At 39.8% G+C, this 121366-nt stretch overlaps 4 protein-coding genes and 1 pseudogene across 11 annotated transcripts; 4 read left to right on the top strand and 1 right to left on the bottom strand.

Annotated features, from left to right (window-relative positions):
* Nucleotides 1-1254: 1254 nt before the first annotated feature.
* tnpo1 (transportin 1) lies at nt 1255-30466 on the bottom strand. 5 transcript variants are annotated; one of them, XM_033646197.2, is made up of 25 exons: nt 30319-30466; nt 30056-30175; nt 28301-28376; nt 27487-27636; nt 25819-25925; nt 18751-18884; nt 18075-18156; nt 17171-17293; nt 16274-16392; nt 15914-15974; nt 14589-14760; nt 14196-14348; nt 13856-14081; nt 13030-13201; nt 12689-12775; nt 12057-12164; nt 10235-10393; nt 10055-10142; nt 9871-9969; nt 9662-9757; nt 6601-6676; nt 5586-5685; nt 5427-5501; nt 5020-5159; nt 1255-4425 (listed from the first exon to the last, which is right to left on the bottom strand). In XM_033646197.2, the coding sequence occupies exons 2-24, from the start codon at nt 30158-30160 to the stop codon at nt 5052-5054; spliced, it is 2676 nt and encodes an 891-aa protein (XP_033502088.1). In that variant the 5' UTR covers nt 30161-30175; nt 30319-30466; the 3' UTR covers nt 1255-4425; nt 5020-5051. The 5 variants fall into 5 exon arrangements, 4 of the variants coding, with proteins under 4 accessions (XP_033502088.1, XP_033502089.1, XP_033502086.1 ...); XM_033646198.2 differs by having other exon boundaries at nt 30056-30172; XM_033646195.2 differs by having other exon boundaries at nt 30342-30464.
* Nucleotides 30467-34470: 4004 nt separating this feature from the next.
* On the top strand, nt 34471-44271 carry LOC117269981 (MOB kinase activator 1B). The gene is made up of 6 exons (XM_033647366.2): nt 34471-34762; nt 36097-36263; nt 38711-38804; nt 39573-39706; nt 41855-42018; nt 42143-44271. Exons 1-6 carry the CDS (start codon nt 34749-34751, stop codon nt 42218-42220), a joined length of 651 nt encoding a protein of 216 aa, XP_033503257.1. The 5' UTR covers nt 34471-34748; the 3' UTR covers nt 42221-44271.
* A 1623-nt stretch (nt 44272-45894) lies between these two features.
* On the top strand, nt 45895-56870 carry dck (deoxycytidine kinase). Its single transcript, XM_033646397.2, has 7 exons — nt 45895-46198; nt 46530-46645; nt 48521-48714; nt 51438-51585; nt 51779-51894; nt 54067-54166; nt 56568-56870. The coding sequence occupies exons 1-7, from the start codon at nt 45910-45912 to the stop codon at nt 56592-56594; spliced, it is 990 nt and encodes a 329-aa protein (XP_033502288.1). The 5' UTR covers nt 45895-45909; the 3' UTR covers nt 56595-56870.
* Nucleotides 56871-57555: 685 nt separating this feature from the next.
* On the top strand, nt 57556-99174 carry LOC117269694 (electrogenic sodium bicarbonate cotransporter 1-like). 3 transcript variants are annotated; one of them, XM_033646920.2, is made up of 27 exons: nt 57556-57888; nt 65452-65525; nt 66559-66735; nt 73348-73480; nt 74742-74902; nt 75656-75835; nt 76050-76145; nt 76759-76835; nt 77845-78002; nt 78159-78246; nt 80613-80767; nt 81658-81774; nt 82224-82398; nt 85793-85926; nt 87777-88039; nt 88511-88563; nt 88710-88895; nt 90229-90342; nt 90996-91157; nt 92871-93049; nt 93970-94042; nt 94818-94886; nt 95634-95807; nt 95907-96071; nt 96198-96291; nt 96605-96682; nt 96801-99174. In XM_033646920.2, the coding sequence occupies exons 1-26, from the start codon at nt 57872-57874 to the stop codon at nt 96646-96648; spliced, it is 3318 nt and encodes a 1105-aa protein (XP_033502811.1). In that variant the 5' UTR covers nt 57556-57871; the 3' UTR covers nt 96649-96682; nt 96801-99174. The 3 variants fall into 3 exon arrangements, with proteins under 3 accessions (XP_033502811.1, XP_078018372.1, XP_033502816.1); XM_078162246.1 differs by lacking the exon at nt 76050-76145 and having other exon boundaries at nt 57557-57888; nt 96605-96678; XM_033646925.2 differs by lacking the exon at nt 76050-76145 and having other exon boundaries at nt 57557-57888.
* A 5628-nt stretch (nt 99175-104802) lies between these two features.
* Nucleotides 104803-111782, top strand: LOC117269490 (neuropeptide FF receptor 2-like; annotated as a pseudogene). Its single transcript, XR_013488141.1, has 3 exons — nt 104803-104959; nt 107095-107433; nt 108616-111782. The product of XR_013488141.1 is annotated as a neuropeptide FF receptor 2-like (transcript).
* The last annotated feature ends 9584 nt before the right edge of the window (nt 111783-121366 follow it).

Here is a 121366-nt window from a genome sequence, read left to right as displayed (position 1 = left end):
ATTTATTAGATGTGAATACGCCTCTTTGAAATTTAAATATGGTATTTCTTGATTTGCAATTTCAAAAGCAGAATCTGATTTTTTTGTGTTCACAAATTCAGATTAAAAAAATTAGAGCTGAAATTTTAAAATAGCAACATCCATCAATATCATTATTATCAGATACAAATTATCAGCACATACTGTCTTTGGGTTTTAATTTTCTAGCAGCTTTCTTAGATCACATGACTGACAGACCATGCTCTGATAGACAAGAGGTCAACTTGATAGCCTATCCTGTTCTAGGTAGCCCATACATGATGGGTTTGCCCAGCTGTGGCTATTTCAGTTTTTTCAGCTTACATTTTTAGAGCTAAATTTGCTGAAATCCAACTGGAGCAATCACATTTTTGTTTAATTCTAAAATTTTATGAACATCAAAAAGTATATTAAACAATGTCAAATAGGTGAACTCAGCACAAATACATTTAGATGCATGGTTTTCAAAGTAAAACATTTCAATGCAATGAAATCAGTGGTGTTTAAAGCTGGTGGACTTCAATTATTCATGTCTTGTTTGTGCAAAAAAATGAAATCACATAATATTCAAACCCAGTTGTGAACACAACTTGGGAAAAATTTCCGCCCTCATCGTGTAAAAAACAAAAAACAAAAAAAAATGTGTTCTTGTATGCGGGTAAACTCTCAAGACAGATTCTGCAATTTACATTGTAGAGGAAAAGGAGGTAAAGGAAGAAAAAACTTTCCAGATTGGTATGCAGGTGATTCCATCATTAATTAGTCTGTTTACAACTTTTGTCCCTCATGCTTATTTAAGTGTTATTTTTTACTGACAGGGATGTGGTACACTAAGTCAGCATAGATCCACAGATAAGCAGCCAAACAGCTAGAAACTAGAACCACTTCAGCATGCTGGGCTGCATTTGTGATGCTGTAGTATATATGCACAGCCTCTATTCAATTAGTATATTGCATCTATACACCTGTAATGGCCTCCAAATGATGGATTTTTAGCTTCATGCATATAAATATATGTTGCCTATGATGTGAAATAATGTAGATCTGATACCTATGTTTACATGTATACAAAGTGAAATGCAGTACTAAAATCTGAGGCTGGAATTTGATAAGCCCTCAGCCACTGTCTGAACTGATGAGACAGGACAGACTCCATGATTTCTTGCATGCTAATATTGTGCAGATCCGACACATGCTCTATTAAATTTAAGAAAATACAAGACAGAGACCCATAAATAATGTAAACAATTTATTGGAACAATGTACAGATTCAAGCAATGGTAACCAGTCACATCCACTATATCATCTTACAAATATTACAAAATTACTACAGTACAATATAGATTCTTTGCATGATCCAAAATATTTGGTGGCCCCAAAAGTATTACTTTTTTAAAATTCAGCAGCTTATTAAAAAAAAAGAAAAAAAATCAAACCATGTCTATCAAAATGATGTTTTTGCTTTTATTAGCAAAAATGATGAAGGCAGATAGTCTAATCAAGTTTGAAGGCTAAATGAGAATGCAGGAGTTCTTTGACTAGACATTCCTTAATATTGGTGGGTGCTTTATAAAATACAAATTTTCAGTAAAGCTTCGTAGAAAGTCAAACTTACATTTGCAAATTATGTTTTTAACATTATCTTTGAGTTGTCAACCTATTTCTTTGCTTTTAAATTCAGTGTTACCTGCTTCTTTAGATACAGTATATCTATTGCAAAACACCAACAAAACCTCAAAGTATTTGCTCTCAAGGCATTGTATACACTAAGTATTTACCGTAGTCTGATAACAATCACTTTTGACAAAAAGTACATGAAGTATGTGCAAGTTACCATTTTATTCTTCCCCCTGCCTTGCAATTGTAATCCCATTTTGACAGATAGCAGTATTGCGCACATATAACACTAATGCCAATTAACACCCATGGTTACCCATTTTTAATATGAAGGGTGAGAGTTTTACTAATCTTCAGTTGAGAGGAGATGCATAAAGGCGTACACATTGGGGAAATGATAACAAATAACACTGAACACAGACGACCTGAGGTTAACACATAGAAAACACGTATTCAAGTAGTGAAACACAACTACAATGTATAGCAGCAGTCGAGTCAGAAATACAGCACAGTAATGGTGGGGATTGTTTCGCATGTGTTTTATAGACCTACACTCTTTCAATGAAAGAATAACAGGACTGTGCACGCACATACACAAACATACACATACCCCATCAAGCCATGTTTACTCCATTGTTTTGCATGCCAAACAGCTGGAATGTGACAGACAGAATCACTTCAAAACACAAAATGATGTGGCACATACAAATATTTGCCTCTGTATTCCATGATGCATTATTATCCTGTTTACCTCATTAATGTTAAATCTAAGAGATCAGTTATATGTTTCATATTGTGAACGTTTATCTAAGACACTAAAGTACTTTCACAATCTAATGACCCCTTTGCATCGAGATACTTATTGCATTAGGTAAATACATTTTAGCAGCAATACTTAATCAATGATCTGTTAACACTAAGGTCATATTCTGAAGGGTTTGGCTACATCATTAATTTCAAGCACTTGCAATTTAAATTTTAAGTGCATGCCATGTGCATTGCAAAGGGTTAAAATACTGCAGTTATTACTCTGGCCAGCAGAGGAAAAACGACTGGCAGGGCATAAAAAACAAAAATTTAAAAAAAAAAAAATCCTTCCGTTCTCTCCAACCCATCATGGAATACATTCAGGCTATCTGTAACTTAAACACTTACACACTTCATAAAATATAACAGCGCAAAACAACCAGAGACAATAACATTGTTGTAGTTTCACAGTATTTAAAAACTATACATCCAGCTATGGGGGAAAAGTTAAGGGAGGACACTCCAGCAAGAGTTATGTGAAGTTATAAATGTCCCAGTGTTGCTATACATAAAAGGTTACTATGTACTTTTAAACCTTTAATTGAAGCTCCCCTCCCTCCCGTAATTCCCTTCCCACTATATGTTGGGCTGTGAGGGGCCACCAACATGCAAGAGATGAAAGTACCCCACAAAACACAACCACCCAAAACATTATACACTCATCCTCGAGATCATGCTTTTAGCACAAGAAGCCAAACAACCAAGAAGAAAACATCAGTACATTGAGAAATAAACATATTTAACATTCATCTGATGGACTGCATGGTTTTGACAGCCAAAATCACAAAAAATCACTAAGACGAGAATTGTGTCGTGGTGTCTCCAACATGTGTCTCCTTCATTTCTCCTCCACGAGGCTCAGACCATATAAAGGATTGTAAGCATCTAAAGCTTCACTACGCCTGCTGATGAATGTCCATGTCACATTCACGCCACAAGACCAAACTGAGAGATTCACGCCGACGTTACGTCACAGCCAAGATTTTGCACATTTCCTAAACTCTGTGTGTAAACCCAGTCATGCTACATTACAGCTGATTGCCGTAATTCTCTGGTAGAGGAAACAAAAGTACTGTAAATAGATAAATTACAAGGTCAAAGAAGAACCTTATCACAGGGCAATGACAGCTGTCAAACGCAACACACATCACTAATGTTCCACAGCTTTTCACGACGACACAAGCATGCTACCTATTCCCAGAAAAGCTGCTCTTAAAAGAAAATCTTGTGCTCTCCAGTGACATTATTAACAGCTTTTGCCCTGATAAAGTATTGGAACACTGAAAAAATATGATAACTACATAGGTGATAACTTATTCTTGGTGATATGCAGCATTATTAAATTAGATTCTCCAGAGTTGGATCCAATATGATGCATCATTAGCATCAGCTGCTATGTCTTAGCTTTAGGCTATCCTTATATTTAGCGAAAATACCTCTTGATAAACCCTCAACTTAACTTCATTTATTCTTCTACTCTACTGGTAGAATTCAGTCCTACTGAGAACTACCACGTGCCATTTACCTGGCTGACATGATGATAAATGCGCATCTGCTCTAAAGACCTTTTTCTGCACCTTTCGGTGTGCAAACCTAACAAAAATAAATGAGCAAATGCTTTACAGAGTTTTGCAAAGTGTTCTGTTTTGCTTACATTTCTTTCCAATAGTTCAGGTAACAGAAAATAAGATGTTTGGGGAATAAATGTGGAGAAAAAGGTGATAGATTTTTTTCTGATTGAGATGTGATAACGTGATTTTTCCTCCCATGATAAGGTTGCTCTGGCAGTCCCTTTCCGCCCCTTGCCTGTGCATGGGGGCACTGAGCACTGCAGCTACCACCTCCCTCCCACCCCGTCCTTCAGGTCGGGGAGGGGTCCGCACCCCTTCCCTCCCCTCAGCAGGCAGACCCTTCCCCCCAGTAAAGGGTAACATGTTCCCTGGGTAAAAGAGGTTCCCTATATTGTCTCCCGTAGTAAATGACCTGTGCAGAGACAGAAAGACCCCATTAGAATACTGTCCTAAAGCAACATTTCTTTTATGTTAAATAAGGGTGTCACATACTTAAATTCCATGCTTTGTAAGAGCTTTAAAAATCACTTAACCAAATTTAAGACTGTTTTTTGGAAAAATCATTTTTCACTTATTCAAGCACTGCAGACAAGTATAAATGTATGCATGTATGTGGCACCACTCAGAGTTAAGTTTTATGTAGGAATATGGTTATTAGAATGAGTAATATGATAACCATTTTGTCAACAGGTAAGTACAAGTATCAAGTTAAAAAATAGGCAATAGGTCCAGTGGTAGCTTTTAAGATTTGTAACATCAGAAATGTGGACTTTAACAAGAGCTCGACTCACTTTGACAAAAAGAAATTTAAAGATTAATAAATTAGATAAAATGTTTGTGCCAATTGAGACCTCACAAATCCAAATTTAAGACTATTTAAAGACTTATAATGCCTGATATTCATAAAGTTGAGTTTAAGACATTAAGATTTTTCATAAATACTGAAATCAGCATGTTTTTCTATTTACTTTCAATGACAGCATATGATATCAGAGAAGATACTGACCCCAGTGATGAGGCACACTGCTGTGGAAACAGTTACACCCCGTAAAAGGTTGCCAGCCGCTCCTTCAGTGGCATGGGGAACTGATCGGAGAAGCGCCTCCAGTTGTCCTCTCCCACCTGGTTCTTAAACCCGTGAAGGATCTGAAATCAAACACCAAGAGAAGCTCATGCCAAGTCATAACGGAGTGCTGCCTTTCAAAATAGATCTTGTGCATCACAGGGTTACTATCAGTGTCAACTGTAGACACTGCCACTTCTCCATTTGGCCACTGGGGGGCAGACAGGGTGACTCAGTGAGCAATGATCAAAAATCCTTAAGTAAATGTTACTTTGCTGAAATTTGACCCAGTTAGACTGGTAATATGAGTTGTGATTCAATGCAGTATATTTTACATTTTCAGCTTTTACCTTGTAGAACATGTCTCTGAGATCATCCTTTGGATTTACCCAGGAGGCCACTGCGTCACAGAAGAATATAAAATCCTGTTCCAGAGAAGAGAGGTAAGGCAACATTTCAACTCGTGGAGCAACTGACAAACATAATGACCACGTGTTGCTAGACCTCACCTGCACTACACCTCCCGGGTTTACACTGATCATAGTGCAAATTCCTCTGAATGCAGAGTCTTTCTCCTCATTGTCTCTTATATTTCGTAGAGAGGTGCACCTGACAACAGGGACGACCACATTTAACATCAGACATATCAAGTAAACTATTTCAGAAACTACTAACAACTGCCACTATGAATGGCTACTGCAAATACCAATAACATAATATTTGTGAGAAATAAACAAATATAGCCTATATTCATCCTTTATACAAATGTAATGTTTATGTGTATTATCATTAATACTTTTCTTCCTTATCAGTAAAAACATATTAGACTCTATGTATACATCCATGTGAGGAGAAAATTGTGTCTATCATAACCTGAGGGATAACCACGACAAGTCAAGCATGCACACAAAACAAATAAAAATAAAACAGTTTTACTTTTAACAAAATATTTGACTTATGACTTCACTTTTGTCTACAAGCAGTATGTTGAGCAAAACCTCATCTATAGCACCTTGAAAATAACATTACTTTTTGAAAAGGTTGACTAGAGAAGGCTTGGGGTCATTTTTTGGGACAGGCACATGCAGCTGGGTGACTACTATATGAGAAAGGGATTTAGGAGTGCTCTTTCTGCAGCAAAGACTGCATCCTTTCTCTGTTGTTGAACCAGCAGGCATGTGACATATCTGATCCCATGCATCTTTTAGGTTAGCGACAGTTAACAATGACAAAAAAACTAGAAATTAAATTAATGTAGAATACATGAAGGTGCTACTGAGGCAAAAAAAACAAATCACAAGTAGGACCTAAAAGAGGACAGGGTTAGTCACATGGTTGGCAATGATTACAAACTGATAAGAAAAAACAAAAAAGAACAACTGAAAGGACTTCTTTTGAGAAGGAGAGTGAGGAGGGAGGAGAGGAGAGCAACAGGGGAGAAAAGGGGAGCAACAGGAGACAGACGAGAAGATAGGAGGAAAGCAGAGAGGAGATGAATTAAATAAAAGATTGAATAATACACACCAGGGTCTTATAAACTGCTGTAGCATGGGTGCCACCTCTTGAGGACAAACGTAACCAAGACGACCAATTGTTATTGCTAAGGTAACGCAATCACGGTTACACACCACCAAACGCCAACCAAGACATGAGCAATGAGGAGGGGAAGGAGAAAAATAAAGAAAAAACAAACAACTCAGAGACATAAATCAACAGAATCTGTGTATGATAATAAACAGAAGATTTCACTAGTGTTGATTATTACTGCCCCGTCAGTCATGGGGGAGGAATGTAAAATATGACACTCTAAAAAAAACATACAACACGTTTAAGGGAGAACACATTGACAACTTTGACAGGACATTCATAGAAAAAGGCAAACAATGGCATCTGCTTTCACAAATCATATGGATTGAAAAAGCTATTCAAATCTATTATGAATGCATTAACTTGAATTACAATGTAGGTCTGGATGTGAAGACACAGGCTAGCTGAGGTGTAGCATGTGTATGTGACTGGACTAAACAAGAGCAGTTCACTTGGGCTTTCAGAGATTTCTCCCTTAAACTCACAAATGTTAATTTTCCATAACAAACAGAAATGTTTTTGTTTTTGTTCTTTTGAAAAGAAATGACAGATTACTCCAAGCCAACTACATGGAGGGAGACTAGTATCCAGCACAGCAGGTTCTTATGAGGCAGAGAGGAGGGAGGACCTAAGTTTAAGAGACACAAAACTATGCAACATTCTCATTAACAAACAGGCATTTATGAACAGTCCAATGACACATGCAGAAAGCAGATGGTATGCTCATTAGAATTTAAGTTCAGTGCAGGATAAGCTGATCAGAGAAACTGAAAAGTGCCACTGTGTGCACTCTCCTAGACTTCACTACCACATCCACCTTTAACTGACTGTGGTGTTACATGGCTGTCTATTTAAATTCAGTTCCAGTGATTAACTGGTTCTCTTGGAATTCTCTATGGCTACATTCACACTGCAAGCTTTAGTGCTCCATTTGGATTCAATGCTCAGATCTGATTTTTTTTTGACTATTCACATTATTTTTTAAATGAGGCCAATGTCAGATTCCAGTGTTAACTGGTCACAGTCTTGAACTAAATCACACATGCAAAAGAACAATGACAGCAACGTCACACTGGTGCTGCCCCCTAAAAGTTGGAGATTTGAATCATTAGTCAGAGAACAATTTAGAGTCAACTGAGATTCCTCCAACTCGAGCAGTCTTTTGTTTGTTTGGTTTGGTTTTTTGTCAGTCAGCGTGCATAGTATTTCCGTGGACATTTTGGTCTCCAGATTCAGCTGCACACTGAATGCTCCTCACTTTCATGCTGCTCTTCGGTACAGGCAGCCTCTGATACAAAGGCAGCTGTGGATACAGAGGCAGCTGCCCGCAGGATGAAAGGCTTTGCCCGATCAGGTAACGAGATGTTATCTTCTACCATCTGCTTAGAAGTGATGATGCTCACAGCAACTCAATACATAGTCTCTAGCACTGCACATTTCCGATCTCTTGTTAGCATAGTTAGCTTGTTAACTATATTTTGAGAATGTCACTGTCGCACTGAATGTGCCGCTGTACCCTGTTCAAACTCTCTAACTCTAAATAAAAAAAATTAAGAACAAATATTTAAACATTCATATTGAGCAGCCAAATCTGCTTAGGCCAACATAATTCTGAGCTGGGTACAACCTGACGTCACGCGCAGCATGCTGTCCTATTGAAGTAAACATGGAGGCCACTGAAGTCAGCATTTACGGTTTAAAGTAAAAGTTGATGTAAAGTGGAAGCCAGTTAATTCATGAGCAGATGATAAAGAGGACGAAGACGGATGCTAACTTCTGCACCAACGTATGTAGAGCTGGAGCCAGGAGTGGTGTGACGTGAATGGTGTCAATGACTTCAACCTGCATCAGATGTAGATCAGATTCTATGTGATTTGTAATGTTCACACTGTTATGACAAAAAAAGATCTCGAGTCACATATGAGCCACAAAAAAAGCTCATCAGATTTGGGAAACAACTCCCTGCAGTCTGAACATAGCCCGTGAGATTTATGCACGGCCAAAACATTGGATTTTGTAGAGTTATTTGGAATCCTTTGGTTCACTGTTGTGTTTTCAATTAACACATTGAAAACATGCAACACATGGTGAAAAGGTTCGCTGGTCAGAATCAAACATTATTAAATTCTTAGAAAATTCAACTGAAATAACACAGTTCTAATTATCATGTATCCTGCATCAAACATTGGCCATTCTTAACAACATTTAACATCTATTGGCAAATATGCATCCACATTTAAAGAACAGTAAATAAAAGCAACAAATAAATTGACAGCAAACAAACAGGAACACATCTACAGAGTCCCTAAATTTTCTGTCACTTAGGCAGGTTACACTTCACTCTTGAATGTAGATTTTTGACGAGGTGGTCTCTTTGACTCATCAAATCATTATGTCCAATTCGATTGGTAAGAACAAAAGTGCAGTGTAACCATCTTTTAAATGCTCTAGGCTACGTACCCTACATTTAGTCAGATTAGGTGTTCTAGCAATCATTTATAAGTAGTTATTGTTTAAGTGCTAAGCAAATTGTTGTCTTGTGGTAACAGTTAACTATGTGAGGCTGTGAACTCAACCTATGTATCTCACACACTGTCTGTGCTTTGTCTTTTGTTCTACTTCAGTATTCTGCTTCTCCTGATGGTGCACAGTCAGTCCACATTAGTTCATTCCAAGTCTGGGCACTTACATGACTCGCTCGATTCAAGAGTGTTAAAATTTTCACACCGGGCCTTGCCCAGGTTTCATTTTCTTTTATCTCCATTTACAGGCCATGCTGCCAGCTAGCAAATCATTAGCTGAAATATTTTGCATACTTGTTGAAACCAGCCAAACCTGTAAGGCCCATGGCTAGGGAAGGGTTTCTGAATAGAGATAAAGGGCAGGACAGGCACTCTAGTGAGTGTGGTGATTCCTGGCTGAATGGACCTGAGTGTGTGAGCACCTCCCTGTGTGTGGCGACCTGGCTGGCTGGCTCAGCACTGCCACCGAGTGGTACCTGTGTTCTCCAGTAGAGTCTTTGGAGTATTGGGCCTGTTAATGATCTCCACCAGCTGGTGCAGCACCATGGCAACGTACGGCTGCATTTCAGACCCTACGGGTGTAGGACAGTGACAAACAATGGAAAGAAATCTGTTCACTCTATTCTGGTAGTAAAAAATACAATGGTGACATATTTTGGTAATTATTTAAAAGTGAGGCACTCACCCATTTGTATTGATATCTCTCCAATTGCCCATGTTGCATTGTTGCACACTGATATTAATTCTGGGTTTAAATTAGTACCCAGGATGGGCATAAAATCAGCTGGAAGAAGGAAAGCGAGTTAACTTAGCAACTGATTAACAACTTATTACCGACAGTGTTTAGGCATGAACTGCACAGAACATACCGATACATGGTTTGACGTGTTGAAAACAAGCCTTGGTTAAATCTCCCAGCAGAGCAAAAGAACTCTGACGCACTTCTGGCATTTTGTCCTGAGCAGTTGGACAGAACAACAAAGGGTGAACAATGCAAGTGACCAGTGATTAGTTTATCAGAAAAGTAGCATGTTATTCACTTTCTTCACCTGCATGCACTGGTACATGAGGGTGAGGATGTTGCTACGCGCAACCAGCTGCTCAATGGTGCCTCCCAAACCCTCAGCAAGTCCACTAAGAAGATCCAAAGCCACGATCATGAAATCTTTGTCAGGGGCCTCGTACTGGTCAGGCTGCGACTGATAAAGCTGAAAGAGTGAGGGATGGTAGAGCAGAGGAGAGCGGAGTTACATTAACATAAATAGTTACTAGATAATCAAATTATCATTACTTCTAAAACCTGAACTCTAAAGTTAAGTTTCTAGTTTTGAAGTCAGCTCTCCATCGTTAAGATGACATGTCCCATCCACTGTATTAATGATTGAATATATAGTTTATCTGCATACCTATATTTAACCTGCATTCACTTTTTTTTGGCCACCTGGAGGCAGTGCGACAAGGTGTAAACACAACCTTGAGATATTACTACTTTTTAAAGTTGACATGCCCATAAAACCAAAACCATGAGCTGAAAGATGCTCTGAAGAGCTGAGAGTCAGGTGATAATTCTCTTTGGCTTTGTCACTACAACCAAATCCTTTCATATTACATTTATTCATTTGATTCATTGATAACTAGAGCACTCGGAGAGCGCAGACCTCCGCCAAGCAGCTCGGATTTCCCGCCATTTTATTATTTTATCCACGTCGCTTCAACCGATCACCACCAAAATTTTATCATCTGTTCCTTGTCCCATTATCAACTTTTCCTGAAAATTTCATCAAAATCCGTTCAGAACTTTGAGTTATTTTGCAGACAAACAGACAAACACAGACGAAAACATAACCTTCTTGGCAGAGGTAATAAAAACATTAGGATTAAATCTGCAAGAAAGTAATCCTTCCACTCTAAAAAAAAATTTTTGTGTTGTGTTGAATTTGTGAAGAAAACGTGTTCTTTTCACATGCCTCCGTGGTGAACAAAGAACCCAAACTGAAGAAAATTCATGATGAATTTAAGTAAATGGGTCCCTGTTAAACATTATCAAAACATCTATTTACAAACTCTCACACAACTCATGCAGTATAATCCAAGTCTCATTTATCCAGTCGTATGCTCGGTATGTCCTTAAAAAGGCAGCCCTTTCTGACCAGGAACTGAACTGAAAGTAAAACTTATCTATGCTCTCTTCAAAGCCAGACTCCACTGACAAAAACAGTGATTTTACCTCATTGAACACATGAGCTGCTGGTCTACCACTGCCATGACCAGTAACTTGTTTGGGTTATTGTAGGACTTGGTCGAACCCTAAGTAACTCTTTAAAACACAAAAATAACACTATAACACAGACAAACTAATTGATCAAGGAAGGCATAGATCAGCAGCTCCCGTGTTCAGCGAGGTAAAATATCTGTTTTTATCAATTGAGTCTGGCTTTGAAAAGAGTATACATAACCCTCTTTTAGTTAAGTTCTCTGTTGGGAAAGATCCGTCTGTTTGAGAAGCACTGGGTATACGACTGGACAAATGAGACATGGATCATACCGCTCGAGTTGTGTGAGAGTTTGTAAAGCGTTGTTTTGATATAGTTCTGCTGTTGTTAAACACAGACCCCTATGATTTCAATTCATCAAGAATTTTCTCCACTTCTGGAGAAAATGGTGTGAGTAATAGCTCTACACATGGTCATTTGGGTGGGGTGAAGTATTCCTTGAAGTTCAGCCTGAATGCACAGGCAGTAGGGTCAAGAACGTACAGGTCAAACAGCTCCAATGTGCTCATTTTATTTATAAAAGAAGAAAAATAGTTTAAGTGTAGTGAGAGAGAGGGGGAGACTTATGTGTATACAGTTGAGGGTTCTACACACTCACCATGGCTTGAGCAAGGGTCTTCTGAACCAGGTTCACACAGCGTTGGTACACAGGCTCACAGTAGGGCAGGAATCCACTTTGCAGGGCAGTGGCTACAGATGACAGACACTGAGGAAGGCAAGCAGGGGGTAGATACCATCAGTAGTCTGCTCATATCATCATCATTCTCATCATCATCATAGAACAGACTCAATGTCAACTGAGTGATCTGTGCACACTAGTGTTAATTTTGTCAGTTATTTTTCTTAATTAGCCTTAGTTCTGTGTCACATGTCCTTGTTAGTTTTTAATCAAAGTTAGTCAACCTCATCCTGTTTTTTTAAGTTCAAGTTTTAGTTGACTAAAAGTCTAAGCATTTTAGTCTCATCTTAGGCAAAGAAAACCATGACTACTTCAGTATAGACGGTAGTAAAGTTAGCCAAGTTTTTATTTTTTAAAACACATTTCAGTCTCGTTTGTTTTCATCATCATAACTGGAAGCTGATATAGACATGGTTAGTGTGTAATGAAATCTCATAATTGTCTCATCTTAGTCATGGAAATAAAGGTTTGTTGGAAAAACATATTAAGTCATAGTTTTTGTTAGCAAAATTAACATTGGTGCAGACAGTAACTTCACATAAGCAACTCACTTCTAATAATGGGAAAAGATCTTTGTCTTCATCTTTCAGCTGGTTCCATTTCTGGATCAGTGGAGGCATCAACATCTGGATATATTCCTGACAAATAATACACATTACATCAGCCTCTGCAGAGACACAGTATGCAACTAATGATAATTACAGACATGAATTAATGGCCTGCATACAATCAAGCTAATTTAGGAAGCATGGGGATTTGTTAATGCTTGTTTTCCTTCTGGGCATGATTCCACTCTATGACATTACAAAGTACACTTACCACCACTAGCACTAATTTTATATTCACATGTAAATGTGAAGTGAAACTGAGTCAGTGCTTCTGTTCTTCATACCGGTTTATTGAGATGGTGACCCACTGAGTCTGCAAGTGTTCCTATGGCATCGTAAAGAATGAGCAGATTCTTGTGCTGGTACTTGCTGAAAGCAAACACCAGTGTGTCCAGGATGAACGCCAGGTAGGGAACCAGCTCTGTACAAGCCTCCTCCTCCAAAGTGGCAAAGGCACTGGGTGGGAGAGATTAAACAGAGGAGAGTAAAGAAAACATCACAGAGTGAGCCATGTGTGGTTGTTACCTCTCAACAACCTAAGCTGGGCACACACTGTACGATTTGAGCCCTATTTTTGAGCACTCATTTTAGAGTGGAATTGGAATTATAGCTTTGTTGAATGTTGTTTGCTGTGCAGTTTACAGGGGTGAGCGAGGACAGATTATGGCCCAATCAACTGCTCCCAACTGGTTGCAGATGAATTTCTGACATGTCAAAAATTTTGGTCTGCCGTTGTCAGGCTCTGGCACAGATGATGCAGAGCAGAGCAATTCCCCTAACAACAGTGCCTATTTCTCACTGCACCTGCACAAAGTGGCAAACAGAGCATCTTAAAGTACTGTGATTGACGATGGAACCATACAGTGTGAAGGCATAAATTGTGAGCTTTGGCTTTACATTGTGATGATTTTACTCATATATTAGAAGTTAGAATTAATCAACAACATTTCTGAAATGGGCTCAAATTGTAAAATGTATGCCCAGCTTTAAAGTAATCTAGCTGCAGCTCAAAAGCCAAAGAAAAATGTGAGGGCAGCAGCAGTCCAAATTAAGTGCAGGGTTCCAAATTTGCTGTAAAATGACATGGCTTTATCAGGACTTCTTGCTCACCTGCAAGCAGCCTCTTGCACGCGTTTGTTGCTATCCAGAATACGTTTGAGCAGCTCTGTCATCAGAGGCTTCAGGTAAGTATCTGGGGGCTGGCTGACAACCCAGTGGGCGTAGCGGCTCAGTGTCCAGCAGGTGATGGAACGCACTAGGGCCTTCTTGTCAGACAAACACTGTACGAGATGGGGAATGAGCTCAGGCAGGTACGGGATCATGCCCTGCATACAGCCTGGACAGAGGGATGAGAGCACAGTCATTTAAAGCAGGCACAGCGTCTGATTACATTTACTGGGGGAGAATTTTCTCCCCATGTTTTGTCCCAACATCTTCTTTCCTTTCTTACCTTCAGCTATAGCCCCCAGCACTAGGATGCCAGACTCTTTAACTACCCACTCGGGATGGAAGAGCAGCTCTTTGAGTAGGGGCAGCAGATGCAGCAACAGATCATCCCTGAACACGTTGGCCAACACGTCCAACGCTGCAGCTGAACACTTCCCTAATGTTTGGTGAAAAGTAGAGCAACATACATACAAACATAGAAGTGTGCGGACAAACATCATACACACATCACAGGTACAATAGAGACAAACACAAGAAAGTTAATCAATACAGCGTATGTTATCAAGCTCTTCGTCAAGAGAATGGGACATGATGAAAAGGGACAATTTATATTGATAAGGACGCAAGCGCTGAACGGAGATCTAGACAGCTCCATTGGCACAGGCACTGAACTCACGCAGGTTCCAATCAGAGATAGTGTCATCATCGTCATCCAGTTCGTCATCCTCATCTTCGTCTTCTTCAATCCCATCGCCCTCGTGCTGCTGGGCAACTGTGCGGGAGCGATGGAAGCGTGGCCTTATGTCTTGCTCGTTGTCTGGAATTGCCTCATCCTCCTCAATGTCCCCCTGATGACAAATGCACAGCATGAAAGAAAGTCAAGTATGTTTCAACTTCATTATTTTTGACACACAAAAATGATTGCATCATTAAAGGGATACAAACAACTGCAAATGCTTGTGCTTTAATGTATACATCTCACACAGATTTATAGACCACACAGTCACATAAACCACTTAATTCACCCTTCGTTAAGTCCAGCCCTTCAACGCAGACTGGACAATCATATCAGAGCACAAGACCGCCTCCAACCAGGGACTGTAAGCTATAGAGTGGTGCAGGATGAGTCATAAAACCCGAAAGTGAATTAGCATTTATGCACTCCCAGTTCCCTCCTCTCAGTCAGTGTTTTTTTTGGATGGGTTTTTGGTTAATACAAGCTTAAGAGACCTTTATGTTTTGTTATGATTATGTCAGTTAGTACCTAGGTTGTGAATTTTGAAGTCTTTGGTGTCCTAAAGAAGGCAGCTGCTAACAAGTGGCTAAGTGAGACATATTTTTTTTACTTCTGGCGGCTGCATTTGCTCTTCAAAAATCATAAAAGTGGTGTTCATTTGTGAAAATTATCTTGCTGAACAAAATGTGTATGTATTATAAAATTTTGTTTGCCACATGGCACATTTTGGCAATAATCCAAAATCTCCAAAAAAGGGTCTCCAAAATCTCATGCAATCATTTGAGATTTTGTTCATTATCATACTGGTTTTGTAAATTTCAAGCTTGTCATGGTTAAACATTGATCCTGGGGCATGTGTAATAGTGATACTCATTCCTGGGAGAGGTAGGGCAGAGACATGTTAAAGGGAAAGTCCACCCCAAATTCAAAAATATTTATTTTCCCTCTTACCCGTAGTGCTATTTATTAATCTATATTGTTTTGGTGTGAGTTGCAGAGTGTTGGAGATATCAGCTGTAGAGATGTCTGCCTTCTCTCCAATATAATGGAACTATAAGACACTCCGCTTGTGGTGCTAGATAATATTTCTGCAGTTAGTGACAGAGTGGGTTCCAAGCCAGCTCCGACAGCTTGACATAGTAGCAGCTTCTAACAACAAAGGGGCGGGGTTTAGTGAGGGGTCAACTAAACTGAATGTCAGCCAAAGTCATGGGGCAATCCATCTTCTTACTTACAGGTACAAATATTAGGCTATAAACACTGACCTTGAGCAGGATTATGTCAATCTCGGAGTACTTCATCCCGTTGACAAGCACCGGAGTGAGCCTGGAGTGGAGGCAGAAGGAAAAATTATGAGAACAAAGGGCAAGGATAGGTCGCAGCCCGCGAGCAATCACTCACATGTGATTCCTGCTGTGGGCGCAGTTTAATGTGACAGTGTGGTGACAGATGTTACAGCTGAGGTCAACAGTCAGGGTTCTTAATCAGCCACCCTGAGGTGGGGAAGAAGAATATCACCCTAGTACAAGGTCTTCACTAAGTTACTGTCAAGGTTGCTATGAATCAACAGCTTTTTCTGTATTACCAGTGGAGTGTCAGTCTTGTAGTGTGTTGTGTGTTCTTACTGGGATAGGTGTCCACACAGCACTTCCTTACACACAGGCTGCTCTGCCAGAGTAAGCCAAAACTCACAGGCTTCCAAGGCAACATTTTCATCTTGGTCCTGTGTCCTCTGTAGCATGTACTGGGAGGAAAGTTGGGAAAATGTAATCTTAGATCCTTAATTTTTACAAAACTTGATTTTTAATTAAAAAAATATCAACGCAACTACATCTGCAGCCTATCACAAGCAAGTCGAAGGCTGCTATCAGGAGTGTATCATTAAAGAACAAGTTGGTAATACTCTATTTTGCACATCCCATAAACCAAACCCATACCTGAGTTTGTCTCTCAATACATACTTCCTAACTTTCCTGCTTTGTCTAAGACACTCTGCCCCAAGCCCATTGGTGCCTACTGAAGCCATACATTAAAAAAAGGCTAAATAATTCCATAAAACAGCTGGGCATTGTAGCTTGTAGCAAACTTCACTCAAACAGAGTTAATGGTGTATTTGTTGGGGACTATTTTCTGCTGCAGATAGGGCGCACAAGAGGGTATTTATGGCACCCCAGTGTTTACGGGATGGACTCAAATTAAAATTCAGAGCCTATCACAAGACACACGATACCCAGTCCAACAGTGTGGCTCACTGATGTGTTTTAAATAGTTTCTGAGCAACAAGCGAGGTCTGTGGCACAGGGGAATAAGCTGTGTCAGACTTCAGCTTGACAGCGAACATTTGGATTTTGTGTTTTATGGGAATTGCTGACGATAAGAAAAATACTGAAAAACTGTAATAAATATTTTTAAAAATCACTAAAATTATCTTAGAAATACAAAATTATCTTTACACCAGTTGTTAACTAATCCTTACTCTTCCACTCTCAGCCTTTTCTCTGTAGCCCCCTGAACTCACTCACCTCTATAATGTTATGCATGTGTGGCAGGAGGCGGTCCAGGCGAACTTCCAGCAGCATGACGAGAGCTCTGCACACATTCTTCCTCACTTCAGGCTCTTCATCTGTCGCCAGTGCAAATAGGTTCTACAGAGAATAGAGAGACACCAGGGTCAAATTTCACCTATGCAAAGTGTAAAACAACAACAACAAACAATAAAATACAAAGTGTGTTCAATAACAGATAAGACAAATCTTGGGGCAAAATTTTATGAAGTATATCTTTGTTATATGTTTTGTAGCAATTTGCTTCTAACAGATCCAGGCTTCCTTTTGGCATTACTGCAGACATCTAATCTTTTTAACAGCCTCTTGCCACTTTATTACTGCTTGACATTTTAGGGATGGCACATGTTGCTATTAAAAGCACCAAAACTCTTGGCATTTTGTTACAATATTAAATACAAATGTTACCCTGGGCTAAATATGAGGCTAGCATTTTATTTGAAGTTAATGTTCTGTATCTCCTCTTCCAAAGTCTAAATATGAATAGCACATTCAGCAATAAAATTAATCCATTAAAAATCATAATACCAAATCATAAGGCCACAAAAAGTACGACATAAAATCAAAAGTAGAACACATTCATGACTTAAACCTTTTCAAATGGGCTTTTAATGAAAACATGATTTTATGAGGGATATAAAACAAATGCTGGACAAAGTGACAAGCTTAGAGGTAAACCAGAGTCTCTCAGTGAGCAGTCAGACCAGTAGCTAGTGTTAAGTGAACTAAGAGACAGTGCCCTGAGGGAAGGGAGGTAATTCTCATTGTGGACAGACTGTCTGCCTTCCATACAAGAGACGTCTATATGCATTTTTGTGTCTATACACACTGAAGAGTGAGGATACATTACAGTCAGACTTGCCTCAATGAAAGGGTCGATGTGCAGCATTAGAGCCTGAGTCCTGCTGATGATGAACTGATTAACGCAGGCAATGGCATGAGACCTGCAACACAATAACCAAGACTTAAGAACTGCACAGACAGTTTTCCTCACATGTTACACATTATGAATGTGGCCCCTGTCTTCTTATCCGCTCAGTCACCACTGATTTAACCACCAACTATGAGGAAGTCTTTTCTTCTGTCAGCAGGCCTGTTGCACTGCGACAGACTGCTCCCTCTACTGTACAATTATGCAGACCTTTATTATGTCTTGTGCGTGTGTAGAAATGCATTCTCTGCATAAAACATACTCACTAGTAGAAAACTGAATTAAAGTTAAGATATGTTCCACATTAAAAAGGAAAATGGAAAAAACATAAATAATCTATTTTTTAATTCAAGATTGTAAATGGCATAATTTTATTCAACAAAAACAATAAATGTTGGAACTACCATGAGAAAGCAGCAGTCACAAAGGATCTGTACAACAATTTGATGACTGTGTATCATCACTTCCTAATTATAATGGAATTCATGAACACTTAAACTGCAATGCCATAAATCTTCCAAATCAATGGAGGAAAAAAAACATTGTTGTCAGCATGGTCATAACTTTATGGTCAAGAAATGTAGAGTTTAGGAAGAAAACTTGATACCTAATCTTCGGACTGCTATGCTTGAAAAACTGCAAGAACTTAGGGATCATGATGTTCAGAGGACGATCCAGGATGTCACTGTCCAGGATCTCCGCAGAGTCCTCACAGATCTTCTGCAGGGCTCCAAACGCTCCCTGGGGGATAAATAAAGGAAAAAACAATCGAGAATATGTTGAAAAGTCCACTGTTTCCCCATGTTTTGTACCTAAGTCACTAATTGGAACAACAACAACAACAAGTTGGTCCAGTACTGAGCTAGACAGCAGTGAAACAGACTGCAGTGTAACCACTCGAGGCATTTGTGCATCCTCAAGTTCACTTTAAGTACTTGTTTTTGCCGCTGACAGGTTCAGGTTGTTATTATTCGAAGTGTCTAACAACATGGTAAGGAACCTACAGAGGTCAACTTTTTGTCAAATAGTAAGATCCTTTTTGTTTAACCAAAAACAGCCCAGAAATCGACATTGCCAAACCCACCAGACTTTTTAAATAAACAGTAATTTTAGTGCGTATAGAGCCAGCATATTCTCACATCTGGGTTAATTAAAAGTTAATTTCAAATCAAACCAGAGCTGGTGATTGCTGGAACAGTGGAAAGACCAACCAAGACAGTTCCACTTTGAATGAAATGTGTTTCATGATGATAAAATTACTGTTTGTTTAAATGGAGTCTGGTAGGTTTGGCGAATCCAATTTCAGAGCTGTTTCTGGTTAAACAGAAAGCATCTTACTCTTTAACAAAAAGGTCTATCTCTGTAGGGATTCTTTCCATAATGATGTCAGACACCTTGAATAACATCCTGAGCCTGCCAGTGGCAAAATGAGCATGTTTAGTGGATGTAAATTAACAGTATGCAATTGCCCATTAACGTTACATTCACGTTACATTATAGCCTGAGCCAACACAAAAACAAAAATAAGGTCCAGGCTGGAAAATACTGAAGTTACCCTTTAAACAAATTCTTAGATGTTATACCACAAACTATTGAGATATGTTGGCTAAAAATATTAATAATAATAATAATAATAATAATAATAATAAAACTGATGTTAATGCTTCATGAAAAGAATTTCTCTAGCAATCGTTACATTGCAGCTATAGAGATGAGAATTGATTTTGATTTCTGTTAAGCTTCTTTGACATCACATTTTTTTACAGTACACTCTCAACATACTGTTAATATCATATTCTATTGGATCTTCAGTGAACAAATGTATTATCATATGTATTTATGTAAGGATAGGTCATATAGAGCACCCTGCTCCAGTTTTTACACAGTGTGAGCGCTCAAAAATGTGTTCAACCTCCTCATCCATGATCTTCAATAGAATTCATCCCCTTCTGCTCTAATAACCTTCAAACAGTTGGCAAGCAGTTAGTTATCCATACACACACACACACAACACACACACTATCTATCTCACATCTCTTTCTCAACACTAGCTGCTTGGCTGATGGTTAGTATGCATGTTCACAATATGCTGCAGACGTTGGTGTTGCTCACAAAAATGCAGTCTGAGAAGCAGATACAAGAAGCAGCACAGCACAGCACAGCATGGACACCGACGGTGTCTGAAATGTGTTTCCATGGAAACTGTTCCCATGTCGGCATTCCTTTCAGATGACAGATACAGAAATGGTCTCAAAAAATGTGGAAGAGCCAAAGGGATGAAATAAGATGAGGAGGGTATGAGGAGGACACTGTGTCAAGGTCACATGCAGGAGGAGACAAAGTAAATACAGTCATTTCCCTCATTAGTATACAGATTACTCAATTTCACTTCGCAGGGGACTGTGAAATGAATAGGAATGCTTTTTCACGACACATTGAAACAGACAAAAAAGACAATGATTTGATGTGCATGAGACTTGGTAGTATTGATCTTTGAAATGAAACGCCAGATTTAGACATGATGCAGCTGAATAGCACAAGATTTATTGTACCAACGAAAACGAATGATGCCAGATTTAGCTGATGAACAATTACTGTTGACAAAAATATGTTTAACAACTATGGAAATTGAGCTGAAATGATTAACTGATGAGCCGTAAACTATTTTGATCTTGAATCTATTTATTTTTTTCGAGCAAAGATGCCAAAAAACTGCTTGATCCAGTTTCTAAAAGATGAAAATTTGCAGCTTTCTTTGTATCACTGTATGATATGATATCTTGGACTTTCACAAGGTTCAGCATTGGTTTTCTCCACTTGCTGGGCAAGTGGGTCAGAAATCTACTTGCCCAAAGTCAATTTTTACTTGCCCCTTTACAAATTGTTTTGTTAGCAGTACCAAAAAATAACAAAGACTAAAGTTAATTATCATGAAAACGACACTGTTTTATCTGCCTTTCTGTCAAACTTGCAGCAAACTGCACTATACATAGCTGAAGTTTCTCCCACATCCTCTAATGCCCAACTGTTTTCCTGCTTCCTAGGATAGCTAAAATATTTGCTTGTACGTCAGCTCATAAATTTTGTCTTCACCCGCTGCCATTCTCTTGCAAGCGCCTGATCAGTGGTGGGCATGTGTAATTTTCAACAAAAACGAGAAGGAAGCTAGATGGCTCACTCCTAAGCTACTTCCATCATCACCTCTCGAAAAACGCTGATGTGTTTAATTACTAGATTAACCAGCCCTTCTGTTTCTCTTGTTGTGAGCTGCACTCCCATACACAGTGATTTTATTCCCCGATGGGCTCAGCCGTCACCGATTCAACATACTGAATCTGTACAAAAAAATTAAATGGGGGCCGACGAGGGGCAACAGTGCTGGGCAATAGACGCTCACCGACAAGCCAACATTTACTGACAGCCGACTATCGGCTTGGTTTCTCAGGGCCTTTAATCAGCCAAGATAAGACATGTCATCCTGGATTTTTGGATATTGCCATTGATACATGGCATTTTCTCTAAAGTCTGAAATTTAATAGACACATCAAAAAATTATTCATCAGCTTAACAGACAGGGTTAGTCGCAGCCTTAAATGTTCCAGTTAATACAAAATATACAGTCTTTCATGTCAAGTTGAATGGTATAATAGTTATGCTTTGTTTTGTCAAATTAATGAATGAATCATGCTGCAATGTCGCTCCATTACAACTCATCCCATGTGATAATGTACTGAATGGAACTGGGCGGACACAAGACTGCTCCTACTGATGTAGTATAGGTGTTTGCGTGCAGGTGCATCAACAGTGAAGGGCAAATAAATGGGAGTGGCCTTCAAGCGTTCCAGTGACACTAAGGCGTCTAAAATGTAATCTTCCCCTTCATGTCCTGCTATGGAAGGTCATTAAACACTAGCATGTAAGTCATGCAGATGACAGCGAGCCAGGAAAAAGAGAGGTATGCATTTAGTCAACTAAGCAGCTCCTTCAGACTCCTGCTCAGGAAATCTGAACAATGTCACGGTACAAACAAGCACTGAGGTGACAAAGCATTGTATGTACGGTCGCTTGTTCGGTCTAAAACTGATCCTCATAACTACCTTCTAGGAGCTATTAATCACAACAGTAAAACTGCTGTCAGGCAAAACCTATATAAAGCCATCCACCAACATCACACTCAGTGTCCAGCACACCTGCTCCTGTCTTTTTATGGAGCATGTGGAGAGGGGTACAGTGTGGAGGCTCAGGGGTCTCTTCCTACAACTGCTGCTCTGAACCACAAACATGACAGCACAGGACCTACGGTACAGCTGCAATTGCTGATGTTACTAAGGCGATGAGCTGGTTTTGATTTTCTTTTCGATATTATAGCCACACATGTGCTTTGTTTTATATATCAAAAATGTAATTAAAAAGATTAGAGAAAGACAATGAAATACCCTAACTTAAGATTTACAGATCACTCAAAATTAAAAGCTACACACTGTATCCAATCCTCTTTATCCATCCGATATCAGCAGACGCTAGCTCAGTGTGGGACTGTTGTGCACTCATAGTGATAATAGTTCAGAGTGATGGGGGTCATTTTGCATAAATGTACAGTAAATGCACAACACAGAGGACATGGAGACTGATCATATGGCCCAAGGCCAACATGAATCACACATGTTGCTCGCTACTTAGATTACAAAGTGCACACTGCCCTGAAACCGTACACTGGCAGCCACCAAACATATTCCCAAAATAGATATCAAAGTGCGGGTGGCAGTAATGGCTTGGAGTATTTAGGAGTCTCTATTGAAACAGTCAACACCTTAAAAAATTAGTTTGGCTTTACGTGGCTATGTGCTGTCTCTAGAGCATTTACAAAGTCTGCTGCAGAATAGACAGAATCCATTTGGGGTTTTGCACATCTGCAGACTCTGAAATACATTTGAACATTTCTTGGTAAGATCTGTTTAAGCAAGAAACACAAACTATTATTAAGACCTACTGTCATAGTAACTCCAATATATATCTGAAGTCTAACACTGTCCACCCCCTACAGTAAAAAACATATTCAGCTTCACAAAATACCTGCCTAGTGGAGCGGCTCTTTTACGTATAGATTAACTGCCCCTTTCAATCTAACGCCTCACCTCTTGTAATCGTTTGAATCCATTTTAAGTATCATTATTGCCATGAACATTACTTGGAACATTCACTACATCCATTATTGCAGCATATGGCCACACTGGTGGCTCTGTCTGGCTGTAGAAGTGTTTACAACAACTAATTAATAAACGACGAAAAGATCAATGGCAGTGCAAAATACCTTTGCTTCCCTACCATGATGACATTGGATATTGACCCTGCATTTATGTGATGACAGAATAATTGGAAAAATAAGTTCCCAACTGGGAAAACTGACGAATGCCAAAATGGACAAAAAAACACTGTGTAATACAAAGCTTCAACCTGTTATCAATGTGTTGTTTAATTCATCTGATTTGTAGAGTCCATGTTGTTTTCACATTTAAACTCAAACCTCATAAATGCACCAAAGTCAGAAGAATGACTTCCCAACTCGGGAAACGGGACCATCCCAGCATCACTTAAATGCCTCAAAAGTGGAGAATAACAACCTTTATACTGAGCAGCCAGAAACACTGAAAGCTTCTGAATAAGGCTAGAAATATAGAGAAAATCAAATATAATGATATCTTTGGCCAAATATATTGTAGGTTTGACTATTGGTGCTTTTGCAAAATATTAAACAAAGAGTTTTGATAAGTAATAACTAGTTCTGTGGATGTAATGACTAAGCGGGCAAAAGCAAATAACAGAACAGCTGGAACACTCTGGTGAGTTCAGAAAATTGAGAAATTATCTATATATTGCCCAGCCCTACTTTTACATATATACTGAGCACCTTCTATCAAAATATTACAACACACTTTTTTCATCCAGCACCAACTTAACCATCCTCAACATCAGAAGCTAAGGAGCTTTCAAGCCTCCGAGCAGCTTTTCAAAATCATAAGCGAGCCTTACCAGGAGTTGCTACTTTGCTCGCTGTTCGGTCTTAAGCCTTGTACACACATACACTTCAAGATCCTCTGCAGTAAATAGCTGACCTAAATCTCAGCTCCTGAACTAGCTTTATAAGAGAGGCTGGCTGTGGTGCTACAAGGAGAGACATTTTTTTCTGTCACACCTCTTCCCTTAAATTTCAGACTTTATGGTAAGAAAATAGGGACATTCTTGTTGTAAGCGGTGATGAGTAATCCTGCCCAGATACATTCCAAATGCCGTTCATCACAGCTGCATTTACAGTTCAACGTGCAGCTTAATTTGTTCTTCAATGTTATGAATCTGCCTTCCCTACAGTAGCTGATATCACAGGCACATGCAGCTGGCGGCATATTAACGGCCAGGAAGTTTATGTGAGCTTTAGTATGGCATCACTCATCACGGCACCACTACACATTTTAGAGGGTCCAGCATTCACTACAAGATACTGTACTGTAATTTTAGTGGTCATTGCAATGGAGCATTTATCCATAGTTTAAATGTAGTAAATGCAGAAGTACTGATATGATAAAGAATTGAGGACCTCAAACATGTCTTCTTAATGCAATCAAGAGCAATCAGAGGAATTAACGGTATTTTTCAAAATGCAAACAACTGGATGATGGCTTTTAGAGAAAAAAACAACTTGCAAGAAGAAGCAAAACACTGTTGTTTTTGCTCATATACACATTATAAAATCTATTCTGGGTGATGATGCACTCCAAGTCAGAAAATGAGGTCATAATGGGTTTGTGGTAAAAAAGGATATAAAGAGAATAAATGATTTCATGTTGAATAATCTGCAGTTGTGGCTGCCGCTCCAGCTGTGAGACTGCCTTTAGCTCATCTGGCCAGCAGGATGCCATCCAGATGCTGCTTTATAGCTGACCCAGCTCTCTTCTCTCTCCATAATAAATAAATAAACAAATAAAAGAGACAGGCAGGCAGCAGTGTCTGCCCAGACATGCCACTTATAGCAAGTGTGCTATGACACATGATCACAAATGTGCACACACTTAATCTCTTTCCCTTCCACACACACACACACACACACACACAGCTGTAATACAAAGAACAAATAATATTAAGGAAACAAATTTGACAGCAGCTCTTGATAACAAAAATACAAAGCAAAAGCGTAATCTCTAAAATGTACTGCCATATAGAAACTGGTTTTGCTGAACCCACTGTATTCAATGTTTAAGTCTAATGCCTGCAGATAAAGCTGGCATCATAGTTTGTCAAACATGTTTAATTTTAGTATGTGGACAAATCCTGAAGAGTGAAAAGGATGATTAAACGTGGCTGCATTCAGTTTTCTATCCATATTTAATGCCGAGTTGCCAGAAGATGTGTTTTATTCAGATTTCAAATGTCATCTAATATCTCTGATTTATGCAAATGGATTCTCTCATTTTCATTGCTGCTCTGACAGAACTGTCAATTTTCAGACGCTGTGGTATTTATCAAATCCAATGAATTCTTGCTTATATATCCTGCTTGCAAGCAAACTTTAAAAAAAAAAAAAAACCATCTGGTCCAGCTTAGATAAGCACTAACTGCTTCAGGCCCTGATTGATGAACTAATGAATCAGATCCTGCCAACATCACCCATGTTCATCCTCACCTCGCATGTGTTGTAGTCCTCAGAATCCAACAGCAGGCAGAGTTTGGGTAGCAGCTCCGGCCAGTTTTGTAGCTCTCCCTTGGAGGCAATGGTGGTGATGAGGATACCTGTTAATGAAAGGATTAACTATTGGTTACACTAGTGTGACAAAACTACTCAGAATGCACAGACACCACTTTGATTAAAACAAATCCAAGAAATAACCAAGAATCAATCAGACTTCCAGCATCACAATACACATTTATAATCTATTTGTAGGGATACGCTCCATGCAAAAAATGCATTCACTTAGCTTTGTCACAAAAACAGAGACAACAGCAAATAAATAGCTTTAGAATGGCAATACACAATATATATTCCAGTATTTTCTACAAAGTGGGTTACATGTTCCGTTGCAAGCTGATCCAAAGCTGAAGTCCCCTGTTATTTTTGCTGCAGGTGTTTTTCCACAGCAGGGCAGGTAAAAGAAGTTTACCTGTTGCAGATGAGCTGTCTGCAGAGGTGTAATTTGAACATGCAACCTTTGGACAATTTAAGAACACTTTGAGAACAAGACTTTGACAATCCCTTCCACCAAGGATATGTGGAGGGCAATACTAAAACAAGCGCAAAAATCATCCCCATGCTATATGCACGGTTTCATCCAATTTAAAACAGTCCTTTGCTTCCACCTTTCTACAGCTACACTGGCAGGAATACATCCTAACACTGACCCCATTTGAGAGAGGTCTTTTCTACAGGCTTCGAAATATTCAGCCATGAACAACACTTTGTTACACTTTCTGTATTCCAACACAACACACTCTTCCTTGCACTTGTCTCTCCAACTGTCACTGACATCTTCCTGCAACAAGTCACCTCCCACAAGATTTGAGAACAAGACTTCTGAGTTGGACGAGGTTATAGACAATAACAAACAAACCAGATCAAGCAAAAGGTAAGGAAAAAAAAATCATTTCTCTGCAGGGATGCTTTCCATAATGTTGTCAGACAACATTCTGAGCCTGTCAGTGGCAAAATAAGCACTTTTAGTGGATGTAAACTGATGGTGCCAAATGCCCCTACTGGTTACACTGCAGCCTTTTTAGCCGCTGCCAGCAGCAGCTGTTTCTGTTAATAGTGGAGCAATTTAAAAAACTGTTGTTCCCATTGGTCACTTGGACATGAAAACATGGGAAAAAAGGGTCCGCTTTGAAAAATACTGAAGTTTCCCTTTAAAGAGTGCTCTGTTCGATGCTTTGCTCTAATGGGATACAACGCATTCAATACAAAAAGTTCTATTCCTGTTCTACAAAAGACTTATTTATATCTTTACCCTGCTTTGCCTATGTCTACTGAAACTAAAGACAAACTGACATTTTCCAAATACCTGGTGTACTTAGCTGTCGGGTCAATGTGACAGTATGTTGTGTCAGCAAATAAGCAGATCTACACCGCCAGCAAGCCACACAGGACGAATACCCCTAAAAGTTGTTTTTTTCAACAGTTCTACACTGTGGCACAAGGGTGGATATATATCATTATCTTATAATATTTAAGCAATATCAAACGAGAGGGAGTGATGTTGTACTGTGATATCGTCACGGCTGTGATTCGGTCGTAGGTACGAGGCCACAGGCCGAGTGCCAAAGACGTCATTTTCAGTGGACTCCAGAAGATGACACTTACCCACAGTGGCCCGGATGAGAGGAGAAGTGTCGCCAATGTTTTGGAGACACTCACTCTTGATGAAATCAGACACGCCATTAGGGAAGTTCTGATAGTGGGCTTTCACATTGTTCTTCAGTATCAGCCCACTCAGGGACCGTGTTGGCTCATCTTGGGGGAAGGTTGGAGGAAAGACAGATAATTGAAATGTAATATAACATTTTAGTTAATCACAGGCTCTTACTGCCTTCTCTTTTTCCCCCATTCAACCCAAGCAAGCAGCAGATCATAAACACAGTCTTGCTCTAACTGAGAAAAGTGCCAAACTAGATACTAAATCCAAAAATATTCACATTTAAGAAGCAGGAACTGAGAATATTGTCTGTTGTTTCTCCACAGTGTACTCAAACTGATTTAATTTAACAGCTGACATTTAATTGATTAATTGTTGCAGCTGTAGTCTGGATTATTTGATAATTTCTAAATATTTGCAGCTTGTTGCTTCTGAACTAAGAGCAATAGTGCAGCGGCATCCTAAAATGTCTTAACACCACTTAACATTTCGGTCATCTACTGTGCAGACAGTCCAGCCAGGAGTTGAGTGGTGCCAGGAATTAGGTTTAAAATTAGAGTGACCCATATTCCGAGTGCCACATCATCTGTGGCAGAGATGCCATCGGGTCAGCCGAGTCATGGCCAAACAGACCTGTCACTGAACAGTTACATAAAAAATGACATGTCTGACGTTCACACTGTCCAGTACCGTCAAATGATCTAGGAACACGGTACAGATACAGCAAAATGACACACTGACACAAACAGATGGAGAGCTTACCTTCTGATTTCAACTTTGTCAAGACAAATATCAAATAGTTGTTGAAGTCTGGATACTGGTTCAGCTGCTCAAGTCTCTGAGAAAGTGGTTGAGGAGGACAAGGTGCTAATTGTTAAAAGGCTGCGTGCACATTAGCACTGCAGTCTGTTACATGGTAATAATGGGGAAAAAAAAAGAATCTTTCATCTAGAGATATGAGGAAAGGGCAAAAGTTTATGTGGTCAAATGGTGGTGTAATGTAACAGTACAATGGCGTGTGTGTGAGGGGAGTGGTGAATGGTTGTAGGGGGTCATAAACATGTCATGTGACGTGACTGAATACTGTACGTACCCAGACAGATGGCGTATTTAGGGCTCTAACAGCAGCTCGTCTATGAGTTAATGATGCAGTGCATATGAAGTGTTACATAAGCAAATCATTTAGAATCAGCATGCAACCAAACAAAAAAAACATAAGGGCCAACAGCATGGAGTGATGGACTATAATTGCTCTCTAATGCAGAAGTATGTGGTGAATTATACAAAATGCTGCAGCACATTTGCCTTTAACAACAGTCAGATTTATAAAGCATTTTAAATGTTACTCAGCTATAATTACTAAACCACACACACACCTCGTTTTTCCAGTCTTACTGTATTTCATGTCTAGGTCTAAAGCCTGCTCATTAGTTTGGTTGCGGGCTGTCATAATAGTATGTCAAACGTCTGATTTACGGTTTGAATGTGGAAATAAAACAGTCATCTTCAGAGTGAGACGGATCTGACGACTAAAAACTGGATTTTTTTTAATTTGTGGTTTGTTTGTTTTTTTACTGCTTATCAAAGTTAGTTTTGTATGATTTACTTCATTACGATATCCAGTAACATCTACTGTCTCTGATTACATTTGAGCAGATTTACATGCAAACCCTCTCTTTATTTTATGGTCCTGACACGAGAATCTGTACATTTTCGGTAACTGGTGCATGTACCAAAACTAGTAACTTCATGCTTTTATATAAAGGTCTTAGCACAAAAGCTTGGTGTCTACATTCCAGTCCAACACCCTGACATTTCTTTAAGAGATAAATGTTATTTTATATTTTAAGATGATTTATGCCAATAAGCTGCCAAACACTAATTGGATGCAGGGGAACAATTCTCTGTCATCAATATTATAATCATCATTACATTATCACAATACATTGTATTTTGATTCAGCATTTGTTTGCTTTGAAAAAATATAATTTCTGACATCTGACATGTGTAATTATATCCAATACACAATTGTAGAATGAATATCATGTTTATCTATAAAATGCAAATGACTATGTCCAGTGTTGTTACAAGATTAGGTTTTGGATGATATACAGGAGTGTTGCATGAAATAACTTTAGTTCTACTAGAGCATAATGCAAAGTGAGGGTGTGTAAATTAGGCGATTAACTGCTGGATGAAGCCTACGTGCGACATCTGTTTGTAGATAGGCCAATTGTTACATTAACCTGGCACGACACACAATATCTCGAATGTTATAAATGCCCAGACATGACTAAATCAGCACGTCACGGCCTGCTTTGCTGGTAGCTCTAACTAGCTTTATTAGAGACAAAAAGCAGCAACCGGTCAGCACCTGCGTATCTTTACCTGCTTATAACGGTAACCACCCTGGCTAGTATTAGCTATCGCTAGCCTGTTGAGTCAATGTGACACTATTAAGCACTAACACCTAACAAACCATGTGTTATCATCCATGTTTGGCTCATGAAAGGATACTTGCTGGACGGATCTCTGTGTGGACGTATCTGGCGACTGAGACTCTTTCAGCAGCTGTAAAATTTGTTGAAGTCCTTGCTCGTCTGGCTTCCACTCACACTCCATCTTGCTCCGCTGCTGCTGCGGATAAAGACATAACATTGGCTAACACGGAGGATTTGTCACCAAACGACTCGCTAACGCGCACTCATAAGAGACAAAAACACGTTCATGAAACGTCGTGTAAACACATAACCTCGTTTTATAAAGAGAAAGGCTTTTACCTGTCTTGACTTAGCCGACGTACCCGAGTGAAGCTGACTTGCTGTTGAAGTGTGACCGTCTGTCTGGGTTTTTTTTCAGACATGGGCCTGTTACAGCAGGCACATCCGTTTTCGCAACAAGCTGAAAAAGCTGATGGCCATACAGTCTCGCGACGCATATATCTGGCTGCCTCGTCAGCTGACACGCATCTGAGTGGTCCTAGTGCTAGGCGGGTTTAAGCCAACCGTGACCACAAATAGGCACTCTGTTTTTTTATAATTTCTTTAACACCTACATCTACAAAGGATTTTTGGCACACCCAGACACATTTATTTGAGGGACAGGGTGGATGGCTGTGAGAAAGACGAGAAACGGTGAAGGACAAAAAAAGGCTTGGAGGGCAGCCTAAATATGTAGGGGTTTTTCCGACAGCAATTGAAGGCAGCAAGGCTCTCTAGCCTTCGTGATTTCGCCGTTGTGTTCAAGACCGCGGGTTTAAAATTTCAGTAAACGCAAAACAGCGACACCTCGCGGCTGCTCGGGATATTTTATTCCATAATTAATTATTTTCATTTTCTAAATTACGCCATATAAAACCATAATTAGTTTGGTTGCAAATTATAAAAAATAAAATTCTACAAAAATATAAATCAGACATTGACTAAAAAACACCAAACAGAGCAAGATTGTTACTGAATTTTTTTGAGTCTGCCATTTCAGATATGTCAAGTCTAGTCGACTGAGGTCTGTTTTTTTGGGGGGGGGGGGGTTGTCTGTTTTTTACCCTTCCCAAAGCTACAGATATTTTTCAGTGAGCCTCCTTGATTGACTGACTGGAAATGCATGACCTTTCCGCAAACGGTTTATTTTTGGCCAAATTTTAAATGAGATTATTTATATCAGATTTATTTATTTATTTTTCCTGATGGAAGCTTTGTTGCACATGATGCGTCCAAGGACCGTTGGAAATTCTAAAATCCAACAGTAATTTCTGTCTAAACTTAAAGCCTGACTTAAAAACACAGTTTATCTTGGCGCGACACAGTTGGACACATTTCTACTATTTCTACTATACCTTTCTGTGGGAACTCAACAGATAGCTTGCATAACATTAGTTAACACAGGTGGTGTCATTTTAAGATGAATGATGGCTTGAGATTGGCATCTAGCTGTTAGCTGAAGAGGCTGGTGGTGTTTTCAGATAGCCTCAGACTCTCATATTCATACAGCTCAAGTTTTTTGGAGCCCAACCCAAAAGTGAAAGGTAAAATTTTGTTAAATGTACAAGGAGTGCATTTTCCACAGTTGCCCTCTCTGGGATGGTTGGTTATGGTTAATATTTTTATATTTTCATAAATTGTTGAGATATGGAATTTGGCCGTCATCTGAGTCTTCATTTAAGTGGCCCCTATCAGCTCAGTGTGGTTACCATAGGCTTTGTGTAGACTATAGGTTTATATAGACTATCGGGTTTGTTTCATTTTGAAAAACAAAAGAAAAGAAATCTATAACAACTTCAGAGTTTAAAAAAAAGGTTAATAGTTTATTGAACTCCCCCATTTACAATATAATCAGGGGTTGAAATGTAGGCCAATATAAAGTTCATGCATTTTTTACCTGGCCTATCCATTCAGTTTAGCAGTGTAAATATCTCGGGTCTTATTCAACCAGTAAAAGCCTTTGTCCTTTTTTGTCTACTTTTTGCTTGCATCTCACATCCTGTTACTTTGTGCTGGACTTTCTCAGGGGCCTCTTTGCACAGCATGCACCAGGGGCCCTGTTCGCTACGGTAGACCCCTTCCTCTATGGATCTGATGCTCCGGACCTGTTCTTGTGCTGCCATGATCAAGGCCTCTGTGCTTTCCTTCAGATCAGCCTTTTGTAGCCACTCTATGTCAGCGATGTCATCTATCTGCTGATGGTACATCCCATGGAAGAGATTTAGTCTTCCACAATATTTCCTCTTCCCTCTCATCATCCTCTGTCTTCAGCCCCTTGAGGCACTCTTTGAGCATGTCATCCTGGGGGGCCATCTTCCTGATGTTCCTCTTGCATGCCCCTTGTTCTACCCTGAATCATGGCTCAGACACTCCCTAACACTCACTAATACTTGCCATGAGAAGAATAGTATTCTATATAGGTAGATATTCAATATTCTATTTACATTATATACACTGCTCAAAAAAATAAAGGGAACACTAAAATAACACATCCCAGATCTGAATGAATGAAAAATTCTTATTAAATACTTTGTTCTTTACATAGTTGAATGTGCTGACAACAAAATCACACAAAAATTATCAATGGAAATCAAATTTATTAACCCATGGAGGTCTGGATTTGGAGTCACACTCAAAATTAAAGTGGAAAAACACACTACAGGCTGATCCAACTTTGATGTAATGTCCTTAAAACAAGTCAAAATGAGGCTCAGTAGTGTGTGTGGCCTCCACGTGCCTGTATGACCTCCCTACAACGCCTGGGCATGCTCCTGATGAGGTGGCGGATGGTCTCCTGAGGGATCTCCTGCCAGACCTGGACTAAAGCATCTGCCAACTCCTGGACAGTCTGTGGTGCAACGTGGCGTTGGTGGATGGAGCAAGACATGATGTCCCAGATGTGCTCAATTGGATTCAGGTCTGGGGAACGGGCGGGCCAGTCCATAGCATCAATGCCTTCATCTTGCAGGAACTGCTGACACACTCCAGCCACATGAGGTCTAGCATTGTCTTGCATTAGGAGGAACCCAGGGCCAACCGCACCAGCATATGGTCTCACAATGGGTCAGGCTACCTCTGGCGAGCACATGGAGGGCTGTGCGGCCCCCCAAAGAAATGCCACTCCACACCATTACTGACCCACTGCCAAACCGGTCATGCTGGAGGATGTTGCAGGCAGCAGAACGTTCTCCGCGGCGTCTCCAGACTCTGTCACGTCTGTCACATGTGCTCAGTGTGAACCTGCTTTCATTTGTGAAGAGCACAGGGCGCCAGTGGTGAATTTGCCAATCTTGGTGTTCTCTGGCAAATGCCAAACGTCCTGCACGGTGTTGGGCTGTAAGCACAACCTCCACCTGTGGACGTCGGGCCCTCATACCACCCTCATGGAGTCTGTTTCTGACCGTTTGAGCAGACACATGCACATTTGTGGCCTGCTGGAGGTCATTTTGCAGGGCTCTGGCAGTGCTCCTCCTGTTCCTCCTTGCACAAAGGCGGAGGTAGCAGTCCTGCTGCTGGGTTGTTGCCCTCCTACGGCCTCCTCCATGTCTCCTGATGTACTGGCATGTCTCCTGGTAGCGCCTCCATGCTCTGGACACTACGCTGACAGACACAGCAAACCTTCTTGCCACAGCTTGCATTGATGTGCCATCCTGGATGAGCTGCACTACCTGAGCCACTTGTGTGGGTTGTAGACTCCGTCTCATGCTACAACTAGAGTGAAAGCACTGCCAGCATTCAAAAGTGACCAAAACATCAGCCAGAAAGCATAGGAAATGAGAAGTGGTCTGTGGTCACCACCTGCAGAACCACTCCTTTATTGGGGGTGTCTTGCTAATTGCCTATAATTTCCACCTGTTGTCTATTCCATTTGCACAACAGCATGTGAAATTGATTGTCAATCAGTGTTGCTTCTTAAGTGGACAGTTTGATTTCACAGAAGTGTGATTGACTTGGAGTTACATTGTGTTGTTTAAGTGTTCCCTTTATTTTTTTGAGCAGTGTAGATAGACATTCTTATTAATAATCTGACAACAACATTACAATGAAAACAATATATAGCAAAATATTACAACAACGTATATTCGTACAACATCATTGAATAAAAAATATCCAATATTATTTATACATGAAAAATTCTATGACGTTTGTTTGTATTGTTTTCTATTTTATTACACAAATTCATCAAGCCTAACATTATGTATCAGTCTTATCAAAATTTTGTAGATGGAGTAAACATTTTGATTTTGGTCGTAATAAATATTTTTTTTGGAAATATTTAGGATTTCTGCCTCGAAACTTAATTATTGTTGGAGAACACTGCTCATGCCTGCACTAGTAGGCCAACACCTCATGTTAGTGTTGATCATTTTGTTCCACTAGGTGGCAGCACACGGCAGGAATGTGTCTGCTCTGCCCTGAACGTCAGATGAAGAAGTTAGCATTACATTCAGTACGCTGCTGCGTCTCAGCGTACAGGGCAGCATCCAGGGGACCAGCTTGGCTATCAAATTTATGTAATTTCTTTCATACGATCGCGTATTCGCTGTTAGTGGGTTCTGCCACAGTGACACCTCTATCGGATTTTTCACTAGGACCACGTTAAGAAGCCCGAGGACAACCGAGGACGTGTGAGATTTGAGAGTTTTAACAAACAATCCCGTTAGTCTGCCCCTCCACTCTTGCTTGTTAGCTTTTTGTAAAGAGGGTGGTTTTCTACGGTCCAAGGAAACATGGCCTTTCTTTTGTGAGTAATATTTGTGTCACAAATGCTTATTTTGCCTTGCCGTGTAGCTTTACGTTCAGTAAATACAAGTGGTGTTAGCGTTCCATAGCTAGCTAGCTAGAGATAGCATAATATAGGCTAAGACTACTTGCTGGGCTCACGTCCGAATGTCTGATTTGATTCACATTGCTTCCTGATATTTGTTAGGATAACAAACACAGGCACCGATAGTAGATTCATTGTACTGGTGTTACGTTATGCCGTAAAACTTTAAGCCACATTGTACCAACCTCAGGGCATTTTTTTAACTGAGAGGGGTTCTCAGTCTGGCCTGGATATTTGCTGGTGTGAACACTTTGTTGCTACGGGCTAATCCAGCCCTGATGTGACAGGACGCAAAAATCAATCTGTGACCCAATATTTGATCAAAGTAATAAGACTGCGTCGTGATATTTAGTCAGCTACACAAAAAGCCGGTTTGCGGATGAAATCAGAGGGTGGAGGGGGTTACATCAAATGCGCCATCTGGTGAAGGTGTGAGTGTTGGTTAAATGGAAGAACATGAGTGAGGTTCAGGCTCTGAGAGACAGCTACCGGATAGGTCACTCATTTTTACTCCCAGTTAGACTACTAAACTTATGCGAAATCCCAGTTTTAAACATTTTAAATTAATTAAAAAAAACCTCAATTTCCTTTACACCATATTGAAACAATCATTAAAAGGTTACTTTAATGTTTAATTAACATAGTTTCCATCAGGCACGAGAAGGCAGAGACACATTTGATGAGCTATACACCTGATTCCTAATGATTAATGTTAAAGTCGATCAAAAGCACATTCCAGCTGAAGTAGAGGCCATGGACAACATTTTACTTCAAGACTTAGGAATGTAGTTTAACCACTGCTCTGTAACAAGCGGCCAGTTTTCTCTTGCCCTAGTAAAATAAATTTAACATTTAATAAAATGATCTTAGGTGATGATTTTGATATAGGTTGGTTTTAATGGATGTTAATGCTGTAATTAAAGGAAAAACATTTTAATGTGTGACCTGCCATGTTGTGATGAATTCTTGTTTAATGGAGCAGTGAGAGCAATTGAAAACAGTACCTCTCCAAATGGCCTCATTACACACACAGAGAACCATACTGTTCTGGTACCCCCACTCTGATTCTGCCAAACACATCAGGTCAACAAGAGCTCAACTCTTGTCATGTTTTTTTTAGAAGACCCTGACTTTTTTGTTAGCAAAAGGCCCTCACCCAGGAGCACTGTGAACTCACCATTTGTCATCATATCTAACTACCTCCTTATTATTTACTCTCTTTGTCTTCCTCTTTGAAATGTGACTCACAGTCCAAGCCGTGCAGCCAAGACGTTCAAGCCCAAGAAGAACATCCCGGAGGGTTCTCATCAGTACGAGCTGTTGAAACATGCAGAGGCTACACTAGGAAGTGGAAACCTGCGCATGGCAGTCATGTTGCCCGAGGGTGAAGACTTAAATGAGTGGGTCGCAGTCAACAGTAAGCACCAGTTTTACCTTTCTCTCCCCCCTCCTTGAGACACCCTTTGTAGATATGGGTTTCTGGCAGAGTGACTTGACCTTCACACACCCTTTTTTAGTCTTTTATCTGTCACTCTCCTCTTAGTTTCTATATTTGCATTCTTCTCCATAGTCCTGTTCCTGAAACCGCAATTAGTCGACATCAAGAATCAGTTGAGAGTGAACTATCAGGGTGTAAGATCTTGGCATTCCCCCTAAAGACCATGCGCATTCATGCTGGAAAAACCACTGTGAATGTTAAATAGACGTTATTGTCTGTGCTGTGAGAGCCTTGTTTACTTTCCTCTAAATTGAGACAAATGGCTGGTGGGCAGAAGCATAATTTCCTCTCGCTTCAGAGTGCCTTTATGGTTGGAGATGTTCAGAGTATCAGCATGTTAACAGCTGAAATGAGCTTTTATTTAAAGTCCTTTCATTAAGGCATACGGTAAAGTGACAAGGACTTGAATTTTTAATGTGTTTTTTTTACACTGGTGTAATGCACATCACTAAATAGGGGTGTGAATGTATCATTAAATTAAATTTTTTTTCGTCATTTGAATCTCTTGAAGTTAATGGATTTGCTTGGATTGCGCTGCATGGTTTTTCAAAAGTAAAGAGGGCATTTTTGAGCCCTTTGTGGCAGAAAAAACATGAATGCTAAAGTAGGCAGAGTGTAATTATCCACTGTTTTTACACAATGTAAGCAGCAAATCTCATGCATCAACAAGTTGACGCATTTTCTAGCTTTGTTGAGGGAACACTGTAGGGTTGAGTGGCATCTATCTAGCGGTGAGGATTGCAGATTGCAACAAGCTGAAACTCCTCCCTTTAGGATTCCTTCAGTGTTCATTGTTCAGGAGGTTTTTACAGGGAGTGGAATTATCCACAGAGTTCTCATCCTCCCCAAAACAAATGGACATCATGAATACAAGCGGTTAAAAAAACAGTGCTTTTCTGCCGCTGCTTAGGGCTACTAACTACAGTGGCCAACGCAAAAACGCAAATAGCCCAGCCTAGAGCCAGTGTTTGGTTTGTGTGTTCTGGGCTACTGTAGAAACTTGGGGGACTTCATAAACAAGGACCAGTTCCCTGTGTAGATATAAATGGCTCATTCTACAGTAACAAAGCACAATTCTTATTTTAAGGTTTTTATATACTAAACACAATGTACTTATTATATTCCATTTCTGCCACTATATCCCTCTAAATCCTACACACTGAATCTTTAAATGTGCCGGAGAGGTGGCTTAGCTATGTCATCATTGCAACACTTGTAGTCTCCGGTTTCATAAAGGGTCAGTGGAAATGGATGGATGTTAGTCAGCGCTACATGAGTTGTTTTAACTTGCACAATTAAGGGAAGTTAGAATAAAATAGCTGTGAGCGATAACTTCTCCAACCACCAAGTTTATATGACTTTTCCTCGTGATCTCTGTTCACAAGAAACGGTTCACTAAGTTCACTAAATGCATTCCGTAGTGATAGTAGCGTGAGAAAGAGAGTTTAAGTTTATTTACTTTATTTACTTTTTTGACAGTTATGACATGCAGCATGCCCCCATGCAGGATCAAACTGGAAAAGTTAAATGGTGTACATCCTCACCAGTAGGCCATCAGTGGTTTTCTCTTTAATTTGATGGAACAACTCTAGCAGTTTATTCTGTATCACCTGAGCATCTCTGATTTTCAACATACACCCCTATGTCAGTCTTGGCTCTATGAGAATCTGTCATGGCCAAATCAACATGTTGACCAGTTGAGTGCAGACCTACCTGACATATTCTTTATATTTTTCCCGTTGCCTACAAGTACTTTGTGGCATGACAGGACATGAAAAAGTTTAATAAGAGATTAGTTCGGTATTGCCTTGAAACATGCATTATTCTGGATTATTCAGTTGTGAGGGCTCTCAGCTCTGTCCTGACCAGAACTGTGTTGAAGGCACTGAAATCAAAAGTGTCAAATATGTATTTATGGAATATGTTAAATTATTATCAAGCTTTGACCCGCCTATGAAAACAAACGCTATGGATAAAAACATCTGTCTTTGGAGACTGATTAAACTCAATCAAACATAAGAGGGAGCTAGTCTCTCTTTAAACAGGACCTCACACATCAGCTGTTCAATATGTATCTTTCCTGAGAGGTTAGCAAATGGAGCACCAAAGCTAATGCTGCCAACACTTTAAATGGATCTGTCCAACTGATGGAAAGCCAAAGTTGGCTCTGTGCCCCTGGGAATGAGCGATAACGCAATTTGTTCCAGATAACTGGAGTGTGCACTGGTCTACAGTTTGGACTGGGGCAGTGAAGTAGGGTGGGTAAAGGGCCGCGGGGAAACTCGATGCCAGCTGTTTGTGCTGGCACACAAGGTATTTGATCTCATGTGTGCTTGATTTGAATATGTTTCCTTTTTTTTCCTCAGCTGTGGATTTCTTCAACCAGATCAACATGCTGTACGGCACCATCACAGATTTTTGCACAGAGGAAAGCTGTCCAGTCATGTCTGCTGGTCCTAAGTAAGTTTGACATTGTTGCTCTGTAAGTTTGCGGTCTCATAAAACCAGCTCACAAGCTTTGCTTCACTCATCTTGGTCTGTCAAGACTTCACCATGGGTGTATAAAGAGAACTGGATATTGTGTCGGATGCGGGGCCTTGTTCATTCCTATGAAAGTTCATCAGTGGTGTATGAAGCCAAAGAAGTTCCAGTGCCACATATAAAAAGACCTGGATGATCAGCACTGCTTCTGCACTGTGTGACCCGTAGAGCAGATGCGCTAGAGACTTTCGGTTTAGTACTCCGCTAGCTTAAAATAAATAAATTTTGTGTCTCTTCCAGACTTCCCAAATGTTATTGGACTCGAATGTGTCAAATTCTGTCAGCCACTGCCATGTAAGGCTGTGGGAAAAATTATTTTGGCCCACAGAGCATCAGGTGACGGGCGTAATTCCAATTTTTGGCCACTGAAAAAACTACTTTCAAAGCCAAGCACACTTTCTGGGGGCCTTGGCTCAATAGTGTGTAGGGTGGGGTTGTGTAATACACCTGCCATAGGCCCCTTCGTCATTGGTCTGGCCTCCTGCTGCCAGGCTCAGCAGCATGTTGTATGGAAACTGAGCTCACAAGATTTAGATTGGCTTCTGCACATGAGAACGATGTGTCTGGTGACAGCTTTTTGGAAATGGGGTAGTGAAAATAAAATCAAATACCATGTTGTTGTACATTAAATGATGTCAGCAGTGAATAAAGTGTGAACCCACATGGAATCCTCTATACTTCCTGCAGGTATGAGTACCATTGGGCAGATGGGACCAACATCAAGAAGCCCATCAAATGCTCTGCTCCCAAGTACATTGATTACCTCATGACCTGGGTGCAGGACCAGCTTGATGATGAGACACTTTTCCCTTCAAAGATCGGTATGTTTTATGTCTGTTTTCTCTATCCTGTCAAAGCCATCTTTTCTTTGTGTGGTTGTTGATATGTTACTGTGGTTTCTATTACTGCACACAGAACGTCCTGTTATGTCCAATCATTAGGTGTGGGCTAATCGTTAAACTCAAAGTCTGTCTTATGTTAGAAAAAAAGGACTCTGTAGTGCACAAATGGGTTACACCTTTTATGTCAAATTTTACCTGCCATGCAAAATGAATGGATCTTGAAATAAATGTAAATCACACGTGTATAAAAACTGTTTAAACTTCGCTAAGGGAGAAAGTATTACATATTTGGACGGATTGAATGTCCTTAGGAGATTATCTAAGTTGTCAATAGCAAAGCACATGTAAATGTTGTCTGTTTGCTTATTTACATATCTAGTCATGACAAGTTTTACAAATACCTCCAGATGAATGTATTCAGGAGTCCTCTAGTTGACTTTGAAGCAGGCCATACCAACGCAGCTCTCCCAACTAGCAGAAGCTTGTGCTGTCTAGGGTGGAGGCTTAATGGAGTTGGAAGGCAGCCAGCACAAATACATGTCTCATCTATCCCTCGGTGCATCTCAGTGGAAGAAGCCTATGACTAAAGATGTGAGGAGTGACAGAATTTTCTTCATTTTCCACGATCACCAGATCAATCTATTGCTGGTATCAGTTTTGTATCAGGAGACTCTCACTATCTCAGATAAAGCAGGGACTCTCTTCATTGTGCCACAGGTTATCAAAAGCTCCACAGGGTACCTTTTGATATTTTTGACCTCATCGGGACTAACACTACCCTCTAATCTGTGAGTGACTAATATTTGTGGAATAGTTGAGTTTGGTGTCCACATGAAAAAGTTAACTACTTAGAAGAGTGTGAAGGTGGTTGCTTTAATCGGGAACTCCTTGTCCTGTTGGTCACCAGCTGGTTTTGAATAATTGATGCTGAGTAAGTACCATAGGTCTGTAGCGTGCCGTACACTGAAGGAAGAAGCTCTCCACCAGGTTTCTGTACTTGCCAACTGTTCACTTAATCAAAGAAGAACTGCACAACCCATCACTGGTGTAGAGAGCAGTGCTGTTGAAACATCAACATTTCCTAACTGCAGATGAACGTGTTGTTCTCCATGCGGTGGTTCTGGGTTGCACTCATGATTGTTTGCACTTCCCTTTAAATCATGTTGCGGCCTGCCTGCCTGTAAAGACATTTGCAATCCCGAGAACACACTGTAGCTGTATCTGCTTTCATTGCTCTGAGCTTTTGGGGCTTATTGAGATTTGTAGCAGCAGATAATAGAAGAAAGTCATGCACAGTTTGAGGGATTGATTGTGTCAGCTTTTCAAGCTACTTAACCTCCCATTGCATTTTTTTCTGTTTAAGATATGCCTCAAGAAACCAAGCACTGTTTGTTAAATATATGTATATTAAGACATTTTCTTTGTCACTAGAGAGGTGTTTTTACAGTCCTCTATTGAAGGGGCCATGTCTATGCACTTTGCTAAAAGTGTACATTCAAAAGTACACCTGGTGAGCTAGATTAGGTACGTCACTAATAACAAAGCCAGTCGCTGTCTAACACAGGAAATGCATATCAACGGGGTTACAGACTTGGACACATCACTGGGAAAGAAACCTAAAACCTCCAGTGCGGAGCAGACTTGTCAGTACAGAGAGCAGAGTTTGCATTAAATTAAAGTTTTGACAGCAAACATGGTAGACTGTGCAGGTTTTGGTTATAAATGCTGTTTCAGCCATTGCCGTTTACAGGCTAACAAGCTAACAAACAACATAAACAAATAAAAGATGCTAACTACACTTAGCATTCTGGTACTCTGATAGTTGCCGATTTTGGTGCACAGCAGATTCCTCATCTGAGTCTGGGCCTGACTAAATCTTTCCAATGTTTCCTCTCTCTCCTTGCTCCCATCAATATTAGCCATCTTGATGTGCGTTGCTCTTTCACAGGTCAACCTAGCGCTAGTCTCACATAGCCAGACCTACTGTATCTGTACACTTTGTTTTAGCACTGGAGAAAGCAGAAAGTGAGACCTAGGGCAAGCAGCAATGGTATGCAGGGCTTTTTTGTTGTATGTTTAAACAGAATCTGAATAACCACTCTTCTCTCTTGCCCCCTTGTTCCCAAGGTGTCCCCTTCAAGCGAAACTTTATGTCAGTGGCAAAGACCATTCTGAAGCGCCTGTTCAGAGTCTACGCTCACATCTACCACCAGCACTTTGACTCTGTCATGCAGCTGCAAGAGGAGGCTCACCTCAACACGTCGTTCAAACACTTCATCTTTTTTGTTCAGGTAAAGAACATTTGAATATTGACTTAAGCGTATTAATCACTTGAGTTGTATATTAGCAATAAGAAATGTAGCATACTGCGGATAATGTAATAATGTTTAGTCCCTTACCTGTTGTCTTTTTCAGGAGTTCAACCTCATTGACAGGAAAGAGTTGGTGCCACTTCAGGAGCTGATTGAAAAACTGACAACCAAGGATAGATAAACAGCCATATAATCCTTATTTTATTGGTCTTCTAGTTTTTGCACAGATACCCACCCCACCCTGGCTGTATGTATGCAGTATATACTATATTTCCATTTGGGGAAATGTTTTTAATAAGGCCAGGAAGAAGGAAGGGTCTTAATAGGTTTAAGGCACCAGGACTAATGCTATCAGGGATTACACACTTAATTGAACAAACCACAGATTAACATATTGGAGAAAATGGTTTTAGCTGTATGGAAAGATCCCCAGTGTTCAGTCATGGCTTACATTTAGGATAATATAGATATATGTTAATTAGTTTTCTATTATACTGCACAGATTTTTTTTTTCCCACTTGGATTTATGGCAACACAAGGCTCTTAGATTCCCATTTCTAACTCACCTGCAGGGAAGAATACATTGCTGTATGATAATAGGAAGGCTTTGTTGGTATTATGGCGAGATTTTAAGCCAGCCTTTAAAGCCAATTTCACCGCAGTAGCTAGTTATTTTACTCATTTATCTACATAGAAGGATCTGGGTTGCGGTTTGCTACTTTTCACATCTGTAAGAGCCCACATCTGTCAATACAAAAGAATCCTAAGTGCCTAGCATGGCTCATAATCGCCCTATATCAACAGAGAGCTATAAGAAGATAAAGGCCATATACCACTGACTTGATTGACACAGCATTAAATTTACAAGGCCACCTCCCCTTTAAATTTCTTTGCTTTTTAATTCCCTCTTACACTTCTTTTCTATTTGTACTGTAACTTGGTTAAAACATTATTTTCTGTTACCTAAACCCCGCACCAACCTTGTCCTTATTTAGTTAGAAAGTCTCTTTACCAAGTGTTCTGTGCAGGTTATGATAAATGAATGTGTTGAGGGACATAGAAGTGAGGCTAGAATATTGTCATGTTGTAGCAGGGACTGAAAATTAAACTTTTAGCTTTTCCTAGTGACATGTTCCTGTATATTAGTTTAACCCCCCTTAAAACTTGAAGTAGAAATTTTAGGAAAAGTCTTCAAGGGATCTAAAACCTTAAATTGTATATAAATGTCCTCAAATAGAAGTAGAGACCTGTGTTTAAAGCTACATCCTCCACTGTTAAAAAACTACAGGCATTTTGAATTGGATTATACTGTATCCCTTGTTATCTCACTAGCCATAAAGCACTTTGAACAATTTTCCTAACCTCTTTTGTCTGAATGTTTATTCTGCATAGACTGGGCTTTGTGAGAAGCTGTATCATGTGACTGATCATAGCTTATTTCCTCCCTTCTATTTCCCCAAATGAATGTTGAATTGCTTAACCCTCCTCTGAAATTGGCTCTTGGGCACAAGTGAGATTTCTTATGCTTTTGTATGGTCTGAGTTGTTTGTTGCTGTGCTTCAAACAGCAGATGCATGAACCCCTCCTTAATCTCAAAGTGTAGTTTACTATGCAATGATTGACACAACACTAAAAGGGTTACCAGTTGGCTCATTGATACATTATCTGATATTCATTTTCCTTTCTATTGATTAAATTCTGGTGTATGATAGAAACAGAATTCTCTTTCAGGTCTGGTTTCAAAAACAGTGAGATGAACATTTTATATATCTTTATATATAATTTGTCAGAGAGGTGTAATACTTCAATGCACACATGTAAATACAGAGGGTTAAACCTTACTTAAAGATAACGCGAGCATGGAGTGGTAGCTTTTGGTTTCAAGAATACATTGAGTCTTTTTAGAGGCTGCTTCCCTTTTCCCCTCATTTGGATATTAAAATCTTGTTTGTTTTTAACCGTTGAGTATCTTTTTTCCATCTCCTTAGCTAACTATTATGAATGTTACTGCTCACCAGATAATCTAAAAATGTAATAGAAAATCAGTCATCCTGAAAACATCTCATCCTTATGAAATGCCCATAACATAGCCTATTGCCTACAGTTTTTTTCCTCCTGGACTGTAATAATTGATGACATGTTTGTAAATAATGGCTTGGTAGGGGTTTTCAATGCTACTGAATTGATTTATGCTGTTTACAAGACAAATAAAGGTGGTCTTGACTCTTTGAATTGTATGTTTACAATGGTGTGTGAGCTCAGTGCTTCATTTGTTTTTTTATTCACTTCTTTATAGTGCTTTTTCAAGGGGAATATCATACTTTTTGCTCAGCTCCATTTACTTCACAACCATGGTTACTGTTGCACATTTTACATACAAAACATTCAACTCATTGATAAAATGTAATGCATTGTTCTACATTAAATGACCCAAAGTATTTAAAGCAGTTATAATTAGATACTTAAGCCAACTACACCATTAAAGTGCTTCTTAAATGTTTATGCATCACCAATAATAATGTAACTTATTCTGGATAATGAGTACTTTGACTTATGGTACTCTTTTTGCCAATACTTATGTACATTTATTTAAGTAACATTGTCAGTAGGTGACTTTACTTGTGGTAGAGTATTTATCATTATTGGAGTTTGTACTTTGACTTAAGCAAATGTGGTGGTGGAAAGCAACTTAATACATTTACTCAAATAATGTACAATTTTGAGGTACTTGAGTACAATGTTTTCATTTTATGTTTTTTTCATATTCCTACTATATTGATAGTTCTTATTAAGAGACTGTTGTTTACCTATCAGAGAAGGGGGTGGCTGAGATGTGACTTGTTTTTTTTGTTTTGTTTTGTTTTGTTCTTTTACCCTGCCTGAAGCTACAAATATTTTTCCTGGAGTCTCCCTGGTGACTGGTGGAGTATGTATGACCCTCCCTCCAGCATTATTATTAGTTTTTTGTTTTTTGTTTTTTGTTTTTTAACTTACTCTTTGTTTTTTTAAGAGCTGACAGTTAAAAGTTGAAGATGAAGTCCTGTAGTTAAAAAAAGCCCAAGGTTTTTCACTCTAGTCATGTATGCTGGCAAGTTAATGCAAACTGTTTATTTTGGGCCAAATTTTAAATGAGATGTAAAATATTTTTGATGAGATATAACTATTTTAAGCAAAATACAACCATTTAAACGTGTATGCCCCTCTCCTAAGCCAAAATAAAATAAACATAACTCCATTTCCAGTGCTTAAAAATTATTTGACATGCCTCCCCCTTTTTCCACCACCCCCTGCCCCACCATACATAACGAGCAGACCCTAAGAGTAATCGAGAACAGAAAAAAGACATGTTTGTACAACATAACCATTTTCATCATTGCTCTTTTGCTAATTTTTGCAAATACATTTGTTCAAACAAAAAAGGAAAAACTCTTAACAAAAATAAACATACGAACAAAAAGTATTCAAATAAACAAACAAACCAAGTACAGTACAAAAAAACACCTCATTTGCTCTAAAAGGGACAATGAAAAGGAAATTATATAATTCATTATTTACACCCTAAAAATGTGTAAAATGAAATAGCCAGGTTTAGTGGCACAAAAGCTTCATATTTCTACACCACTACAAATTTTGTATTTTTTTTTTACTGCACTAGATTGAACAGCTGTAGTTACTAGTTACTTTTCAAATTGATATTTTACATACAGACACGTGATGCATTAGCCCTCAGCATAAAAAGGTGTCACCTCTATCAACATTTAAGTATTACTTACATATTATATAATATATATACAGAAATAATAATAATGTAATAATACAACACTGACATTAGCCATTGTGCTTATTAATAACCAGAGCGGCCTGGTGTTGATGGGTGCTGCTGGGGCACGTGAGGGGCCGCAGCTGCTTCCTGCCTGGGCGGAGTCACAGCTGTGCAAACTGCCGCTTCCTGACTTCAGTTACCGCCACACTTTAAACACCAGGCAGCCTTTCCTCCCTGCAGCAGCTGCAGTGCCCGCTCTAATCAACAAGGAAGACTTATTTATCCGCAGAAAAATGTCTTTTACTCCGAAGAGGCCGTGCCCCGACCCAATGAACGACTCCCTGAACGACTCAATGGAGAAGAGGATACGGCGGATATCTATCGAGGGAAACATTGGTGAGAGCAGCACTTCTTATGGCAAAGGGGAAACTTAACATAACAAGCTAAAGTTACATAAAAACAGAAACCTAAGCTAACGTGTCTGACTGTTGCATTAGACAACGTTAACTAACGCTGGACAGTGATTTTTAGACAGTGATAACTCTGACATAGTTCATAGTTTCTAACATTAAAATTTTACCGCCAACTGCAAGACTAATATCTTTACCAGGACTAAACTAACGGTATAAGCTAATATACCTAGTAGCTAATATACCTGCATAATGTGTTGCTACATGTTTTATTATTCAGAATGACTGACTTGAATGTCTGTCTTCTTTGTGCTCAGCGGCGGGCAAATCTACCTTTGTGCGCCTTTTGGAGCAGGAGAGCGGGGACTGGGAGGTGGTACCAGAGCCAATCGCCAGATGGTGCAATGTCCAAACAAAAGGCAGTGACTTTGAGGTATTGAAACAGTGTACAGCATTTCCGCATTTCGAAGTAATGATCCGAATTCAGTGCTGACAGCCGACACCCATATACAGTATACGTGCTCTGCTGTGAAATGGTTTTACATCAGCATCACATCACATCACATCACATCTGCTTGTTGCCAGTTGGAGGTAATATGGCTCATCTTTATAAACTGCATCTCAGCCAACACTATAAATCCAGGATGAATTTCTTCATACACTATCCTGCAATCTTCTGGCCTCTCGCAACCACTGACTCAGCATCCACTGTGAAGATAACTGGGGGAGTCTTCATCTGTATTTAGAGTGCAGCTGCCATCTGTCCACATGTCTGCACTGGTCATAACCACCACACACCCTTAGGAACAGATGGTCCCACTCTGGACAGATGAACATGCCATCATCAGGGCAAACCTCTCTAACCTCCAACTCGACTGCAGGCCTGGCCTCACCCTCAGACTCATTTTCAGTGGTCCCATATAAAGACCACTGCTACTGTAGGTCTGACAATAAGCAGGATATTCAAGTACATATATTTTAGCCAGTATTTGGAAGCATATCAACCACATGTCTCTTTGTCCCACCATGACTAAGAATACTTAAATGAACGTCATTTGGGAATTTACACACAGTATAGGTGAAAGCAGATTTTATTATGTTGCACATCGATAGACTAAATATTTAGGAAGAGTGTGTGCTTTTATGGATGGCTGGGAGTAACCATTATTTTCATTGATGATTAATTCCTTCATTTAATTTTTTGGTCTCTTAAAACATTAGAAAGTAGCCAAATATGTCCATCACAATTTTGCAGAGTGAAAATGTAAGTATGCTTAGTATTTCTTTTGTTTGATCAACAGTCCAGAACCCAGTGATATTTAGTTTACTGTCACCTAAAACGAAGAAAAGCAGCAAATCTTTACATCTGAGAAGTTGGAACCGGAGAATATTTGGCAATTTTGCTTCACAAATGACTTGAGGTAATTTATTGATAATCAAAATTGTTGCTGACCATTTCTTTATCAGTCGATTAATAATGTCAGCTCAATTTTGATATCTTGTTTTGAATTACATTAATCTCCATTTTGAAGAAGAGCAAAATTTATATATTTTTTTTTTTTTTACTTGACATGAAAGCTGTAATTCTTGATTACCAAAGAAGTAGAAAATAAAAGCCCAAATGACCTTAAAGATATACATCTTTGTTACTACAGCTGGAAACTGTGCAAACAGTACTGAACACTGCCCTGCACACTGTGTAGTACAGTGTAAACTGATAGCACAGGGGTATTATCAGTATGGACAACTGTTAAGGAGTCCTCTAACAAGGCTCTTCTGCTGCCACAACTACTTACTGTATCCACGGCTACAGGAGTTAAATCAGGCGCCCTCTGCTGATCATGAGACAAACTAAGTGCAGCATCAGATTAATTTTCACTGTAGCCATCACAGGTATGCCCTTGGTATGGACTGAATGAGTTTAAGAAAATCCTGTCTCCGGTGTTGATCTTAAATGTTTTGATTTATTAATTTGAGCTAATAATAAAACTTAAATAATTTAATTTCATTGCTGCATTCATAGAAAATAATAAGATTAATTAATAATTAAAAGAAATTTTAGTTGCAGCCTTAGAATAACTACACAAAGCATGTCAGCAAAGACAACAATTGGTTCAAATGTCAGCTTAGATTTTGATATAGTATCTATAAATATCAATCAGCCTCTGCAAATTTAAAATAACCAGGTTTTAGTCATGCATTACTTGTACAAATATGTGGACTACTGTACACCAAGCTGTAATTGCAACAGTGGGGAGGTATTCATTTTATGCACAGTTTAAAATACACCCTATCTCTTATGTCCCAGGAGCTGACCACATCTCAGAGGAGTGGAGGGAATGTCTTGCAGATGATGTACGAGAAACCGGAGAGGTGGGCCTACACTTTCCAGAGCTACGCCTGCATCAGCCGGGTGCGTGCTCAGATCAGGTCGGCCAATGGGAAGCTCAGAGAGGCTGAGAATCCTGTGCAGTTCTTTGAGCGTTCCATCTACAGTGACAGGTAAACATCAGCCAGCATCGCTTGAATTGCAGAAAAGTGAAATGAGCTGCCTTAAAAATATTAAAGATCAAATGCATTGCACTGCTAAAAAACCTGGAAGTTGAAGTGTAAAACTGGCAGAGCTAGAAGCTGAACTGCATTATCTAAAGGAGCTAAGAGATGAACGACATTGCTAGAAAAGCTGGAAGCTAAACTGTACTACTGTTAAATCTGGTAGATGAATTATTGTCTGAAAGGGCTGAAAGAAGAAATGCTTTGTGCTTTAAAAAACTTAAGAGGTAGGAAAACAAAGTGGATTATAGCTGCTGCGCAGCGATGGGTCGGGTCCGGGCATTTTTAGGCAATTCTGAGCAACAAGCAGAAGAATTTGAAGACATTTAGGAATTTAGCAACACAATCTGTCTTTTGCATCAGCTGAGGCTTGAACTCACAACCTCTGAGACTAAGAATCAATTTCTATCTCACTGAGCTAATTAGTCAATGACAATTCACCTGTAGCTTCACAAACTGACTAAGCCAGACGTGCAGGTTTAGCAGCCGTCCATGCATGGAAAAGCAGATTTCAAACCACTGTAAAAAATTAGTTATCGAAACAAAATCTGAAAATACACATATTGCATGTAGACAGCATGGAGATGTTGGTAATTTGTTTGTAACAATGATTGATTTGCTCCATAAGTGAGAAACTGATGTTTAAAATTTTTAGATTGACTCCAATTGTTCACATTAGAGCAAAATTCAAAATGCTGTCAAAAATTCAGTTTTTGAGATAAAATTCTGATCACACATCATCTACCATGACTCTAGAATTTTGTCATTTTTTTCATGAACATTGAAGATTTATTTAGCAAAAATTTGCATGTATATGTTTACAGTACCGTTTACAGTCAAACATTTTGATGCACTGTAGGCTCAATTTTTGATAAATCAAAAATCTGAGAAATGTAGTTTTTATAGGACAGTCTGAAGATGCTCTGTAGCAAGTTTGGTGTCAATTGAGCAAAAATTGTGGGAGGAGATAGATTTAAGAAGTTTTAGAGTTTTAGAAAAAAATCCAGAGTGATGGACTTCATAATTTTTAATAGGTTTAAGTGTACAAATGTTTCTTCAGTATTGGGGCTACAGTTTGATGGAAGTTGTGAAGTTGTAGCACATATGGTTGATTTGTTATGAATTTTCAAAGTTTTGAACTTTAGACGTTTGCTGTAGCACCACCATCAGGACTATTGGCTTGAGTTTACAGCTGAGGATATCTGGCATGAGACTGGACATTTGTGCAAAGTTTGTTGAGTTTTCACCCATGGGAAGTATGATTTCCTCGGAAGAAGAAGAAAGAAGAAGAAGAATACCTAGGATTACAATAGTGTCCCAGCAGTTTAGCTGCCCGGACCCTAAATACAAGCATAAATGACTAGCAGTCAACCAAGTTTAAAGGTGGAGTCAGTGACTCTGGGAACAGATTGTTTATTTGAACTTTAACACCCAAACAAACATCCTCCCATCAGTTCTCCCTCAGAACTTCTGGTAATATCTCCACTGTTGTTGGGAGGAAGTTTTAATGCAATACAGAAACTTACTTTGAGCATGAAGCCCAGTGTTCTGCGTATTTCTCTGATTTACCAGTGAGGTGTATGAACTACATTGCAGAATAAGGTCTCCAATGATAGAGTGGTGGCTGATTCATATGAACCAACCAGCAGGAGAACACAAGCAGTGGAAACATTGGGTGTTTTGTGACTTCAGTGTATAGGATTGTGATGTTAATAGCTGTTGTCTTACATTCAACACACAGCTCTGCTTAACAGAGCAGCTCCAGTCTGCATTTGTCTTTGTCCATCAGAGGCACGGCACCCTTCATTGTTGATGGGCTATTACGTTTGACATATAATCAATCAGATGGTGCTGTGGGCGGGACATTGAGCGAGGCTACAAAGTAGTGGGTCTGCTCCATTTCAGTGGAGCGTTGTACCGCTTAAAACATAATGGTGCGGGCCAGACAAGCTGTTTTAAATGGAGTGTAACCTGTCAGCCAGCACCAGCAACTACGTAGTTGTCAGTTGACAAAATAAACAACGTCGGCCTAAAGGGCAAACGCCAAGGCAGCTTTACTAGTCGACAAAGAATTGCCTCCATGGACAGTGATGGTCATGGTGACATATAGACTGCTCTCACCACTGAAATTTAGCCACGTGTCACTTTTTAAAAGCTTCAAAATTCATGAGTAAGGTCTTTACTAATTTATTTTAAGTCGTAGAACAAAACGTGAAAGTCTCTTAAGCTTTTGTTAACCACAGACCTGATTTCAGGCATCTAACCAAAAACCCATATGAAATATACATGGACTTTGTTTTAGGACCCATTCCTGCAGCGCACTGTTACTTTTTCTTTTTTTTTTCCCCCAAATTGGCAGGTTAGACAGAAATGAATGGTTAGTTGTAGCACTACAGTTGACACATTCATGGACGTAAGCTGCTGAACTGTAAACTCTTTACTGCATGAAATAACAAAATTTTACCTTATAATTTCTAAAGTGTATGTGTCAGTTTACTGTACTGTATGTCTTTTTGGATTAACTTTATGCCGTCGTGGCTCATCATTTAATTTAAAAATATGTTTTGAAAGATAACAGTAATGTAAATATGCAGCTAGCACTAAACACTGATATGGCCTTTTTATATATTTATGTCATAACTTGAAACTCCTTGTCCATAATGTCCTCCTAGGTACATCTTTGCAGCCAATCTCTATGAGAGTGAATGCCTGAATGAGACAGAGTGGTCTGTCTACCAGGACTGGCACGGCTGGCTGCACAGCCAGTTTGGCAAGCACATCGAGTTGGATGGTATCATCTACCTCAGAGCTTCTCCGAAGGTACTCCCACGAGTCTCCTTAGCTTCTTTTACTACATTGTAAGACACAAATAATTACTTATAATGAAGTATCGGTTACATTTAAATGACTTTGCAATGGAGAATGGAGACGTTTTCACTTTTGACCATTAGAAAAGCATTGAATTGACACTCACTATCATGTAAATTTCCTTTTTGTGTGTGTATGTGTGTAGAGATGTTTAGAGAGGTTGCACCTGAGGGGCAGAGAGGAAGAGCAAGACATCCCTCTGGAATACCTGGAGAAACTCCACTTTAAGCACGAGAGCTGGCTGCAGCACAAGACCATGACGTGAGCCCACACATGCACACAGACTTTTATGGCACACTGTCATCAGAAACCTTTTAAAAATTGCTGCGGATATTTTTGCAGAGTCTGTTGCCTCTTTATTTAATCAAAATCTTACTGCAGATTTTCTAAATCCTCCAACATCATACCCAGTACCTTGAAATCAGCTATGGTTCTGCCTTTAAAGGGTGGAGACCCTTCTGACCTGTCTGTTATTGCCAAAGTATTTGAATCTCTTGTAAATGCCAGATCATTAATTATTTATCAAATCATGATCTCAGTGAATCTCAACCAGGTTTTAGATCAGGTCATAGCACTGTAACAGCGGCTATGCTAGTTACCAATGACATCATCAAATCCTTAAACGGTAACTGGCACTGTGCATCTGTTTTATGATTTATCCAAAGCATTTGACTCCTGTAGAACAGCTATTGGGGAGACTTGGCTGTTTAGGCCTTAGTGAAATGGCTCTGATTTGGTTTAAAAATTATTTATCGGAAAGAAGTGAGGGTGTCTCGGTAGCAAACTATACCTCAGCCTTGGTAACAAAGAACAAAGGTGTCCCTCAGGGATCTGTTTTAGTTACTATCTTATAAACCCAGCTGCGATACATACGTACGCAATCATCTACGAGGTGACATCTTTGAATCAAACCATAGAGCTCTTGCGGGATGCTTTTGAATCTCTGCAACTTTCATTGTTGAAATTAATCATACATTTAAAGAAGACTAACTATTTAACATTCACTCAACCTCTCTCTAAAGCAGCGGATCCCACTATTTTGACATTAGAACTTACATGTATGGAAAGACTCACTTCCTACAAATATCTGGACATATGGTAAAATGAAAAGCTGACTTTCAATGTGCATACTGACAGTGTATTTAGAAAGCAGGGATACTCATCTTGCTTTGCCCAGGGGCAACATATTTGCTGTCCTAATTTGTCTTTGCTAAAAGGCAAATTCAGTCGCAGCAGCCCCACACAGGTCAGGTGTATGCAGGGCATTTCCATTATATAATGGTCAGTGGGCCACCTGGCATGTGTAAACTGAGTATTACTGGCTTAGGTCATATTTGGTCTTTTCTTCCTGCTAAAGTCAATTTGAGGTCAGGGAAAAAATGTGAAAGCTCATTTCTATCTGTATTAGACTATGGTGGTGTGATTTTATTTGCATGCAGCTTCAGCCCTGCTTTAAATACTCGATTTAGCATATCATGCTGCATTATATTTTGTTACAATCACAGGTTCACACAAGCATCATTGCATTTTATATCAACCCAAAGGTCCTCACTGTAACACGGGGGAAATGCAAATGTTGCTATTATTGCCAAAACATTAATGGCTAAACTATGTACACATTTTCCAGCCTTTTATCTTTCATATCAGAAACTATTGCACTTGTTCTACAAATTGGACTGTTTTAAATGTCCCCAGGGTACGCTCAGAGCTTAGTGAAACTGCTTTCTCTTTTTATGCACCCTGGGCATGGAATGAGCTGTACAGTGTCAGTACCTTTAGAAGTTCTCCCTTCTTTGAATACTTTAAAGGCCTTTTAAGACTGCCCTGAAGGAAACATGTTGCTGTTTTCCATAATCCTTGACTCAGGTGGAATGTGTATGTGTATCACTGGTATGGCCTGTATGCCTTTCTACTTTTATGGTTTCCCTTGTGATGCTTTCATGTATTGTATGTGTTCTACTATTTTGATGTTATTTTTATTTTTATGTGAACTAATTATGCTGCAGTCTTGACCAGGACTCCCTGGAAGAAGAGAGCTAGCCTCTCTGGCTAAAGGATAAAGGATAGGATAAATAAAATGATTATTTATTTAAAAAAACTATGCATCTTTGAGGACAACCGATAAGTTTGCATTACAAAGGGTGTTAGTTACCTGACGGATCTTGTCCATTAGAAAAAGACCCCGTTAGTACGAGATCATGAGGGATTAAAATGGTTTGGGATACATGTGATTTACATCTGCCAAGAAATGAATGAGGCTGGAAATGGGCGGGTTGTTAGGTCCATTGTATGTACAGGATTTCCTTTACAAAGATGAACCGAGCTCCATTAACTTGAGGAAATAACTTAATTCATCTCCAGGAAACTGCATCCTTTTTTTCATGGTGCTCAAGCATCACTAACTGTGTGTTCCTTGTCACCTCTTGTCTACAGGATGGAGTTTGACTATCTCAGTGATGTGCCAGTCTTGACCATGGATGTAGAAGAAGACTTTAAGGGGAATAAAACAAAGAAAGCCGACATGATTGAGAAGGTGAATGACCGTTAAGCCCTGTTTAAAGATTTTAAATAGTCAAGTAATGCTTTTAAATTTGCCTCCTTCCAAAAACTCCAACTGGACTTTGAGATGACCTTTCCAGGAGTTAGGCATCCTGTTGCCCTGCTCTGAATCCCACAGAGGGGTTTGTGTTTGTGTCCAAAAATGAAAATTCAGCCATTATCTACTCACCCATATGCCGATGGAGGCCCTGGTGAAGTTTTAGAGTCCTCACATCCCTTGTGGAGATCGGCGGGGGGAGCAGCTAGCACACCTAATGGCAGATGGCGCCCCAGACTAACATCCAAGAACACAAAATTGAATCCACAAAGTATCTCCAACATGCTCATCCGTAGTGATCCAAGTGTGCTGCAGCCCCAACATAAAAAGTTGTTTTGAAAAACGTCATATGAACTGTTTTTAGCCTCACTGTAGCCTGTAGCTCTGACTGCTTCTCTGTGCTCTGCGTTACCTGTTGAGCTATAAAACTGTTTTCTTATAACAAATGGAAAAAACGTTAAATACAAATCAAGTCATTTCAAAATCTAAAAATATATGTATTTTGAAAGAAGACAGAATTAAGGTGCATTCATACCCAACTTAAAGTGTCTTTTGGAGTATTTCGCAACTCAGGAATTTTTGCCCTCAACAGCTGTGCTCACTAAGTGGGAGAGGCAGCTAATGCTCACGTTATTATTAACTTTGTTTATAGCAAAGTACAACTGACGGCTGCAATAAAGCGGTGTGAACATGGAGGCTCCATGTTCTGAGCCAGTATGAACCAAAACTGCAACATGCTTTATTATTTTTCATATTGTCCAAGGCAGTGCATTAGCGCTATACTCCTTCCGGTTCGTACCTTTCACATTCACTTAAACATTAGATTTTTGGACTCTACTAGACAAAGGGTGCTTGATGAGATGGAGGTTTTGCAGTGAGGAGCCATTCGACCTCCATAATGAGCATGGTTTTACTTTTGAAAGTAAAGTTTCCTAAATATATTTCTGTACTTTAACTAAGGACGTGAAGAACTTGTTACTGAGCGTTTTTATATTGTGGTATTGGTACTTTTACTCAAGTGAGGAATTTAATACTTAAGCTTGATTTCTGTCATCTGTACACTTTTGACAAAGTTGGCATGCTTACTACTTGCACATATATAAAATATTGCCTGTGGGCAGCTGATGTTTATGCACAAACTGGCTGTGGAACCTTTGAAACATGTGGACACCGTAATATTTAGCATAATAAATGGGAAGAAATCAAGGGTTTAATGTTATGTGCACTGTGCTCAGTGTGACCTCTGATAGTGACACTAGGCCAATTTCAAACTTGATATCGATACCCAGGAAAATATTCAATACTCGATACCATTTTCGATACAGCAGCAAAAAATTAAGAAGCATGTCATTTTTTAAATAAAGATCAGAACAGTAACATCAGTGATGACAACAAAAAATCCCCCCTAAATAAATAAATAAAGAAATAACCAGAAACAAGATCTGTCCATAAAATTTAAAGATAAATGTATTTATCTACAGCCCTGTTTATTTTCTGTGCTTCTGGTGAATTGGCACCATATTTTCATTGCTGATCAAATAGAGTTGGTAGTTTAGGCTCAGGATGCTCCTGTTTCTACCTCACTATGTGATCAGAGAACCAGGGGTTACGGGAGAAACCAAACGTTTTTTCAGCTTCAATCTGTGACTTGCAGTTAACATAACTTTTCAGACACACATAATTGTGTTGTCCTGTTAAACTAACATTGTCTGTTAATGTTACAGACGGGCATGACTGATAAAGTTTTCTGCTTAGCTCCCACATTAACGTTAGAAGTTATATTTTAGTTTGAGGCTAGCGACACCAGCTGCTCAGCTGCTAGTGAGGGGAGGAGCTGTACCTGCCATCTGCAGCATGCTGTGTTCACTTCACTAAATATTTCCAAAGAGCGCTTTTTCCTTTATCATTTTTGACCGAAACTGACTGCTCTGATCCTCCTGCAGCCGCGCTGGCCATATTACAGCAACAGAAATGTGTGCATGCATGCACAGCGACGACAATAAGCCGGGTTGCAGCGAGGGCTCTGTGCCTGCAAGACGCTGCCTGCACAGTGCGTGTCCGTCGGACCCGTCGCGCGCACCCGACAGGCGCTGAGGTGGCGTGCACTGTTAGTATTGATACTTTTGTAAATTAGTATTGTATCCGGATACAGCGTTTGAGTATCGATACTTTTCAGAGTATCGATACTTTTCAGAGTATCGATACTCTTGACGACCCTAGTTTCATGTTGATGGTAAACACGGGTGCATTTTTAGACTGAACAAAGAAAAGATGTGATTGTCACTGATGTTCATATTCACTGATAATGCTAACAGCTTGACTGTTGTTTCTTTTTCAGGTAAAGGAGTTCTTGAGCACGTTGTGAACATCACTTGATGGGAAACATAGACAGTGCCTGAAGAATAAAGACCAGATGGAGTGTTTTACACCAATGAAATGACAATTAGTTTTTTGTTTTGTTTTTTTACATACGTGTATATACACATATATTCCGTACAATCATCACATGATCTGACCTGAAGGATTTTTAAAAAATTTTATTAGTGTTTTCTTACATCTTTTTGTATTTATAAATGTTTTGTGTGCAAATGCATGTGTATAGGTCCTCAAAAATGACAATAAACTTGAAATACTTACATCATTTTGAGTATTGTGTTGTCTTTTATGTACCAGCCCCCTGTATACCATGGTAGCCAAGTGTAGGTAAATCTAGTCATTTCCACGAAGTATCAATACCTATCTCAACTCCTCCAGAAGATGTCGCCAGTCCCCATAACGGCAGTCTACTGGGCTATTTTTGACTGCTGAGTTTGCCTTTAACTGGTAATTCCAATGGGATTTGATTAAAGCTACTTGAAATAGGTGCCTTCATTTTCTCTTCTAATAGCTTATATTTACAGAGCTCAGAGTGCGTGGCAAGATGAAGCTCCACACTGATTTTTTTAAAGTGATTAAAATAAATACTGACTGCAGTTGAGTCAAGTTAATTTTAATATTTGTGTGTGTCAACGTACAAAATGAATACGCATGCTCTGCAGTGAACTAAGCGACTGCATTTAAAGTGTAATCTCTGTAGAAGTGATACTTTATCAATAAATTGGTCCAAGATTTCAGGATTCTTAACTATTTTCCATCCTGACAAAGTGCGTTAAACTGGTTTCATAGACCTGCCCAAATTATAATTTACCTATAGATATCAAAAGAACAATAGACAGACCATTTGTCAAGTTAAGTGTCTGATGCGCCACCTCAGAGCAACTTTCTGACCTCCACCCCCCGGTGGCGTCACGCTGGAGGAGGGATGGCACTTTAAATATTGAAAAAGACACACTGCGCTCTCAGAGTCTCTCAACACGCTCTCGACGAGACACAAAACGAGCCTTTTCCTTCAAGATGTCACCTGGACACGACCTGAAAGAGTCCAGCAAGATATGAAGATTGTGTGCTACGAGTTTAATTTGATTTGTAGAGTTGAAGAAATCATTCCAGCGAGATAGCTCCACCGACTTCTGTCTTACTTTTATCCACTTGAAAAGCGCGACAGCTAGAATAGGTGAAGATTTTCCAAACACCGACCACAGCAACACTTTGAACGACAGCTGGACGCCAGACTGATCATCTTTAAAGGCGAAGTTTGTCACCATGAGTTCCGACAAGAAGTAAGTTTATGATCTTTTCCTTCAGCTTGTCTAACTTTGTTGAGAACTTTACCTTGTGGCTCGCAGTACTATACGTACTATACGTTCAGGGCATTTCCTGTCCAGGTGTAAACGTGTAAATAAGTCATCAGGTGAACACCAGCTATGTGAAAATAACACGCGTTTAGTGTGTTATTAGAAGATTTTCTGTGCGTAATTCTGTTCTTTCACTGGCTCATCAGGTTTTGTTAACCACTGGTGCCACATTCATAGCTAAAACTCAGTGGACTATTGATAAGGCTTCTGAAATACTTTCATTCATACACGTTACACCCGTCATTGGCTGGATAAGCCACCGTCCCCGCACCGCTGTGGCTATGAACGGCCGGTAATCTAATTTCCAAGTACCTGTCAGTCTCAATTAGACAGACAGTCAGGGCACGCAGGCCAAGTTTCGGAGTGCTGTCTTTAGTCTTTATGAATAAAGCTGCATGTATCATGTGGTCTATGAGGTGACACCCCAAAAATCCACATTCGGCGCGGGCCAGCGTGTGCGTCCACGTTGCGCAATGACGCAAGAGCCAAAGCTGCAACAAATCAGACTTGACGATTACACGGAACCACACTTGTGAGTCTGCGAGCACTTTCCTGATATGCAACTGGAATTCATCAGCTGTTTGGAAATTTTCACCCGCAGCCAATGTGAGTTAGTTATAGATATAACAGCAACAGCCTGATCTCATAATATTTACCAAGTGGGGCCATGCTCCCTCAAAGTGTTACTACCGTCTCTCCAAGTAGCAAAAATTGACACCAAGAGTTACCTGTAATACCTAAACATGGGTGTGTGCCCTGTCCTTTTACAGGGGCTGTAGAAACAGTAAAAACACAAGACGATTCCTCATTCTTCTGTCATTTGTAGACATTGTGAAATGTGTTGCAACAGGGAAATGCTCTTTTTACAGTTGTTCCAACCATTTACCTGTGTGACTCTTCCTCTTGGTACTAAGTGGAACGCTGAATGCTCCTTTGTGCTCTGCTGAGTGATGCTCTGTGCAATTAGATACCCATCCATTTCCTCATTCATTCAAGTGCTGCTGGAGGAAATTCCAAATGTCAAGGTGGATTCAAGAAGCAGGGAGTTAACTACAGGTCAGATATTGCATAAAAGACATATAATCACCTGAGCGCACATGGCAGGCGTGTCCTGTGTAACCTCTACTCACTATGACATTAGACACTTTGATTTGTAAGCCAATAAGCTGCTGCTTCAACCTTTTTTATATTCCATAAAAGTCATTTTTCAAGCAAAACGCACTTACTTTTTTAATCAAACAAGTTGTCATGAAAACACGACTGAAGATCTTAGGATCTCACTTTGGACTGAGGGAACGTAATATAATTTTTTGACATTTTTCAGTTGTTAAATAATTGATAATTAAAGTTATTGTTAGTTGCACTCCTAAAATAGTGATTTCTCCCTTCAGTATCACTCACCTCAGGCAGATTCGAAAAGCAACAACAAAAAGGCACACTTTCCTCAAAAGTTAATTGCACAGTAAGGGTGGTTTTAGAAGTTTTATCAAAACTCTTTGAATTCATGCTGATCATTGCCTCTGTTCTTTCTGTCAGAGGTGAAAATAATTTACAGCCACCTTTCAATCCCTCAGATTATGAGTGTCAAAGTTTACTTTTGGGTGGTGTATCACTTTAACGCTCCTAAGTCATCACTGTGTTGCTGGTAGCACTGACTGTGCTGGGGGTACCTACCCTCATGGTGAACCTGGCTGGTGGGATTGGCTGCGTCACTCTGTAAAGAGATGGGGATGATCCCTGATCCCGAGCAGCTGATCCCAGCTCCTCACGCACCGCCAGGTTTATCCAGCCCCATGAGGTCACCAAGAACAGAAGCAATGTGAGAAGTTAGGAGATGAATGCAGCTGGTTGCTCTGACCCTCACCCAGCTCTTGATTTTTTTTTATTAATCAGACAGAGGAAGTCATGGCAGGAAATGAAAAAGAAGATCAAGAAGATTTGCTGCGGTACCATGACGTGAATGAGGACACAGGATCTTATCTGTTTTCAGACAGAAGATATGCATTTACAGTAGCTTCTGTTTTGCTTTCTGCTACCTGATTTCAACTTCATATATATCACTTAGACTAAAATGCTGGAGAGTATATTTAAAGGATAACTTTGTTTCTTGTTGTTGTTTCAACCTGAACCCTATTTTTGAATGTTTTTGTGTCTAAGTGACTAATGGAGACAACAGTTTTTTAAATTGGTCCAGAAACGGGCAGCTGTGAAACAGGCTGCAGTGTAACCAATAGAGGCAATTATCCACAGTCAATTTACATCCACTAAAAGTACTTGTTCTTGCCACTGACAGGCTCAGATTAGTTTAATATGTGTCTAACAACATTATGGAAAGGATCCCTACAGTGAAAGACCTTTTTGTTAAAGAGTAAGATCCTTTTTGTTCAACCAGAAGCAGCCCAGAAATTGCCATCACCAAACCCACCAAACTTCATTTAAATAAACAGTAATTTTAATGTGTTTAGAGCCAGCGGTTTTTCACATCTAACTGGGTGAATTAAGGGTTTATTTCAACCAAACCAGAGTTTTATGGTGGGTTTGATTGTTGGAATAGTAGAACGATTTACCAAGGCACTTTTTTCAGTTTATTTTGTTTCTGTTGACTTTGATTGAAGTGTGTTTTACAATGTTAAAATTACTGTTTATTTAAATGGAATCTGGTGGGTTTGGCGATGGCGCTTTTTGGGCTGTTCTAGTTTAACAAAAAGGTCTATCTCTGTAGGGATCCTTTCCATAATGTTGTCAGACACATATGAGCCTGTCAGTCACAAACACAAGCACTTCTAGTGGACATAAATTGAAGATGCAAATATTCCCAGAGTGATTACATGGCACCCTGTTTTGCAGCTACAGTACTGGCTGCAGCGCTCTTACACAGTACTGGATCATTTTCAAAAACTGTTATTCCCATTAGTCTGTAAGACAAAAACAAAACAAAACAGGGAAAACACTGGGAAACAGGGTCCATGTTGGAAAATACAGAAGTCACATATATATATATATATATATATATATATATATATATATATATATATATATATATATATATATATATATATATATATATATATATATATATATATATATATATATACATACATACATACATACATACATACATACATACATACAGTACAGGCCAAAAGTTTGGACACACCTTCTCATTCAATGCGTTTTCTTTATTTTCATGACTATTTACATTGTAGATTCTCACTGAAGGCATCAAAACTATGAATGAACACATGTGGAGTTATGTACTTAACAAAAAAAGGTGAAATAACTGAAAACATGTTTTATATTCTAGTTTCTTCAAAATAGCCACCCTTTGCTCTGATTACTGCTTTGCACACTCTTGGCATTCTCTCCATGAGCTTCAAGAGGTAGTCACCTGAAATGGTTTTCCAACAGTCTTGAAGGAGTTCCCAGAGGTGTTTAGCACTTGTTGGCCCCTTTGCCTTCACTCTGCGGTCCAGCTCACCCCAAACCATCTCGATTGGGTTCAGGTCCGGTGACTGTGGAGGCCAGGTCATCTGCCGCAGCACTCCATCACTCTCCTTCTTGGTCAAATAGCCCTTACACAGCCTGGAGGTGTGTTTGGGGTCATTGTCCTGTTGAAAAATAAATGATCGTCCAACTAAACGCAAACCGGATGGGATGGCATGTGGAATCCATCCGTTCACCTTTTCTGCGTCTCACAAGGACACGGCGGTTGGAACCAAAGATCTCAAATTTGGACTCATCAGACCAAAGCACAGATTTCCACTGGTCTAATGTCCATTCCTTGTGTTTCTTGGCCCAAACAAATCTCTTCTGCTTGTTGCCTCTCCTTAGCAGTGGTTTCCTAGCAGCTATTTGACCATGAAGGCCTGATTGGCGCAGTCTCCTCTTAACAGTTGTTCTAGAGATGGGTCTGCTGCTAGAACTCTGTGTGGCATTCATCTGGTCTCTGATCTGAGCTGCTTATAACTTGCGATTTCTGAGGCTGGTGACTCGGATGAACTTATCCTCAGAAGCAGAGGTGACTCTTGGTCTTCCTTTCCTGGGTCGGTCCTCATGTGTGCCAGTTTCGTTGTAGCGCTTGATGGTTTTTGCGACTCCACTTGGGGACACATTTAAAGTTTTTGCAATTTTCCGGACTGACTGACCTTCATTTCTTAAAGTAATGATGGCCACTCGTTTTTCTTTAGTTAGCTGATTGGTTCTTGCCATAATATGAATTTTAACAGTTGTCCAATAGGGCTGTCGGCTCTGTATTAACCTGACTTCTGCACAACACAACTGATGGTCCCAACCCCATTGATAAAGCAAGAAATTCCACTAATTAACCCTGATAAGGCACACCTGTGAAGTGGAAACCATTTTAGGTGACTACCTCTTGGAGCTCATCGAGAGAATGCCAAGAGTGTGCAAAGCAGTAATCAGAGCAAAGGGTGGCTATTTTGAAGAAACTAGAATATAAAACATGTTTTCAGTTATTTCACCTTTTTTTGTTAAGTACATAACTCCACATGTGTTCATTCATAGTTTTGATGCCTTCAGTGAGAATCTACAATGTAAATAGTCATGAAAATAAAGAAAACGCATTGAATGAGAAGGTGTGTCCAAACTTTTGGCCTGTACTGTATATATATACACACACACACACACACTCTTCAGCATGTCAGTCAAAATGACTGAATATGAAGTTTAAATCAGGCGGCAGAAAGCAAAACTGGCTAAATGCACAACGTGTGTATGTGTATGAAAACAGATAAGATCCCATATCTCCTCATTCACGTCATTGTAAACACAGGAAATCTTGTTGATCTTCTAGCTTTTTTCACCTCGCAGCCCCCCCCCCCCCCCCCCCCCCCCCCAACATCGCCTCATTCTTTCTTCTACATTTCATTTTACATACCAGTGTAATTATTTTTGATTTAGCACACCATTCAAAACAGGAATGCTGAACTCTTCTCCTGCACCCTGCATGTCTGTGTGCCACCTGTGGTATGTTTCTCATCATGAGGGTCTCCCTGTCTGAGGCCCCAGTGTAGAGCGATTAACATGGCTCCATAGACTGGCTATAGCCAGCAGTAAACCTGCAACATGAGCCTCATTGGCTCTCCTGTGTGGCCAATGGTTTTCACCATGTTACATGACCTGCCTCCATGCACACACACACACACAGACACACACACCATCGCCCAGACTTTAGTACCTGTTGCAGAAGTAAACGCTGCAAGACAGAGCTGTGTTCCTGGAAAGATCCTGAAGCATATATGTGCAATGCTTATTCAAGAATGAATTAAAATAGCTCCACCCAATTGTTTTGAATGAGTCTTCTCTCTGATCACCGACCAAATTCTCAGTGACAATTAAGGCTGTATTACGATAACTGGTTAAGTACAAGTTCTTCCCTGAAGCTGTTGGTATTTTCTGTTCATGCTGTCCTGGAAGGAAAGGAGACAGCACAAGCAAAACAGAACATCTGCAAAAATCTGGAGCTTAACGTTAGCGATTGCGTTCTCCACACAGCGCCGTGTGAGAACTTGACCTCTCTCTTTTTTTTTTTTTTGTAAACAACAATGGGCAACAAAAGGAGGGTGCAGAGGCTAATCACTGTAATAGTATTGCTTGTAAAGTTGGCACCAAGCCTGGCTGCTCCCTGTCACTTGTTTGATCTCGGGAGCTGGTGGATCAACATTGCGTCGGCTATCAGCGTTATGCCTCTATCTCTCTCTCAAGGCCAGATACCATATCCACGGGGAATTCAGATGAGCTCAATTGGAGGAACAAGTTGTATCCTTCCTGACTTTGTTTATTTAGCAGTTTATGCACACTGCTCCCATCCTCTCATTTTTGGGATTGTGTCATCCCCAGTTGGGGATTGTTCAGTGGCAAATGGAAACTGTTCATATGTTTATTCACATTCTTGATCCAGAATCAAATATTTATTTTTTTGTTGTTTACAAAACTAAACTCATAAAGCAGTTGGTCAGATTAGCCATGGCAGATGAGTTCTTAATTTGATACTGACACGCTTATAGTCCCACAACAGTTTGAAAGAGTGGATTGACTTTGATCTAAACTGTCTGTGTTGAGATGAGACCTAAATAGAAATGAGACTAAACTAGAAAATTATTCCTAATGTTATGAAATATTAGCTTCAGTTGTCTTTACGTTTTGTTGTTGGAATCAGGTGTAGTCTTTCCTTTTTGACCGAAGAGAATTCTGAAATTGGGGTTTCCCTAAACCACCTTTCATTGCCTGGATTAGGCCACACTTTGCTGGGCTGGAGGAGCCACATTCCTTCAACCTTCCAGCAAGGTTGACCATTGACGATCAAAGAAAACTGAAGGTCATATCGCTTTGAAAGATGTCATTGACATAAGGCCGTCTTTGTGAACTGGAAGGTCCAGTATGACTGTCAGTCAAAACTGTTTATGCAAGTATTACTATGACAAAGTGTTGTGCAAGTGTTGTGCTGCATTGTGGGTTGATGGGTAGGTGACATTCTGGTCATATGTGGGTGATTGCCATAGCATCAGAAATGCTAATGCACTTTAAGGCTTGTAAGGTTAAGTGATTTTGAACCCTTGTTATGCAGTTACTCACCATGTTTTTGAATCACTCTGGTTACATTTTTTGAAGGAAAAAAAAAAAATCCAACATAATCGTACACATTGTCAGTCTAATATTCAGCAGCATTAGGTATCTGAACAAGAAGTTGCTAAATATGAGTCATTATCTGGGTTGTATTTCATGGTAAAACTGGATTTGCTTCTATTATATTCTGTTGGCATCAGTTAGTGGTACGAGGGTTAAAGATTACACAGCTCAAACAGTTTAAAATTTGAATTAATTTGTTGATGGTGAAAGGTGAAATTGGAACAAAAATTTTAGTTATATTCCATGCTGCCCTATGTGCTGGCCATAGACTGACTAAAATAATAGATGTAGTCACCGTGATGTCATGCATTAGTTCCTGGATTCCTGTTTTGGACATAGATGGCACCTATTCAGTCCAGTGGAGTTGCTTGCCTGGCGTGTACACCAAAGCAGTTTCTAGATCCCGGATTTACTTCTGCGATATGTACCTCACTGAAGACGCGTATAGATATACATAACTTAGCTCAAGAAAAGTTTATCAAATATAAAACATATGTATAACATATAACAAATATAATCTATAAGAAGTTATAAAAGAGTCATTATTGATCATGTTTGCAGTTCGAGGTGTCCTGTCAGTAGTTTTACAGATGTCTCTTTTACCATGGTGGTCTATGGAGAAAATGCTTTTTGGCTGCAGGGGATTTTTTTTGTGGCAATGCAGCAGTGGCCACTGGGAAAAATTGGAAGCAAGGCTGAGCGGCTTTCCTGGGGGCCTGAGATTGATTTGCTCTTGGAACCAGACTCAAGCGGCCATTTAAAGAACTGCACTTTTTGGCGTTTTGGCATTGGCTTCATTTTTGATCCATATTTAATCATTTTCTCTCTCTTGCCTTGCAGAGTGGAGGATGAGGCAGTCCTGGACAGAGGAGCATCCTTTGTTAAACATGTCTGCGATGAGGAGGAAGTGGAAGGTGAGATCAGTGATGAATTCCACCAACACATTAGCTAGCTGACAGATTTGTTATGAGTTTCAATTTATCCGTGCCTTTCCAAACATGCTGTCTACTAAACTGTGCTTCATCTACGCAGAGAATAACACTAGTTTTCCTTGTAGTATCAGCACAGAATTGGACATATTATATAGGATGATTCATTTCCACTTTAGCTTGACATTTCTGAACGGGAAGATGTTCCTTTAAGTGCTCTAATCCTGTCCACTGCTGGCTGTCAGCTAAAGCCACAAAAGAATTCATCTTGAGACGCCCACATGGGTTTACTGCGATATTCACATTTCACAAACCGACACTTAAGGGTGCACACAGAGAGAACCGCGTCACAGCTTTTGGCACTTTGTCTAACTGATTGTGTGCATCCGTACATCCTTTGCGAGATCCTTTTCTTCCCCTGCATGGGAATGTGGTAGAAGTGCATCATTTTGTGTGCACCTCAGGTGGTCTTTGGTTTCTACAAGGAAGCAAGACAGACCACTATGAGGTGTGAAAGATATCATTAAATCCCACAAGACATGTTTATGGAATGCATGGTTGAATAGAAAAATGCATGGTTGCTTCAACGCTTACCCTGCCAGTTATTACCAGTATTGAGAAGAGTTTTCCCTCTCTCTCTCTCTCTCTCTCTCTCTCTCTCTCTCTCTCTCTCTCTCTCTCTCTCTCTCTCTCTAATTACTTCCTGAAGATGTTAAGTCATCATTTCCTGTATGGCTGCTGTGTAGGAAGTGGAGGGCATTTATTTGAATCTGCAGTTTGACTGACTGACTATATCTCTTCCTGATTGCACAATAAGCAACAAATATCAGTGAACCATTTGTAAACCTCAGCACAAGCCAAAGAAAGATGCGTCAGAGTGGCTTTGTGATAAGCAAACATTTCACACCACAACCCAGTGTTGACATGGATTACCAGCGTTCAGGATTAATGTGATTTCCTTGTAATTGTGATTGTAATCTGACTTGCATTCCCTCTATTGTGTCGTGGTTTTTGGCAGGTCACCACACAGTGTACATTGGTGTGCATGTTCCCAAGAGCTATCAACGGAGGAGACGCCACAGACGCAAGTCTAGCCACAAGGAGAGGCGTGAGCGAGCTGACCACAGCACGGAAGGATACAAGTTGGACGGAGAGAATGCAGATGAATCCACCACAAACATCCTCAAACCTCTCAGTAAGTTCTGATAAAACCAAATTCAGCACCCAGTACACAGACTATACATAGATATTAGCAATGATTTTATCGCTCTTGAAATGTTGGTTAAGTCAGTTGGGTGAAGTCCAGCAGCACTCTGCGAATCACAGCCTAGAGGATATCAGTGCTTCTGTAGTGAAGGAGGTAGGGTGGGGTGGCAGCCAAGAAAGCAAAAAAAGAAAAAGAAAAAACACTTAAAAAATCCCCAGACAGAAACCTACACTCAACAGAATTAGAGTAGCAAGGGAATGGGAACATGTTGAATACTAATCTGCAAATGACACTGGATTGGCTTAAAGTGTGTAAAGTAAATACAAGAGGGGTATAATCTGTCACCTTGATGATTAACACAGCACTTAGTGGGATTTGCAAGGGCAGATTCTCAGAAGATAAAAATCAGGTGGATGGAAAGAAAGAAAAGGAAGCAGAAACAGCAAATTTTTAAAATGTTTCACAAGCTTGATAAGGATATTGCTGCAACAAGTCGATCTAACACAACCTCAGCACAGAGAAGAGCAATGACAGAACAAAGAAGGATCACGTAATGGTAAACTGAAGTGATGACGCAGGATCTACCAACAGAACTAAATGAATGTTGGTCCATAATGTAGATAAAGATGCAAAATGCACATTAAGAAGCGCATTGAGATCGTTGTCAGTCTCAAGAGTCTTCTTCCTGCTGTAGGAAGACATACCAGATGTCTCTCCTTATATAGAAGCTTAAGAAAGTGCCCTGGTACAACCATTAATCCCGAGATCGTTTTCTAGAACAGGAGGAATTATAATACCAGAAAGGTCTTTACATATAGGTCAGTATAAACCCATATGTCTCTTGAATGTACGAGATATATATATATATATATATATATATATATATATATATATATATATATATATATATATATATATATATATATATATATATATATATATATATATATATATATATATATAAATGTGGTTTCACAGGTGGGAAAATTCTCAACAACTGTCTGTAAATGAGCCATATAATTGTATAGGGATCTCTTATGTTTTATCTCTAAGCCTTGATGAATGCTTGGTACCACCACATAAACCTCTTACGTGGGTAATTAAAAGAGTAGCAAGCATTACCATTGTAAGCTATTTGCAAGACATACAATTATCAAAATACTGGAATTCACCTTGAAAAGGCACAGCCAGGAAACTGGCATAATGGGAAGGTGTTTAATCTCTGCTTTACTGTTGTTGGAGGTAACCATTAAAGGTTAAGTTTGATATTTTCCAACCAGTACCCAACTTTCCCATGTTTTGTGTCTGGGTGACTAATGGGAACAGTTTTTGAAATTGGTCAAGTATTGAGTGAGAGTGCTGCAGACGGCAGCGGCGCAGCGGGCTGCAGTGTAATCACTCAGGGCATTTGTGCACCATCAAATTACGTCCACTAAAAGGGCTTGTTTTTGCCACTGACAGACTCAGATTGTTATTTTAAGTGTTTGATGATAGTATTACGGAAAGGATCCCTACAGAGGTAGACCTTTTTATTGAAGAATAAGGCCCTTTTTGTTTAACTAGAAACAGCCCCAAAATTGCCATCACCAAACCCACCAGACTCCATTCAAATAAACAGTAATTTTAGCATGTATAGAGGCAGCATATTTTCATATCTAACTGGATGAATAAAGGCTTAATTTCAAACAACCCATAGTTGGTGATTATTGAAACAGCGGAAAGGACGAACAAAGATGGTTTTTAGGGGTTTATTTTGTTTAGTCAACTATGAATGAAGTGTGTTCTGTGTTGACAAAATAACTTTATTTAAATGGAGTCTGGTGGGTTTGGCAATAGCAATTTTGGGGCCGTTTCTGGTTTAAAAAAAAAAAAAAGGATTGTATTCTTTAACAAAAACATCTGTTTCTGTAGAAATCCTTTCCATAAGTTGTCAGACATGTATAATAACAATCTGAGCATGTTGGCGCCAAAAGCAAGAGTTTTTAGTGGATGTAAATTGACAGTGCAAACACGCCCAGAGTGATTACATTGCAGCCTGTTTTTCCGCTGCAGGCTGTGGCAGTCTCACTCAATATTGGACTTGAATTTGCCTCCCACCTCATGTGTCGACAATGTCAGCAGCACCTACATATCTCAAGGCATCAAATCCAGAATTATAAGATATAGCTGAACTGGTAGTTACATGGAACATCTCATGTTTAAATAAAGCTTGAAACAAATATGTAGTGAAATATGCTAGAATGGTAACACAGCCATTTCAGATTCTTCACCCAAATATTCAGACACTATAAGGAAGCTTTAGCTTTTTTAGGAACTTGAGCAGACGATCATGCATTATGCAATAGGCACTTTCTGTAATATACAGAAGAGAAATCCTGAGGTGATTGGCAGTTGGAGCACCGTTTTTGGCAACACCCTTAGATAAGGTAAACTGGTAGAACAGCTAGTTGAATTAGGAAACTGTAGGCATGCCAAAATTGTTTTTTTTCAAAGCAAAACCGGGACAGTGGTTCAGCTGAGAATCCACAGAGAAAGAAGCTCTTGTGCATAATTGCTTGGCTGCAGTAACTGTGGGAAAATCAAACCTCAGGGAGAACTGGGTGCTTCTAAATGGATCTGGGAAATTAGACCGTACATTACACTGTGTGGTGCGGACCAAGGTGGGACCAGAGTATCAAGCATCAGGGGTGTCGTGAGGAAAATACACCTGTCTCATCATCTGACATTTCATTTTGTAAATACAGCAGCTGATTTTCATTTATTCTGTTGCACATAGGGTCTATTTTCATAATTGGATGCTGATCAGAAATGAGTGGAAGTTATCATTTAGTCAAATGAGATTTTATCCTCAGCACCGTTTGGATGCATTTCCCCACCTACGATCACACCTCTCTCAGTCATGGGGGCATGACATTAAGCTGTCACTTCATAGACTCCACACAGCAGACAAGCACTTGAGTAATCCTCTCACACTGCTGGCTCCTCTGACGCTGTAATCCTCCTTCTTGTTACGCCTCATGCTCGAGTGTAAACCAGCCTGTATGCTTAGTCATCCGAAGGTGCCATGCTATGATAAGAGTTTTGCTCACATTAATCTCTGCCTAGATATCACAGGCCCTATCTGATAACTCTGTGAAAACTGCATTGTAATGGTACTGTTTCACCAATTAAATTATTTTCCAATATTACAAATCTATTGCATAAGGACATGAAGAAACCGGCATACCAGCATATCTATAAAAGGCTATTAGATTTAGTATTTGTTTTTGATAACGGCTTTACAACTATTCACTGCTCAACTGCACATTATCAGTGTCGTAAAACTCTGAACAGTAGCTGTGAAAAGTGAGTATTTCGTCATAACTTGCAACCTAAACATAAGTAGCAGTCAGTGTTACAGATATAGCCTTTCTCCTTAAAGACCATTTCCAAATCTTTCTGGTCTTTCATAAATGCCCTTATTTTACCCTGTAGCATTTATGTGTGTGTGGTTCAAACATGGCGCCATTTGTTTAAATGCGAACAGTGTTTATGGTTCATGCATATAGAATCAGACTGTAAATCAGCAGGTGGGGACAAAAGTGAAGACAAACTAAACACAGAAGCAGGTTTTAACTACGGTTCACTTTAAATGCCCTCTCAAACACACACAAACTACTTCTTGCTCATCCTACGGTATCTCCGCAGAGGATCTGAACTGTAAATAGTCTTGTTTGGTTGAATGAGAGGACAGACGCTACTGTATGATGAGGCTAGAGCCACTGTTGGGATAAATGTTTTTCCTCCTGTTGAGAACTAAACCACTTCAGTGACCCCTGCAAAGATTTTCACGTTAGATTTTTGCCCTTTAGTTAGTTACAACAGGAAAAAAAGCTCATTTTGGTATAAAAAGACAACACGCATTCTGTGGATAACAAAATCAGGCTGCCATTCATTGTCTGTGGAGCAGCTCCAGACTTTATACCTTATAACATCACAAGTTTGAGACATGCGACTCTGGTTTCTGGCTTTGAGAGAGAGTAACCCATGTTCACAAACACTGATTGAGCTTTCCAAGGTCATGGAAATAACATACTGGAATTCTGAATTCAGGTGGTGTTCCCCTCTAGCTCCTCTGCTTCCACCATGAGCTCACTATGAGTAATTGGCATGCGTCCATAGATTTCACAAGCTACATATGTGAAAATGGCGCGGAGGTAGTGGGGAGGGTGTGCCAGAGATGATAGTCAGACAGTGTGGTGTGTGGGTAGCGTTCAGGCTGACGTGCGCCAGACGACAAAAGTCCCAATTCAAAACACACACATACACACGCTCCTAGACAGTGTATCTAGAGCCCTCCACTTGATGGATTTTCCGCTGTTTTGCCCTCTATCTAAATCCACATAATCTTGTTGACTTTGGCAAACTCTGTGGAGCTGTCCACTTAAAAGTTGTGTGCAATTACAACAAAGGCCTGGTTTTCATTGATAACACCAGTTGTGAGACTCAAGAGGTGAGCATTGTTGTGTACACGACGTGGCGTCGTTAAGTGCTGTGTTAAAAGTCACGTTCTGTAAGTGGGAAGGACAGCGGAAAGACCCTGTTGCCATGAGGAAAACTGAAAGATCTCGTGTTTGTGCTTCAAGCCAATAATAAGCACAATAATGCTGATGGGCAGACACTGTTTTCAGTGTTTCCAACACACTGATCCTGACCTTCATATAGCTTAACATTAGATTTCCTCGCTACAGTAAAGTTCCAACTGTACTATTTAAAAACAACCATCCTAAATTAAGCTTGGGTGTGCTGTGTGGGGATTAAAAGGTCACAGGCACTGTTACGTTGTTGAGGTATCCACCTGTGGATTCCTGACTGGTACAGTTCATCAAGAGAAAGCTGCATAAATAGCCTCCTGTGATTTACCACTTAACCTCCACTTTGACTCATTACTTCAGTTGCACAACTTTCCTAGAAGTATCAACAAGAATAAATAGTCGTTCTTCCAATAGATAACCCATTATATATAGGATAGAACACAGTGGTGCCCTCTTGGTACTTTATCGGTGAATCCTGAGGGCATAGCTTTCTCTTTATGTCTATTTCTGACGACCAAGACGAGCATTTACTGTAAGTGGTCAATAATGACGAGTCAGTTTTGTTCTGAGATAGATCGTGGCACACCTTGCTCAGAAGGAAGTGAGAGTGTTTCCCGGTGAGGGTGTGTTGTATAAGTTTTTTTTCCCTCTAATCTAAATACCCGTGGTTTTTGTTCTCATGGGTTCAAGGAGGTTCGAGAGGTCTGTCATTCTATATAGTGAGGCTGTTTCTTTTTCTGCAGATATATTGAATATATAGTCAGAAACAAACCACATGTAAAGATTCCTGCATTTCCTTTTATACATCTACATTTGTTTTTCCAAAACGCAAAATTTGCAGCCTAATGGTTCAGATTATTCTGACTTCTGTGGTTATTTGGAAGTCTGATAGTATATATATTTTTATTTTAGTATAACATGACTTCCATGTATTCCCAAATGTAATCATAAATTAACTCAAAAAATTGTTGTTGTTGTTGTTGTTGTTATTATTATTATTATTATTATTATTATTATTATTATTATTATTATTATTATTACTATTATTATTACTATTATTATCATCATCATCACTACTGGTTTTAGTATTCTGTATTATAGTTCTGTGTGGTTTGTCCAAGTGGTGTTGCCGTACCCTGTCAGAAGCCATCAAACACTGTACTGTCTCCGTATTCTATTACTTTTCAAATGTATTAAAAGTGGAAGACTATAATATAATATTAGTGTTAGGTAGGCTATATGTCTGTCCATTGTGCAAGTTTTTGTAAAGTTTTATGGAAATTGGTAATTTTTTGAATGGTTATCTCGCAGTGTTTTGCTAAATCCCTGTCATGCTAACTAGCTAGCTAGCTAGCTAGCATACATTCTGTGCATTAGCTAACGCTAGCGAACAACCCATTCTGAGCGTATTCCACTTGCTAGGTTTTATGTTCCCATTAGTTGTTGATGGGAAACTTATTATTGTAACACCATTAATACCAATAATAACACTTTATGTCAGTCAGGACGTGCATGAAAGGTAACATTAACATCAGCACCTCATCCCCCAGACCCCCACACAGATTTGGTCCACCCCAGTGTTGACTCCATGGCTACAGCCTTGAAATGTTCCTTGAGACTATAAAATTCATTATAACTCTGCTAGTGAGATGTACTGTGTGAGTATTTGACTTCCAGGTACTTATTTGCAGAGGAGAGGGAATCAAGCTTTTATGAAAATATATTGCAGCGTAAAGCCAGATTATACTTGGTTCACTCAGATTTTGCAACCAGACTCAAGTCTGGGGATAGCACCTTGTGTTCATCTTTTGTTTTGATTCTGACCGAGCAATTAGGTACTCAGGGAGTGTTTACATGGTGACATGACTTCATGAGCAGCTATTTAAGATGTGTAACTTATTACATGCAGTTACATAGTAACTAACCTATTTCTCACCTCAGATTCATTGATGCACAGCCAACATGAAGGCTGCACAGTCACAATGAGACTTTTGGTGGTCCTTAGCTTACCTCTTTCTCCCCACAGTTTCTCCAGCTGAGAGGATCAGGTTTATCCTGGGAGAAGAGGATGATGGTCCCCCACCTCCTCAGCTCTTCACTGAGCTGGACGAGCTGCTGTCTGTGGACGGGCAGGAGATGGAGTGGAAGGAGACAGCGAGGTGAGCCGCTGAACTGAATGTCTCTTTAAGCCAGGCACGCGATCTGTCAGACCCCCCCACCCCTTTTACATTAAGAGCCATGGGCAGTCTAGTCAAAAATTTCCTGCTTTACAATCCCGGTGCAGTCAGCGGAACACAGTCACTTATGAATAATCGTGTTTTGTATGTGTAGGGAAATAGGCTGTACTCCAGTGAACTCCCAGTCTGCTCTTATCTGATTGAGATCTGTAGTACCTGCTCTGTGAGAGCAGGAAAAGACAGAAACTCCCACATGGTCAAAACAAGACTTAATGTAACAGTTAGCTCTGGAGCACATGGAATTTGGACATTGCAATGTGCATATCATTAAACTGTTAAATGTTTCCCTGTATTAGTGTCAAAAGTGGCTTTTACATAGTTCTGTAAAGTCCACGAGTGACATGTCTGTCTAGATTGAGCTAGAGAAAGCTGTAACCAAATTGAGATAGTTTTAGCAGTACTTGGCCTGGGGTATACACAGTTATGCCACAGATAGGATAACTAGTAGGGCAAAGGCATAGTCATGCAATATTTTTAGGAAGGGAAAGTGGGGGTTACACGAAAGGGAAGATAAACGAACTTCTTGAGGTCATCCGTGGCCAGGCTCCTTTCCTAGTAAGACTGTGTGGTCAGGCGTGTGGACCAAAGCCAGAGGGATACTCTATCCCCAGAGGAAACCCCATCCTCAGGCCCTAGGAGAATGGCTCTTTTGTAGCGGTGACATGTGAGGCATCATTATTATTAAAAAGAATCCTTGTCCTGAGTCTTACCTTGGAGGCTAAGCTCTTCCATGGTAGTAACAAAGTTTTGTTTCTCACATTTAGACATGTGCGTCACAAAAGGCTGTCTGTTGCCATTCCAGCATGCAGAATATTTTCTCAAGTCTAGTGATTTATTTTTTTTTTTTCTGCTGTCCTGCATCCCCTACCCTTGGCTTATGAACTGTGACCAATTCAAAACACCATGGGGTTGTTGTGTAAAGAAAAGGGAGCCCATCTTGTCTCCTTTTGTTTGTGGCCCATATTTGTTCATAAATGTACAAAGCCACCGATATGTACTTTTATGTTTAATGTTCAGTGACCTTTACTGTAGGAACGTGTTTGAGAAAGTGAAAAAATGAAAGCCATTATGCACGGTGTGACTTTGAGGTACACCAAGTTCCTACAGCAGCACGAGCCCAGTACTGTAAACACATCTCAACACTTGCCTTCCTCTGTGTCTTTTTTTTTCCTCCTCTGTCCAGATGGATCAAGTTTGAGGAGAAGGTGGAGAAGGGTGGCGAGCGCTGGAGTAAGCCTCATGTGGCCACTCTGTCCTTGCACAGCTTGATGGAACTCAAAACGTGCATCGAGAAGGGCACCATCATGCTGGACCTGGAGGCCTCCACGCTGCCACAGCTCGTCGGTTGGTGACCAGAATACTGACACACTCTTAATGAGGACCTATTACGCTCCTTTTCAGGTTTATATTTGTGTTTCCACCAGAACAGGTTGACATGCTTTAATGGTCAAAAAACATTATTTGCCTCAGCCTGTCTGTGCTGGAACACCTGTATTCACCCTGCTATCTGAGAATGCTACATTTAGCACCTGTCTATTTTAGCCCCCCCTCCCCGAAAAAACCTACTCTACCACATCTTGGCGTCTCTGCACCGTCAGTGCTAATAGAGAATAGCAGCACTTTCTACCACAAAAAAATCACCAATAAAAGCTTCTAGACACAACCGGACATGTTCCAGCAGGAATATGACCCTAATCAGCAAGAACTTTACAACATCAGCAACCAAGTTTACATGTTTCCCTGACGTAAGCATGTAGCTTCATGTAGCACTGTAGGATACATGATGTAAACACTTGAAGTAGCCCACCTGGAGCAGATGACCACATTAAAAATCTGGCACACTATGATGTCACTGTAGCCATAAGACAATGTTGGAGACAGAGTATTTAGACTGGTCTAAAGCCTGAGATATTTGCTCACAGGGATTACTTTTACAAACATTTACTTCATTATTTGAAACCTTGGCCACATTTAATACAAACACCCATCACTGTAACACTGTATATAAGACATAAAATTCAGAAAAGGATAATAGGTCCCCTATAAAGGTACTGAAGAAACTGAGGGTGACTTGATCTCAATCTGTCCCTCTTACAGAGTTGATCACCGACAACCAGATTGAGTGTGGTCAGCTGAAGGCGGACCTGAAGGAGAAGGTCATGTACACCTTGCTACGAAAGCATCGCCACCAGACCAAGAAGTCCAACTTGCGCTCCCTTGCTGACATTGGCAAGAGTGTTTCCAGTGCAAGTAGGCTGTTCACCAACCAGGAGAATGGTAATGCAAAACCAACTTTTTTTAAAGTCCCTCTTAACCCAAAGGATTCCACCTTTATTCTCCTCTGGTGTCTTATTTCTGTCTTACACATATTTTTCTCTACCTAATCTTTTCCATCTTGTCTTTTCCTTCCCAACCTTCTTTTCCATGTCTTTTTCCTTCTCTTTGGGTCTGTGCTCACTGTCTCTGACCTACTGAATCTGCCGTGTTATAGCACGCAACCCCCTTGAGCACCCTGTGCCTTGTTTAAGCCCACACGACCCAGAGGAACCATGTGAGGTCATGAGGAGCTCCAGCATGGGATACCTCTGTAAGTGAGGTCACAGCACTCCTACTGAAAGCAGCAGAATCGGGATATACTTCATGTAGAAGTAGCTGGCTGGAGATATACAGTTCAATTCTCCTCTAGTCCATTACATTAAAAGAAGCTGGATGTGTGTTTATTCAGCGCTACAAACTTAAAGTCAGTGTAGAGACCCATGAAGATAGAATAGCTTCACTCATTAAAATGTACTAACTAAATATTTATCTGGTAACAGAAAGCTAAAATGTCTTAGACTCTGTTCTGTAATGTTGTCAGTAAATGGACCATATCAAACTGAGTTCCAGAGTTTACATTCACACCCATTTGCCAATCGTTGCCTAAGCAAATTTCTGCTGATGCGCAGAGGCATTGGACCTAAGACGGCCATGGATCCCAGCTCTCCTCTCTCTGAGGGAATGAATGACCATCTGGCATTAGTCCTAAAGCTTAAGCCTTGCCACATTTAGCTAGGTCCTGAGTTTTCTGTCTCTCTTTGTGTTCTTTCCTGGTGCCTTTCTTTTCTGGGACTTGTCCTCCTCCTCTGCCAGAAATGTCCCGTTTGACGGTCTGCAGTGTCGCCCGGCCTCTTTGATCCTAACAGTGTCTTACCTCTCTGCAGGTAGTCCAGCTACTGCCCACAGAAACCTCACCTCCAACAGCCTGAGTGACTTCTCTGACAAACCAGAGAAGGATCAGGTAATCTGTTTGTGTCTCTCTGTATTGTTGTGTCTATTATGCAACCTCATAATGGATGATACTTAAGGTCTCCATTCACAGAGCAGTACTATGCAGTGTCATGTGCTGGGCTGTGTGTGCGTGCACAAGCTTGTGAGCCTCACAGACTGATAGATGTGACCCCTCTGCTCTGTGCTCACAACAAAAGCTCACTGTCTCTCGTCTTTGTCCCGTGAGTTTCTATCGTCAGCACGTGCAGTTTCTCTCCCTGTCATGACTCATGATCGAGTAGCTTACTGTAATTAGGCTGTGTGGTCTGCAGATACAGGGCACACAGATAAAAGCTCACAGAAGCAGTTAAACTGTAACAGCTGGAATTGCACATTTAATGAAAGTGTAGCTGTGTCAAAATGTTCTGTTCTTGGACATGACACCAAGGTCTTAGTTAATCATCTCCCTGCAACTAAGTTTTTTCTTTCATCAACAACTTGTCTGTGTATTATTGTACTTTGTATATCAGTTTAGTGGAAGACTGTAGATGCAGTTTCATATGCTGTAGTAAGGTGTGTTTATTGGGTGGCATAAAGTCAAGCTGCTGTTCAGCACATAATTCTACGTAAGGGCGGGCACTACCTGTACCGGTGGAAACACCACGTCTTTCCCCACCTTGTCACAACCACATTTTAATCAGCACATTTATTTAAAATGTCACATCTACCTTTGATCACACTGCATGTGGCAGAGAAAGGGAATTTGTGTGTGCATGATCTCGTGAACTTGTATTCAGTGTTACAATGTTGCATGACATTTTAAAGGAATACTTCACCTCTCAAATAACATTCGTATATCAGATTGTCACTGTGTTTCGATTCTTCATTCTTCATGGAGGCATGCGAGAAAAACAAAGTAGTATTCAGTGTAACATAGTCTGAGTAATAGATAAACATATGATCAAGTGGGTGTTAAGTATTCCTTTAATAAGCTGATTTTTATCTTTTCCTTTCCTGCTCTGCTATATCTGTCCTAACAGCTGAAGAATAAATTCATGAAGAAACTGCCCCGTGATGCAGAGGCATCAAACGTGCTGGTTGGAGAGGTAGACTTCCTCGATACTCCCTTTGTGGCGTTTGTCCGTCTGCAGCAGGCCGTCATGCTGGGGGCTCTGACTGAGGTCCCGGTGCCCACAAGGTAGAGCACACACCAGCCGCACCATTAACTGAAAAATAATTACTGTCACTTAGCTTGATTGTTTCATTGTAGTCGATCATGGCCTCAATAAAATCTGCCACTTTACTTTCTGACTTCGTTGAATGTGCCCTAACATCACATTTTCTTGTGACTTAGATTTCTCTTTGTCCTGCTGGGCCCCAAAGGTAAAGCAAAGTCCTATCATGAAATCGGAAGAGCCATTGCCACCCTGATGTCAGATGAGGTACTTTATTCACAGACTAATTTGATGGTTGTCTGTTTACTTTCATTTACATTCAGCTGTTGAGACTGTACAGAGGTATTGGATTGGTTTTGGTACGAGGTTGCTGAACTTGTATTCAGGGATCAACTTGGGTGCCACGGGTCCCCTAAAATTCATGTTTTGTATGTTTTATCACAACAATGATTGAGTTTTATTTAACTGCTTTTGTTTCGATTTGCAAACCAACAGAGCTGATGGAGAACACTAAATCAATCCTTACTGCTCTAATGCAAAGAGATCTCATCCTCCTTTAAGCTCTGATTGGACTAATTAAGCTCTGATTGGTTGTGAACCTGAGATAATGGCATCTACAGATCTCCTTTGGAAAGAGATGGCCTGACACTGTCTCCTGACAGTGAAACACCCCATTAAGGTTTTAGAAGCTGCTAGAAATTTAAGGAAACCGGTTCTTACCTTTCCATTCAGTCTATGGGTGGTAATGTATTTAGGCACAGCAATGCTTCGAGCTAAATGCTAATGTCAGCATACTAACATGCTCACAATGTCAATGTTGACATGATTTTTGGCAGGTATCTGTTTTATATTTACCATGTTAAAGGGACATTTCACCCCAATATTATTTTTTTTTTGTATGATTTGCTGAGTGTTGGAGATGTTGAGCGTAGATATGTTTGCCTTCTCTCTAGTATAATGGATATATAATATATATAGATAGATAAAGAAACAATGGAACAAGATGGCACTCAGCTTGTAGTGCTAGAAGCGCTCAACAGTAATGTCTCTTTCCGGAAATCATGACCCGGATACTCAAGATAATCCACAGACCTTGTTGTGTTTCATGTAGGGGCTATTTTTTTTTTCCACTAAACTACACGCACCAATCGTATGACTGTGCAGAGGGAAGCGTGTATCTACTGCTAGCTCACCCAGCACCACTGGACTAGCTTACATTACAGCTCAGCCAAGGAGGACACCATTAATGTTTACATCTTGTGCTGTCACGACCGCAAGTCTATCATCCATGCGTAGATGCTTCCTTTTGCATGGTGATACAGTTGGCAGGTGTGGTTCTGTAAAAGGAAGATAGTTCCTACATAAAGCTGCTCACGAAAAGGCCTGGGTTATCTTAAGCATGTGATGAAGAGACATTGAGTTTTGCAAATGTATTTTTTTGCGCTTTGAGAACCACAAGCCGAGTGCCATGTAGTTCCATTATGTTGAAGAGATGACATCTTTATGCTGATATCGCTAATACTTGGTAACGTACACCAGAACAACCTAGATGGATGAATTGCACTGCAGGTAAGAGGGAAATATGCATTTTTGATACTGGGGACAAACGGTCCCTTTCAACTAAGTTTACTGTGTTAGCATGCTACCACCAGCTAATTAGCTTACAGACAAAGTACAGTTAAAGCAGATGGGAATAGCTTTAGTTGCGGGTCATAAACCAGGGTCTTGCACAGATTGAAATTTTGTCTTGGTGATGGCAATTCAGCCTGTGGGGAACATGTATGACGATCCATCAAATAGTTTTTTGAGGCATTTCAATCAAAACCACAAACCTCACAGCACAAGAGTCAAGTGGGACTACACCTCCTGCAGTACTTGTCCTCTTGCCAAATCTCTCAGCTCTCTGGATATTGCAGTATTAATCATCACAGCAGTTTGCCTGCTCAGTCTTGTTGGCAGTGAACAACTTATAGCTTAATTGTTAAGCCGTGTGTTGAAGTTGAAGGAGGCCAATCTGTTTTTGTGATGGCAGAATAAATGCAATACAATGAGGCAAACAGTACATACAATACAGGCTTTTCCAACATTTTCAGTGTTTGTATCTCCTGAAATAACTCTCCTGTGTTGTTGGTTCACGACGTACTCAACCCTGAGAGCACCTTGCCTGCGAATTCCCACAGGCCTCATTTCTTCCCAGCATATCTCATATGTCAACACGGCAGGATAGGACATGTTTTTCCAGGATTTCCTCAAGTTAAACTTTACCCTCTATGCTCTCCTGCGCAACAAGCGGTGTCACAGGTTTATCAAATGTTTGTGTTTATGTGTCATCAGCCCTGTAGTGCTCTACCTGATGTCCCTGTGGCCCAGGGGTGCACACAGATAATTACTCATTATTTATTTACATTGTAAAAGACTTTAGAAAATTCTTGGTTGTTGTCAATATTGTAGTGGTGATGATGTTTAGCATCATTTGCATTTCAATGACACACTGCGCTCTGTATGTGTCATCAAAAGCGAGTAGGCAGTGTTCTTCAATGAGCCATTGTAATAACACATTCTGTGTTTTTTCTCTGTCTAATGTTGTTATATTATTGATTACTAATAGGTTGGTTATGTTTGTTTGCTTACAGGTGTTCCATGATATTGCCTATAAAGCGAAGGACAGGCAGGACCTGCTGGCTGGCATTGAGGAGTTCCTTGATGAGGTCATCGTCCTGCCCCCTGGAGAGTGGGATCCTGACATCAGGATAGAGCCACCCAAGTCCCTGCCCTCCTCCGACAAGAGGTTAGCTCGAACCCACACAACATAATCCAAATGAATTAAGTTACTGCACATAAATCTATTACAAATCTACGTATCTAATATGTAACATGAACATATATTTGAAACCATAAAGACATCTTCCCCTCCATCAGCCATCACCTCCATTCTTCTTTTCTTAAAGCAAGACTGAAACTTTTGCTGTGGAGTGGCTACAAATAAGAATTACTGGGAGAGTTTAAAGGTCCAGTGTGTAGGATTTAAGGGGATATATTGCTAAAAATGGATTCTAATATTCATAACTATGCTTTCATCAGTGTTTTCGTTAGTTAGAATGAACCATTCATATCAACATACGGAGTGGTCCTCTTCCACAGAGTCTGCCGTGTTGTTTCTACAGTAGCCCAGAATGGACAAACCAAACACTGGCTCTGAATAGGGCCATTTGCATTTTCACATCAGCCACCATAGTTCTCCTTTACACTGGCCACACAGGAGGAATTTCAGTTGGTTGCATCCAGCTGTTTAGGATTTAGCTGAAATGCTCTGACATAGCACAGGTGGAGAAATCACAAGGCTAGAGAATGGACTACGTGAAGTTTGCTAACATATGATGACATTAGCCACCATAAACTGCTGGTCATACCAGGCCAAGTACAGCTGTAGCAGTGTGTGCATTTTATTGCTAATGAATTAATCTTTTCATTTGTAAGAAAAGTGTTATTTCCTTTAAAAGTTACATCCGTCTTGTAAACTATATATTTAACAGCCTGTATACAACATTCATTTTCACAAAATACAAGTGTTTATTGTAAAAATGACTTAATTAGACCCCATATTTTTTGTTTTGGTGAACTGAAGGACAGCATGTTTGAAGACATGTGAAACGTGACTGTTTGTCTTGTCTGTTAAAGGAAGAACATGTATGCTGGATTAGAGGCGCCACAGATGAACGGCGACACTCCGCATGATGCGGGACATGGAGGAGGAGGAGGACACGAGGTTGGAGAGGAACTTCAGTGGACCAAAAAGTAAGTCCGATTTCACTGTCTTAAATGAAATTGGTGCGGATACCATAAAGTAAATCATACTCACAGTGTAACCTTGTCATGATCTTCATACTAGTAGTTGGCTTCATGCACCTTGTACATGAGGGCGTTATCATCCTGATTATAATCTTGATGACATGTGATTGTTATCAGTGAAGATATGCATCATAACGTGAAAAATCTGTTTGTTTGAGTCTTTTTATTTCTCCAGTAAGTTTTCAATGAGGAAAATTCCACACATGACTAAAAAACAATAATTCCTCACTATTCAGTAACTATGTTTTCCTTCATTTAGAACACATTTTTCTCTTTTTGAGAAAGAAAGAATCTTTTTCCCACCTTTTGTACATCATGCATCATTTCTGCAACTTAAGTAAGCAAAGTTATGAAACTGTGTTGCACCTACTTACTCGAATGGCTCTGTTTTCAAGGTTCTGTGGAGGTCTTGTCCTGGATATCAAGAGGAAGCTGCCATTTTTCGCCAGTGACTTCTACGATGCAATACATATCCAGTCTCTGTCAGCCATTTTGTTCATCTACCTGGGCACGGTCACCAATGCAATCACTTTTGGAGGCCTGCTTGGCGATGCTACAGAAAACATGCAGGTAACTCTCCTGCTTTTTATTGTAGTTTTGTCATATGTACAACAAGTGAGGTTTGTGTCTGCAGAGATATTGTGGTGCACATTTAAAGGGAAAGCTCCACACTGCTGTTGTATACAGCTGACTGCAGACAAAACAAGTGTCCCATTAACCTTGTACCAGCCAAGCTACGTTATGACTGCTGACAAAGTTTCTAACTTTGTGCTTAAAAGATGAACACTAACCTAAGTATGACCACTTGGAAAAAGCTGGACCTGAACACAACTTTTTGTCCCTAGTGTAGGTCAAGCTTGATCCCCCATTTCCCACAATACAACTCAATAGCATCTCCTCTTTGACCCTCCCTGACTCCAAAATGTTTGCTTAAAAGTTTCCTTAAAAACCTTGAAACAGTCATACAAAAGTAATTCATCCTAATCATCCCTTATGACTAGAGCTGGATATTGTTTCAAATATCAGTACTCTTTAGTGATACTGACACCTGAATTGGCAAGTAGCATAGCTATACTTTCAAACATTTGGTAGCTAAGCATGCTGGACTGCCAACTCTGTCAATGCAACGTGCTTGACTTACCATAGACTGTATAGGATGTAGCTGCTGTTGCTGTGGGTGTGTGAGCTCCACGATGGGGGCAGTTGCTGAATGTTGGCCTGCACAAACACAGTGACAGGGCTTACTGTAAGCATCACACAACTGACATTACCCATGGTTATTAACAGGTTAACAACAGAAATTAGTTGTTTTGGTGTAAGTTTGTTGTGACGGTTTAACAGCTAGTGTTTGATGTTAGCCGCTGCTGCTATACATGCGCATGCCAACCAATCTAATCCAATCCACTATATTTATATAGCACATTTTACAAACGGAGGTTTCCAAAGTGCTGCACAGAAACAGAAATAAAATACTAAAAACAATACTAAAAACACTAATATAATCGAATAAGAGCAATAAATTAAAAACGATAAATAAAAACAAATAAAATCATTAAGAAAATCAATAAAATAAATTAAAGACAACAGAAGACCACACAACTCTCATGCTATGTTAAAAGCCAGAGAATAAAAGTGAGTCTTAAGATGAAATAGTTTCAACTGTGGGGGCTATTTTAATCTGAGGGGGTAGGGAGTTCCACAGTTTAGGGGCGACCACAGAGAAAGCTCGGTCACCCCTGGTTTTAAGTCTTAGGGACCACGAGCTGGAGCTGACCAGTGGACCTCACTGATCTCGGGGGTGTGTAGATTTGAATGAGGTCCGAAATGTACGTAGGGGCCAGTCCATTCAAAGATTTAAAAACAAACAATAAAATTTTAAAATCAATCCTAAAATGAACAGGAAGCCAGTGCAGCGAGGCCAGAATGGGGGTTATGTGCTTGTGTTTCTTGCTTCTTGTTAAAAGACGAGACGCAGTTCTGGACTAACTGTAAGTGCAACAGGGCATTTTGATTAATTCCTGTATAAAGAGCATTACAATTGTCTAAACATGACGTGATAAAAGCATGCATCACACACTCAAAATCATTAAACGATAAAACAGATTTAACCAGGTAGACGTTGAGCTGGCCAATCCCTGGCTGTGGAGATGGCATCGACAGAAAGTTTGATGATCTAGCAGGGAGTCGGAATGGTCCAGGATCAGACCCCGGGACAAAAGAGATCGAATGCAAGTATTGTTTTACTGGAGAAATTTTGATACTGCTTGGTACTGGGTTATATTGGTGGATGCATTAAAGGTATTGGACACCTAGCCCTACTTAAAACCAAGCAGAAGTGTGTGGCACTGTTTTTACCTGTGGAGACCCTGCCCTTGCGAACATATCAGCTTTTCGGATACAACAAATATAACATTCCATCAAGTACCTTGCAGTGTACGTATAAGCACAGTAGGGAGGAGAGGCCAAGTATGGATGTTGTTTACAAACACTAATGACAATTCCTGCATAGTATACCTTTTAAAACAAATCCACGTTAACCCTGATGACATCATTATGCTTATTTTATCAAACTAGTAAAGCTTCCTCCAGAGCCACAGAAGACACTATTTAAGTATTTTAATAGAGAGTGGTACTCATGATGAGTGAACTAAACTACATGTGTAAAAAAGGTGGAGTGCCTCTTAAACGGTCATAAACACACAGTTAACACAGCATTAGGCAGCCTGTTGCATGTTGTTTCATTTCCTGATTCTAACTGCTAATGCTAAAATAGGCAGTGTTTATAGAGGCACAGTTCTGAGACTTCATGTCTAGATTAAAGAGCTGATAAGTTCTGGTACATTTGCAGTAGTTCACATGTCAATTCATGGCTACTGCATCACATGTCAGTACTAAACAAATGTGTTGTATTTCTCTAAATGCACTCCTATCCTCCTTTTCCCCCTCACATAGCACACTTTGCTTTTATTCTAACGTAACCAACATAGAATATGGCTCACAAGAGCTGGGCACTGTATGTGTATACACTGAATGGCATGAGATTTGATCTGTTTTAAGATGACCTAGCTCTCCATGTTAAGTCACAAACTAATGGACGACAAAAAGACTTCACTTCAGCTGATAAGCCATGCTAATTTGGAGCTCAGAGGCTCATACTGCATCCATCTGTTGTACCTGCTGTTGACAGGGCTGCAATTGGAAGAGCTGTACAATTGTGCTATAATAGCATATGCTGCTGCAGCCATCTTGGTGCCTCTGATAGCTGACGGTACAGGGTTGTCCCTGGCTTTGGCCGCACCCTTCTGTCAAAGAGATGCATCCTAGCAGTCCTGCAGAGCACCAGCCTCAAGGATTTGCCCAGGCTGTAAATAACCACAGATCCAGATTACTCAGCCACTGTAGCTTCGTCATGGCTGCGTTTCTAATGGCCCCTCCTCTTAAACGCCACCACCTCTTCAATCCTCCTCTCCACTCTGTGCACAACAGAGGGAATCCCTGCCCTCAGCCAACCTCACTCAGCGCAGGTCTCAGAAGTAGAGCCAAGTTGTCAGTTCCTATCTATCCACTAGCAAGCCATCTATCAACTGTATCTATACAGCATTAGGGTTATGAATTACACAGAGTCTAAAAGACTGAGACAGCTGGAAATGAAACAGGCCTGTCCCGATGGGCCAGCCTTGCAGCTGTGTGATGTGTACAGGGAAAACAAAACTTCCAGCTGAGTAAGCAGAATTATGGTATTGACGTTCCAAGGCTCAGAAAGAGTTGGAGAAGAAAAATGGAAAATTGTGCTTAATGCTGATAAAAGAATGTTTCTCTTGAACAATTTCTTTCCAAAATGGTTAACATGGAGTCGTGCTACAAATATGAATGTCTGATCTCATCTCTTTTTGTATATTTTTTTAGGGCTAACATGTTCCATGAGCTGTGTGTAAAGTCTGTGTGTTTTTCCACATGTGTGCAGGGAGTGTTGGAAAGTTTCCTGGGTACAGCACTGACAGGAACAGTGTTTTGTCTGCTGTCTGGTCAACCCCTGACGATTCTCAGCAGCACAGGCCCGGTGCTTGTCTTTGAAAGACTCCTTTTCACCTTCAGCAAGTGAGTAGTTACTGATCAAACTAGGGCCATCATCACCTATTTAACATTGTGGTAGGGGGACCATTTTCAGCTTATACTGTCTACAACCCAACCCTCCATGAGGTGTGTGGGGGGTAATATCCCCCATCATTCAGCATTTTGAAACAGAAAGCTTGGATCAGGGGTTCTCAAAGTTTTGATGATTGTGAGGCATTTTAGGGAGCCAGCATATGATTGAGGGTCGCACAAGAAAAGTGACCACACTGACTCTACCATGACTTTTTTTTTTTATTATGACTTTTTATACCATTATGACATACATGACTCTTTCTATGGCTTTTTTATTACATATGAAACTGTGATACTTTTAATTACATGATGTAATGTACTATGACTTCTTTCTGCATTTTTATGATATACTATTGATTTTTATGACACTTTTATGGCATACTAACAGTTACAAAAAGATGGCCAATAATATAGCCTGGTAACACTCATGGTGAATTCTAATTTTCTGCTCTCTAATATGTTTGAAAAAAGTCAAACATTAGCTCCTGTTGGGGTACGGCAACACCACTTGGACAAACCACACGCAGATTATGATGATTCATGATTATGATAACTTGCTGATGATTATATTGGATGGCGGGGCGTGGTTGCCTCCCATAGCATAGCACATTTATTTATATTTTTTCATCATGTCAGGGAGGACAATTTAAACACTGGGGTGGTCCCCCAGTATATACTACAATTACAGCCTAGGATCAAGCTCATTCCAGCACTTTAAAATGATGGAATATTAGCAAGGCGAAATACAAATCAGAAGCAGCTGCAGTAGCCTGGCAGATATTTATAGGTTGCTGTCTATCTCCAGAGGACAGATGCTGTTTCTGTGTTTACTGGGATGCTGTCCTTGTGCCGCCTTTTAAATAAAATAAAAAATCCAAGCATAAAGAATACAAATTGATAATTCACGTTTATTGTAGGCTGGCAACTTTTCCTTCAGGTTTGCTTGTTGTAAAAGTATCACACTGGAAATTTTTGTGCTTACTGTAAATCTGCTGGCAGTTAACAGTTGCCAGCTGATTGTTAATTTTCCATGTGTTTTTGCCATCAACTTCCTGTCCCAACTGACTCGACGACCACACACACCCTGTTGTAAAACCAGATGTAGAAGACAGTGCCTACACAGGAGCTAATGTATTTTGTTGAAGGCATTTTATTACACTGTCTATTGAATGTCTGTTAACTTGTTTATCTGTACAGTCCAACTTTTTCATCTCTGAGAACAAGTAATTGTGCAGATTTAACATTTCACAATACCTTACGGGTGTTAAAGGTTGCTAAATGCTGACTTCTCCCTCCTATATCCACTGTACTCCCTTCCTCTCCCGGAGAGAGTCTTCTAGCATTACCAAACACCACGCTGATTATGTTCCATTATTAATAATTCACTCTCATTTAATTTTACACTGTGAGTGAAGAATGTTGTGGCGTCTGTGTCCGCCAAATGTTTCCATGCCTCCGGTCAGTGGTCGCTGACTCAGTGGCAGCTGTTAGCCTGTCTACAGCTGTTGGATATCACAGGTGCATTATTTCCATGTGGAGAAAAGCCTGCTGACAACTCTGGTTGCAAGTGTTTCACAGCCTCAAAATCAGTGTTGTATTTTTAAAAGCTTCATGGCATAAACAATATTTACAAACCTTTAAGAACACTTTAAGGAAGCCCACATTTCACAGAATTCAAGTTAGACAGAGGTGACTGAAAGTACAGTGAATTCCTAGCAGGATTTTGCTTTGAAATAAAATATGATGGTGTAAGGATACACAATGAACCACTCTCTCTGTCTCTAATGTGTCCCTCTCCTTAGAGACAACGAGTTAGACTACCTTGAGTTCCGGCTGTGGATCGGCCTGTGGTCGGGTATATTCTGTCTGCTGCTGGTCGCTACAGACGCCAGCTTCCTGGTGCAGTACTTCACACGCTTTACCGAGGAAGGCTTCTCTGCGCTCATCAGCTTCATCTTCATCTATGACGCTTTCAAGAAGATGATAAAGCTGGCCCATCACAACCCGATCAACTCAGACTACGATCCCAACCTCGTCACTCATTATGACTGCATCTGCATGCCAGGTGTGTAGTCGTAGAAAAATAGCTGTGGTGGCCATGTAAAGGTGGATTACAGCAGGGGTGTCACTGTATCTGGTAACATAGACAGTGTCTGATACCAATACACCGTTATCTTGAACCATCCTTTGCCAAAAAGTTCTCATTGTTCGGTGCCATCAGTATCAGCAGTGATACCAGACAGTGAAAGCTGAACAGTCTGATTTGGTTTTGCCCTGTTTGGCAGAGATGTCACTATTGTATGTTAAACAAAGCTTTCAGCTTATTTTTGCCATGTTTACAGTGGAGATAACAAATGATACTAGTGTGTGTCGGCCTGTAGATACCACTGTTTACCTTCTCAACAGCCCTATCAGTTTCAGTGCCGCAAGTGACTCGGCAGGATTGTTTGGGAGAGAGATGTTGACCCTGATTCAAATTGGCAAGTGTGACACTGCAAGTTATCTCATTTTGGTCAACGTTGTGTCTCTTTACTAGGCAACTCATCAGACCCCCTTGATGTTTCTGCATGGGCAAACAGTACTGAAGTGGTATGTAGTGTCTTTGTTTAAATGACATTTAGCAGCATGGATTCAAAATTTCGTAAGTGTTGCTTAATTTGACAACAGAGCTGTTTTTTTTCCCTGAATGTTGTTGCTTGTTGGTTAAAGGAACCTTTTTGTCCTCATCTCTCCAGCCAGCAAATGCCACCTGGGCGTCTCTGACCAAGGATCAGTGTCTGAAGTACAAAGGGCGGCTGGTCGGAGAGACCTGTGGCTATGTGCCTGACATCACCCTGATGTCCCTCATTTTGTTCTTTGGGACCTACACCTGCTCCATGGCTCTGAAGAAGTTCAAGACAAGCCGCTTCTTCCCCACCACAGTGAGTGATAGTATCCATCTATGTATGTCTAACAGTGGGGTTTTTTTTCTATTCTGGCCCTGTGCCCAATGTTGGAAGCAGTGAGCATCTAGTGAAACTGTGACCAGTGACATTACAGATATTTGTGGTGTCACCAGAAAGTCAACAGTTTGGCAAAGAAAAGAAGAATTGGGCTCAAGCTCAGATTCATAAATTAATTTCCACTGTCTTCAAATCAGTAACCTCACTTTTCTGATAAATATCCAAAATAAATGATTTAGTTCAGGGTCATCCCTTTGTTCCTAGGGTCCTATGTTCCCAAGGGCCTAATGTTACTTGAGCCTTACGTTGCGTTTTGAGCATGAGATTGATAAGGGCTTTCTGCACAGTACAAATTGCAAAAAACTAGGGTGACACAATTAATTGAAATATCATAGAAATTGCAATGAAGCCAAGTAAAATATACAGACAACAAGAGCTGCAATTTTTTGATAAAGGTAAATGTATCACAATATACCATTATAAATGAGGTATTGTGGTGCTACAGAGATGCCCACACTTGCATATCATATTCCAGACATAATGAAACATACTTGTTTGATACAGATCCTAGCAAAAATCACATAACCATTATTTTTATATTTTTTCAGTGAGTATAAAATGCAATAATGACCTTTCCCGCCAAAATTGACATTCATATTGCAATCACAATATCTATGAAAATCAGTGCAGTATGTCTTTTTCTTTTTTTTTTTTTTTTTGCATATCATGCAGCCCCACAAAAGAAAAAAGTGCAGATCTGAATCAGCCACTGTTGAGATAATGATGTCAAAAATCAAGTCATATTAAGAGGATATTGAACTGGGGAACAAAGGATCATGGCACCATAGGTACACTCCCAACTAAGAGTCTAGAGCCATGTTAGAGATGTGAGGCTGTACTTAAGCAAAGTGGTGCTTTGAGGTAAATGCTAACGTCCATATGCTAACATACTCACAATTACAATTCATGTTGATGTTAAGTGGGTATAATGTTCACCATGTTCCCATTCTTAGTTAGTATTTTAGCATATTAATATTTGCCAGCATATTTGTTAGCACAAAACGCAAAGTACAGCTGGGTAGATGGTGTCCATGGCAACCCATCCAATAATGTGGATGTGACATTGGGTAACAAAATGTACCATTGGTGTTTACTTATTATAAATGACATATATAGTCTAATGTAGTTCTTTGTAGTTCTTTGTCAAACACAAAGAACATGTCATTGTCTGGTTATGTCTGGTAGTTCCTACCGCCACAAGCCAAAAAGAAAACCCACTGTCAAACCTGCTGTCAATGTTTACCCCGTCCAGGTGAGGAAGCTCATCAGTGACTTTGCGATCATCTTGACCATTTTGGTCTTCTGCGGCGTGGACGCCTTTGTCGGTGTGGAAACTCCAAAGCTCATAGTGCCAAGTGAATTCAAGGTACAAACTAAGTTAGTCACTGTTTCATTTTGTGTTTGAAATCATTGCACTGAGTTAATTTTAGCTGAAAGACAACAGCCAGCCAGGTGCACTTTCCTCTCATTACACTGATAATGATCCATGTTTCTGCTACAAAGCCTCTAAGATTCTTTAAAATCCCAGCATAGTGCTTTCTTTGTAGTTTGACCAGTAAGCGACACATGAAACTAAGTCACAGTCAGTCTTGCAGATTGCTCAAATGTTCCTCAGCTGGCATAAAGACCGCCTTGGCACAGAGGACGTGAATGATGAGGTAGAGGAGCAGGTAGCTGCATCGAATAACAGCTTGATTATAGGTGATGTGAGAACACAGACGGTCTTGTAGTTGCAGGTACAGAGCCAGCTTTGTCTGACCACAGAGTCTTAATTCACAGATTTCTGTCTTGCAATAATGCAGCAGTAATGTTAGACTCTGGTCATTGTTAATACTCTCTGAAAGTGTAATGGAGTAATCACTTCAAATTAGATATTTTTTCTGTTCTACTTGAGATGTTATCAATGTCTGAGAGATCTGGACTGTGTACACGCAGAAATAAGATGATACACTAGTCAGGTGTTTTTCATTTATTGGTGTCCAGGTTGCTTTAACAGCCTTGTTGTTCTTCGTTATTTAGCCCACAAGTCCACTGAGGGGCTGGTTTGTTCCTCCTTTTGGAGGCAACCCTTGGTGGGTGTACCTGGCTGCCGCTCTTCCTGCTCTGCTGGTCACCATTCTGATATTTATGGACCAGCAGATCACTGCTGTGATTGTCAACCGGAAAGAACACAAACTCAAGGTTGGTACAACACTTCAAGGTCTTATTCATTTTGAAAATGCTAGCATAAATGAACAAAGAACTTCCGAGCTACTGACCATAAAAGACTATAGCCATATTTTAGAAATATCAAAGGCAAACTTCAATATTTTTCAACCCGGGTCATAGTTTCCCAAGTTGTTTTATCTAACTGACTAATGGGAGCAAAACATTTTTTCAGTGTGTCCAGTATTGAGCCAAAGCGCTGCAGCCAGCATTAGCAAAACAGGCTGCAGTGTCACCACTCAGAGCATGTTTGCACCGCTAATATATTGTCACTGACAGGCTCAGATTATTACTTTTCAAGTCTGACAACATTATGGAAAGGAACCAGACAGAGATAGACCTTGTTATTAAAGCGTAAGTTCCTTTCTGTTTACTCAGAAACAGCCCCGAAATCAACACCCCCAAACTCACTAGGCGCCATTTAAATAAGCAGCTTGTATAGAGCCAGTCGATTTTACATCTGACTGGTTGAATAAAGGGTTTATTTCAACCAAACCAGAGTTGGTGATGGTTGGAACAGCTGACAGACAAACCACGTTTTTTGTGAGTTTTGTGTAGTTTCTGTCGACTTTGAATGAAGTGTTTCACAATAAATTACTGTTAATTTAAATGGAGTCTGGTGGGTGTGATGACAGCGATTTTGGGGGCAGTTTCTGTTGAAACAAAGGTCGATCCCTGTAGGGTTACTCACTATAATAAGCTGTCAGAAACTTCAAATGATAATCTGAGCTCGCCAGCGGCAAATACAAACACTTTTAGTACTTAAGGAATTTCACAGAGTGAGCATGCCCTGAGTGTTTACATTGCAGTCTGTCTTGCCCAATACTGGACCACTTTCAGAAACTGTTGTTCCCATTAGTCAGTTAAGCCCTATTCGCACGGGACCAGTATTACCAGGGGACCTCGTGATTTAGAAATAACCCCCCACGTCTGTGTTTTTTGTAGCACATTTGCCCAGGATAAGCAAAGTCTGTATTTTACTCAGATTTACTGACATTATCCCCTGGATGTGATGTGCACAGTCATGTGTAACTCCACTCTACACAACACAGAAACACCGTAGAGCACCTCTGGCTTTGATGACCTTGTTTTTCTTTTAAACGTAGAATAGAACCATTTCATCCACACATTGTCACATCTCATCCATCTCATCATCTTTCAAGATTTTGCTTCTCTGATGGAATTGAAGTCACTCTTTCTGTAAATGGGTCTCCATGCATCCTGCTCCCAAAATGCTGTCAAAATGTTCAATTATAATTGCCAACACACCCTCAGTAATTCTAGCACGGGAAACGAGGCACAGGGAAAACTGAAGACTTAAATACCACCCCAAATTGCTGAGATGTTGATTCGCACACAACTAATACCATCACCTGACCTCTGTGTTTGGAGAAATATGGAAGGTAATTTGCTGGGGGGGGGGTTAACTTGACAACTTGGCAGATTGGCATGGGATTAAGATCTGAGACAACCTCCACAATTATTAAAATGTGCCAGAGGTCCCCGGGTAATACTAGTCCTGTGAGTATAGGGCTTTAGATACAAAAACATGAGAAAATAGGGTCGAGGTTGAAAAATACCAAACTTGTCCTTTAACTGTTAATGCATGCTCCATCTGTACCCTGTAACATATGCGCTGCTTCACTGTGAGAATCTCTCTTGTCTCTCTTTGCTCGTGTCTTCTCTCAGAAAGGGGCAGGGTACCACTTGGACCTGTTCTGGGTGGCTGTCCTGATGATTGTCTGCTCTTTCATGGGCCTGCCGTGGTACGTGGCTGCCACTGTCATCTCCATCGCCCACATCGACTCCCTGAAAATGGAGACCGAGACGTCGGCCCCTGGGGAGCAGCCTAAATTCCTGGGCGTCAGGTGAGAGAATGCAGCTGCTGGACACAGTGCTGACATCATTTAGGAATTAAATTGTTTCTAAAATGATGGTACAGAGTGAAAGTTTCTACTCCTCTCTTCATTTATTTTGGATTCCCAGGTGAAAATAAATCTCTTAGCAGGTGGCTAGAAGGCAGAGTTTTCAATACAATGGGCTGAATTGCTGTGTGTGTGTGAAATCCACCCTACAAAGAAAAATTCATGCATGTTTTTTCCATAAAAAAATGAAAATGTGGGCAAGTAGACAAGCATTTCCTTCTGCCATCCTCCCATGATTAGTTTAACCATAAATGGTCAACGCAGAGCCTTTCCTTTTGTATATAATGAAAACATGTGCACAAAGACAGAATCATCTTCCAGTAGTAACTAAAAGGGAAAAAATAAGCAATCCTACTCAAGCAATCAGGAAGAGGGACTGAAGAACACAAAAAAAGAGAGAAATAGGTCTTGGAAAGGAGAGAAAGGGAGTAAAAATCTATACAAAGCCACAGATAGACTTGCATTAGTGTACTTAAGTGAGAAATGTGTGTTTTGATTACTATGCTTGTTCTCCAACTCTTTAAAGATTTTGTGCAATGGTATTATGTATTTGCGATAATGTGAATGTTTCCTTAATGTTAATTCTGAAATGAAAAATTTTTAACTTTTCTTTTGAAAGTGAAACGCCTTTTTTAAGATCAATTTTGTGCGTACACAGCTGATAGAAAATTAAGACCTGAAAACCAAAGTTTTGGACATTTCTGTTACAAAGATAGTGTGTATGTTGTAGATGCAGTGTTATCTCCAGTGAATTTGGATTTAATGGAAACATCATATGAAATGTTTTTCATATATCTTGCCTTCCATGTTAGCCAGAGTTGTTCTTTTAGTTTTGTGTTTTTCCTCTTTTCCCCCTAATTCAGGGAACAAAGAGTCACTGGTATCTTTGTGTTCCTCCTGACGGGACTCTCTGTCTTCATGGCCCCTATCCTCAAGGTACTGTAGCGCTTCAGCTTCTTAATGCCTCCACAGAAACATGGATTACTGTCCACCTGTTTTAGGACAAACTCCTGTCACTCCTCTTAAATTTAAAATAATTTAAAATCTTGTATTCATCCGATTAGGAGCTCCCATAGTTGAAGTAATTCGATGTGAAATAAGCATGTTCATTGGGGCTTAAGCTCCGATTGCAGCTGAGTGCCTTCTCGAGTTTCCATTCCCACATTAAGCTGCCAAACAACAAAGAAAAAAGTGAAGTCAGTGAGAGGATATTGTTTGAGCTGGTACTCCCCCTTGTGGACATTTTTAATATTTTACTTCTGGTCCTGTCAATACATTTTCCTTTCCAAACTGGCTTGTCATCTACTATCCAGAAGTGAGTTTGGGAAAGATGTGAATGCTGTTTCAAATGTATTTCCATCTGCCATGCTTAATTCTCTTCATGCTTAAATATTAACTTAGTGGCAGATTTCTGATCGTACATGGATATGTTCCACTGCTGGCTGAGCAGGTAGTTGCCACACCTGTGTGCTCAGCCAAGAAACTGAGTGCCTACTGAAATAACATTCTTACTAGCAAAGCTGCTTGCAGACTATTTTTAAACCAAGCAGTGATGCTAAAAATGAACTCTGGCATAGCCTGTATGGAGAGAGCTCTAACATCTTTAGCAAACTTTTCATGTCTTTAGAATTCATTTAAGCTCAAGTGACTTTGTTACAGCCGGTCACATATCACATTAATAACGTTATTCATTGTCCTCTGTGTCCTTCAGTTCATTCCCATGCCTGTGCTCTATGGTGTGTTTCTCTACATGGGTGTGGCGTCGCTCAATGGTGTCCAGGTGAGTTAGTCTGACCTGTTAAGAGACTTAACAAGTGTTGAACAAGATACTTGAAAAAGGGTAATACATTACATAATACTCATTGTAAAAGTAATAAGATTACTTAAGTAATTACATGAACAGTACATTGAGCTTTAACAAGCAGCCAGCCAGTACTTACTCAGTCAGTGCTGCTTAGCCTCAGTGACAGCAGCACTCCTGTACACACACCCATCAACTGTGGACAAAACCCACCTGAATGCATGCTTACTAATCAGTGCAAGTCAAGCTAATGCTGGCTAGTGAGCAACTAAGAGACAACATATCACAACTTTTGAGTTTGTGGGAGGGGTATTTGTGCCTTTATGATAGAGGTTAAATGCCTCCCAACACTTTCAGCCCCTCTGCTGAGCTAACACGTCCCACAGGAGTCTGTCCTCTGAAGGCACAGAGACAAAACTGATATTAACCCTCTGCTAAGGTGGCAACGTATTTTGACTTGTAAAATGTGAAAGTAACAGAGCATTACTGGGATTAGTTACTGAATTTCAAATTGTAATCCCTTACACTATATAATACAATATAACATTAAAACTGTCTGTAAAAGCGTCCCTACTCACTTCTAGTTGCAGCCATAATCTAAACTAAAGCATCTGTCTACAATATCTTGTAAATACTACACAGATATTGTTAACTGTCTGACTGCAGCATGTCCGTTCTCGTGACCGGACTGACCTGTTTGTTTGTTTGTTTGTTTGTTGCTGTCAGTTCATGGACCGCTTGCAGCTGCTCCTGATGCCAGCCAAACACCAGCCGGACCTGATCTACCTGCGGCACGTCCCTCAGAGACGCATCCACCTCTTCACCTTTATCCAGGCCTTGTGTTTGGCCCTCCTCTGGATTCTCAAGTCCACCGTGGCTGCCATCATCTTTCCTGTCATGGTGAGAAATGGCCGCAATCGCTGGTGTTGCTGACCACAATTACACAGAGCTAGGCTTTATCGGGGCATGAGTTATTAAAACTTATTTCTCTGTCTGCAGATCTTGGCATTGGTTGCTGTCCGTAAGGCAATGGACTATGTGTTCTCACAGCATGACCTCAGCTACCTGGATGACGTCATCCCAGAGAAAGACAAGAAGAAGAAAGAGGATGAGAAGAAAAAGAAAAACAAGAAGAAAGGAAGCATTGACAGTGAAATTGAGTTTGTAAGTGAACCATTCTTTCAACCTAAACATTTAACTGGTCTGTATATCTGTTGTTGTCATGTGATTGTCTACATCCTCCTATAGATGCTCCGTATGTGTTAATGTTCTCCCTCCATCCTCCCACAGTCTGACTACCCCTACCATGACAATGTCCCCAGCATAAAAATCTCTATGGATATGATGGAGCAGGAGCCCATGTTGGGTGATAAATCTATGGATAGTGAGTACTAGCCAGGGCTTGCTTTGCCATAGCTCTAAGGACTGCTCGAATTTTGCTTGTAAAGGCTTTGTGCCTTGTCATACTAGCCTTCCTGCATGCACTAACAAATTTCTTGAGCACCTTAAAAAATCAGTATGCTCTTCTGACTGTAATACTGCCAGTTTTTTTTTTTCACAGAGTTCTTAATATTATAACCAATAAAGTAGCTTTGCAGTGCTTGCTTTCTTTTCTTTTTATTCTTTTTCTACTGATCCATTTGAAATTTCAGAGTCTTTGTGAAGTACATTTTTAAAAGTTTTTTTTTTTCCTGCAGGAGATGAATCCAAGACTTTCCTTAACCCGCATTCGTCGTGCTGAGCACTACTTTGAGTCTCCCACAGTGGCCGAGTGAGTGAGTACCAGCTGGCTTTCACGTGTCGCATATTTTCTCTGAAAGGAAATGCACAAGTGTGATTTATGAGTTCCTACTGCACCGTATTTATATCACTCTTTGTCTCTTTCTCTTTCAGTCTTGACAGAGGTTCATACACAAAAGGTTCGCCTCAAATTCGCATAGGCAGGAACTCTGAGGATAACACTTTCCTCTGGAGGAAGAACTCTGAAACAGATCTGTGAAGGAATTATTTAAAGATACAGAAGAACCAGCACAAACATCCTCTTTTGTAATATAGTACTGATTCGTAACAGTATTTTTTTTAAAATATTTCCTGTGTAAGGATTTAAATCAGAACAGCTGGAAGTATTTTTCTTAAAACTGAAACACTTTGGTGGTACTGAATTTTAATAAGGGCTGACACGGGGTATGTTGGAGCTTCATCCACATGAGTTCTTGCAGAAAACAAAAGGGCTACTCAAGGTCATCTTAATGCAGTTTTTATGGGACATTAATACTTTAAGAATGTATATGCTAATAATTTATAAAAAACTGTCCAACTAAAGATGTTTTATCATAAAAGATGTCCAGGATACAGTAGATTTGTAGAATACAGATGGTGTTCCCCATAGTTTTTATTTTTATGTTTTATCTTCTCTTCCAAATAATCCCAAATACAAACCAGCCTCTCTTCTGATAGTACTGTTTTTAATATTGTAATTTTTTATGTTCCTTGTAGAATTAAAATCCCAACTACTGGAATCTTAAGATTAAAACATACTGTAGTGGAGGTACTGCATTTGAAGGCGAGTTAAGGCGATACACATGAGAAATCCCACTTAACTTATAGTGATCAAAAGGGCTACTAAAGGCCATCGGTGCACAGTTATTTGCAGGTATTTATTTTATATTTATGGGCATATAAATTATTTAAAAAGCATCCATCCAAGGCTGCATATTCACAGAACACAACCAGAAGATCATGTAAGAATGCCATGTTTGTTTCAGTATGGTAAGAAGTAAATGGTTTAACACCATACGGACTGGAACTTTTTTCCTTTTCTTCCTTCTTCCTTTTTCTATATTTATTATATTTAAACTCTCTGCAAATGAATTTGCTGTTTGAACATTAAGTATGGCTTTACCATTTAACTTCCCCATTTGTGCAAATTTGACGATATTCTTTCAGTGGTCTGTATCCACTCAGCTGTCTTTTCCCTGTTTAAGGGAGATGTAGATGTATTATACCTGTATGTAGCTCTACCTCTTATGTTTCTGTAGGTGCCAGGCATTATATATTCAGCACATCTGTTGTGCAAATTATTATTTTTTTTTTATCAAACACTGATTTATTTTATTGTTTTTTTTCAACTGGCACTGCATAGGATCTCTGAATCTCTTCTTTGAGTTCCTTTTTGCTCTGTGACACTTAAGATATTGTATTTTTTTGTTTGTCAACGTGAAATAATTATGTATGAATTTGCAGTGTTTTAAAGGGTAAATCCACCAATTAACATTTTTGTCCCAAAAGCAAAAAAACATTTGAGATTTTTTTTCCACCAGTTTCTCGCTTTCTTTTTTTTTTTTTTCTTGGCTTTCAGTTTCCCCCCAAATTCAATACATGAAACGTGCTAAGGTTGGGGGGAAGGGATGGCCTGTATTGTTCTCCCACACTTGACTGTGAACTAAACCCTAAAAGCCTATTTGAATATTCCTTTTTAAAATGTGACCATATTTAAAAGCTGTTGTGATAAATGTGATTAATTTTCAATCTTTGAGGAAATTCTTGTTTGTTTTTTAATCATGTAATGTGTGTGTTTTTATAAAATGCAAATCAACCAACAATCACTGTGAGGCAATGCAACGTTGTGACTTCCAGTCCTGGAAGAACTACCGCTTTATAGTATACAGGGTAAAAAAATGTTTGAGCAACAGCTTCATTTTAAAATTCATATTCTTCTTTGACACTATTTTTAATGCATCATTATCTAAATTCCATTTAGTGACAGATTGACGTCTTAATCTTTTCTATGTTAATCATTGTTCTGTGTTACACACTGTAACTTAAACTGATTCAGTTGATTTAAGATATTAATTCATATATGAATGTAATACATCTCAGTCATTTGAAATGCATATAAGGACATGAACAATCAGCACTGCTTCTGATTTGTAGTGCAAAGAAGGGCTTTAATGAATGCTTTCACAATCACATCAATATGCTGTCAAGATGTGAAGCACAAGACTGAAGTTGCTTCCAGTCAATGCTTTGAACCAAAAATCAAAAACCACATTGTCTTCCACTTTGTTCTGTGATCTGTATATCTTGACTTTTTGACACTCTGGTTCTGATTCCGCAATTAATGTCATATTTTTGATGTTAAACCAATTTTATACAAGCATCTTATGTGCTCAATAACCATAGATTACTCAGAAGGAAGCAGATGGTGGTGTTTTTTGTGGAGTAGTGTTTTGAATGAGAGCAATAAAACAATCCAAATGATTCTTAATTATATTGTTTTGTTGTGTTTTTCTTTAAATCATTCAAGTTTGGTCCAAGAGTTTGGACCATGCAGCTCCTACAGGCTGGGTTTTCAAAAGACTAAGAGAACTTGAAACAGTGTTGAAGTCTGACGTGGACAGTATGATCAGCACTACATCACGGATGGATTACTGAAGAGGCCTGCCGGGCACAGGCCCATAGACCCTAAGTGTCAGGGGCCCTGGCCTTCACCTGCAAAATGTCACTCAGAGATGTACCGACCTGGAAGAGACTCAAAATGACCACAAAGAGACACAAAACAACAACAGAGATGCAAAACAGCTGCAAAGGGAGACTCAAATATGACAAAGGGGGCAAAACAACCACAAAGAGACAAAAATGACTATAAGAAGAAACAAAACAACTACAAAGGGAGTCCAAATGAACCAAAAGACACAAAAAATGACTACAAAGAGACACAAAGCAAATGCAGTGTGACTCAAAATGACCTCAAAGACACAAAATAACTAAAAAGAAAAGCAAAAAGACTACAAAGACTTAAAATGACCATAAAGAGACACATAACTATAAAGAGAATGACTACAGAGACAAAGACATAAACAACAATGAAGAGACTTCATATGACTACAAAGAGACACATAACCACAGACAGATGCATAAGGGCTACAGAGAGAGATGCAAAATACCAAAAAGAACTGTAAGGTCTGTGTGTCTTGCTCCAGTGTAGCAGCGGTGGGACATTCTGCATGTCTGTGCTCGGGCCCACCGTATCATTATTTTCCCATGCACTACACACACATGGTTTTATTCAAGCTTACATATCAGTTAAGATCACAGGGTGTTTTTAGACTTCTGCTAACAACAAAGGTGATAGGAATATTGACTATCTGGTTGGGGAGATGCAGACACGTGGAGTGCGTGTGTGTTTTTTAAGTAGATGAATTGGGTTGAATTCAAGAGCTCAGAGATAAGCCGTGTTCAGTCTCACAGCAAAGATAAGAAAGGATGGCTGCATAGTTTCCACGATCACAGGACTTGGGCCGGCTGTAATGAAACTAATTGGCTCATTACTATGAGTCACTGTGTTCTTGTCATTGCCACAAGGAAAAAAAATGTGTAATAATTAACTCCTCTGGTGTGGGAGAGAATATCAATGTTTTTTTTCCCCTGACATTCACTCAGGCTAATGCTCCTGGATATTATATGTGTTGCCCGAGTGACTGAATATGTGTGATGGTCAAAGCTCAGAAAGGGTTACCCGACTGGCTTGTCCTTAAAAACATCCTGAAACGTCTGCATCCATTCATCACATAACAGCTGAGGGCTCACACAAGCATCATAAATCCAACATCACATTCTGTTGAATACTGCAAATGTCATGTATCCACATTTTACCATGTAAACAAAACTAAATAGCAAATGCATAAGCAGCAGATAATGCTTGAGCCCCCACATGGTGTTTAATCCCAAGATGTGTTATTTTTTGACTCAAGGGGGCAGTAGTGTCTCTTTTCAAAAAGGCACATGCACGTGTTATAATCAGGTTTTTCTGTTTGGGTTCATGTTTAAGACCATTTCTGCTCACAGCTGTTGCAATGGCATCAATTGTTACCGTATGTTCTGCTCAGTAGCAAGCCCGGTTCTAGGCAGGCATATATGAGGGGGCAGTCATAAATGTAAAGGGGGCATCATACTCCAGCACATTTTTGCCATAGGTAGAGCTGACAAATAAAGGTCACTCACTCACTCACTCGCAGGATGTGGGGTAGTTTATTAAAAGTGTTAGAGCTGTAGCTTCTTTCCCTACAGCTCTAACACTCTTAATAAACTGACAAGGCACCCTCTGGCTTTCCACACTCACTGTACATCCCCTTCCCATGACATGGTCTCCAAGGTTCATAACAATTCCCTGTGATTGTCTCTCCAGACTCGGCTCGTTGTGTCATTTCTCAGGTGAGGGGAGCCATTAGTGTTTTCCCTCTGGGTGTTTTTTTTCTAAATAAAATGTCTACTTCCTTGCCAGCCAAGGCAATCATGGATGTCACAGTTAATAAAATCAGTCTGTATTTTTGAGTTAATTGGCTGTCTGCCACTAGTTCTGCATTTTATGTTGGTGTGTGTGTGTAAATTAATAATTCCCTACACTCTGGTGCAAGGGACATAATGTTAAAAGAAAAGTGTTGGAGGAGTGATGTTTGAAGACTTCTTGATGGTGGTTCACACTTTTCTGCCACACAGTGTGAATGCTATGTAATTATACTACCACTGCCATGAGTGAAAGTATTGCCAATTGTATGCATGTGCAATCCAAATGAAGCAAAGCATCCACTGTGAAAAATATGTTACAATTAGCTCTCAGGGGGAGCTAATAAGATGAGGAGTGGGACTTTGGGAGACAATTTAATAATGAGGTAAACGGAGCAGAAAACCACGCTGCAAAAAATTCTCTTTTCATGACGCCGCCTGCAATTATTGATCTATTTAAACTCTAAAGTCATGTTATTAGAAAGTTTTAGTTAGTTAGTGTGTAGTGGCCTGCCTCCTTAATGGAGCCTCTTTTCCTCTGGAAAACAAAAATGAGGTGATTATTTTTTTCTGTGATTTTAATACACCTTTGGTGTTTTACCGTTCTGGTGTGTAAGCTAACAGTAATAATAGGTATACAGCAAAATTGTAGGGTTAAGCTGAATACTAGGATGAAACAAGCATCCAGTATGGATTATGTACTTTTTATGAGTAAGAGTATCATCCAATTAAAATATATCAATATCTGCACTTGTGAATCTTTTTGAGCCCAGTGGCCTCATATGACAGACCCTGAAACTGTAATTACATGGCTTGGCTGCTGTGAAAACTGGCTGCAAAGCCCAGCAACCTTCCTTGGGGCCTGAACAACCCATACCCATTTCAGTCTTAAAATAACAACTTCCAGTGGGCTGGGGTTTATAAATGGCACATCTAATAGGGTGGAATTGATGTCTTCTACTACCGTCTGCTGCCCAAAATTTCAATAAAAAGATTAATTAAAAAAAAAAACAAAAAAAACAACAACTTCCTGTTAGCTCCCACCCACTTCCGGTTAACCCCATCCACGTTCGATTTAAAGAGCCCAGTCTCACTCTCGAAATCCGGCACTTGGGCAGGGACTTGCGGCGCCAGAAACCAATGAAAAAGGCATCCGTTAATGTTGGCATGATACGCAGCTGGTGGCAGTTAGCCTATAGTTTAATGGCGCTCAGCAGCGTCAGGGGGTAACGTGGTGGGACAATGACGAAAGTTAAGGCGACGAAAGTCCGAATGTGGTTGGCGGGAGGGGTGGTGGACGGGCTCAACAAATACTGACCTTGACCCGAGAGAGCGATGTTCGTGTCCTGTACGATTCTAAAGCCAAACCCTGCTGTTTTTTTGTTTTTGTTGCCTAAACCCAATCATGTGTGTTTGTTGTTGAAGAAAAAAAATTTGCAGTGTTGTACCAACGTAAATTTCCCGTAAAAACGTAAGTGTATCTTGAACTTAACACAGTGTCCCAGTACAGCAACAACCAACGCACCTAGTGAACCTTGCACATCGTATGTAGATGTGGAAAGTCTATGACCAAATCGTCAATATGTGACGAGGTCGGAGTGAGAATGTATTGATTTAAATTCTGCCCATTCTAAGTACGGACACAGATAGAGGTAATTTAGTTGGTTGGACAGATAGCGATACAGATAATGGTGTACTTGCTCATTCATACACAATTGTTTCATTTCTTTATGCATTCTGGTGAGTTTCTATGCACTGATTTGTGGCTTTTCTGCATCGCTTTATGAAGTACATGTCTTAAATAAAAGTCGTCTGCTATTTTGAGAGAAATGCACCGTCTAAATATTAAAGGTTACATTTCCCTTGTGCCCCCGCTTAGGTCTACATCTATGCATCTATGCATCTTAAAGTAAATATGATGTCCAGATGTTATGATCTGCTTTTCTGACTTATGATATAATCATATTGATGATTAGACAACAGTTTGATTTATCGTCTCATATTTCTGACTGATGAATAGGGCTATTGCTATTTTAGTCATACCTAACTTCGTAACCTATACTTTTCATTTTCCTGTCCGAAATGGACTCCTGTAAAAGAAAATTAGGGTCCCAGGTGAGGGACTCTCATGCTCACAATGGTCATTAATAAACCCCCACAGATACAGGGAGAACATGCAAACTCCACAAAGAAAGACTCCAGCTGGATGGCTGGTTCAATCTAATGACTCTCCTGCTGTTAGGCAACACACTGCTGATAAAAATAGAGTGGCCCAGCATAACATCTCCTGCAGAGGTCAGTCAGGTGAATTGTAATAATGAGTTTTGAACGACATATGGGACATCAGCATTTTTTATCCGAGGGCACAGAGCCCTGTTAGAAAATGTGAACGGCTAATAGCCTTGGGGATGGAGAGGAAGAAAGGGATTATTTAATGCTTTGATAGACAAAGGGCATATTCTTATTTATTTTTAGTAACATTTAAATAATTCCAGATCATTTACTCTCCCTTAATTCCACATTACACAGAAAGGAATTCAGCAAGCTATCACTGTGAATGCAGAATGGACAATTTGTTGTTGATGATGAATACTACACAACAGCCTTGCAATTAATACTACAAAACAGAAAAAGATTATTTGTATATAAATTACTCACCCCATGTTTTGCTGAATTCAAGCAGAAAACATTCTTCCCCTAACATGCCTCCACAGTAAATGAAGAATCCCAAAGTTAAGCAGAGTAAGTAATAAGCTATTAAGCAGAGTTTAATTGCAGGCACTACTCATCCATGCATCAGACTTTTTTTTTTTTTTATTAGCAAAAATGCATGTGTTTGGGAAGTACTGAGCTGACTGAATAAATTGACTTGGATTATACAGCACAAGCTGTGTGGCAGTTTGTACACAGATGTTTGGATGTAGCTTTGCTGTAGTTTAACATGGCCCCCAGTTACTCCAGTTCATCAAGAATTTTCCCAGTTTTTGTATTCTCTGTTTACCATGGAGGCATTTAATGAATACAATGACTTTGACCTGGACAAATAAGGGTTTAATGACTGCCCAGGTATAACAGACTCCCTTTCCTGCCTTACTGTTTTCATAAGGACAATCATGGCAGAATAAACTCACTGATTTAACACTCTCTGATGAGATGAAATGAAAAAAATATATAACTTGCTGGAAATTGTTAATTCCTTTTTAATTAATGACTTTGTTGATTTTTTATATTCTCTGTATGTGTGTGTGTATGAAAGAACATTTGGTATTATTATTATTATCTGACAACATTTGGGCCCAAATAATTGGCCAAACAATGAGCCAAAAAATAAAAAATGCAAAGATGGGAAAAGTTGAGCATAGGAGAATTTTTTGATAAGAGCCTCCTATTACACAAAAACACACACAGTCACACACAGTCACACACACACACACACACACACACACACACACACCACCATCTGCCCCTCAGTGACAAGGAGTCAGTGTACAGTACATAATGCATATGATATCCATGTAACATTCATGTCACAGAACACCTCCGCATATGTATTGCTCCCAGCACCTGCACCGCCCCTCACATGAATGAATCTTATTTTCTCCCTGCCATCTATAAGCACTACAGCAGTCTCTGCCCGGCAGGCGGACTGAGCAGATGCACAGGGTCTCACATAGGGATGAGAGCGCACAGCTTAATGCTCCAACTGGAATTTCTGGATAAATAACATCTGAAAAGACAGAAGAAAGGAATATACTGTTTTCTATAAGGTAAGAAAATAAGTGTCTCGTATAAAATTATTTGGCAAACTTCAGAAATTGTTAATGTATTATAATAATCTCCCTCTGGAATATTTTTTCTCCGTCCATCACATCCCCCAGACTTATTATTTATGCATACACTACTAGATCTACTTTTATTAGTTAACTGTGAAGATAATAAGGCTACATGACTGCACACTGATTTGACTTTTGTCAGAAAAATAAAGACATTTTCCAATAAGTGAGGTATTGTAAAGACTGATATGAACAAAATACCCACCAGACATGACTTTTAAAAGTATAATAAGTACAATAATTTATGTAAGAGCACATTTTCTATTGTGTTACAGTGGTCTCCTTGGTCCTGGATGTATTTTATTGCATTTGGGGAATTAGCTCCAACATCTTCTCAGTCATCCGTGTAATTGTTACAAGAGTTTCTCATCTAATCCACAGAGGGGTTTGAATCTCAGATGTTTGCTAGACTTAGATTATATTATTCAGTTCTTGATTGGTGTTTGCTTTAGTATAATAAGCTGCACAATGAACAAAATTGTATGGGCAAGGAACTATAAGTAGCAGAGCAGCTGTAATCAAATATTCTCTTTTACTCCGGCTATCAGGCAAATTCTATTAGATGTAATGTTTTCTTTAAAAATCAATTTTTTTTTCATATTTTTCCTCTTAGTGGCAGTGTTGGAGATATCAGCTGTAGAAATGTCTGCCTTCTCTCCAATATAATGGAACAAGATGGCACACGGCTTGTGGCAGCGTGAGATGTAAACATTAATGGCATCTACCTCGGCTGAGCTGTAATGTTAGCTAGCTTAGCGGTGCTAGGTGAGCTAGCAGTAGATGCACACTTCTTCTGCACTGTGATACAGTTGAAGGTTGTAGTTTGGTAGAATGAAAATAGTTCCTACATGAAACTGTTCACAACAAGGTCTGTGGATTATCTTGAGTAAGCGGGTCCTGATTTCTGTAAAGAGACATTGCTGCTGAGTTGTTGTTGTTTTTTTTTTTTTTTTTTACATTTTCTTTAATTTTTTTCTCTGCACGGTTTTATAGGTCACAATATTTTTTGGTGCACACCATTTTCTACTTTTGCCTGCATGCACACTTTTAGTATGGATCCTACACACTGTTTTATAAATGAGAACCCAGGTCATGATTTCTAGAAAGAGACGTTGCTGTTGATTTTTTCAAATGTATTTGTTGGTGCTTTGAGCACCACAAAGTGTGGTGTGCCATCTAGTCCCATTGTACTGGAGAGAAGGCAGACATCTCTACAGCTGATATTTCCAACACTCTGCAACTCACACCAAAACAATCTAGACTGATAAATAGCAAAACAGGTAAGAGGAAAAATGTGTATTTTTGATTTTGGGCTGGACTGTCCCTTTAAATACGCAATCAAGTGTGAAATTGAAATTAGATTACATGATGGAGAAATTACTTATTAAATAGTAATTATTAATTCATCATATTAACTACATCAATTCAACATTCATCACTGAGTTGCCCTGGCCTATCTGTTTATAACAGTGAAAAAATGTTCACACAGGGATTGGACAGTCTTTTAGATACACAGTAGATGTTGAGCTTCAAGACGTGAACACATCATATGAAAAAATAAAACACAAGTTTATTCGATTTAATTCAAGTCATCCTTCTGCAAAGAGCACAAGCTCAGTCTTGTGGAAAATGCTCCATCCATCAAGGTGTGTAAAATCTACCAATCACATATATGTCACAAATAGTTTGAGATCAATTATAACCTCATTTCATCCCAGAATACTAGACGGGATGATTGATGCAACCAATCTGCCACGCTTTGCCACTTCTCTCAGAACAGATTGGTGATTTTGCTCAGCATTATATTGGGGGTGTGTGAGAGACTATACACATGACTAGTCAATCCACCCACAATAATCAAAAACCAAAGGAGCTGGCTTATTGATTTTGTTTTTTGTAATTGATTCCTTCTTCTGCTCCACATGATTACACTCCTACTGGGAAGAAGTATGTTTTAATGTGTTCTTTTACAATGAACATATGCACTTACGTACTGAGTACACAATGTAATAGCTTACCCATCATTATACCACTGCCTGTCTTTATGTCTCTGTCTCTATTACACCCAGATATCACCATGACCCAGAACCTAGATCTTAACACCAGCTGGGTGGGGGGACCAAACCCATCTAATTTCTCAAGATTGCAGGAAAACCCTGTGACCCACCAGAACATCACCTATGTTGACTTCTACCTCCACAAGCCATCTGTGGCTGCAATCTTCACCGTCTCCTACCTGTTCATATTCCTGGTGTGCATGGTGGGCAACGGCGTGGTGTGTTTCATTGTGCTGCGCAGCAAGAACATGCGTACGGTCACCAACCTGTTTATTCTCAACCTCGCCATCAGTGACCTGCTGGTTGGCATCTTCTGCATGCCAACCACGCTGGTGGACAACATCATAACAGGTCTTTTTTTTTGTAGTTCCAATTGTTCTCTCTTTAATGATATGCCAACGCTGGGTTATATATAATATGAAAATATTATACTCAACTTTCTCTAAAGTGCAGGAAATCAAGTCTAATTGTTTTTAGCCATTAGGAGCAAGAAGTCATATCGAAAAGTCGATATGTGACAAGATCGGAGTGAGAATGTGCTGGGCAAATTTACAAGTTCTGATAATCTCAAATGAACAGTGCTTGCATGATTTTTGAAGCCTAAATTCAATTGCCGGAAGTAAAATGCTAACGGTAAAAAGCTAGTATTCAGTGTGTTGATGCTGCATAGTCTCAATTAGCCACTAGTTAGCAACCACCTTTTTTAAGGCACACAAAACCTTCAAAAATTTCAAGTAGGGTACTTACTGATGTATTTTATGTCATAGAACAAAATGTGAAAGTCTCTTAAGCTTGACTTAATGAGAGACCTTATTTCTAACCAAAAAACAACAACACAAAATCCACTGACTTCAAGACGAGGCAACCAAGAGTTATAAAATGCTGCCTCATTTCTGGGTCATTCCTGCATATTTGCATCATCACTGTAGCCGAAATATTTTTGTAACACAGAATAGTGGCACTTTCTACTGTGAAGAATGCCCAAAAAATCTTTTAAACACAACTGAACCTGTTCCAGCAGGATAATGATCTGACATTGTGGAGAAATTTACAACACCAGCAACAGTTTACATGTTTACCTGATGCTAGCATGAAGCTTCATGTAGCAGTGTAGGCTACATAATGTAGCGCTTATGTAGCATGCCTGGTGCGGATGACCATATAAAGAAATCCGCCATACTATGACCAGAGGTGTAGTGGTGGTTGATGAGGTGGGTGCACTACTAGGTAGATGAGTAGGTTACTGAGGAGGAAGTTAGTATACTCTCCCATATATTACAAGGGCTATTTGGCTGATAGGTGGGTATACGGTAAATGGCCAGAAAAAGAAGTGGTTATATCCCGCATACCTGCATATACTCCCCACTACACCACTGACTATGACATCATACTGTGAAAAAAGTGAAAAACTGTTGGAAAGGAAGTGTTGAGAACAGAAGGACACCTGTGGTTTTTTTCACTGATACATTCCCTTCAAATTAGTCATGCAGTCTGCTTTCTTTTCTTTTCTTCTCTTTTTTGTCTTTTCCACAGGATGGCCATTTGGTAGCATAGTGTGTAAGCTAAGCGGTATGGTTCAAGGAATTTCCGTGTCAGCATCTGTCTTTACTCTAGTGGCAATTGCTGTTGACAGGTGAGGGTTGCAATAGTATTACTGGTTATTATATGCTCATAAAAGACTTCTTTTCCTTTATACATTTCCTCCAATCCCCTTTGTGTCAGGTTCCGCTGCATTGTCTACCCTTTCAAGCAGAAGCTGACCATCGCCACCTCAAAGCTAATTATCCTCATTATATGGGTCCTAGCTGTGTCCATTATGTGTCCCTCTGGGGTCATGCTCCAAGTCACAAAGGAGCAGAGAGTGCGAATTGTCCTTGGTAGCAACAACACTCGCCCCTTCTACTGGTGTAGGGAAAATTGGCCCAATCAGGAAATGAGGAAAATCTACACCACCGTCCTGTTTGCCAACATCTACCTCGCTCCTCTCAGCCTTATCGTCATCATGTATGCCCGCATTGGCTTCACCCTCTCCAAGACAGCTATTCTTCAGGTGAGGGGCAGTGGAAGTATGTCTGAACAGGGTGGAGACAACAGCAAATCTAGCATGGAGGGTCGTCACACAATTTTGAAGAAAAAGAATCGGGTGATAATGATGCTGCTGGTTGTAGCTCTGCTCTTCATCTTATCCTGGCTCCCTCTGTGGACGCTGATGATGCTGAGCGACTACACCAGCCTGACAGAACACCAATATCGTGTTATTAACATCTACGTGTATCCCTTAGCTCACTGGTTGGCCTTCTTCAACAGCAGTGTCAACCCAATCATCTATGGGTTCTTCAACGAGAATTTTCGTAAAGGCTTTCAAGCTGCTTTCAAATTCCAGCTGTGCTGTGAGAGCAATGGGCACCAGAAGACCTACTCGTACCGAATCCGAGGGAATGCTGTACTCCCGGTCCAGCCTGCTGTCCTCAGTAGATCAGGCTCAAGAGCCAGTTCAGTGTTAAGGAAGAATGGGAAGTGCTCATGTCAGGAAGGAGGGAGCTTGGCTGCTAAAAGTCATATCAAAGAACAGGACCTGATCATGGAGGACCTGGAAATGGTGTCTCAGATTTAGACAGAATGAGACACTGCATGAACACTTCCAGAGGACCTGAGGCTGCTGGTAGATTATGTATTGCATTTCTAAGACAATGAAAAACAGGCATCAGAAATACATGAATGTACTATATGTGTATATTTGCTCCAAGTGAATGTCAGCCTATTCTCATCCCCAGGTTGCCAAATACCAATGCTTTGTCATGTTCCACAGTGTGTGATATTGACGCCAAAGGCACCCATTAGCATCTTGATGAGACGCGTAAGGCTTTCAGTGATCTCTGTAAACCAATCTGCATCAGCAATGCTTGATGCTGAAGGCAACTGATGTAGTATAAGGAGTGAGAAAGTTCACGTTATCTGGGAGTGGATGGGTCACACAAAAACATGACTTTCATCCAGGAGAACGCAGTTTGTGTTGCCCACTGATGTCACTCGTGTTACGTTATGTGACAAAGCATCTGTATTTAACGACTTGGAAAAGAGAATGGAAGATGTATATACAACTAATTTGAAAAAGCAAATACAGGAATATGCCTGTATTGATGGGATCTAATTGCCAAAGATTTTTCATATTTCCAAACTTTATTTTACACCATATCAATGAATTTAGTTTACTTTTAAATAAAGTCTCTACTGATTGAAATAGACTTTAAACATGAACATATATATTATTTTACATATGTATTTTCTACAGCCCTGTCTCCTAAAAATTATGTTTATTTACAAATAACTTGAAACAGCAAATTTTTGAAGGAAACAAGTGAATTACATTTTCTATTAGCGTAATGAGGAAATATTGCTAATTACACACTTGCCAAGTCACAAAAATGTTGATACAGTTCAGCAATACACTATCCAGTAACCACAGCATTATTTTTTAATTACCCCTTTATTACCCCCCCATTAAAGCAGTTGGTTTTGGTGGCATTCCAGGCAAAAACCACGCACTATAAAGATGGTTACATTGCTGAAGAGTTGGCAGTGCAAACCTGTTGCTTTGCTGTTTTGTAGTTGTATTTTTGATGAACCTTACCATGATGATTGTTTATATTGTGTGTTTGTTGTGCACATATTGTAAACCTATCAAACTTTGTCAACTCTCTCTGCAAACTCTCTGAGCAGGTGATGTAATACCCGTAAGATTTTCCTGAATGGCAATGTGGTGCAGTTCAATTAGGCTTTTATTCATAAGGGCACTGAGCATTACCCTTACCCCTGATAGTTTTTAATGTTTCAGGAAGAATGAAGGCCTATCTAGACATCTTGGACGATTGATGATACTGCGTTTAGAATAGCACATCTCTCAAGGGTGAAGTACAAGGTAGTGTGATGAGATATTGTGTCAACTTCCTCCAGTCAAAGTGCATGTTCTAATGCCTTGAGGTAGTTGCGCTGAGTTGATGGCTGTGACAAGCAGTAACAGGGGAACAGGATTGCAGGCTCAGCTGGAAAGCCTCCTGTTCTCTGCTTGCTCATGGGATGATTTGAAATTTGAACACTTTAAACTCTACCATGTCAAAGAGTAGAAATTTACATTTACTAGCACACTAGTAACTAATAGATAAGCATTAGGATTCTGGAAAAGAAGAAGCGTGTGGAGTCTCACCTGAAAGCACAGCATATAAATTGAGATGAGACTTACTAAGCCAACACGAAGCACAAATGCATAATATAATGCTTGATAGGCATTCAGAACCATTTGACCATGACATCTGTGCTTAACTACACATTACGTGTTTATATCATCATCAGAAAACCTTAACCAACAATAAACTTCCTCATTACAATATGTTCTGTACGGTATACTTGCATAATGATAGTATTCTTTTGTCATTGCCACAGAGGGTTACAGCTGTGTCAAGACAGCACTGTTGTAAAAATGATGGAATTTTCTTGATTATAAGGTGTGGGCTCTTTTTCCACACATAAGTACATTTTAATCCTCATAATTAGCTCAGGATGTTATTTAACAGTGCTTATACTGATACTGGAGCAGGATAACATGTACAGTTAAGAATCATGATTGTAAAATGTTAAATTTGCTGGAAATTCTTGTATTAACTTATTCTCATCGTTATTATAAAATCCAGTTTTTGTCACTATTAGTACTGAAATAATTGTCATTTTTAACTTTTCGTAGTCAGTATTTGGCAAGCTGCAGTATGTGATGTGTTTGTACCAAAATCTTTAAGGTATCTTATGGAGTTTTTTTGACCACTAGTGATGATACAGAACAATGTATTTTATGTGAGTCCCTCCTTTGTAGTTGTGTCTAAATGGTAACCCAGATTTGGAGAACTTGAGTGTGATTTCATATTCTATGTTTCAAGTTACAATTTCAGCCCAAACCATGATCTGTCCCTAACCCCAACCAAGACCTTTACCATGGCAACACCATAAAACAGTGAGACAGTCTCACTGTTTTATGGTGATTTTTATGGTAGTTTTATAGAGCAGGTGCCCCATGTACAAGGCTGTTGCCGCGGCGGCCCGGTCTCGGGTCCGGCCTGTGGCCCTTTGCTGCGTGTCATCCCCTCTCTCTCTCTCTCTCTCTCCCCTTTCGCACTTGGCTGTCCTGTCCATTGAAGGCAAAAAATGCCCCAAGAAATATCTTAAAAAAAACAACAAAAAACAGTGAGACAAGAGAAATCTAATGCAGCCTGCAAGAGATTTTCACAAATATAGTGTTATCATCTAGCCACAACCCTCTTTTGTTTGTGTGTGACATTGTTTTTCAAATGTCTGTTTGAGTACCACCAGCCAAGTTCCATCTAGTTCCATTATTTTCAAGAGAAGGCAGACATCTCTACGGCAGATATATGTAACACTCGGCAACTCACACCAAAACAATCTGGACTGAAAAATAGCACTACAGGTAAGGGAGAAAATATGTATTTTTGGATTGCGAGTGAACTGTCTCCTTAAAGCGTTAAATAATGTGACAAATAATAATAATGATGATGATGATTCATAAAGCCTTTGCTTTCTTTAAAAACCCGCTACTAAGTAGTTCTATGTGATGAAGTGCTTGTGTCAGTGATTTTATTCCCTAAAATTGATTCCTTAAAGGCCTGGGTCACTTATAACAAACCTAGTGTAATCACAGTCTCAGAAACACACTTGAACAAATACTATTCCTGATAATGCCATTGAAATTGAAAATTATGTTTTGTACAGAGCAGACAGGGGTTCTAGAGGAGGAGTGGCAACATATGTCTCATCGAACCTATGCTCTGAGCTTGTCATACCAAATGAGAAGCCTATGGACTTTGAATGCCTTTTCATTAGAGTTACTTTTCATGAAAATAAAAAATTAATTTTAGGAAATATTTACAGACCTCCAGATGCTCCTGTTGAATCTACACAAAGCATTTTGTCTACCATTAACTCCATAGATCGCTTAAATGAATGCATCATTCTGGGTGACTTTAATAAGAATTGGCTCGACCGTTCATCCTCTAAGGATCGGAACCTTATTAACAGTGCTAATTTCACTCAGCTTATAAAAGAGCCTACCAGAGTTGACCCCTTTCATTTGACTAGGTCACTTCTAGACTGGATTCTAGTCACCCATCCCAATCGTATCCAAAAATCTGGGGTACTGTCTGACTGTTTCAGCGATCACTCCATTATTTTCTGTGTCTGGAAGATCAAATTGTCTCGCATTCCCCCAAAATACATCGGCAGCTTAAAAATTTGAACACCTTTTCATTCAGGATTTGAATTACATTAATTGGGCTTCAGCTAATTCCATCTATTGAAGATGCCTGGAATTTCTTTTACACCGAGCTGTTAATGTTATTGCCCGGCATGCCCCTTGGATAACCATTAAGGTTAAAGGGAGGCATTTACCATGGATCAATGGTGACCTCATACATCTTTTTAAACAGAGGGATAAGGCTTGGTCAAAGTATCATATCACAAAAGATCCTGCTGATTGGCTTATATACAAACATTTAAGAAACATAAGCACAACCAAAATAAGAAATGCCAAATCAAATTATTATAGGGACTGTCTGAATAATGATTTCAACAACCTGAAACAATTTTGGAATAGAATTAATAGTCTATTTAATAAAGCTAACTCAAACACAAATCACATCAGAGTTCATAATAATTTAACTAATGATCCCTCTACAATTGCTGATGCGTTTGCCCAGCACTTTTCTTCTGTCTGTAGCTCCCAATTTTCTGATCTTCCCTATTCTGATGTTCCCCTTTTTAATCCTAAATGCGGCAGCTCCTTTTCCTTCCAAAGGATTCGTCCTGTCAATGTGGAAAAGGTGATCCGCGAATTAACTTCAGGTAATGCTGTTGGCCTAGATGGTCTAGAGCTTAGGTTTATAAAGATTGCACCTCATGTTTTATCATATCCCCTTGCCATGTTATTCAATTTATCTTTATCTACATGTGAATTCCCACCAAGCTGGAAGTGTGCCAGAATCATCCCACTGCATAAAGGTGGTGATCCTCATGACGTCAACAATTACAGACCCATCTCTATTATTAATAGTACAGTTAAGGTATTTGAAAAGCTTATCTTCAACCAACTATCACAGTACCTCAATGAGTCTCATATATTATCTACATTTCAATCCGGATTTAGACCTAACTTTTCCACATCCACTGCACTTTTGAAATTTGCCAGTGACATTTTCTCTTCCTTTGATAACAGCATGTTAACGGGTGCAATATTTATAGATCTTTCTAAGGCTTTTGACATGGTTGATCGCTATATCCTTCTTGACAAACTCTATGCAATAGGTCTCTCAAGACAAATCCTACTTTGGTTTAATTCCTACCTCCATCTTAGATGTCAATGTGTCTCCTATCAGGGCAGTCAGTCAGGTTCTTTGATTGTGGAGAAAGGAGTTCAGCAAGGTTCTTCCTTGGGGCCATTGCTGTTCTCTATATTTATTAATGACCTGTCTAATAGCTGCACTGACTGCAATATTCAATTATATGCCAATGATACAGTCATATATTCCTCAAACTCGCACATCTCTCAGATTCAGCATACACTCCAGACAAGCTTTGATTCTGTGCAAAAATGGTTTCATTTTAACAAATTATCTCTGAACAAGAAGAAGACATGTTGTATGCTGTTTGCCATAAGACCAAATTCCCTGTCTACCTATTGAATGCTTGGACTCCCTTTCAAATCCCATGTCAGTTCTGTTACTCAGAGAGTAAACTGCAGCCTGAGAATACTATACCGGTCAATCAGCTGTTTTACTTTTCAGGTCAGGAAAAGAATAATTTCACAGTTAATATTACCCATTCTAGATTATGCAGACATTCTCTACCAAATACAACTCTTCACCCACTTTATGTCACTTATAATAATCTTTGCAGATTTATCTTGAGGTGTCCCTGTAGAACCCACCATTGTTTCATGTATAAGTCACTTAATTGTTTAACAATTGAACATAGAAGATATTCTCACTGGCTGCAGTTTATTTTCAAATGCATTCATTTCAATTATCCTGATTACCTAAAACAATTCCTAGTCCCACATACCTCATCATATTCTGATTCTGGCGTGGGGAGCTTCTTTCTGTGTCTGTATGGATGTAACTGTTGTGTTGTTTTGTGTTGTATTCATTGTTTATTTGTGTTAAGGACCCCCTCGAAAACGAGTTGGTGCAACTCAAGGGTTTTATCCTTCTCTTTCTAATAAAGGTAGAATAAAGGTGGGACTCATGTTACTTGTAGTTTCTTTTTTGTATGCGTGTGCATGGCTCCCTTGATAACATTGCATTAGTGAGGATACTTCACCATGTTCCTCCCAAAAACTCATTCTTCAAGTCTTACATTTGAGTCAGTTATAAGAATGCTCTTAATGACACTATTGACAGCAGCCAAATAACCAGCCTCAGGGATAGAAAGAAAAGGAGATTACCTCACTGATAGAGCATGAAGTGCGCAGTGTATTTAATATATACTGGATTGATTTTTCTGATTATTTTGATGATAGTGGCTGTTTTTTTGGTTTGGTTCTTGGCCAATCTGCACATAGATTTCACTGAGCAGGTTTATTGATCAGTTACTACAAGAAAGATGTAAAGAAATATGGAAAATATTCCTCTGTATGACTGCACTTGTGTGTGAACCTGTCTGTCTTAATATACATGGATACAAAAATGTATATTTCAGCCACCCCCTTTTGGCTTATTACATACTTTGATATTTGTATTTGAAAAATATGGATAAATAAAGTCTACTGCCAGTGTTCTCTGCTGCTTGTTTGCAAAGTGGTTAGTGATCATTATTGTTACATCACAGTGGTAAGGCTGCAGACAACAAGGGCAGGTTCTGTGAGAGACAATGTTAGATATTTACAGGAATTATAATGATTTCGCTAAAGATCCAAAAATTTACTGTGTTACATTTTAGCCTTCATTATGAAAACATGACTTCTTGAAGTTTTGATGACTGAGTGCCGATTTCACAGAGCCAGCATATGATTTAGATGTGCACAGGAAAAGTGCACACATGAAACAAATTTTTTTTTTCCATCTCACTTCTACATTAAACTGCTGAGTTGTTGTTGATTTAGCAGGGATAATACAACGTAATTACCATGACACTCATGATGTGCCACTAGTTGCCATGCAACCAGTAGCCCTCTACAAGTTGTCATGCCTGATCTTACAGATGCTTGTTAAGGGGGGTCTCAATTTGACACAGTAGCCAAGTAGTGTATTAAATGTAAAGGTGTTGGACCGCGGATGATTAAAATACAATGCATGCATTTCATGTCATGTTCAGGAGCTGTACAAAATGTTTCTGAAGGCTGCCATTAGCTCAGGGGTTTAGTCTCCTCTGTATTAAAAGAATGAGGCATGCTACATTCTGTGTTTATTATTGTCAACAAATCCCATGAAAAGACAGAAGACAACAATGTGTTAGCTCAACTCTCAAGACCTTGTCACCATGTCTGTGGCTCTCAGACTCCAGCCACAGACTGTGTAAAAATAATGGATGTAGCCACCATGATGTCGCTTAGTGGTTTGTTGACTGCTATTTTGAGGCCATAAGTTTTCACCATCATTTTTGGAGCCATATTTGGATGAGAGGATGGTGCTGTGGAGGAGTGAGGGGTGGATCTGACTCAGGCTCTGGTGACATCTGACAGACAACCTGTCACTCAAAGCTTCTCTGCCCTTAATTGTGCATAAACTTAAGACTTAATAAAATATAAACAGGTGAGTTTTATAAAAAAAAAAAAAAATTAAAAAAAAAAAAAAAAGCATACAGTTGTGATTAATGGTGAAATTAGCTAGAGAGACTGAAAGCGTTTTTTCGTTGTTTTTATTTGTTCACCGTGAAGTTGTGCATTTTTACATGGTGGTCTATGGGATTTGACCACAGACTGTATAAATAATGGACGTAGCTACTGTGACGTCACCTATTGGTTTGTGGACTCCCATTTTGAAGCCTTTTGGCCATCACCATCTTCATTTTTGAAGCCAGAAGTGACCATATTTGAACGAAAGGCTGGAGCTATGGAGTAGTCAATTTGAAGTGAAGAGTCTGACTGTTGTACTTTGACACAAACAATCGATTTTTCTTTTTAGAATGAGGCTAAAATGAGACGCAAAATTATTTGTGTTGCTGAAAACAAGACATCCCATATGGACTTTTTTTTTTTAAGATTATTTTTTTGGGCTTTTGCCTTTAATGAACAGGACAGAGTGAAATGGGGTAAGAGAGCGACATGCAGCAAATGGTTGCAAGCCGGAGTCGAGCCTGCGACCGCTGCATCAAGGCATCGCCTCTGTACATGGGGCGCTATCCACTATGCTACTGATGCCCCATCCCATATGGACTTTTATACCTAAAATTAATTCAACCTAGAATTAATAATGTCTCAGGTCCTTGTATCACTGGGTTTAAAAAACAGTTGTAAATCATAAGCCAAATGAAAACACTTGGATTATGCTCAAAGGGATCAAAGGGATAAACATACAATGTGTTGGGTTTGGAACATTATTACTGTATCTCATACAGACGAAATAATCATCATGTTTTTTTTACACAGAACAAACTACTTTGATAAACATCCAATTCTAAACATGCAGCTGTTAAACTGAGATTTTCTCTTTCACTTGTTTACTTATTTCAGACGTGTTTCATAAGTTTAAACTTTAACCAAATTATAGTGAGGTAGAGACATTCTGTGGAGAAACCCTCCAATAAAAGGGTTGATAAAACACATCTCTGTCACATTCTGATATATTACTGAATCTCTATTTCAGTTTTCTCCTCTCACTTTCATCATCTTGTGTAGACATATTTTTGGGTTTAGGTTTATTACTTCTCTTATTCCTGCTCTGTTGCCATAGTTATATTTCTCAGAGGAGTATGTTTTGTCATTTTTGGGAGATGTCACAACCTGGCCTAAGGCTGCACAGAGGATTGGAGAGCACAAAAGGCAAGTAAAAATATGTTTATGTTACATAACTAAAAGGGAAATTAAGACTAACAATGTTGCTTTCCTTAAGGAAAACTGGTGAAAACGACCTTTTCTCCATGATGAAAACGAAACAATGAAGAGCAAAAAATAGATCTTGATAACAAAAACTACGACAAAATCAATGTTTTATTTGTCATAACGACATTAGATATTACAAAAATGTTAGTGGTGGGCTATCAGACATTGTAAGCCGAGAACGGCCGTGCTTGCAGTTATTTTTAAATGTGGCATGAGCGACAGGCTGGTAAACACCAGTAAATCATCTGCGCCAGGATGTTTCGCTAGCCAGCAAAAACATTCACACCGGAGCAGCGCCAGCCATTGGTGCGAGTTCATTCATTCATTCATTCATTCATCTTCTAACCGCTTCATCCTCTTGAGGGTCGCGGGGGGGCTGGAGCCTATCCCAGCTGACATCGGGCGAGAGGCAGGGTACACCCTGGACAGGTCGCCAGACTATCGCAGGGCTGACATATAGAGACAAACAACCATTCACACTCACATTCACACCTATGGACAATTTAGAGTTATCAATTAACCTAGTCCCCAATCTGCATGTCTTTGGACTGTGGGAGGAAGCCGGAGTGCCCGGAGAGAACCCACGCTGACACGGGGAGAACATGCAAACTCTGCACAGAAGGGCCCCACACCCGGGATCGAATCGGCAACCCTCTTGCTGTGAGGCAACAGTGCTAACCACCACACCACCGTGCCGCCCCGTTGGTGCGAGTTGTGAGCTGTAATTCAGCAGTAAATAATTAGCCATGAGTGTCTGGCTGTAAATGATTGAGCTGCTGAATGGATTTGTGGAGTTTGTTAGTTGCAGCCGGTTGCAGCAGTGGCTGTTAGCGGTTAGCTCCACTTGTTAGCCACTGAATGGCAGTGGGGCAAGAAGCCACCAGCCTCCAGACTTCACAGTTGATCCCTGCAGGATTCCAAACCCGGACTGAGGTAGGAGGCTCAGTTATCCGTGAGTGTAACTGTGCTGTAAGTAAACAGTCTGAACGCAGCAGATTTTTTTCTGACAGAGATGAATGTTTAGTTTTAATCACCAACTCTGTGAGAGGAGGAGTTTAATCCTCATGACTAACGTTGCAGACAGAGAAAGAATGCAGGCTTTATTAAGTTATTTTCTGCTTCTTAACAGTTGAAACATAGAAAACATAAAGACTAAAAGCTGACTAGAATGTTTTGAATTTTTATCGACTAAAACTAGACTTAAACTATGGAGGATAAAAATGACTAAAATGTGACTAAAATTAATAAGCATTATCATCTCAAAACTAAGACTAAGACTAAATCTAAAATAGCTTTCAAAATTAACATTGCAGACAAACTAAATACAACAAAACCAAACAGGTTCGAAGTGAGAGGAGCCAGACCAGATGAGCTGAATCTCCCAGATGACCCGACTCCGCCCACCAGGCTCATGAAAGGAGAGGCCCAACCCAATCACCTCATGGTGGCTACAGGAACAGTCAACAGGTCACCAAACTTATCAAACTAATTTCTGCAGAACAACTTTAATCTAGACAGAAGTGGTTGACAGACCAACTGCCCTCTTGTGTGGCTATAAGTAAATCTGAATTTATACTGGAACATTTACACTACAAAGAAAGTATGTTAAAGAATACTTATTTTGCTTATTTATTTTGCTCATTTATAAAAACCCGTTTTAAATAGTAGATATGGCTCTTTACATAATTGACCTATGGCTAAGTCCCGCCCTCAAATGCGATGTGCCAATCACAGTGCGTATAGCCATTCCCATACACTCGGACATTCTCTGCCTGGACGTTCATTGAAATGCATTACAGAAAGTCAGTTTTGTTTGGTTTTATGAGCTTTTTCGGAGATTTGAAGTTTAAAAATGGTCAAACAGTGTGCATGGGGTACGTGCAACTCCGACACAAGATATCCTGAGAGGCTGGGCGACGAGGTGTATTTTTTTACACTTTCTTAATCCATATCTCAACCAAGAAAAGTGTCTCCTTTGGATAAAGTTGTGTGGTAATGGTAGACCACAATATAAACTCAACGTGAATAAGATTAACAAGGATGTCTACATCTGTTCTAAGGTAAGTCAACATTGTGCTTGAGGCAACATATTGTCACTTTGCTGGAAAGAAATATAAAGTTATCTTTAACATCTCTAGCTAACGTTAGCTAAAGTTAGCCTAACGTTAGCTCCTAGCTGCGTTGTTCATCATGTCACCTTGTTTGCTGGGAGTTCATTAGCCTATTTTGTTCTAGGTTGTACTTTGGTGATCGTACATCATTGTTAACTGTTGTCCAAAGGACTCAAGGTAAGCTAACGTTAACTTCTGGAGCTTAGCTTCATTAATTTATCTGTAATCGCAGAGATAGCAAAGGTTGGCAAACGTTATGCTGAATGATTCAGTGTAAATACTGTAGCACCAAACTAACAGAGAGACAATCTTGGTAAAGATGGTAAAAAGGCTGTTATCCTTTTCTCATACTCTGAGCCAAAAACAGAAAACACTTCAGTGGCACTTTAACTTGTTGTCTATGATGGCAACAGCAATGAGATGTGGTTCACGAGCGTACACTGTGACCTGTACATTTTAGCTTGTAATTTAAGCTTTTCATCGACCTTCTCAACAATTGAATGATGAATATATCCCTCCAATGTGTAGTTTAGGCCCTTTTGGTTACTTCTCAATGACATCTGATCGTTATGTCTCCAAAAATCATCAACTGCCTCCTGCAAAATGCCGTGTACTATGACACCTGCCATATCGCCCAGTCAATGAATGTTGATAGTTTGTCCGAGTGAGTGGAGGGGGGTGTGACTTAGCCATGGGTCAATTGTTTTTTCCATTTACATTGGTTTTATTGAGGTGGCCTATGTGACCTCTCCCCATCTGCCTTGTTTGACAACTTACTTTACTTTCTTTTACTTTATATACATTAAAAAAATATCAAAACATTCTTGAATGCAGATACTATGGTTGGTCTGGTTCCCTTTGGTTAAAGGTCACACTATAACAAGACATGTTTTACACCAAACATTTTTTACCAAATTGCACACTGTTAATTGAAAAATATTCTTCAAAATCATTCAGCCAACCATCATTTTTTAGATCCTGTCCCTCAAGCAACCATTAGGTTCCATTCATTTTACTGTGCTTCAACAATATACTCACATAGTTACTGTGTTGCTAGCAGGCAACCCTCATGTTGGTA

This window comes from Epinephelus lanceolatus, chromosome 19 (assembly GCF_041903045.1).
Source record: "Epinephelus lanceolatus isolate andai-2023 chromosome 19, ASM4190304v1, whole genome shotgun sequence".
NCBI classification, from domain to species: Eukaryota; Metazoa; Chordata; class Actinopteri; order Perciformes; family Serranidae; genus Epinephelus; species Epinephelus lanceolatus.
The sequence above is the reverse complement of the archived record's forward strand: the minus strand, read 5'-3'. Positions and strand labels throughout refer to the sequence as shown.

Bases quoted from the DNA above. Each gene is read 5' to 3' on its own strand.
- LOC117269694 (XM_033646920.2), top strand. The intron at 73,481-74,741 runs GTGAGCCGCTGA...TCCTCTGTCCAG, and splicing joins GAGTGGAAGGAGACAGCGAG to ATGGATCAAGTTTGAGGAGA. The intron at 94,043-94,817 runs GTACTGTAGCGC...TGTGTCCTTCAG, and splicing joins TCATGGCCCCTATCCTCAAG to TTCATTCCCATGCCTGTGCT.
- LOC117269981 (XM_033647366.2), top strand. The intron at 39,707-41,854 runs GTATGTTTTATG...CTTGTTCCCAAG, and splicing joins ACTTTTCCCTTCAAAGATCG to GTGTCCCCTTCAAGCGAAAC. The intron at 42,019-42,142 runs GTAAAGAACATT...TGTCTTTTTCAG, and splicing joins ACTTCATCTTTTTTGTTCAG to GAGTTCAACCTCATTGACAG.
- tnpo1 (XM_033646195.2), bottom strand. From the start codon at position 30,401: ATGTCTGAAAAAAAACCCAGACAGACGGTCACACTTCAACAGCAAGTC. The intron at 25,926-27,486 runs GTAAGTGTCATC...TTTCATTAACAG, and splicing joins TCTCATCCGGGCCACTGTGG to GTATCCTCATCACCACCATT. The intron at 6,677-9,661 runs GTACCACTCGGT...GCGTTACCTTAG, and splicing joins GACTCTACTGGAGAACACAG to CAATAACAATTGGTCGTCTT.
- dck (XM_033646397.2), top strand. From the start codon at position 45,910: ATGGGTGCTGCTGGGGCACGTGAGGGGCCGCAGCTGCTTCCTGCCTGG. The intron at 46,646-48,520 runs GTATTGAAACAG...CTTATGTCCCAG, and splicing joins CAAAAGGCAGTGACTTTGAG to GAGCTGACCACATCTCAGAG. The intron at 48,715-51,437 runs GTAAACATCAGC...ATGTCCTCCTAG, and splicing joins CGTTCCATCTACAGTGACAG to GTACATCTTTGCAGCCAATC.